Consider the following 106,866-nt stretch of genomic DNA (forward strand, 5'->3'; position numbering starts at 1 on the left):
TCTCTCTCTCAAATACAATCTTTAAAATAATAAATAAATGTAAATGGTCTAAAATTGAAACTCTAAAAACCTTTCAATTAAAAAAAAAAAACTTTCAATTAAAACACATTGTCAGCTTAGGCAAAAAGGAAGACCCAACTATAAGCTGTTTACATGGAAACTCTAAAATGTAGTTACGGTAAGGGGGACAGCCCGGAGACTCAGTGGCTTAGCACCTCCTTCCGCCCAGGGCTTAATCCTGGAGACCCGATCAGCCCCAGGGCGTGATCCTGGAGACCTGGGATGGAGTCCCACATCAGGCTCCCTTTCAAGATAGCCTGATGCAGGACTCGATCTCAGAACCCCAGGATCACACCCTTAGCCAGAGGCAGATGCTCAACCATTGAGCCACTGAGGCGTCCCGGAAATTAGGATTTCTTAACTGAATAAAATGAAAACACAAATCCCAAAATTTGTGGGATGCAACTAGTAAGATAGACCTCTAGCCAAACTGATAAAAGACACAAAGATAGTAATGAAAGCAGAGGTATCACTACAGATCCTAGAGACATTAAAACAACACATTTTGCAAACAACTTTATGACAATAAATTTTGGTGAAATTGACAAAGTCCTTAAAAAGACAAAACTACCAAAACTCATTCAAGAAGATAACCTGTGGTGCCTGGCTGGCTCAGTCAGAGAGTGTGTGACTTTTGATCTCAGGGTCATGAGTTTTAAACCCCACATTGGGTATAGAACTTAAAATTTTTTTTAAATGAACAAAAACAGTAGATAGCTGAATAGCTATAAGTAACTCATTTGCTAGGTTAGGTGCAGAAAAGATGGAAAATGTAGTGCTTGACACATTTATAGCAAAGAATAACAATTTTTCTCTCCTATTTTATAATTTTTCTTACAATTCTTTTTCTGGAAGCAAGGAGTAAAATTTTCCTTATATTTTGTTGATTTGAAAACTATTGCCTGAGGGATCCCTGGGTGGCGCAGCGGTTTGGCGCCTGCCTTTGGCTCAGGGCGCGATCCTGGAGACCCGGGATCGAATCCCACGTCGGGTTCCCAGTGCATGGAGCCTGCTTCTCCCTCTGCCTATGTCTCTGCCTCTCTCTCTCTCTCTCTCTCTCTCTCTCTCTGACTATCGTAAATAAATTTTAAAAAAATTAAAAAAAAAAAAAAAAGAAAACTATTGCCTGAATTCCTTGGGAGCTGCAGAGCATATAAACTGCTGTCATCTAGCTGTTGCCATTACTTGGACTAGAACCATATTAAATATAATATTAATTCTTAAAATGTACGACCAAAGTACAATTGCAAATAATGTTATGTGTTTGCTAGCCTCATAATTAACTGTAGATGATTATATGTAAAATTATTAGCTCCATTTTGCATGTAAGGCAATTCTGTGGTAAAGTGACCAAGCCTAAGATGGCACAGCTAGTAAGTTCCAGAGTTAGATTTTCAATTCAGATCTGACTCCGTAGTAACCACCATATTATATTACCTATCATGTTGCATGTGATAAGTACTATAAGATGCCATAAAATTAATCTTTTGGATCTTTATTCAGAACTATCTAATTATGCTTGAACTAAACGGTAGTGATTTTTAAAAATATAATTATGGCATGTAATATTTAATGCAAAACAGCAAATAATGAATACAATAATTTTACTGTATTCTTAAGCTTTGAAACTATTTTGGTACACCTTCTGAAAGAGATTAACACATTTTTTAAAAAGTTGCATAAGGAAAAAAAGGTAACAGGACTTCAAGGAGACAAGGTGGCATAGAAAATGTTGACAAAGACCAAAACATGGAAACAATAGGAATTTATACATGTGAATGGTCAATATGATAGAAGAAAATGAAAAAGAAAAAGAAGGGGTTGCAGGGTTGAGTCCTATTTTTCATTCTTCTCTTCCCTATTTATGATCATATTTACCATTTTTCTTTCTTTTAAAAATTTGGTTATCAGAGAATAGGCTCATTTTCTAACATTATGGTGTCCCAAATTGGGTACACACAATTCAGGGAAGGTGCAAGACCTTCTACTGGAGAAGTAAGAGAAAATGCTTAAACTTACATATATATTTTTTCATGTTTAATAAAAGTGAATTCAATTTTGCTAAAGTTTATTGTACAGATTGACAGTGGGATTTTCCCTCATTTGGCAGATTCCAAGTGGTCACATAGAATTTTTGTAAATAAGGTATCTTGAAAGGGAAGTGGGAGTTCTAACTTCCAAGGGGAGAATAAAGGAACTTTTCAGCAAATTGCTACAGACTATACTTTGTATGCACTTGGTTTGTGGAATTTATTATCTACTAGTTTAACCAAACTAATCTTCATGAAGTAGATAAGTGGCTTAGATTTTTACAAAGAAACTGCTGATTGGAGCTAATACTGATAATGCAAAAACAAGCAAAGAAAATAACAGAACTATGAACTCTGTTAGAAACATTACTAGGTAAATACAATGATCTAGTCATTGAAAAAGTTAACAACAACCACAAAAATCAAGCAGACCGAAATATTGGACTTGGACCTTCTATCAGTACAATAAACCTTGCCCTAGGAGTACATTGATCTGAAAGAAAAAAAAGGAGAGAGACAGAAGGAAGTAAACTGTAAAAGACTCTTAACTACAGAGAACAAAAAGTGGTGCTGGAGGGGAGTGGGCAGGGGGATGGGCTAAATGGGTGATGGGTATTGAGGACATTTGTCATGATGAGCACTAGGTGTTACATGTAAGTGATGAATCACTAAATTCTACTTCTGAAACGAATATTACACTATATGTTAACTAACTAGAATTTAAATAAAAACTTGAACAAGGGCACCTGGGTGGTCCGGTAAGTGTCTGCCTTCAGCTCAGATTATGATCTCCAGTTCCTGGGATGGAGCCCATCATCAGGCTTCCCGCTCACAAGGAGTTTACTTCTCTTTCTCTCTCCCTCTGCGCCTCCCCACTGCTCCTTCTCTCTCTCTCTCCCTCAAGTAAATAAATAAAATCTTTTAAAAAAAGATTTTTAAAAAGGGCAGCCCCGGTGGCTCAGCGGTTTAAGCGCCATCTTCAGTCCAGGGCGTGATCCTGCAGACTCGGGATCGAGTCCCACGTCGGGCTCCCTGCATGGAGCCTGCTTCTCCCTCTGCCTGTGTCTCTGCCTCTCTCTCTCTCTCTTTGTCTCTCATGAATAAATAAATGAAATCTTTAAAAAAAAAAAAAGATTTTTAAAAATTTGAAACATAAAAAAGAGTACACTGATCTATTAACTAATGATCATATGGTCATCATGATAAGCAAATATTTTTAAATGTTTAATCTTTGTCTTACCTTTAATTTCTGTGTATGTATAATTTTAATGTACATAGATGATAATATTTACATATTACATATAAAATGTTAAGGCAAAGATTGAGATTTAATATGATTTTTCCTCATAATATTCTGTTGTGATTAAAAAATAGCATTAAAAAAAACTCATCAAGGGATGCCTGGGTGACTCAGCGCTGAGTGGTTGAGCATCTGTCTTTGGCTCAGAGCGTGATTCCAGGCCTCCGGGATCGAGGCCCACACGGGCTCCCTGCGTGGGGCCTGCTTCTCCCTCTGCCTGTGTCTCTGCCTCTCTCTTTCTCTGTCTCTCATGAATAAATAAGTAAAATCTTAAAAAAAAAAAAAACTAGAACATCTAATGGAAATTGCATTTACTTGCCAATGATTCTATCAGAAAAAATCTACTGCAAAAAGAAGTTTTACCTTAATTTTATAAATTGTGTTATACATTGAAGTATATACTAATATTTTTATGTTGTATTACATTATATTATAAATATTATATATAAGAACTATTCAAAATGCTAACTCAGATGAAGATTTAATTATTAAGTGCCATCGCTTCTTAGCCTTTTGGCTAAGATCAAGTGAAATTATTAAATGTCATATATTGGGATCCCTGGGTGGCGCAGCGGTTTGGCGCCTGCCTTTGGCCCAGGGCGCGATCCTGGAGACCCGGGATCGAGTCCCACATTGGGCTCCCGGTGCATGGAGCCTGCTTCTCCCTCTGCCTGTGTCTCTGCCTCTCTCTCTCTCTCTTTGTGTGTGACTATCATAAATAAATAAAAATTTAAAAAAATATATTATAAATGTCATATATTGTCTTGGACTGATTTACCTTTGATATATACAATTTAAAACATAGCTTCAGGGGATCTCTGGGTGGCTCAGCGGTTTAGCACCTGTCTTCAGCCCCGGGGTGTGATCCTGGAGACCCGGAATCCAATCCCACATCAGGCTCCCTGCATGGAGCCTCCTTCTCCCTCTGCCTGTGTCTCTGCCTCTCTCTGTTTGTCTCTCTCTCTCTGTCTCTCTGTGTCTCTCATGAATAAATAAATAAAATCTTAAAAAAAAAAAACAAAGCTTCAGTCATTTAAAAATAAAGCAAAATCGAGGTGCGTAGGTGGCTCAGTCCATTAAGTGTCTAACTTTCAATTTTGGCTCTTGTCCTGATCTCAGGGTGGTGAAATTGACTGAGTCTGCTTGAGATTCTCTCTCCCTCTACCTCTGCCTCTCCCTCTGCTTGCACACACACACACACACACACACTCTAAAATAAATAAATGCATCTTAAAAAAAAAAAAAGACAAAGGTCTGTGTGTTTTTCTGTTTAATCTCACATGCAAAAATAAATAAGTAAAATGAAGTAACTCTTCTGAAATGTGGCCCCAAATTTAAAAACTAACTGAAAAGAATTTTGGTCGTTGCTAAAGACTTATGTTTCTGAGAATCCATTACAAAATAGGAAGACTATATACACTTAAAATGTAATGTAAATCAGATTCTGTGCCATTTGGAAAAGTCATACATTTTCATTCTGTGTTTTAAAGCTGAATATTTATTTGTTTGTTTGTTTGTTTGTTTATTTAATTTTTTAATTTATTTATTTATTTTTTTTTGTAAACTCTACCCCTAACATGGAGCTCTAACATCATGACTCCAAGATCAAGCTTTCAGGCTTAGGGATCCCTGGGTGGCTCAGCATTTTGGTGCCTGCCTTTGGCCCAGAGTGTGACTCTGGAGTCCCAGGATCGAGTCCCATGTTGGGTTCCTTGCATGGAGCCTGCTTCTCCCTCTGCCTGTGTCTCTGCCTCTCTCTCTCTGTGTGTCTCTCATGAATAAATAAATAAAATTAAAAAAAAAAAAAAAGGCACTCAGGCTCTACTGACTAAGCCGGCTGGGCACCAAAGAGTAATTTTTAATAATATTCCAAACAGTGCTCTTCAAAGCACATTATGGCTAGAAAGAAATATTTTGCTTTTAGATCTTTACCAATTATAATATTTGTAAATTAATTAAATCTTATTATAAATAAGCATATACCCCCTGCAAACATTCCACCTACTCTAATTTTAACTACTCAATTCTCAAACTGAATGTGTAAATAATAATGGCATTAAAACTACATTTTCCTACTGACTGGTAATTTTCCAAATATCTTTATAAATGTAGTTATTTAGATACATTAGTCAGACATTTTTACCTTATTGTAAAAGAACAAAGAGATTGGGGGAAAATGTTTGCATTTTGCATTTATTTTTTTAAGTTTTATTTAAGTAATTTCCATACCCAATGTGGGGCTAGAACTCATAATGCCAAGACCAAGTCATAGGCTCCTCCAACGGAGCCAGCCAGGTGCATAATTCATTTACAAATTATGCATTCTTTTTTTTTTTTTTTTAAGATTTTACTTATTTATTCATGAGAGACACTGAAAGAAAAGCAGAGACACAGGCAGAGGGAGAAGCAGGCTCCATGCAGGGAGCCTGATGTGGGACTTGATCCCAAGACCCCAGGACCACAACCTGAGCCAAAGGCAGACACTCAACTACTGAGCCACTCAGATGCCCCCAAATTACAAATTCATAATGAATTATGCAATTAAATGAATGTTGTGTGATTATAGCTCTTCTTGTGCTATATGTATATTTTATTTCATTTATTCTCTTGCTATAAAATTTTCATGGAAAATACTAACTGTTCAGGGACATAATACTGAAAGCCAATTTTGTGGTTCATAGTAACCATACTGTCCTAAAAATAAAGAATGTCTGTGGTAGCACAGATGAGCACAGATGGGATAATTTCACTGAGGAAGAACTGGGTTCACAGACAGTGGTAGCACCTGGGCCTGGGAATCCAATGTCATAGTAATGTAATAATAAAGCATGAGGGTTTAACACAAATATAAAGTCTTAAAATTAGATTTTATACAGAGACTGGACTTTCTAGTGAAACGAAATTAAAACTAAACCTGTATCTGTAGATACTGAATAAATTCTAACAAGGAAACATGTCACAATTCATATATTTAACAATACAGGAATTAAATTCAAGGTATTCCTTAATTCATGAACTGTAAGTGCTTCCTTATATTTGATCTGGGTTTATCAGCAAGTATAAGTCTAATCTATCAATTTCTATGTTTATAAGATAATGAAAGAAATCTTTTATAGCCTAAACCCTATATACACTTGAATTATAGCACTTATTCATTTACTTGCCTGACTCTTTCATTAAACCATGGCCTTCTTGAAGATGAGAACTATACCTGCGTGATAGGTGTTTAGGAAGTGTCTATTGAATGAATGAATTCGTTAGAGATATAAATATACAAGTGAGGTGATAGAGATGATTTGCTGCAGATCAACACCTCATTTATGAATCTATAAAGGTTTAGGGAATGAAAAATGGGGAGGTTCACATATTTTCCAATGTCTATGAGGCTTCCAGGATTCCAACTACCTATCAGAAAACTGACATTATTTACAAAAACCTGTGATTGGGGATCCCTGGGTGGCTCAGCAGTTTACAGCTGCCTTCTGCCCAGGACATGATCCTGGAGTCCCGGGATTGAGTCCTATATCATGCTCCCTGCATAGAGCTTGCTTCTCCCTCTGCCTGTGTCTCTGCCTCTCTCTGTGTGTCTCTAATGAATAAATTAATAAAATCTTAAAAAAAAAAAAAACCTGTGATGATGACCTGGGCATGTGTACTGGGATTGGAAGCCCCTTCCCCAAAGCAATGCAAGGACATTAGAACTGAGTTAGGGCTAAGCTTTTGACGTGTGCTATATAATCTTTTATTTGTTGAATTGCTGATACAAATACTAACCATCAGAAGTCAAGACCAATTTCCGCTGCATGGAACCAATCATTCTATGGCCATTGCATGCAATCAACATTTCTCCTTTAACACATTGGTTGTTTTTTTGTTTTGTCAAAATTACAGGGAACAGAAGTCCCAAGTGCAAACGATGGAGTTTACTTGTCCAACCTTCCTCCAAGTTCCAAGTCATAGAGATCCATGGAGTTGCAACAAGAAAAGAGGCAGACACCTCAGTTTGTTTTCTTTGAATTCTATTCATTTACTTAAATATTTAGTGAATTATTTAAATACACACACATGTGCATACATATATACCATATCTTTTTTATCCACTCATCTGCTGATGGACACTTAAGGTTGTTTCTACATCTTGGCTATTGTAAATAAGGCTACAACGAACATGGAGGGGTGCAGATATCTTTTCAAGTTGTGTTTCATTTTCTTTGGATAAATATCCAGAAGGGAAATTTCTAGATCATATGGTAGTTCTACCTGTAGCTTTTTGAGAAACCTCCATACTGTTTTTTCATAGTGGCTGCCCCAATTTACATTCCCACCAACAGTGAGCCCAATGTAGGGCTTGATCCAAGGACCCTGAGATCATGACCTGAGCTGAAGGCAGACACTTAACAGACTGAGCCACCCAGGCGCCTTTCATTTAAACTTCTTATACACAATTACATCCATTGACTAATCCACAACTCACATAGGTTTAGCTCTAGTGCCATAAGAATTCAGAAGTTTACTGTCTAGTAACTTGTTGAAGCCCCAGGCTTCTCTGATTTCCCACATCCCTTTTCACTCCTTGTCTTATTTACTGGAACTAAATGTCTACTGAAATAAAAATAAAGTTGTGTTCCAGAACTTTTTTTGTCTTAGCCTCCTTTGGGATTACAAAGCTGCACCATCCATTCTGGTTTATTTTAGGATTGTACACATAAGCCATATATGACTCTACGTAGATACTTGAACATTGTTTATTCAGCAGAATAGCGTCCAAGTGTTTTTAGCAAAGAGCAATATGATCAGATATCCATGTACATAGGTTAATTTTTTAATGATAGCTATAGAAGCAAATAATCTCCACAAAATTAATTTTTGCAGTAGTACAAAAGATGTCCAAAAATACTTTATTCAACTTTATTTATATAAAAGCATCATGTTACAGAGTTAGTATTTGTATCAATAATACTAGTAGTTATTGCTCAATTTTGATTGAGCCAGTAAGAATATAGCTACTTCTCTTAAAGCATAATTGATGTGAAGGCATATTTCAATTCAGGCTCCATATTTATGTAATAAATATGATTGAAATTCTCGGGAATCCCTGGGTGGCTCAGCAGTTTGGCTCCTGCCTTTAGCCTGGGACATGATCCTGGAGACCCGGGATCAGGTCCCATGTCGGGCTCCCTGCGTGGAACCTGCTTCTCCCTCTGCCTGTGTCTCTGCCTCTCTCTCTCTCTGTGTCTCTCATGAAAAAAAAAAAAATCTTTAAAAAAATAATATACTTGCCTACTAATTCTGTTATCTGTGACATTTCTGAATATGACTCTATTGATTGATTGCTATCCTCATTATAGGTTGTATTTTCCTGGTTCTTTACATTTTATAATTTTATTATTTATTTATTTTTTTAATTTTTATTCATTTATGATAGTCACAGAGAGAGAGAGAGAGAGAGAGAGAGAGACAGAGACACAGGCAGAGGGAGAAGCAGGCTCCATGCACCGGGAGCCCGACGTGGGATTCAATCCCGGGTCTCCAAGATCGCGCCCTGGGCCAAAGGCAGGCGCTAAACCGCTGCGCCACCCAGGGATCCCTACATTTTATAATTTTAAATTAAATGCCAGGCATTGTGAACTTTACCTGGTCAGGTGTTAGATGTTTTTGTATTCCTATGAATGTTTTTGAGCTTTGCCCTGAGATGCAGTTAAAATATTTACAAACAGTTCAATCTTTTTGAGGCTTGCTCTTAAGTTACATGAGTCTAGAGTAGCTTTGCGCGTAGAGCTAATTTTCCTCCACTACTCAGTGATCCATGAATTAAAAGATTTTCTGCTGTCTGGTGCAAACTTGATTCATTTTTGACTCTGGATGAGCTTTAAGAGTCTCTTCTTTCAGATAGTTCTTTCCCACACTTGGATGGTTTCTCCCCTCATATACTCTTAGTAGTTAGCTGAAAACTTTAGGGGAAAAAAAAAAAACTTCAGGGGAACTCTGAAGACTAGAGATGTCTCTCTGTACATTGTTCTCACCTCTGGTACTATACTCTGTAACCTCTAGCCACTTCAGCCTCCCAGGACTCTGTCTCCTCAACTTAAGGAGAAGACTAGGCTTTGCCTGAGTTCTTTCTCCCTGTGCCACAATTCAAAAACTCTTTCCAGACAGCAAGCGAGGATAATCACAGTGCTTACCTCTCCTACACTGTTTAAGGCCCAAGTCTGCACACTGTTGTTTCATACATTTGGTTGGTCTGGTTTTTAAGTTGTTTCAGGCAGGAGAAGTCCTCTAGGCCTTCTTACTGTATCTTGCCAAAGAAGAACTATAAAATCAACAAAACCACCAGGGGTTGCATGAACTGCATCTGAACTTCTCCACATTCTGAGATTTACATGGTATTGAATTTGCAAAGATTAAGGCAGTCTCAGAAGGATTATTTATTCTTTCAACAAACATCTAAACACTGCGGTAGAGATGGTTAGCTTTGTACTAAAATCCACTCCCTCCATATTATAAAATTGTCCTTGGGAAGTGGCTTCCAGCTCAGGCATTGTGGTTTTCCAGACAACCCCTACCCTCCATCCATATACACACACATCTTGCTTCTCAGTATGACCATATGTTTGGTATTTACCAATGGAATGTGAGTGAAAAATGAGATGTATGATTTCTATTTTGTATGACAAGGATTTTAAGGCGCAGGTATGCCTTCTCTTTCCTTTTTTTTTTTTTTTTTTTTTAAGATTTTATTTACTTATTCATGAGAGACACACAGAGAGGCAGAGACACAGGCAGAGGGAGAAGCAGGTTTCCCGCGGGGAGCCTGATGTGGAACTCCATCCCAGGACACCGGGGACCATGACCTGAGCTGAAGGCTGACACTCACCCACTGAGCCACCCCGGTGACCTGCAGGTATGCCTTCTTCGCACTCTTTCCCCTTCTGCTGACTGACTGTTGAGGATAACAAATACCTGGGGAATGATGAAGCCAAAATATGAAAGGAGTCTCAGTCTCTGAAATCACTGCATGGCAGGAAACTGCCTGCCAAAAATACTTGCATTGTTTAGAAAGGTGATGAAATAAATTTCCATTGTACTAAACCACTATTATTTGGAGGCTACGTTGTTAGAGCAGTGAGTGTTACCTAGCTTATATAGGGACTCACTGTATGCCAAGCATTGTGCTAAGTGCTGGATGTACAATGGGAAGCAAAGGAGCCATGGTCCCTGGTTCATGAATCTTAAAAGTTAGTCATGAAGGATAAAAATAAACAAGAAAAAAATCAAATATAAATAGTTACATCCTGCAAAGCACCTCCCTGATTCCTGTCTTCTCAGTGGAATATGTCTTGCTTTTTTTTTTTAATATCTTGCTTTTTAATAAACAAACTTCAGAGAACATATTTTCCTCTTGGTACACTGTTTTTTGACTAATATTTGTATAGGAAATATTTATATTTATATCCTTGCCCAAACTCAATACAACAATTTTAAAACAAAATGTGTATGAAATATCTTGCATTGCATTCCAAATACAATTGATAGAATATCAGAATCATATATAGATATTTTTTCACATTTTAATTTTCAAGCATTTCAAGTCTGAAAACCTGAAAAGTTTAAAGAATACACATAAACTTTTTTAAAAAAAGATTTTATTTATTTTTTTGACAGAGAGAAAGAGAGCAGCAGAGGGAGGAGAAGCAGGCTCCCGCTGAACAGCAAGCCCAACATGGGACTCAATCCCAGGATCCTGGGATCATGACCTGAGCCAAAGGCAGATACTTAACTGGTGGAGCCACTAGGTGCCCCATATATATTTTCTTCATCTAGAGTCACCAATTGGTAACAATAAGTCATATTTGTTATACTCTTTCTCTACAGGCAGACACACACACACACACACACACACACACACACTTTGCTGAACCACTTGAAAGTAACTTGCAGGTATGATGATACTTTATCCCTAAATTCTTTAGTATTTTTTTAAAAAGATTTCATGTATTTGTTTGAGAGAGAGAGAGAGAGAGTATAAACTGTGGGGGGGGGGGAGAAGCAGACTCTCAGCTGAAAAGGGAGCCCGATGTGGGGCTCGGTCCCAGGACCCTAGGATCACGATCTGAACCGAAGGCAGATGGCTAATGGACTGAGCCACCCAGGTGCCCCTAAATTCTGCAGTATTTATCTCCTGTGAACTAGAACAATTTTCTACATGATCATAATGCCACTATCACATCTAAGAAATTTGTGCTAAAATCCCTCCATTTGTCTATAGCTGATTTTTACTAACTTATTTATTATCACTTTATCTCCAAAATAATACTTCTCCTACCCCTCAGTAGTTATAAGTCTTCTCCAAAACTGAACCAATCCTAGCTTGATCAATAAAATTCTGTGCAATTTCAAACAAAATCCCAGCAAATTACTTTATGGATATTGACAGGCTGATTCTAAAATTCATCTGGGGAGACAGAAGACCCAGAATAGCCAACATAATACTGAAGAAGAACAAAGTTGGGGGACTGTTGTTATCTGACTTCAAGACTTACTGTAAAGCCACAGCAATCAATACAGTGTAGTATTGGCAATAGATAAGTGGAACAGAATAGAGAGCCCAGAAATAGACCTCCGTGAATATAGTTAACTGTTGACAAAGGAGCAAAGATAACGCAATAGAGCAAAGGTAGTCTTTTCAACAAATTATGTTGGGATAATTGGATCATGTACATGCAAAAAAATTGAATCTAGACCCAGGTCTTACACTCCTCACAAAAATTAACTCAAGATGGATCATAGACTTAAATGCAAAATCCAAATTATAAAAATCCTAGAAGATAACACTAGGGAAAACCTAAATGACCCTGGGTTTGGCAATCACTTTTTAAATACAAGACCAAAGGCACAATTTATGAAATAAATGATAAGATGAACTTCACTAAAATGAAAATTTTTTGCTCTGTGAAAGATAGTATCAAGAGAATGAAAAGAAAAGTCACAGACTGGGAGAAAATATTAGCAATAGATAGACACATTGGATAAGGGACTGTTATTCAAAATATAAAAGATAAATCTTAAAACTCAAAAAGAAAACAATCTCATTTAAAAATGGGCCAAAGACCTTCATGGACATCTTACCAAAGATGACATTCAGATGGCAGATAAGTATATGAAAAGATGCTCCACAGCATATGTCATCAGGGAAATAGAAATGAAAACAATAATGAAAAAAAAAAAAGAAAACAATAATGAGATACCACTACACTTCTATTAGAATGGCCCAAATCTGGAACATTTGACACCAAATGTTGGCAAGGATGTGGAGCAACAAACACTCACATACAATGCTGCTGGGAATGCAAGATACCAGCACGTTGAAAGACAGGTTAGTGCTTTCTTATAAAATTAAACATACTCTTGCCATACAATCCAGAAATCCTGCTTCTTGGTATTTACTCAAAGGAGTTGAAATTTGATATCCATACAAAACCTGCACATTGATGACTATAACAGCTTTATTCATAATTTCCAAAACTTGGAAGCAACAACATGTTCTTTAGTAGATGAATGGATAAATAAACTGTGGTACACCCAGGCAATGGGATATTATTCAGTGCTAAAAAGAAATGAGCTATCAAGTCATGAAAAGACATTCAGGGACCTTAAATGCATATTACTAAGTGAAGGTAGCCAATCTGAAAAGGCTACATATTCTGTGTCCCTACTATGTAACATTCTATAAAAGGCAAAACTATGGAGACAGTAGATCAGTGGTAGCACTATCTCCATAGGAAGTGGGAGGGGGGCCATTCTATTCTCAACATAGCTACCTCTAGTTACAACAGTCAACAAGCCTGATAGCCTGGGCTCTAGACTACTTTAGACTCCCTGCTTTTGAACTGAAGCTCTGCCAATTATTAAAATTCTGGTTACTTAATTATTACACCACTCTAAGCTTCAGTTTTTCGAATTAGTAAAACGAGGACAATGGCTCCTACAGAGAATTACATGAATTGATGGGTATATTAACATGCATATTAATGAGCATATTAATATACCCATGATAAAATCATAGCTATCATATGTCTATTCTCAAATGGTAGCTCCCCTTGTCAAAGTATCTTTGTAGGCCCCAGGGGGGATATGTGCATGATGGTCTCTCCACTGGAGTCTGCCCTGAGCCATGGGGGGTTAGCCCTATTTTTAACTTCAGTGTTAGGCACTGAAGCAGTGCATACTCTTCAATGTCTGACTTCTTGCACTTAGAATAATATTTTCTTTCCTAACATTTTATTATAAAATGCTCAGTCAAAAGAAAAGGAAAACCAGAGGGTTGAACATTTACTTTCTGTTAAGAAAGGGCTCCTCGCTGTGGGGCAACAGCATGGAAATAGGTCAACGCAAGTAAGGAACAGCCCCAGTATGACCCTGAAATGCCACATCTGTACCTTGGCTTGGCCTCCATCTGCGTCAGCATCTCCCCCCAGGCCTGGGACATCACTGAACCAGCTGGTGGCCTTGGGCTCTGATGATTTCTCTTTCCCTTGACCTTGATTATCTCTCTCCCTGTACTCAACATATCCCTCTAGTGCTTCATAATGCAGATAACAGATAGGACTCCAACAGACCTAGGAGAAATCAGATAGACATGGAAATGAGAGAAACACAGTAGAGGAATGTGTGATCACTGAGACAAAAGACAATTAAATCCTGGTTGACAAAAAGAAGAGGGTCAAGGACAGAGCCAATATTTAAGGAACAAACAAAGGAAAGGAAGTCTATCTATAGAGAGACTGACAAGGAATGACCAGAAAGGCGGGAGGTTTTCTGGAGACGGTGGGCTCCTTTTAGGAAGAAAGGGTTTCAGTAAGTGGGGAGGGGAGCAGATCAATGTGTGCAACCAAGATGAGGTATGCCTCTCAGATTAGGAAATCTCATTGGTCTTTTTCCATTCCACTTGGGGAGTTCTGGAAGCCAGGCCTTTCTTTCCTTTGTAGGTGGGAGATTAAAAGAGTCATCTCTGCTAAATCTGAACAATTTAAAGGAAAACTTTGAACGTACTGACAATGGAGGTTCCCCAAGGAAATAGCTCAACCAGATACTCCACTGAGATGTTCAAAGGAGATTAGACCCATTTGGAAGCTCAGAGCTTCCAAAGTGTAGTTTGCATAAATAAATGCACTCGTTTAAAGTGTATGGTTCAGTGATTTTTGACAAATATATACTCTCATGTAACTACTATCTAATCAGTGTGCAGAATATTTCCATCACCCCAAAATTTTTCTTATGCCCCTTTACAATCAACACTTTCCTCTTAGGCAAATACTGATTTCCTTTCTGTCATTATAGATTTATTTTGTCTTCTAGAATGTTGTATAAATAAACCACACAGTACTTTGTGTACAGTAAAATAAACTATATTTGTACTTTTTGTGTGTCGGATTCTTTCACTCAGCACAGTGTTTTCTTCCCAAACCTTTTGTTATAGAAATGTTCAATCATAGAGCAAAACTGAAAAAAATTTTACTGTAAACACCCATATATCTACCACAAGATTATACTACAGTTGACCCTTGAACAACATGGGGGTTAGGGGTGCCAATCACAGCCAAAAATCCACATACAAAACTTTTTTTTAAAAAAAGATTTCATTTTTAAAAGTAATCTCTACATCTGACCTGGGGCTCATACCCACAGCCCTGAGATCAAGAGTCACAGTTTCCCCCAGCTTAGCCAGCCAGGTGCCCCCATGTATAACTTTTGATATTGAAGTATTACTATTTTTTTCATTCAAAGTTTATTTGGTATTTTGCTGGTATGATACTTAGATAATTGGTTGCATTGACTTCTTACATTATATGGTGATGTGCACTATTTCTGACACGTATAGTACACAAAACAAGATCCTTTAGAACAGTTATGCACAATACATGCAATATTGAATTTATACATGGGATCCCAGGAGGTGACTGACTGGAGAAAAAAAAGATGGACTAGGCATGTTGAATGTTGGGTGAAAGAATCAGAAGTTATAGAACACCAGTAAATACACAACTTCATGTTCCCCAAGGACCCACCCAGGACAGCTTAATGGGTGAACTGCCAGCCTTTCCCCCGAGTACAAACCAGGCTGAATGCAGTTTGCAACCACTTCCAATAACACGGTTTTGGGGAAGCCACTTATTTTCCAACCTACATAGGTCAAGATATCCATTGGCTTGGAAACAAGCAACTTGCAGTTTGGGTTGTACTTTACAATATTAGGAATTATGATCTTAAAGATGTTCACGTGATACTGGACCAGATTAAGATGGCTTTCTCCCTCTTGCTGACATGCCCCAGCTGTGATAATAACCAGCTTGGTGTTTGCAGTCACATTATAGTCTTTGCCAGAGAAAATTTTTGGTGTTCTAAGGAAAAGCTGCCATGCTGGAGATCCATCATCTCTCCCTTTAATTTGTCTTCCATGACATTAACAAGAGCAAGTTCATCTGCCAAGTCCTTCATTAAGACACTGATGGCACAAGCCATGCCAACAGCACCAACCCCAACAACAATTTTATTCTGGGGGGTTGGGTCTTCCTTAAGAAGATTCTGAATCAGCTGATCATTGAGAGTTGTCATAGTGTACTCAGAACCAGAAGGAATCAGGAGGGCTCATTGGTTGGTGTTGGTGGTGTGCAGGGTTGAGTCTTGAGTCTGGACTTGGAGGCAGCAGCTCTCCCAAGGTATTCCTATGTTTAATTTTTGAGGAACCAGCATGCCTTAGGGTAGTGGTGGCTGCTGGTCCCCGAGGCTACAAAACATTAGCCTGGAGAAGCCCTCCACCTTGTCCCACCTCGAACAACTACCTGATAGGTAGATGAGCATGCAAACAAAAACCTGATTGGGTGACAGGCAAGGGTTAATCAAATTTAAACAATCCACACGAAAGACCCCATAAAAGCCCCCTAAATTTAAATGCCAAATTAGCAACCCTCTTGGGTTCCACCCTCTTCAGGAGCTTTGTACTCTCAACAAACTTTGCTTTACTATCACTCAATAAACTTTGCTTTGCTTCCCACTACTCTTTGTCTGGTTTACCTCATCATTCTTCAAAGCAGGCATGACCAAGATCTGCAGGCACTGAAGGAAAAGAAATCCTGCAACAGAACTACCACTTCCTAGGCTTGGGTGAGGATGATTAGAACTCTAGTATTCTCAGCACTCCAGCCCCAGTTAGATCCTCTGTTCCATGAGTGGGCTGGATGGAAAAAGGATCCTCCACTTCTCAACCACACTTATTCAGGACTTAGCCTTAGTATCAGGTAGTAGCTAGGGGTTTGGTGAGAATTGTTGACATCCTGCTCCTCCCACTGGGATTGTGGGGAGAAGAGGCCCTGTATTCTTGATTGCAGCAGATGGATCTCTGGTGAGTTAGGAGTTTGAAGTGGTCTTGATTGAAATACCACAGATTCTCACTCACATTTCTTATCAAATTTTCATAGATTTTCTTGAATATATGTTTTTTTTTCATTTGCTGTTTTCTCATAGGACTATTTCCAAGGCTTTCAATGATTGTTGTTGGCTTGTTTTAAAATGATTTTCATCAGAAGCACCTGGGTAATTCAGTTGGTTGAGGGTAGGACTCTTGATTTCAGTTCAGATCATGATCTCAGTCAGGGTTGTGAGACTGAGCCCCACATTGCGCTCCAGGCTGAGCATAGAACCTGCTTGGAACTCTCTTTCCCTCTCCCTCTGCCCCCCACCCCCACTCCATGCACGTGCAAGCTCTCTTTCTAAAAAATAAATAAATAATTTTCATCAGTTTCACTAGGGAGTGGGTCACCTGAGCTCCTCTAGTTGTCATGCCAGTAGTTAATCTCTTGGCATTATTCTTGTAACTTTCCTATAAGCTTAAATTGATTTCAAGAAAAGTTAAGAAATAAAAAAAAAATCACAAAGTGGTTATTAGGAATAAATAGATTAAAATATAAAGTGCTTTCACATTTGTTATTTAATATTATTCCCATGCATTGATCACAAACACTAGCAGCACTTGCTTGCTCCTATGACAACCAGAACTACTTTAAACAAACACCCTAGGTTCGTAGCAGATCCAGTTACTGAGGAAGAGGACGATTTTACTTTACTATTCAAGTTTCTTTTGTCTGGTCTAAGAATTAAATTGACATATGACAGGAGAACATAAAATTTAATTGCGTACCTGGCAGGCAATCAGGCGAGTGAGGCTTACATGCTATCCAGAGAGGAGAGGGGATCAGAGGTGTGGGACTTCAAAGGGAAGGAAGAGAGTTCAGAGGAACAAAAGAGTAAATGGTAAACAAATGTTTGCTGGGTGGCACAGAAACAATTGGACATAGAGAGGAATTTTAACAGACTTTGCTAAGTTCTTCCCGGTCTAAAACACCTAGTTCATATTATGCTGTAGTTAACTATGGTGATCTCTCCTTTCCCAGGGCAGGTCCTCCATCTATGTTCAAAGATTATATATATAATATATATCATATAATATGTAATCAGTTCTTGCAGCTGTGTCTTGGGAAGTGATTAAGCAATATTTTTCAAACCTGATGATTCTTGGGTATTTAGCTATTGTCCTCCAAAGAGTCATCATTTCATGTTTTCAAAGATGTACTTTGTGCTGAAGATTCATGTCAGTTATCCTGTGCTTCCAACTCTCACCAATGTTTTTTACCTGATTGATCCGCCAAGGATTGTAGTTTGCTTTAACTTCAGAGTATTTTTATCTTCAATTTTATTTAATTTTGTTTCATTTTGTTTTCATAAGACAGCGTTTCAGCTATGTAATTGGGGCAAACCACTATAGGTTTATGTTGGATAGAAAAGTGAAATGTTACTAATGAGTTGAAATAACCGACTTTTGGTTGCCTATCAGTACTGTTGATACATATATTAGAATGTATGTCTCAGAAGATGGTTTCTGTTTAAATTTATGGTCAAGTTACAACAACTGAATTCTAATATGGATTAAAAGCTCCACATTAAAAAAAATATATATCTTGTCCTATATATATGTATATGTCTTGTCCTTCTATATATATATATATCTTCTTGATATATATATATATCTTGTCTTTCTATATATATATGTCTTGTTCTTCTATATATCTATGTTCAGATATATATAGATAGATATATAGAAGGACAAGATATATATAAATCTTAACATATATAGAAGGACAAGTTCTTTATATATATGAAATATAATCAGTTATATAATATATATATTCAGATGTATATCAATATATAATCATATATATATTTATATATATAATCAGTTAAATATATACTATCTATACACAGTTATAGGGAGGGTCAAAGTTCCTTCCAGAGTCTTGTTTCTCAAAAATAATCCCCTAAAGTAATCCGCGTGCCACAGAGACCCATTTGCGGCCACAGTCTGCTCCCCTGCACAGTGGAGGGGATTAACAGCTGGTTGGCTGTGGCATAGGAGTGCTTTACTTCACAGGGACTCACTGGGGGCTGGTGAGTGGGGGGCTAAGGGGGGTGTCTGGGCCCGACCCCGGGAGCGTCGGTCACCAAACTTCCCCGGCAGGAACGCAGAGGGACGCCTCGAGGGAGAAAGGCCAATGGAGGCGGGCCAGCAGGGAGGCGACACGTCCGTTTGCAGGCTCAAGCTTTCGGTTTCCTTTTCTCCATCTTGCTGGGGATTTTGGGGCGTCATCGCCAGCGAAGTCGATAGGTCGCAGCTCGAGAAGAGTCCCGCGGTAAGCAGGCTGGTACGTGCCCAGGGCTTGCTCCCCTGGCTCGCGACTCCCCCCGGGCGCGGGCCCACCCAGCCGGCCGGGGGGGCCTCGGGGGCCGCCCCTCCCGCCCCTCCCGCCCCTCGCCGCCGCTGCTGCACTAGCTCCTTCCGGAGCTGACCTGGGGCGGGGGCCGCCAGGCCTCGGTTAGGGGAGCAGACGGCCTCCTGGCGGACGATCCCCGGGTTAGGGGCCTGCCGTTGGCTTCCTCCGCCGGGGCCCGCCCGACCTGCTCGGCCGCCGGGGGCACCCGCCAGGTCACGGTTAGGGGAGCAGACGGCCTCCTGGCGGACGATCCCTCGGTTAGGGTCCTCCTGCCGGCTCCCTCCCGCGGGCGCCCGCCCGACCTGCTCGGCCGCGGGGGCCCCCACCGGGGCTGCCGCTGCCCCCGCTGCCCCCGCTGCCCCCGCTGCTGCCGGGCGCGCCCGGGCCCGCGTAACCCCTGCCCAACATCGAAGCTCCAGAGGACGAGTAAACGTTGCTTAAAATCCTCTTTGGGCAGGTGGCTCAATTCCTGGGGTAAACTGTTCCAAAGATTTGGCAAGTAACTTTCGAAAAGCTGATGATGAGCCTTTTTCCCCCCTCCGTGATTACGTGTCTCTGCAGAAGCAGCCCGCCCGGCAGGAATTTTTACTTTATCGCAACAGTCTGGTGAAGTAGGTCAAGGGTTGCCTTTCACAACAGGGGACATACAGATCTTGAGAAATTGCAAGGAAACTTGTTTTGCTAAAGTTTGGAATGACTGGGCAAGGTTTTTGTAAAGCCGTCCCATGGACTTGCGCCCCGCGCCCCGCCCTGCCCTCCTTCAAGAGGATTGGGAAGGAGACACACACGTAGGCGGAGGGAGAAGCAGGCGCCTGGCAGGGAGCTGGGTGGGACTCTATCCCGGATTCTGGAATCATGCCCTGAGCCCAAGGTCTCAACCTGGTCTCCACCGCCCAGCACCCAGGCTCCCCAGAGCTGGGAAATGTTAAGTTGATTTCAAGATGTACCTGCTTGATAGTGTCCGGATTTGGGCAGAAGGACAAGTTCTTTTTAAACATTACAGGGGAAAAAAAAGAAAAACATTACAGGGGAAAGCAATAGAACAAAGGCCACGGAAGAGTGTTTTGGCCCTAGGGAACAGGAAATGAGCAGGGCGCGGGTTAGTAAAAGGCCCTAAAAACCCCGTATTATTTTCATTTGTTGTTGACATTTGAAATTTACTTACACCGTGAGACGGTAATGACAACAAAGAGATGGAATATGTCACCGACAAACCCGGATAATCTACAACTAAGACTGGGCTCTGGTGGGCTTGGCCTAGTTTAGGTAAGAGATTTCAGAGAAGTGGAACAGAATTTTTGGTATTTTTCCCTCCATGGTTCCCCGTAAGTAATCTTACAAAAAAAAAAAAAAAAAGTTTCATTGGGAGAAAATTTGGCTGAACTCCAAAACTACAAAGAAGGCAAAAGAAAAGACTCGGGTTTGGAAGGGGATCTTGAATGTCATACAGAAATTTTTACTTTTCATGTATTTTTTTTTAAAGGTTTTCTTTATTTATTCATTAGAATACACACACACACACACACACACACACACACACACACACACACACAGAGAGAGAGAGAGAGAGAGAGAGAGAGAGAGGCAGAGACACAGGCAGAGGGAGAAGCAGGCTCCATGCAGGGAGCCTGTGGTGGGACTTGATCCGGGTCTCCAGGATCAGGCCCTGGGCCGAAGGCGGCGCTAAACCCGGCTGCCCTCACTTTTCATGTTAACGTTTGTTTTGCTTACAGCTTTTGAGATGCGTATCCTGATTAAAATGGCTTTTTCTTACGACTTCACGTTTTCTATTTCTGTTTGTAACTGACATTTGCACTTCGCTTTAACACTATATTCCTTACTAGCTTGCACCCATTTTCGACGGTGAAGCCGCCTGCAGGTCTGCAGGAGTGGGGTGCACCTTGCACCACGCGATTGGGAGAGTGGGTGGGAGCATAGTCTCGGGCAGGTTTTTTTTTTTTTTTTTTTTCCGGGGGTAGCAGGGGCCTAGTGGAAGCTCGAAACGAAAATAGCTTTGGTCCTGGGGCACTTGAGTCATAGCCTCGCTCCCTGCCAGGACATGGGGGCACAGCCGCAGCACCCACTCATTCTCCGCCAACAGCATGTAATTTCCCCCGAGCTCCACGTGGCGCTTTGCTTAGACAAAGAAGAGTTTCGGGACTGCCCCACGTACGCTTGCGGAGTGTTTTTTAGGTGCGGGGGCGGAGAGTTCTCGAACCGTGTCTCCTGTGGGCTGCCTGGAAGAGGCGCGCAGAGACTTAGCTGGATGCGGCCGTCGGGAGCCCGCTGGAGGGTGCACCTGCCGAGCGGTGCGACGCGGACGTCCAGTCTCTGGAATACCCGCGAGGCTGCTTCCCGGAGCTGCGAGTCGGTCGGCGGCGGGTCTCACCCCCGAGGTCGGGCGGGAGCCGGGCTGCCCGGGCGTGAGTAGACTAAGAATCGCGTCCGCCCCTCCTCTCTCGACCTGCGCGTGGTGCTGGAGTCGCCTGGGCTCCGGGGGTGGAAGGACACTGTCCCCGACCCCCCCCACCCCCCACCCCCCGGAAAAGGATTGAACAGCTTTTTTAGCCCTCTGGCCTGTTCTGGAGCCTTCTGGGGACTCACCTGCGGCAGTCAGATCACCAGGCATGTCACTTTTTTAAAATCTCAGGAATGGATTCCGTTTGGTTCTTTCTTTCTTTTGGGCCCCAAAGGCTAATTAAACTCGTGTTTATGGACTGAACTGCCTCCTCTCCTTTGATTTGATGTAATCCTACCAACATTATTGAGCTCCTATGGGCCAGGCTGAGTTCTGGGCGCTGGGGACCTAGAGATGGATCTGAACTTGGTTCCTTACCCCCCAGGAGCTCACAGAGCGGTTAGGGGAGACCGAGCAAAGTTACCTACACAGGTAGGAAGCCTTTACAGGGGCGCTGACAGCCACGAATGGGGGGAAGGCTGTTGGGCCACTTTGGAGAAATAATGACAGATAACAGGGCAACGCCTACTTACACTCATTCTTGCTTTCTTTACTATATATCAGTGAGATAACAAACATTATCGTTCTTGCAATGCCCTATTTCTCCTTTATGTTCAGCTCCTGTCACCTCCTCTCAGAAGCTTTCATAACCCACCACCACGTGTCCCCTTTCTCTATACTTTCATACACACGGTGGCTGTCTTTACGCTTACCATATGATTGCACTTAACACTGTATTGTAAATACTTTTCTTCAAAAACTTTTCAGTGAAGTTGTATTGTGATTATCTGTGTTTAAGTACCTGCAAAGTGAATAGAGAAAGCCCTCAGGAGTCCATTCCCTAAGATAAGAGAAGGTTGCAGTGTTTAATGTCTTTTTCCGACATTTAATGCACTTACATACGGACTTCTAAGTGTTTTAAAATATTTTTTTTCTTATTTTGTATGATGCTGTGTCTTCAATTGCATATCAGAACTTTTTATCAGGTGTTTATTTTTTTCTATTTACATCTCTGCTTTTCTCAGATGGAATTTCATTCGCCTCTAGCATCAGTGTTTCTAATGAAAGATTTTTTTCCTAATGACCACTTTTCTTGTTTTTGAGAACATATGTATCCATAATTTCCATTTAATTCATCTGCTTGTTCATATGTCCCCAAAGTTTTTTCTCCCTCAATTCTGGGTTCAGAGAAGTAATTTCTTCTTTGACTCCAAGTACATACAAATGAATGAATATATATGTATATGTGTGTGTATGTATATATATGTGTGTATATATATATATATATATACACAATATGTATATATATTCTTTGCAGATGAAACTGCTTTTTTCTCTGATGATCTCTGCTTTTAGCCACTTTGTCTTTATTTAAATTTTTGTGCAAAACAGGCAAACAGCTTCTTTGTTGTTTTCCTTCTATTGGGGTTATAATCTTTGGTAATTTAGTACTTAGAAGAACTAACCTTCACCCATGTGATACCACATTCGTCTATATATTCAAGATGGTTTGTGTCTTCTGCAGTGAACTCTTCAATTGGAGAAATTAACCCACTTTATTTACATTAATATCTATATGCTGAAACTTTTCAGTGTAATTTTAAAAAATCCTCATAGCTACTTACTCCAAGGTTTAAAATGTTCTTCAGGCTAATGGCTTCCTTCTATTATTTGATTTTACAGGTGGGAACCCAAGCTTCCTTATATAGCTGTCAAATTCTTGAGCTTTTTCTTTTCTTTTCTTTTCTTTTTTTAAACTTCTTTTGGATCTTCCATTTAGCTTACTATATCTTTTTTGTTTGGTTTTGGTTTTGGATTTTACTTGAAGCTTCCAGAAAGTATAGTTTTAATAATCATTAATTTTGTTCTAAAGAGTAGGGACATGACAAATCTTGTTTGGATACTAACTGGTGAATAAACCAAATTCCTTGCAAGAATGACCAAAGCTTGATTCAATTTTTTAAGTGGGTTGTGAATTGGAATGTCAAGGAACCTAGTGGGAGCAGACAGGAGATCAGAAGCTGGGTACCATTAGATACCATAGATAGTGATGGGGCTGGAGCAAATGGGGAATTTTTATTTTCTTCTGTACTTTTCTCCATTTTCCAGGTTTTCTTGTAGCACACAAGTAGTACTTTTTATAATTAGAAAAAAGAATGCTGTGTAAAAAGAATTGCAAGATCTGTATATCTCTGGTATTATAGGTGACTTATGATTTTGAACAGGACTATCTCCTGATGGGCCAACCTTGGAGAATCCATTGTATAAACTGAGCAAATATACCTGCTTGGTTGAATTTTTAATTCAAGCTAGTCTTGTATAAATGGGCTTCAGGGCAGAGAAATGTCTGCTAAATATTTTATTTTAGTGGGGCATAATTGATACCTTGGACATAGAGGATTGTTTCTTTTTTTTAAGATTTTTATTTATTTATTCATGAGAGACACAGAGATTCAGGCAGAGAGAGAAGCAGGCTCCCCACTGAGCAGGGAACCTGATGCGGGACTCCATGCAAGACTCGATCCCAGGACCCTGAGATCAAGCCCCAAGCAAAAGGCAGATACTTAACCGCTGAGCCACCCAGGCACCCCACAGAGGGTTGTTTCTTGAGCCTCTTTAGATTCCTTTGATAAAAACCTAGAGAAGGATTGTATATTTTCCTGATTGTGATTGCTTGGTGATAAAGATGACCACCATGGTTCAGATACCTACATGGTAAATGGTTCAGATACCTACAAAGAGCTGAGGCTAGGTCATAGCCCTCCTTTGCAGTACTTGGGACTAAGATCTGATCTCTGAACTCAGGCTTTGATGAAGCATTGAAATTTGGAATCTTGCTCAAACTCAGCTTTGCCTGTTGCCTTTTGTTGTTGTTGAGGAAATTGAAGCCTCAGAGTAAATTGATGAATGTAGTAAATGCTTCACACTGTCCTATGGCTGTTTCTCAATAACATGAGTGAAAAAGTGATAGCTCATGGACAATTAGTTGTGTCTTATACCATCTCATACAAGGTATTAGTGATTTTGGTGATGTCCTATTGAGGAAAAAATTCTTTAAATTTAGGCACTTTTGAGGCCATCATAGGAGATTTATACCACACACAGAGGACTAGCCCAGAGGTTTGGCAAAAATGAAAATCCTGAACATAAATCTTGTAGTTTTAGTAATTGTGATAAGTGCAAAGGATAGAATTTTAACTAAAGGAACAGGAGATATACCTTTTGTTAAAAGACCAGGGGCTGTCCGGTGAGTCTGGCTAGAGACACTAGATTTGGCCTGTTCAAGATGAGGTCCTGCCAGCATCTAGGATGCCCTGCATGGCAGCTCACCAGGATCTTGCAGTCACACTGTAAGCCATTCTGAAACAATTGCATTGTTGTTCCTATATTTACAAAGCTTCCTTTCACAATCTGTTTCCTAGATCTAACAGCCAGGTTTCAAGCATGATATCTACAGCAACACCAGCTCTGTCTTGCTTCATTGTAGGTTACGAAAGGATGAGTAGGCATCACACATGTGTGGGCCTGCTGGAGCTGTGTAATCATGACCAGTCTGTTCTTGGGTGGGGGGGGGGCGGTGAGCTTGACAGGCCTGGCCAGATGCACCACAGCCTAATGAAGACGAAGGAGGACCTACCTATCCTCAAGGACTTTACCACATATGATAGATACCCAACTAGAATAAGGTAAATGTTGGAAGAGAGTAAAAACAGTGCTACAGAGCAGTGGGAAATGACCTGACTTAGGGATCAAGGTAAGCTTATGGAAGAGAAGCCTTGAAAGATGGGATAGAATTCCAATAGGTGGAGACTGGGAGGAGGAAAGGGGCTTTCCAAATGGAGGAAAATACTTAAACAAAAAGGTTGGGACAGAAAAGCTCTGTCCAGAGAACACTGAGATATTTATTTGTCATGAGTTAAATTACAAGTTGGGCAGAACTCTTAGGTATTCTTGGGGAGCTACTTTTAGGTACTTGGGCTATGTAGGAGAACTTTGCCCTCATGGAAGTTTAACTTTGGTTAAGATGGAATGGGCCATGGGGTACCTGGGTGCCTTAGTCCGTTAAGTGTCTGCCTTTGGCTCAGGTCATGATCCCGAGTCCTGGGATTGAGTCCCACGTTGGGTTCCCTGCTCAGCGGGGAGTCTACTTCTTCCTCTCTCACTACCTCTCCCCTAGTTTGTGCGTTCTCCTTCTCTCTCTCTCAAATAAAAAAAAGTCTTTAAAAAGAAAGATGGAGTGGACCATTGCATTAAATAGATGTACTTTTATTGTGCCTGGTGATTCTGGGTATGTTTTTGTTGCCAATTGGATGTTTCATACTCTCCATCTAGATCCTTTCTTTTTCTGTGGTTCTTTCATCCTCTCATTTTCTACAACTTCTATGCAACTGTTACAGACCAGGGAGGTGATTGGAGGTCATGTTATGTTGACATTTGTGGGAGCTTCCCTGAGAGTCATGAGACTGAGCCTCATCAAAGAACTTTATAAAAGTATCTTCTAATTTTATGTCATTTTATAGTTGAGATTATCTGTTGTTTGTGGGCAATTTGCTATAAGTGAAATGATGACTTGTGAAGCTAAATAATGTTTTAATGTATATTTTTAGCTACTGACGCATAATAATGGTCAGTAACATCTCAAATTGGAAAGTGTTCATGGCTTAGCCTTGAGCTCAGCCTACATGGTCATCTAGACTATGTTTGAGTATGTATCTGCAACATTTCAGAAATCAAGAACCACATGATGATCTATTATTTATAAACCTCATTTTAAATATCTCTCTGTGTGTGGGGGTGTTATGCAAAATGGCATTTCATGCACTATCTTAGGTTTAAAATGTCTCAAATGGAAGAAGAAAGATGGGTTCATTATATTAGCTGCTTGAATTGTTACACACTCAGCCCACTTCCACAGATTCTGTACACAGAGAAGGAAGGTGGGTTCTGGTTTGAAATGACATCACAGAACTACATGAGATAGCCACAATCTTTTTGCCCATGTAACCCCTTCTTGATCCTTTCAGAGTCTTTTGGGTGACTCTCTTAGGGACTTTATGTTCATGTTTCAGTGGGTATTTTCAGACACCTGACAGTTCCTTGTTTACATGCTAGTTTCTGCAGCTGGCAAGGCTGGCTATTCTCCATCACTACCCAGTTTTATGGTGTTGCTGGGAAATTACATTTACATTCATACTATGGCCATGCTTGTTTTCATTGCCATGCCATGACTTTGCTTCAGGTAGAGAAGCAGTACAAAGAATGGAATATTCAGTATGTCTTTGGATAAGTTAAGGTATGATGGGAACCAGTCATGCTGGTGGCCGTGTTACTGATTACAGAGAATGTCATGTACTTTGGATACCAGACACTTTGGAGGCAAAGTTGACATTCTGTGATAAAGATTGAGAAACCTGACTTAACCACATTTTACTGTCACCTCTTGGGGTCAATGCTGGGTACTAGGGAGGTATGTCCATAGCACTGTGATGATACAAAGAAGTTATTGGCCAAGTCCGTGTGGGTTCTTCCCAGGAAAGTTTTACACAGTATGAGACCTGAGAAGTGTTTTTGCTAGACAGGAAGTGGAAGAAGGTATTCCAAGCAAATGCATAAAGGCATGGGAAAGAGCTCTGTGTTGGGGTTAGGTGGAAACCAAATGTGCCAAGTGTGTATTAATGAGAGATGGGGCAGTTGCTGGACCACAAAGGGCCTTGAATGCAAAGAAAGTTGGAACCTACAATGGGAGATGAGGAATCACTGCAAGATTTAAATTAGGAAAATGACTTAGTTCAAGTGTGAACTTCAGAAAGTTCATTCTGATAGGAGATTGATTTGGAGGGGTTGAGACCATAGGCAAGGAAAACAGAAAGGCCAGGGAAAAATCTGGGTGAGAGATAGGTGTTCCTTAAATGAGGATGTTTATGTTTTAATGTTTTTTTTTTTTTAATTTTTTTTTAATTTTTTTATTTATGATAGTCACAGAGAGAGAGAGAGGCAGAGACACAGGCAGAGGGAGAAGCAGGCTCCATGCACCGGGAGCCTGATGTGGGATTCGATCCCGGGTCTCCAGGATCGCGCCCTGGGCCAAAGGCAGGCGCTAAACCGCTGCGCCACCCAGGGATCCCCAATGTTTTAATGTTTTAATGTATATTTTTTCCTTAAATGAGGATATTTATTCCTCATTTAAGTAACAGGTGCAGAAGGAGGGTGCTGAGGACTCAGAGAAGGTTAGGGAGGGACTGTGTAGAATATAGTGGTGTGAGGTAAGCCAAAGGAGAAGAGTTTCCAGTAGGGATTAATCAGCAGCATCAGATGGGATAGAATACCCAGGTAAAAGAGAACTGTCAGGTGACCCTGGAATGTGGCCACTAGGAGGTCACCAAGTCCCCTACAAGAGCCACTGTCAGGACTGGGACACTAGGGTAAGCAGAGTGAGGCACTCGCCTCAGGCACAACCTTTAAGAGGGTGCTCAAAAACTTAATAATCAAGATAAAGTTTAGTGCAATGTTTTGAAAGAAATTGACACTCGTGCAAAAAATTCACAATGAACAAAATATCAGAATTTAAAATAGACACAATGTTAGTTTACTGATTTTTCTTGTCTTGTTTTAGTATGGCTTGTTACTGAGTGTCCTTATGTAAAAGGTACAGCAAGAGGGAGGATGCAGGTGGGGGCATATTGAGGAGTGATTTGAAGTTGTAGGAATTGAAGCCTCTGAGTGCAGACTCTTTCTTCATGAGGTTCCAGCTTTACATGAAGGGAAATAAAGTGAAAGGGTGGTTGGCCTCAGGATCCCAGGTGTAAGGTTTTTTTTTTTTTTTTTTTTTTTTCAGTTGACTTCTTTTTTTTTTAAGATGAGAAAGACTTGAACATGTTACAAGCTGGAGGCAGACAGAGGTTGATGAAAGAGTGGTTGTAGGGGCTCATGGAGACAGGAGGGCACACAGGGAGTGGATGGCCCTGGCAAGGTGAGGGACAGAAGGTGCTGGCCCCATAGTGGGAAAGTGGAAGATTGTGGGAACTTGGTCCTGATAAGTGGCAAGGTCAACTGATAAGAAATGGCACCAGTGGGTGGTGTTTAGGTACAAGAAAGCTGAGAAGGTTGGAGCTGTCAGGCAGAGGTGGGAAAGGAGCTGACCAAGGTCCTGTAAAAGCAATTGCTGAGCAGCAATAAGGGGCCAGCTCTGGCTGTAAGCCACCAGGGTTTGGTGTGATCTTTCCCCCTTTCTTCAGCATGACTTGCTACTTAAAATGTATGAGTAGAGGAGGCTCACCGACAGAAGATGGGATGCTGGGTGGCCAACCATCCTGAGACTCCTGGGAGTGCGGAGTGTCCTGAGGACACAGGACTTTAAGTGCTATAACTGGAAAGTCCTGGCAAGCCAGGACCAGTCATATATCGAAGGTGTTGCAGAGCTGGTGGTCAGGAGGCAAAAGGCAAGATAATTGAAGGTGCTGCTCAGAGAGAGAGTTCACATGTGCTCTACGTCTAGTCTGAGGAGAAAAGGAGTGAATGAGGTCTTTACCTGGAAGGAATTTGTGAAACTCCGTTTATTCATTGATTCATTCAACAAATATTGAATGCCTACTATGACTCAGACACTGGGGTTCTTGCACAGGCTTTAACCACAAAGAAGATATAAATGTCCTCATAGATTTTCCTTCTGTGGTGGCTAAGGTCAGCTGGTGCTCATTCTCATCTCTATCTAGAGGATGGCAAATTACAAACTGCATTTCCTAGACTCTTCTACAACTAGGATGTGAACTAGCCAACTAGGCACATTCAGGTAAGATGTGTAAACAGAAGTGAGGTAGAAGCCAATAGCTGGCTGCTTTTCTTAGTTTCTCTGTTGGCAAGCATGATGGTGGTGAGATAGGGATTTGGGCAGCAGCTTTGGAAGTGTTGGAAGCAGATGGGATGGTTGGCTGCTTTCTGAACTCTGGGTCACTTCCATACAGGTGAGTCCAGCACTCCCAGTGAAAGCCTCCTGATTCCCCACTGCCCTGGCTGAGACAAGATCTTTCAGGGTGCTATAGGTACAAGTAGAGTTGGCTTATAAATGATGTAAGAAAAGGATCCCAATTCCCCCCACCCCATATGCATCAGATAACCAGTTGTCCCAGCCCATTTTTGGACATTAATTTCCTTTCTCTGTTGATTGGTAGGACCACTTTAGTCATCTGTGTGTGGGTTGATTTCTGGGTTCTCACTTCTGTATTGGTTGCTTTATTTTATATCCCCGTGCCATATTACATTTGTATAAAACCTTGGTACCTGGTAAGGCAACTTCTTCTAACTGGTTGTTCTTAAAACTTGTATTGGTTATTCTTGGACCTTCTCCTTCACATAGATTTAAAATCAGCTTGCCACAGTCTGCGGCAATTTTAAAAAAATTTTTTGATTGTACTTATATTAAATTTATAAATTCATTTGATTGTTTATGTTAGCCAGTTTTTTCATATTATCTAGTGCAGGGTTTCTCAATCTTGGCACTATTGGTGTTTGCAATTGGATAATTCTTTATTGTGGGGAATGTACATCAAGGGATGTTTAGCAGCATCCCTGGCCTGAGGACCAAAAATGTCTCAAGACGTTTTCAAATGTCCCCTGAGGGGCAAAACTGCCACTGACTGAGAACTATTGATTAAGCCTCTTGTATTGAAAATTTTCCTTATTTTTCTTGAAAGTTTTCATATTTATTTAAATTCTTTCAGATTTAGATTCCTCAGATGTGAATTTTATTTGTGTTGTCTACCACCATGGTGATTTTTATTTTGTGCATGACAGTTTTTAAGCATCAACTTGCCTCCAGCAGAATGGATGTCTTATATGTCTTGGGTTGTGCCTTGTAGGGTGGTTTTTTTTTTTTTAATTTTTATTTATTTATGATAGTCACACAGAGAGAGAGAGAGAGAGGCAGAGACACAGGCAGAGGGAGAAGCAGGCTCCATGCACCGGGAGCCCGACGTGGGATTCGATCCCGGTCTCCAGGATCGCGCCCTGGGCCAAAGGCAGGCGCCAAACCGCTGCGCCACCCAGGAATCCCTTGTAGGGTGGTTTTGAGCTTGCTTCTGAGGATCTTAGAGGCTTTCCTAGTTTGAGAGTGATTTTTATTTCTTGGTTTGGGATGAAAAGAAACCCCAACAAAGTAGTGATTACTTGGACCCTAACTCTACTTCTCCATTTCATGTTCTTCTTTCTCAAGTGCCTGTCATCTTTAGCTACAATTAACTGTCTCAACACCACCCTAACATATAGACACTGGAATTTTGCTGCAGGTTGGTCTGACTCAGTACAGGATCTGTAGTTTTCCTTTTGATATTTTTTCTGAATATGCCAGATGCTACCACTGAGTAATTTGGATTTTGCTGCCAAACTATACCTCCATTAGTACAGAGGAAAGACAGCATGCCAGTTCTCTTGCTGGGTGTGCGTGACTGGCAGAAAGCAGTCCTAGCATAATGGTTGGAGGGAATGAACTGAACAGATTTTTTTTTTTTTTTGAGCAGATAACATTTTAAAAAATGATTATCTAATTCTGGTTAACTCTTGACGGCATTGTTATATCATTGATGACTGTGAATTACAAAAGTTGGCTACTGTTTTTAAAAATAGGGAACATTTAAGTCATGTGAATTTGGATAGCATCTCATTTATTCCTCTTGTGTTTAATGACCTCTGACTTATTTTATACCTTCTGGTGTGTATGAATATTTTATAGGTTGATTTATAACAACTACTAGAAAAATTGTGATTTTTAGTCAATAGAAAAAAATACTCACCTTCCTTCCACAGAAACTAGTGGTTAGGCTAAAGGATTATTAGCCTGGGAATAAAGAAAGTATAAATGTAGGATCTCTGGGATGCATAAAATTGTTATTAAGCTTTCAGATTAAAAAAATAAAATAGTCTGAGTGCCAGTTTTTCTACTTTCATTGAGCAGTCATTTAGTAAATTCCATTTCTCCAGTTATTCATAATGGCTGAAGTTTGGATGAATGGGCAGGGGATTGGCATAGACACACTAATACTTATTAACAACTATCCATTAGGTAAAATGTCTATTTTTATTAAGAACTCGGGCAGCTCACGTGGCTCAGCGGTTTAGCACCGCTTTCAGCCCAGGGCATGATCCTGGAGTCACAGGATCGAGTCCCATGTCGGGCTCCCTGCATGGAGCCTGCGTCTCCTTCTGCCTGTGTCTCTGCCTCTCTCTCTCTCTCTGTTTCTCATAACTAAATAAATAAAATCTTTTAAGAAAAAAGAAAAAAAAAAAAGAACTCACCCACTTAGGAGCACCTGGGTGGCTCAGTAGTTGAACATCTGCCTTGGGCTCAGCTCATGATCCTGGGGTCATGAGATCGAGTCCCTTATCAGGCTCCCCGCAGGGAAACTGCTTCTCTCTCTACCTGTGTCTCTGCCTCTCTCTGTGTGTCTCTCATGAATATAAATAAATAAAATCTTTTAAAAAAATCTTAAAAAAAAAAAAAGACCTGTATTTGTTCAGATGTACCTTATTGGTATCACCGAAAGTGGTATTTAACTCTGTGATACCAGTTTTTCTAGTCCAGTTAGCAGCTTAGTCATTGGGCTTTTTCTTCTTCCTTCCACCAAAGTTATTAGTACGTCATTTAGTTATTAACTCTGTCATTGTAACTTTCCTCTTACCGTCTTTGACATTCTCATAAATTCTGATAAAGCCTGTGGGATTTTTGGGAGATAATTTGTTTCTGGTTTCATTTCCTTTAAAATGTAGTTTATCTTCTTTGCCTGCCTTGGTTTTTTGATCAGTTGCTTTGCCTACTCTCTAAAGACGTAACAATATAAATTTATTCTGCTAGGTTAGAGAGACCAGCAAGAAAGGAAGAGCCTATACCTTGACTTTTAGCAATTGGTTACTTTGATAAGAGGATTAAAAAAATTCCCTTTTAACCATAGAACTCCTTTGGAAAGGACTTTGAAAGAAATGAAGAAAACCATCAGAAATGAAGACAGCAGCTTCATGGCCTTTTATTGACTGGAGTGGAGTTTTATTACTGCAGTTTTTTGGAATGACACTGTACAGAATGTCTGCTGAGGTCATCCATCAGGTCGAAGAGGCACTTGATGAAGACGAGAAGGAAATGCTTCTTTTTTTGTGCCGGGACGTTGCTGCAGATGTTGCTCCACTTACTGTCAGGGACCTTCTGGATATTTTAAGTGAGAGAGGAAAGCTGTCTGCCATGGGCTTGGCTGAGCTGCTCTACAGAGTGAGGCGGTTTGACTTGCTCAAGCGGATTTTCAAGATGGACAGAAAGGCAGTAGAGGCCCACCTGCTCAGGCACCCTCGCCTCGTTTCAGACTATAGGTAATTAATTCATCAGCTCTTCTCAAGGCTGGACCTGGTGGGAGGGAGTGAGGTGATGTAGGCTTATGAACAATAGAAATGAAGGAAAGAAAAGCAGCCATGTTACTTTCTTTACCCACAGATTCAACTGCCTTATGCTGTTACTTCAGTCCTTTGAAGTCTTTGAATTCTTAGAACCTGTTTGCTTAAAGTAATTGGGTAGAAGACCATAAAGAAAGTGGAAGGTCTGGGTATTATGTATTTGCCTGATGAACAGAATGAGAGAGATGACTAAGAGCTCGTAATTCTTGCCATCCTCTGGCCATGAGATCTGCAGTGGTCTTTCCTAGCTTATTTTCTATGATGTCAGACTGGCAAATTCTGAGACTGAGAAAGGAAATAACAAGTCTGACAATGATCTTCCTGACCTTTGCAAAGCTCTGTGATCCCTCCCAAGTCCCCTTTGGCCTTTCCCCTCCTGAGGAGGTTAGTGAGGTGAACTCCCTTTCTTTGAATTTCTCTAACGTCCTTGTCCCCGGAGGCTCAGTGGGGCAGGGTTGCAGAATGAACATCCCATCCATTAACCAGCTGTAGGGCCCCTTCAGTTCAGAGAGGAATGGTCACTGGAGTCCCCTTTAGTTCAGACCATTTTTGAGTTTTTCCTTCCTCATGTTCAGAGACTACTCTCTTGGAGGTTCAGAGGAGCACAGAAGCAACAAGAAAGGCTGCATTCCTGGAGATAGGAAGATACTTTGTAACCTTAAATTAATGGTTCCTTTTTCCCCAGACCACTAGCCTTTAATTATATCAATAATGCACTTTTGGAGAAGATGTGTATTATCAAAAACTATATTAAAGAGAGTTGAAAGTAGCATAGACATTGGAGAGGGTCTGAGATTTGAGGTCTAGAGGCCTATTTCAAGTCCTAGAACTACTAGCTACAGGCCACACAGGCTGAGCCAACCACTAACATTGGTTGGGCCTTCATTTTCTTACTTGTAAAGCTAAAAACAATGAAACCTGATTTTACAAGCATGTTGGTGAAGATCAATTATGATAATTTAGTAGGTGAAGTACTTTTATTTTTATTTTTATTTATTTTTATTTTTTTTATTTATTTTATTTATTTATTTTTATTTATTTATTTATTTTTTTGGTGAAGTACTTTTAAAACTGTGAAGCCCTCTATAAGTGCAAGAGTTCATTATTATTGTTGTTATTCTTGATCATCTTTCACCTCTTCAACTACCATATAATGTCTGTCACGTTCTTAAAACTTTTTCAGAGGCACTGGGTTTCAGTGAATAAGTTAGGGCACTCTCCATTTCCTGTCTCCTTGCTATGGTGACAAGTTCCTCAGAGCCTCTGGGCAGAGAGTCTGGGTAGTGGGAGGGGATGCTAGATTCATTGACTCATTTCTTCAGTGGCCTTTCTTTTGGATCAACATATGCCAGGTGTTTGGTCAGCGGTAGAGCAAAATGAAGGGAGCTGTCCTCAAGAATTTGAGAGCCTAATTGGGAAAACAGCTTTCTAAGCAGTGATTACAATGTCAAGGCAATAAAGCCAACCACAGCATGTCCTGGGAGCCCAGATAAAGTGTGAGGGTGGCTCCCCCTGGAGTAGAGGTGACTGAATCAGGAAGGACTTTCTAGACAAAGACATTGATGGTCACAATCTCCAGGCTCTCCATGCTTTTTACGCTTTGAGTTGGATACCCCAGGTATAACTTTGCTGTAAAAGCTTGTGACTCAAAGTATGATGCCTGGGTCTATATAGCATCAGCATCACCTGGGAACTTGTCAAACAGAGAAGACAAGATCACTTCGAATTCTATTTATGTCTTCCATCTTAGTCATATATGTTTTTTACTTATTTCATTGTAACATCTGGGGGAGCTAGGGGATTCCTTAGGGAAGTTTTTATTCTCTGGGTTGTTTTTAGAGCAGTTAGTTGGAAAGAGAGGTACTATTTCCTATTGAAAGTAGGGGAAAGGATGAACTTCCTTTTTGAATAGCCTAGTCTTTCTGTTTGATGGGGGTATGTATCAAATGGGGGCCTGAATAGTCTTTTAACTAATTATTGGCATAGCAGAGGCATAGGCTCTTGGTGTTTTTACTAGGAATGGTATCTGAATTTACTTTAAAAACTTGTCTGGTTTCCAGGGTGCTGATGACAGAGATTGGTGATGATTTAGACAAATCTGATGTGTCCTCATTAATATTCCTCATGAGGGATCATATGGGTCGAAACAAAGTAGCCAAGGATAAGGTGAGTTTTCTTTTTCTTGGTTGATGTTCCCAAGAGCCTATCAGAAGGCCGGCTGCGGTCTCTAAGGTGTGAAGAGTGGGGAGAGGCCCAAGCTGGGGGTAAAAGTAAGAAGTGAGAAGAGTAACGTTTTTTCTTAATAACATTGATGGGAAGAGCATTGGTTTCTCAGTTGAGAGGAAGTAGAGTGGCCCTGGGTGTTTTCTTCATCCTTGTATTTATCTTATTTCTATAAAAGCCAGAAGGGGTTTCTGCATTAGTTTCTCTCTCTCATTTGATAGACCATCTGGGAAGGTTAGGAAGTCCCATCTGCTCATGCCGAGTGCAGACACGTGGGAAGTGCGAGTCCACTCCTGTCTTGCCCTCCCACAGCCATCTATTTCCCCCCTCAGCTAGCTGAGGTCAGTGTGAAGTCAGTAGGCTCCATGTGGAGATGGGGTGGGGGAAGGTACTTGTGACTCATGTATCCACGGAATGGCAAAAGTAGAGATGGGGGATTAGAAACTAGATAGGAATCAAGATCTGAGGGATGTTGTAATTACTGGAAGAGTACTTAAATTCTGTCTGGCCCTATGTGGTACTGCTGGCCTAAGGACAGGCCTGGAAAACCTCAGATCTCTAGAATATGACAATATATTTTTTAAGGATCTGCCTCTGAGGATGGTCCTTTGGTAAGTTGTTACCTGAGAATTTCCTTATGTTCCTTAATAATTGTAGGTTTGTTTCTGAAATCTAGGCATATAGGACGACTGGATGCCCCCACCATCAAATGCATCTAATGGGAAGGAAAATGAAAAAATAGGACTTCTTTTTGGTGTCCCTAAATCACTTTATCTGCCAATCACTTATATCACTTTCATGTTGATGATTATTTTAAAAAGTAAATATAGAGCCTCAGTAATCAAATGTTAAACAGAAGGGAAATAAAAGGCCAACGCAATGAGTATTTCTGAAATATAGTTCTTTAATAATCTCTTTGGTCCAGGGCAAGTGAGTAGTAATATCACTTTTTAATTTTGCTTCCTCGTAACTCTTGAGTCAGAATGAGTTGGAATGTCCAGAATTGATTAAAATATTTTAGGAACTTCAAAATCACATTACTGGAATTTTTTAAAAAAGATTTTAATTTATTTATTCATGAGAGACAGAGAGAGAGAGGCAGAGACACAGGCAGAGGGAGAAGCAGGCTCCATGCAGGGAGCCCCATGTGGGACTCGATTCTGGGACTCGATCCTGGGCCTCCAGGATCACACCCTGGGCCTCCAGGATCACGCCCTGGGCCGAAGGCAGGCGTATAAACTGATGAGCCACCCAGGGATCCCCACTGGAATTTTTCTAATAGGAACTTTCCCCCAGCTATCTTCTCTCTTCCCCTTTTAGGAAAGCCTGGCCTTTTGGAGGAGAATGACCTCAGGAGGATTTTATTTTTAGGCCTGCTCTCTCTTGGTACTTCTTGATAACATAAAATGGCCCTTGTGTCTATCCCCAACCTAAGTACAGTTGTCCACCAAAAGACTTACCACCTCTTTCTCAGTAAAATCCAGGAGTGTAATTTGCCCCTGGCCTTGGAGGGACTATAAAGCAGAGAGGTCTGGTGTAGGATCACTGAAGATCATGGAAGGGGCTCTTCTTACTACATTTTCTTGCTGTCACAAATCATACAGCCTGAGGTTTGCATTTGGGGCTTAATAGTCAACCTTACTGACATTTGTGTCTTGTTGGTGGCTCTTTCAGAGTTTCTTAGATCTTGTGATCGAATTAGAAAAACTAAATCTGATTGCTCCAGATCAATTGGATTTACTAGAAAAATGCCTGAAGAACATCCACAGAATAGACTTGAAGACAAAAATCCAGAAATACAAGCAGTCTGGTAAGTAGAATTTTGGCCTCTCTGTGGCTTAAGGAAAGTACCCTGTGCATACTGGGTTTGGTTGGTAAAAATTTGTTGGATAAGCGGAGGGAACAGAACCCGAGTGTCATCAGTCCCCACTAGCCTATGGCTAGAGATCATATCCCTTTCTATCTTTCACATCCCAGATCTACTGACTTCATTACCCACACCCATGATCACTGAGTCTAAGCCCTCTGCAAAGCCCTGCCAAGAACTTCTTAACATTTGGACCTTCAAGAAATAGTCTATACCTCCATTTTCTGCACAGGCTGGCAGCATTGTGGACACTCAGGGCTTTGGGGTATATGCCAAGCCCTTCTGTCTTGCTCCAGTGTTGAGCCTGACAACTATCCAATTCTGAATGACATCCTGTCGTAACTGCCCTGCATGTGTCCTGAGTTTCATAAAACCTCCTCATGGAAAAGGGTACTTGGCTCCCTTCATAAAGAGGACTATAGACAGACTCACATTGGCCTTCTTTCTGATGCCACCCCTCCTCCATTGTCTTTTAGACTCAGTCTCAGCATGGGCTTTGTTAGCAATCCATTGCCACCAAAGAGTCACAGCCTAAAGGGCATAGCTGAGACCCAGTGACCTACAGATAACCTCCCACGCCCCCATGACTAATAAAAGACCAAGGGTCCATGTAGCATTTTTAGTCCTTTCTTAATGACAGTGGGAAAGTCATCCAATCTGATATTTTTGTTTTGTTTTAAAGATTTTATTTGGGAGAGAGAGAGACAGAGAAAGAACATGCATGGGCACATGGGGGAAGAGCATGAACAGGGGGAGAGGGAAGGGGAGAAGAGGTGGGGGGGGAGAGGAAGAGGGGGAGGGACAGGAAGAAGCAGGCTCCATGCTGAGCAGGAGCCTGAAGTAGGGCTCCATCCCAGAATGATTGACTCTGAACTGAGCCACTGTTGAATATTCACTTGACAAAAGCTTGTAAATCGTGTCAATACCTCTCTTCTGTTTACAGCTCAAGGAGCTGGAACAAATTATACAAATGCACTCCAGGCATCATTCCCAAATTTGAGTCTTAAGGATCCTTCATGTAACTTAAGGGTGAGTCTGGAGCAAATGTTTGGAATTCCAGCGTGAAACAGTTTCAGAACTTTGATAAGAGTATACATATTCTTACAGCATGTACTTCATTTAATGTCTGAAAAAAATGATAGAACTGTGCATTTAAAAAAATATGTATGCCTTATACTTACAGAGCTAACCTGTGTTCATTGAAAGAATTTGGAAAGTACAGAGAAATATAAAAGAAGGAAAATAAATCACTTCTATCCCATCTAAAAATAACAAGTGTTAGTATCTTGACAAATTTCCTTCTAGTCTTTTTTCTATGCATGTTTGTGTATCTATACATACAACTAAATGTTTTGTTTACTGTTCATTTGTTCTTCAGAAAATTTAGCTTTTTAAATATAAGTAAGTAGGACATACTCGTCAACAAAAATTTCAAGGTGTGCTAAAAGAATTTTTAAAGTATGTTTTCTCTGACCCCAGTTCCCTTCCCCAAATGGTTGTTAACCATTTCCTTCTGTAAAATCCAGATGTAATCTATGCACATATCATATTTCACTTTTTTTTTTTTTTGCAAATGGTAGAACACTGTACCCATTGTCCTGAGCTGAGAATTCTTAGAAATTGTTCTGTATGAGTCATATGGGACCACCTCTATTTAGTCATTGTTTGTAATGGTTTTACTTTCTGGATGTATCACAATGTGTATGACCCTTTTTTGTGTGTATATATTTAGATGCTTCCCAGTCTTTTGTTACTACAATGATTCAAAATAAATATCAATATTTTCAGCAGAAGTGTTTGTGTTATTGAGTTATATTACTGAGTGAATGATTTGTGACCATACAACATAGTCACTTCTGTTTGTTATATTAGTAAATAGTGCAAGGTATTATCATAATTGTTCTTGGTTAGTTTTTTATTTTGAGAAGTTAATCCTACTATAATATCCTCATCCCCATATACAGATATGTGGAATTTGTAGTCAGGCCTTAGGTCATAGTACAGTTTTGTGGTTAAATTGTAAACGCTTTCATAAAAGTGTGTGAGGAAAACATTAACTACTCCTGGAATAGAAATAGTTTTGTTGGAGAATGTGAGCTATGAGAGGTAAACCTTAGCAATAGAATTTCAAAGCTGAAGTGGGTATGAAAGATTATACTGTCCAACCCCCCTCATTGAACAAATAAAGAATTTAGGCCTGAAGTGCACTAGTGATTGCCCACTTCAAGGGACCACCAGAACTGGTCCTAGTCCATGCTCCTTCTATACCATGGTATATTTAATAAACTACATACCAATCATACCATAGCTTAAGCGTATCTGTCATTTTTTCAAGAATCAAATATACTTCCTCTTGTCCTTCTGAATCTCTGTGATACCAAGAGAATAATTTCATGGTGTGATACCATGAAACAAAATTGATTTAGGTTTCAGATCCAGATTTCCTGAGCTTTTTCTACTGTTGTATATCTAATATAAATTGTACTGTCACTCTTAGTTAAGAGCTTGCCATATTTTTACTATCGCCTTTCTATTTTGTTGACGAAAGTCAATGTATTCACTGTCTATGTGGCCTACTAGGAACTCACATACTCTCTATATAAAACTCTCTTTAATTTGCTGTATTGATCTATGACCCTGATCATTAATTCATTTAGTAAGCAGAGCTGTGGCATACAGATTCAGTGAATTTCTCATAAAATTAGAAAGTGAATGCCTGGATGTTAACTCATGTAAGAGTGCAAAGTGCTTTAAAGATTATAGTGACATTAAATGACACATGACACAACATATTATGGAATAAAAAAGTTGTGTCATTCTGCAATATAATGCTTTTTTAAATCTAGCTTTGATTTGATGTTATATTTCTCTAATGGCTATGTAAATGTGAATGCACATCCATGTGGGGTTCCAAATTCTATGTAGTATTAAGCCTCTGGCTAAGTCACTTATTATTCGTGATAATAGCAACTTACATGTTTTTTTTTTAATTCAGACACAAAGATTTAATGAATAGTATACTTCTCTCTTTTGGCTAGGATAGCTTCAGAGGAGAACTGTCATTTGAAAGCTGAACCTATCAGATGGTTGGCAGTATGTGGTTTATGTACCTTACAAAGGACTTGTCATCCAAGAAGAGAAAGGGTCGGTTCAATCTTTCATTCTCTAATTTTATTCTAGCCCTCAGAATTGGTAGCTGATTTTTTTTTTTTTTTGGTAGCTTATTTTTAAGAACCAAGCCCACATGTGGTTTAAGTGCAGCTAGGCATTATAGGAAAACAATAACTAGACATTATAGAAACAAATTAATATGCTAGCACTTTGCTACATGTTTTGTGTAACATTTAAACTTCACAAAATATTTATAAGATGGCTACTATTATTATTCTCATTTTGAAGATAAAGAAACAGATGTAGAGGTTAAATAACTTGCTAAAACTTTCATGGTTAGTAAGTGGCAGGATCAGGATTCATAGCCAGGTTTTTCTGGGCTAGAACTCCTCATGGTCTTTTATTTTATTTTATTTTATTTTATTTTATTTTATTTTATTTTATTTTATTATATTATTATTATTATTTTTTGAGTATAGTTGCCACAAAAATGTTACCTTAGTCTCAGGTGTACAGCATAGTGATTCCACAGGTTTATACATTATGTTACACTTACCAGGAGCACAGCTCCCATCTGTCACCATACAAGCTAATATCATTGACTATATTCCCTATGCTGTGCCTTTTATTTCTGTGACATATTCATTCCATAACTGGAAGCCTTCAACCATTTTGCCCATATTTCCACCCCCCTTCCCCTCTGATAACCAACAGTTTGTTCTCTGTATTTATAAGTCTGATTCTGCTTTTTTTTCGTTTATTTATTTTTAAGATCCACATATGAGTGGTATATGTCTTTCTCGGTCTGACTTATTTCACTTAGCATAGTATTTTCTAGGTCCATCCATGTTGTCACAAATGGCACAATCTCACCCTTTATGTGGCTGCATAATATTCTATTATATATATAACATTATATATATATATATATATAATATTTTCTTTATCTGTGTCTGTTCTTTATTGACAGATCCTTAGTCTGCTCCCATATCTTGGCTTTTGTAAATAATGCTACAATAAACATGGGGTACATATATATTTTTGAATTAGTGTTTTGTATTTTTTGGATAAAAATACCCAGCAGTGGAATTACTAGATTAAATAATATTTCTATTTTTAACTTTTTGAGGAAATTCTTCTGTACTGTTTTCCACAGTGGCTGAACAAATTTACATTCCCACCAACAGTGCATGAGGGTTCCTTTTTTCCCACATCCCTGCCAACACTTTAGAATTCTCATTCTTAATCATACCATACATTGCCTCTGTGTTAAAGGATCAGGAGTAAAATGTCAATCTGATATTCTAACAGCTTGTTCTAACTTGGAATCATTATAGCAACTCTACAATACTATAACATCTGACTTTATTGCGCTGTTTTAAAACATTTTAATAAGCTAACTTAGGATATTGCATGTTCATTGTACTTTCACTTTTTAAAAAGAAGAATTGCCTTGTTTTTGGTTTAGAGATTATGGGATTTATGGAGTTAACCACTCTTGCTATTCTTCTTTAGATAATTTAACTGTGAATGTGATACTTTTATTTTTTTCCTGTGCAAGAATTCTATTGAGATATTTAAAGAGGTGTGATATAACATGTCTCTGAAAAAACTAACAGGGGATGTGACCTTATTCTTTATATTTGAAGCTCCAGAATGGAAGAAGTAAAGAACAAAGACTCAATGTGGGACAACTTGACCTTCAACGTAAGCCCAATTTTTCTTTTTATTCATTTTTTATAAATACTTAATAATTCAAGTACCAATTGTTGCATTTTGGGAGTTTGCCATTTCCTTTATCTACATATTCTGATGAAGCTCTCAATATAAATAGCAGTTAAATTCTTAAAATGTAGTCAATGGCATTTCTAATTATTTAATGAATTAGCTTTTTTGAACGCAAATACCTCTTACTCTATCAGCTTCATCATCTTGATTGTATTTTTAAGAGGTGTGCTATTTATTCCTGAGATAGAACCATAACCAGGCTACATTAAACATTAATCTAGCCATGATAATGAACCATGTTAAACCAAATAACTGGCAGTAGGAAGAAAGAAAGTTACTAGGATCTTGTCTTATAGCACATTTAATAAATTTAGATATTGTACAGATGACATCCCCCTACTCCTAAAAAGAAAGAAAAATACAATAAAAAAACTAATCATTTCAACCCATATGATCTCTCTCTTCTCTCTTAAAACATCAGCACTTGATCCCATCACATCATTTTTTAAAAGTGTATTTCTTTTGCTAATCTTGAGTCCTCCTTGAAGTGAAGAATGAGACTGGGTCTTGCACTGCAGTGTAGCTGATTGAGCCTCAGAACTTCAGGAGGCAGTGACTGATAGGCAGGTAAGGAGGGCTTAGTCCTCCCTGAGGAGCTTAGAATTTGTCCTGCGTGCAGAGGCAATTGTGGAGCAGTGGCCCGATGGAAGCCTTCTTTGTGTGGCAGGCCTCTTGCCAAAATCTTATGAGTCAACCTACATGCTGTCTGCCTAAACCTAGAAACTGAGAAGCATTTCCCCCAGATTAGCCAGATGGTACTGCTCTTGACTGTCATTCCCTACCTAGTATTCCGCTCTCCAGCAAAAGCTACTGAGAAGTGAATTTATTCCTGAAGTGACAGCGTGTTTCTCAAAACACTGATGAGGTGGTGAGAATTAGCCTTCCAAAAGCTGTTTAAAAGGAAAATAAAGGACCTGGTAGATTTGGGTAGGAATGAAGAACAATTGTTGTTCTTTCCATAGTGTACCCTTATGGCAGGTTTCTCCTTAATTTTAATGATGGGTGAGGTGGGTGAGGCTCTCAACACCCATTGTGATCCTTTGGAGACCTAGGGACCTGCTTTTGCCTGGACCTGGTTTATTTGCGAATAAAGAAAAAAGCATTCATATTTGGACTTCCAAATAGATTTCAATTGGATGATGATGATGATCACTACAATTTATTAAGCTCTTACTAAGTGCCTTAAACCCACATAGGCATATTACATAGATTGTTTTGTGGTTTTTAAAATTCTGTTAATCCATGATTGCTTAAATACAAAATGAAAAAGAAAAATTTCCTTTTAATCCCAGGTATGAGATAACCACTAACAACATTTGATTTGTATACCTCTAGACTCTTATAAGTGTGTATATGTATGTGTAAGCATATACACACAAATACATATTTTTAAGTATATGCGATTAATATTATTCATGTTATTTCATAATCCATTGTCACTTAATATATCCTGAATATCTTTTCATGTCAAATACATAAAGATCTTTCCTATCTTTTTTTAACATGTATAGTACCCATTATGTGTACCATGATTTGTTTAGCCAGTTTCATGTTGGAGAATTTTTAAGTATTTTTCTGGGTTGAGGCCATTATAAACAATTATTCAGTAGGTATTTTTGCATACTTGCTCCATTATTTCCTTAGGATAAATTTCTAGAAGCAGAATGTTAAGTGTATTGCCAGTTGTCCTTTAAAAATACTGTTTCTTTTTTTTTTTTTTAAGATTTTATTTTTTTGAGGTAATCTCTACACCCAACATGGGGCTTGAATTTACAACCCCAGGATAAAGGATCACATGCTCTACTGACTGAGCCAGCCAGATGCCCCTAAAAAGACTGTTTCAACTTACAACTTGAAAGTACTCATTTCCCCCAAACATTATAAATACTGCCATTTTCTTTGCTTGTCTTTAGATATTCTCATTTTTGTAAGAATCTTATAAAGGAGATGCCGGTATGTTCATCTTAGGGATTTAAAAGCAAAACAAAAGAAACACTCTGAGACTTTAGGAGGAACCTTGCCTAAGATCACAGAGCTCCTTAGTGAAGGTGCTAGGGTTTGAGTCAGCCATTTATGACTTCAAAACTGGTGGTTTCTCTACCTCTCTGAGCTAATAAAGTCATTTTTACCTAATATTATTGGCTTTAGGCTCATCTACATTTGTTATACTCATGGCTCTCTATCTTTGCCGTTGTCATTTTATTTTATGATCTCTCAATATCACTGGACTAAGAAAACATGGCCATCTGTTGCACAAGTGACAAGTAAATTTTCCCTGCTCTCCAGTCTCTAAGGCTGCCCCCCTACGCATTGCCCATGGTTTCACACATGGAAGAAAGCTACCGATGTTGTTGGGTGACAAGATTATTGGATTCTCCTTATCAGTTTAAAAATTCATAAGTCACCTGGTGCTTGCCTGGAAAAGGGCAAAGGAGAGCCTTTTTTCTCTTGTTATTTAAGCAGTTTTTCTATACCCCCTGCATAGCATGGGAACTTGTGTTTTCTTAACAGTTAGGTTCTTCAGGGTGAGGTTGGCACCTTGGGGCTGACTAGAGCTGGGGAAGAGAACCACTGAGATATAAAGAAACCCAGTCAGCATGGGAATGGGCTCAATTCTCCTTCAGCTTTGTAACTGATTTCTCTCTCATCCCCCAGGAGAATCAGTGAAGGCATCCGTCCAGGAATCAGGACCATTTCTACCGAGGGTACAGAATAAATGATCTGATTTGGTATTGTGCTGTATGCGCGGGTATCTGTAGAGAACGCTGGCTTCTCTTTAAAATAGCTGTCCATTAATAATTCTCTGTGACAAGAATAGGACGTTGAGAGTTCCATTCTCCCGAGAGAGCTCTCCTAAGGGGGATAGAGCAAAGAGAAAAATGTTGAAGTGGATTGCATTTGTGAACTTTGGAATGCAGGAAATTCCAGAGTGGCACTTCTCTCCTCAGCTGAGTGATTGCTGAATATATAAGTAAGCAGTGACGCTGAACCTTGACTTGCTCTGGCCTTTTAAAAAGGCTGAAACCCATTCTCCATAAGGAGGCAATAGAAGGCCTTCTTTGGTGCTGGTTTGGAAAAATATACTTTTAGAAACTCAGGTTACTGTGGAAACATGTGACCCATCCTTTCTCTCAGCTTTAAATTGTCTTTATCCTGCAGAGCTAAGTCATGTGTAAAGAGACTGTGATTTTCATGAAAATTAAATAAAAACTGAAACAGCTTGTCTTAAGCACATTACCTAAATAGAGAAAAAAAATTGAAATTAATGGGAAATGTCAGCTGTGGTGACTTCAGGCTGTGTCTATTGAATGATTCACCTGGCAATGGGAAGCTTGAGGAAATCCAAAAGAAAAGATAGTGTGTGTGTGGGACCTTATATAAACAGAGCAGTGGCGAGAGTTTTTAACAATCCCTGCTTTCCTTTCCAGCACATACCAGAGGAGAGATACAGAATGCAGAGCAAGCCCCTAGGAATCTGTCTGATAATTGATTGCATTGGCAATGACACAGGTGGGTATGGATGCTGCAATTTAACTGGTGCCCCACGGTGAGGTCACAGCCCAGATAAGCTGTGCTCATCAGTGATCAACACTAGCTGTTAGAACAGACCACTGAGGAAGTTGGTAGCTTCACATAGCAAGGGGTACTTCCTCACTGGTGTCACAGCTTAGTGTGGATTGGGCTAGAGTGATCATTCAATGACTCCACCATCTGAAGCCTTGGGGTTTTCCACAGGATCCTCTGCATCTGGCTGATGGATGAAGGAAGTACGTGGAGGATCTCTCAAGAGGTTTTAGGGACTAGTCCTGAAAGTGAGATGAATCATTTCCATCCACATTCCATTGGTCAAACTCACTTGTGTGACCCTACCTAACTGCAGTGGATAAGAAACTCAGACTGGCTTTGTGCCAGGAAAAAAAAAATGGAAGGGGATTTGAGGAGCACATAGCATTGTCTCTGGTACAAAGGTGTAATTGGCAAAAGTTGGGGAGTTTCGATTTTGCTTTCTCGTGCTAGATACTGTGGCAGGGAGGAGTCATCTGGGATCCAGAGTGGGATCTAAATGGAAGGCTCCCTGGCTTCAGTGTTATCAGATGTCCCATCATTTCATATAGATAGACTGTGGAAGCTTTTCTGGGGAAAAATTAAAAATACTATAATTGTGTGTTCACTTAGAGGCAGTGTGTCACTTAGTTCTGCCACGTTGTACTTGAGTTGTTGGCCTGAGTCAGTACTACTTGTGTGTTACTGTTGTTTGGATCTGAACTGATTCTCTTGCTCAATTGTTGTTGGATGTCCTGTTCAGACTGAATCAATCACTGGTGATGCGTCAGAGAGAATAAGAATCTCATTGTGAAAGAACATGTTTAATTATTTATCCCTTCCCCAGAAGGGCTGATAATCACATTCCCACAGTTATCTTGCTTTTTGGAATTCTTGGGATGAGTCAGATCTGTCTTTCAGGCTCACCTAAAATGTTACCATGGTGAGTTTTATGGGAAGAGAGTCTAAGAGAAGGTCAAATCAGCAAATATTAGGTTGAATTTCCCAGGATTTCAAATATGATCTCATTTTTCTCATGTCCTATTTTTGGTTAGATGTGAGACATGCTGCCTCTTCAGCTGTAGAAAAGTGTCCGTTCTTTCTTAGCCACTAGTACCCATATAAGAATGAAAAAATATTTCCTCAGTGAGTAATTTCCTCCCTTAAAAAAGACTGAGTAATTGTCTTCTACTTTCTATTATAATCAGTTTTGTTTCATTTATTGGTAGAAAGTTTCCAACTGTAGGATATATATCTATTGTATGAAGAGAATCATAAAGCCATGATCTGCTGTGAATTTGGGACTAAAACCCAGTGTCTGTGTTCGTTTCTCTTGCTGAGTTGTGGGCCTCTTGTGTGCAGGGATTGAAAATGTATTTGTGTTTTCCTGTATTATAGGAGCATGGTCAGAGTTGGGCCCTTGGAATGACTGTGTGGGTTTGAATCATGGCTCTGCCATATCATAGCTTGTGACCCTGGTTATTTTTCCTAGCCTCTGTAAGCCTCAATTTCTCTCTTCTCTCTTTATTTATTTTTTTTTTAAAGATTTGAGTGAGAGAGAGAGTGCGTGAGAGCGCGAGAGCATATGCACTTAAGTGAGTGAGTGCACGAGTGGGGGAAGGGGCAAAGGGAGTGAATCTTCAAGTAGACTCCCTGCTGAGCATGGAGCCTGATCTGTGGGCTCCATCCCGTGAGATCATGACCCATGAAATCATGACCTGTGAGAGCGTGACCCATGAGGTCATGACTTGAGCCAAAACCAAGAGTTGAACATGTAACCAACTGTGCCACCCAGGAGCCCCTCAGTGTCAATTCTATAAAATGGTTAGATTACGGGACCTACCTCTTCGTGAGGTTGGGAGAAGGGGTGAGTTCATACTTATAAAGGTCCTTAGTACAAGTATACTTAGAGCCCATACATTACTATTTCTACAGCAAAATGAATGGAAGTTCACATTAAGTGGAATAAAGACTATCAATAGGTTCTCATTGGTTCAGGAAAGATTTGCCACAAAATGAATCAGGGAAAAGGCCTTAAGGTTTTCAGAGCCTTGGGGGTTTTTGAATTGTGGATAAGGAGTTATGGATATGTGGAAGAGTACTTTGTGGCTGCCTGAGGTACCCTAGAAGCCTCTTTGACATGCAGTAGACAGGCTTATTATTGATATTGTTTTCTCCTAAGAAAAGCTAGTACAGAAGGAATTACTAGTAAACATTTGTACTTTAAAAAGAAGACATTTAATAAGTAGTTTATGATGTTGAATGAATGTAGATTGTCCATTAAAACCCCTTGACTTAAAACAAACAAACAAACAAACAAACAAACAAAAAACAAAAACCCTTGACTGGTCTATGGAAACAGATGACAAGTCAGACTCATACAAGACTGTCTCTACTACTGATTTCCTCACTCACTCATTCTTCTGTCCTTGTTTGTCATCTTCTCCCTATCTTCCCCCCCCCCTTCTATTTTGTCAGGCCCAGTTTAAATTGGGCCTTTACCACAAAGTCATCACAGGTTTCTCAGACTGCACTGATGGCTCCTCCTCTCCGCTTACTTTACCTAAAATCCCACTGTACCATGTGACATGTCAGTCATTCTTTGGTGCATATTTAGAGGTTTCTCCTACTAGATTATAGGCTTTTTGAAGGGCAGGTACTTCATCTGTGTTTCCCAACTTGCAATACAGGGTTTCTGCAACGTAGGAAGAGGAACTGCTTAAGACATTAATTTTGGGGTCAGTTGGATTTGAAAAATGATGAATCATTTGTTCCTCCATTGGAGGTTTGCATATTGGCCTTAACAACTAAGCAGTCCTCCTGTAAAGAAACTTAGTTAAGTCTTAATCAACTTTGCATTTCACATTTATGTTTGACCTCAGAACTCCCCTTCTCACTAAGAATATCCTGCCCAATGTGGGTTCCATTTGTGTGCTTCATTATAATTAGAATGGGGCTCATTCAAGGTACTAATGGTGGTAAATAGACTGATGAAACACTTCTTCTGTCTTAGTTATTCTATACATTAATTTAATGGACTTCATTTTGTAGATTGTGGTGAAATTAATGCAAACTCATTTTGTTTTGTTTTAAGATTTCATTTTTAAGGAATCTCTATACCCCAGGTGGGCCTTGAACTCACAATCCAGAGATTAAGAGTCACATCCTCTACTGACTGAGCCAGCCAGACACCTGCAATGTGAACTCACTGTAGATGAAAACAAATTCTAAATGAATGGGGGGCATAATTTTTTACTATATTTAGTTTTTTTTTGGATTTCATCCTAATAGCCCCCAAACCTGTGGGTGGTGCTGACCCTAGCCCTTGTACTAACTGTAAGGCCGCAAGAAAGCTCATTGTTTTGGGAAGTTGAGGTTTCCAGAGGCAGGGCTGGGTCAAGAGTGGGGTTTCCAGGGTGCAGGGAAGGAGAAGTGTGACTTCTGCAGTTGTTGAAGTTTTATTTTCCAAACTCAGCATCCCAGTTATTCTTCCCCTATTTGAGGGAAATGACAGGGCAGTTATTGTGATAAATCAGACCTAGAATCTGATGGCTCTCAGACCGTATTAATGTAGGCTGAGAGACTTTCCTCTGGACATCCCTTCTAAGGAGAAGCTTCCATGAGAGAGATGCTCTGCAAGCTTCATCATGTGGTGAAATGGCTGCCTTTATTTTCTTTATTTTTTATTTTCTTTTTATTTTATTTTTTCCTTTTTTCCCCTTTATTTTCTTTAAAATTAATATCTTACATTTGAGTAGGCACTCATAGTTTGCAAAGTGTCTTTACAGAAATCTCACTGGATCCTCACAGCCACCTTTTGAAGAACATGGTATAGGCATTAGTATTAATCACATTAACTACAGGTGAATAAACTAAGATGGTTAATTTGTTCAAACTCATACCGTCATTACTCCCTCGAGCCTGTAAATCATACTGGGCTATGTATGCATGTTCTTGATGGCCCAAGAAAGAAAGTAGCAAATGCTAGCTAGCATCAGCCCTCCCCATCTGATAGAGGAAAGATGTGACGTGATGGGAAATATCAAGTATGATGATTTCAGGCTGTGTCTACTGAGGTAACTGTGTTGCCAGAGGGATATTTAACAGGTGCTCCATCTTGGTCTGAGGGCCATCCAGATTTGCTGTTCTTAATGGCTTTTGGGGACCTCCCCTTTATCCTTCTTTCTCTTGTTCTTTAGGGAAGCATTTCCTGCCCTGGACGTGAGATTCCCATCCTCTTCCTAGCCTCTCTGTTGGCGTAAATTAGCTTTTCTAGGACCAGGCAAGGTTCAGACCCAGCAAATAGGTAGAGGAGCCAGGACTTAAGACTCAGGTCTTGTGATTCCAAGACTGGTTCCTCTTTGCTGGTCCCATGCAAGCTGCCTTCTTGCTGCTGTGTGACTGCCACACTCTAGCCAGAACCCGCAGGAATCCAGAAGAAGGCAAGAGATGGAAGGCACAGGACAGCCCTTGCGGTCCCTGACCTCTGCACATCAGCGTGGACAGACTGTGGCTTTATTTCAAGGACTTTGATAAGGCAGGAAATCTATCGGTGAAGAGAGGATTTTGAAGTGAGTCAAAGTAAACAAGCTTTGAGTCTTGTGTTTTCCTGTTTGCTTCTGCCCCCTGGAGGAAAGAATGCCCCATGACATGGGAGTCCCCGAAGACTGAGGAATAAAACAGTAGTGATGGTACTGGGGTCCTTGCCTACACCTGCTGAGGTGAAGGCCAGGGGGCAGTGTCCATGGGCTTTTTCTACTGCACTGAGATCCTGTGGGGACAAGCAAGCTATTAATAGGTTATCCAGCAACCTGTGTATCATGTCCTTCATTTCCCTCATGATATGATATTTATTTATCATAGAGTTTTAAGGAGATTGACACCTTCTTTATATCTCTCCATTATTATGTGATATATAATTATTTTTCCCCCTTACCTGTGGGCCAGATGAAAAGTATGTAGCCTAACTACATCCTTAAGTAATAATTATTATCATTCCCTTTTCCTGATTTACCTGGTAAATTATTCATCTAATAATGTGTGCAAATTAATATTTATTTATTTATATATCTCACAGTTTCTGTGGAGCAGGAATTTAGGAGTAGCTTAGCTGGGCTGTTCTGGCCCAGAGTCTCTTGGCAGATTGTGGTCAGATTTCAGCAGAGGTCATCCAAAGGCTTGGTTGAGATTGAAGGATCCTCTCAGGTGGCTCACTCATGTGGCTGTGGAGCTGGTGCAAGGCCGGCCTTAGTTCTTCCTGTGGGCTTCTCCATAGGACTGCTTGAGTGTTCTCATGACACGGTAGCTGGCTTCCCCCAGAATGAGCTGTTCAAAAGAGAGAAAGAACCAGATCCTTTTTATGATCTAGCTTTGGAAGTCACATAGTATCCCTTTTGCCATATTCATTAGAAATGAGTTACCAAGCATGATCTGCATTCAAGGGTAGGGGAACTACACTCTTTTTAAGGAAGGGGTGTCAAAAACTTCATGGACGTATTTAAAACTGCTATATCTGGTAGATGTGGGGCCATAATTAATCACAGCTCTCCTGAGTGGGAAGTTCTACTAGACTCGATGTGGACATATCCAGGTACTGCCCGTAGGCTGGGCAAATTAAACTCAGAGTGCTCAAGGGAGCTCTTATTTGTCCAGTAGCTGTTTATTCCAGCTTTTGTTTACCCAAGGCTGGGTTTCTTTTTCTCTTTTTTCCTCTTCTTATTTCCTGCTGAGAAGCCAAAAGAGAAATTGCGATAGCTAACTTTCACTTTTATAGTTTATTAGTGGTCAGTGAAGTTTGCAGGGCAAGAAGGTCGAAACTCTTGGTTGATGCTAGGAGTCTTTTAATTATTTGTGACTATTCAGACTTCAGACCCGTTTAATGTAGAGAGTTGACAATTTGTGGCAAACAAATTGTAGTAATTTCAAGGAAGTTATTTACCTCTCCTTTCTGTGACGCCTACACTGGTATGAGACAGGGCCCTTTTTTGTTCCTTGGTAGAAGTTATATCTGTTCTTTTTTTTTTTTAAGTTATATCTGTTCTAATTACTGTTGTGTTGTTTGGTTTGGGGTGAACGCAGTGGTAAACTTCTGGAAGACCACACCCCTGGGGGACAAAGAGAGGTGGGTATATAGTCATGAGACAAGAAGAGAAATCCAGAAAAGTTGGCTGGCTGAGAGTTCGAGTAATAATCTGAATTCGGAGATGCCTGTCTAGCTTAGGGCAGAACAGTTTTTTGTTTTGTTTTGTTTTTTGTTCCACAAATGAATTAAGAAGTGGAGGCATCCTTCAGACAAGGAACAGAAACTTAAAGGGTGGCTCAAAGGGATGTGGAATTTTTAAGGAGGAAGAGAAAGATGTCTGCCTTTGCTATTAGAAAGATGTGACAAAGCAGGAAACTATTTCTCTGATGAAGGCAAACTGAGCAAATGGGCAAGAAATGGACTGGGTAGGATTTCTATGGTTCCAAGGCTTAAAAACCTCTAAGAGATGGATACAAGATTTTCTTTAAAAAAGGAATGGAGTCCCAGGAGCTTTATGTGTATTATCTCACTTAATCCTCACAGCATGCTCATAGGCTGAGTATCATCACTTACATCACTTCCACCATCACGCCTGGGTGGCTCAGCGGTTGAGCATTTACCTTTGGCTCAGAGTGTGATCTTGGTACAGGGATCGAGTCCTGCATCAGGCTCCCTGCAAGGAGCCTACTTTTCCCTCTGTCTATCTCTCTGCTTCTCTCTCTCTGTGTCTCTTATGAATGAATGAATGAATGAATGAATGAATAAATAAATAAATAAATAAATTCTTAAAAAAAAAAAAAAAGCTAGGGAGCCCTACTTCTTTGAGGTCATGCAGCCACAGGTATGGGTAAGGTCAGTGTTAGAAGGCAGGCTTGTGCGCCCTAAAGTCTGCCTTTTCCACTCCCTAACACTGCTTCTCCAGGCAATCCAGAATTTCTGGAAACTAAGAGAAGAATTCTTGGGGGCATTACAGGGAATCTTGGTCAGAGGTTACACTGGGAAGTGGGTCATGAGAGGAACTGGGGAGTCTGGAAATAGTCACGCCTTGGATGGAGGTGCCCGCAGCTGTAGCAGCCCACAGCTGTGGGGATGAGGGGACTCGTGACCCGGGCCACCCTTCCTGCAGCCATTTGGATCTAGGTGCGGGTCTGCACTTTGCAAATGCATCCATTCCTTCTTACTTGTGTGTGAGTTTAAGAAAGAGCCTTTTTGGAAAGTCCCCAGCTTTGTTTTGGTTGAAGAGAAAAAGTTTTGTTCCCCCGTTGGTTGCACTGGCCTAGAAGTAGGCTCCATCCATGCCTGTGGCCACGTGTGCTGGTGGCCTTGGGCAGGGAAGGTGGTATAACGGGGCGGATGGTAACTGAGATCCGGGGATGTGAATGTGTTTCAGGTTGATTCCTTCCTGCCCCCTGCTCCGGTTCTTCGAAACCTCAAAATATGGCACAAAAGCAGAAATGGATAAGGAGCAGAGATCAGCCCGTGCTTAGGATTGCTATCCACTGCCTCTTAAGTGTTTCTCACCCTAGTGTTGTTTTCCATGTGTGTTTGTTTATTTTATCCAGAGTTTCTTCGGGACACCTTCACCTCCCTGGGCTACGAAGTCCAGTATTTCTTATATCTGAACGTGGACAGTATAATCCAGATTCTTCGCCAAGTTGCCCGCATGCCCCAACACCAAGACTACGACAGCTTTGTGTGTGTCCTGGTGAGCCGCGGTGGCTCCCAGAGTGTGTTTGGTGTGGATCATACAAACTCAGGGTTCCCTTTGGATCAGGTCAGGAGGATGTTCATGGGAGACGCATGCCCTTTTCTCTTAGGGAAGCCAAAGCTCTTCTTTATTCAGAACTATGTGGTGTCAGAGGGCCAGATGGACAGCAGCAGCTTCCTGGAGGTGGATGGACCAGCAGTAAACAATGTGGAATCCAAAGCCAAGCAGCCTGGGCCCTGCACCATTCACCGGGAAGCTGACTTCCTCTGGAGCCTGTGCAAGGCAGACGTGTCCCTTCTGGAACAGTCCTCTGGTTCTCCATCATTGTACCTGAAATGCCTTTCCCAGAAACTGGGGCAAGACAGGTGAGCCGCCTTGGCGGTGGCCCATCCCTGGACCACTCATCTCTTCTCTTGCTACCGAGATGGAGTTTACCACTGTGATTACCACGTGGGGCGCTCTTCTCTTCAGGGAGAAAAGGATTTTTCATTCCCTGGTGGGATTGCCATAGGAGATACATGTTTTAGGAATGCTTTGTGCTTCGGGAGGTCACTTGCTAGTCAGCTTGTAGTTTGGATATTGGTCTTCAAAATAAAGAAATTTTTAATTGTCTTTTTTTTTTTAAATGACAAAAGCAGTACATATGCCTTATTGAAAAAACCCTATGAAATATACGTGCTGAACCCAGAACATAACAAACAGTTATAATCCTAGTTATTAGAACCAATCTCAGCCTTCCAGATCTTTTTTGGTGTTTTGCCTTCCAGATCTTTTTTGGATACCTGCACAATCATATCTAAATGTTTTTTTTTTTTTTTTTTTTAAGATTTATTTGTTTGTTCATGAGAGACACACACACACATAGGCATAGACACAGGCAGAGGGAGAAGCAGGATCCTCGCAGGGAGCCCGATGCAGGACTTGATCCTGGATCCCGGGATCACGCCCTCAGCCGAAGGCAGACGCTCAACCACTGAGCCACCCAGGCGTCTCATATCTAAATGTTTTTCAAACCAAAATGGAATCATCATCCACTATTACTTTATAACCTGCTTTTAGTTGGTGTAACAGTATATCCCATATATTTTACATGTCAGTAGTCACATTTCTATAGCATCATCTTAATGTCTGTGGAGCAGTCCAGAATATGGCTATGGCATAATTTACTCGACCAATTTTCAGTCTTTGGAAGGCATTTTGCTTTCATACAAGGAAAGCATTCAATATCTTTGTAGCTCAGTATTTGTGCTCATCCGTACAGTTTTCTTGAGCAAAATTCCCAGAAGAAGTGCTGTGTCAAACAGCATACATTTGGAAAGGCTTGGATGTGTCTTATCAGATTGCCCTCTAGGACAGTTACACCCACTTTGCACGAGAGTGCCCATGTCCCCAAATTCTGCTCGACACTGCACGCTCTTTTATTGCCCTGTTTTGACAGTTTGATAGGTGGAAAATGGTACCTGACTCCCCACATCTGCAAGTCTGTGTTATACAGACATTTTTCGTGTTTATGGGCAAGAATACTTTTCTAAGGGAAAGCTTGGTTATCTGGTTTTTATTTAAGATTATTTCCACGTAAGATTAGCAGTCCTTTTTTCACTTGTTCACTCATTACAGTTTAGAATGATGTTTCTGAGCCATGTGTGAAATGCATTCTGTTGTAGTTCTGGGGACCCCAGATATATGTCTCATGACCTATGACCACCCAACCCCTTCAGTAGTGGTTCAGCAGCAAGGAATGGGCTATAGTAGAAATGACTCAGCCTTCCATGGGCCACCAGTGATTTGGCATCCATCCTACATTTGCATTATGATCCAGGTAAGTTATCATCTGGCTGGAGTGTCCCCAGGATAAGATGCTGTTGCCCCTTGGGTGAAGGGACTGTGGTCATTGGGCAAGCTGGTTTGGATCACTCACTCAGTAGCTTGTAGAGAGCATTTAAAAAGAAACAATTGTAAAGCACTTTCACATCTGTTGGCTCATTTCACCCTAATGACAATCTGTCTCCTCTTTGATATCTGCATGGCATTAATTTTTGCTTTTCTCATTCCCTCCAGAAGACGCCCACTCTTGGAACTCCACACTGAACTCAACAGCAGCGTGTATGATTGGAATAGCAGAGTGTCTGCTAAGGAGAGGTACTACGTCTGGCTGCAGCATACTCTGAGAAAGAAACTTATCCTCTCCTGTAAATGAATGGCCAAAAGCCTCTCTTAGCTTAGCTCTGTAGTCTTCATTACTAAACTTTCCTAACCAAACTACCAGAAGTAATTTTCAAGATATGTGGGTAAGATGGGTCCTGTTATGTATTGAAAAGACCCTCTGTTAGGAATGTTGTCAGGAAAGTTTGTTTTTTAAGTTTTTTTTTTTAAAATTTTTATTTATTTATGATAGTCACACACACAGAGAGAGAGAGAGAGAGAGAGAGAGAGAGAGGCAGAGACATAGGCAGAGGGAGAAACAGGCTCCATGCACCGGGAGCCCAACATGGGATTCGATCCCGGGTCTCCAGGATCACGCCCTGGGCCAAAGGCAGGCGCTAAACCGCTGCGCCACCCAGGGATTCCAGGAGAGTTTGTTTTTTAAAATAGATTTTATTTATTCATGAGAGACAGAGAGAGAGAGAGAGAGAGAGGCAGAGACACAGGCAGAGGGAGAAGCAGGCTACCCATGGGCAGCCCGATGTGGGACTCGGTTCTGGGACCCTGGGATCATGCCCTGTGCCAAAGGCAGATGCTCAATCACTGAGCCACCCAGGTGTCCCAAGAAGGTATGACTCCTTGTCAAGTCCAAGATTAAGGCGCTAGCAGATCTGGTGTCTGATGAGGACCAGGTTCTGGGTCTACTGATGGCCATCTTCTCATTGTGCCCTCACATAGCAAAGAGCAGAGGGGGGAAGCAAGCTGTCTTGTAATAGCTCCACCTTCATGAGCTAATTACTCCCAAATGCTCTGTCTCCTAATATCATCACATTGAGGATTAGGGTGTCAAGCTATGAATTTGCCCAGGGTCACAAACATTGAGTCTGTAACTGGCCTTGTAATTTGAAATATCTAGGACTCAAGTGATATTTTATAGCAATCACATGTACTTTTCTTTCTTGGATATGAAGACCTAAAACCAGATCATTATTTAAAATAGCATTTAAAGTTTTTAAAAATTTATTTATTTTTATATTTTTTGACTTAAAAAAAGATGTTATTTATTTATTCATGAGAGACACATAGAGAGAGGCAGAGATGTAGGCAGAGGGAGAAGGAGGCTCCCCATGGGGACCGCGATGCAGGACTTGATCCTAGGAACTCTGGGATCATGACCTGAGCCAAAGGTGGATGCTCAACCACAGAGCCACCCAGGTGCCTCTTGACTTGGTTTTAAATGATGTGTATCTCTATGCATAAATCCAATAAAATATTAAAAATGTTAACAGTCGTCCCAGACTGATACTTAGTCAAGTGTTCAGTAATAAATGTATGGTTGTGACGATATCACTGGCTGGCATTTTATGTAACCATTAAAATTATGTTTATAAATAATAAGAGCTTACATTGGGTTGTTAGCTCATTACATAAATTACATGAAGGATTCCATTCAATCCCCCCTCAGAACAGCTCTATGAGGTAGGTATTATTGTTCTCACTATTTTTCTTCCATTTTATAGATAGAGGAAAATGGGCCAAGTAATGTTAAGTAGCTTCCCTATCATCACCCCATACTAGGATATAAACTCAGGCCATAAAGAGAGACACTTTGGGGCCCAAGTGCTTAACCAATTCACAATATGGCCTTAACAGAACATCGTAGTGAGGAAAAATGCTCATATATTCATGTTACCTGAAAAAGAGTACAAAATAGTATGTTTATTACAATTATGCTTAAAATAAAACAAAAAATACCTCTCAGGAAAACAAAAGGTCATTTTCCAAAGTGGCATATAGATGGCAGGACTATGACTGATATTTTCTCTTTCTGTTCTCCAAATTCTCACCTATATCTGTCTATATATTTTAGAATATTGGCTCCTGCTCTAAAGCTCTGGTAACTCCTTTCAACTTTTAAGTAGTTGGTTCTTCATCACTAACAAAACTACCCTCCTCTTCTTACTTTTGTCCTCACTCCTCTGTCCCATATTTAGCCCCTTTTCAGACACAGGACCCCCGGACTCACTGCTGCTTTTCTGAGCCACTGGTCCAGATGACTGACTAGTCAACTCCCAGTTGACCCTCACTTCTTCCCCTGTTCTATCCCATTCCCTGTTCTATCCCATTCCCCAATTCTTTCAATCCTCTTCCATGAACAGGTCATAGTAGGGGTCACCAGACACCTTCTTCTATCTGCAGGGTTTGATATGAGAATCTCTTCTTGCTCTCTGAGATTTTAGGAGCAAGTTTTCAGGATTAAGGATGTTGTTTATGCTACCAAGACTAACTAAAATAATGCTGTATGTTAACTATATTGGAATAAAAATGTTAAAAAGGGAGTTGTTAAAAAAAAAAAGGCAGTTGTTTTTGCCCTTCACCTTTTCATCCCTTCCTCTATCTTGCTGACTAGAACACGAATGTGATGGCTGGAGCCTTAAATTCCATCTTGAACTGTGGGATAATGGCCACACTGTAGGGCCAGCTAAGTGGTGAGCAGGAAGTAGCCTTCTTGGATGAAGGCAGAGTCTAAGGCTGGTACAGCCTTAGACTACCTACCTCCAGATTTTTATGTGAGAGAAAAAAGATTTATACTTCTTTCAACCTACACAGTCCAACTGATGCATTATTATTTGATTAAAATGTTTAGAATGTTTATGCATGTTATAAGTTTAAAAATTTATCTAGATGATTTTAATTTTCTATTATTGTTTAAAAATATGTATGCACTTAAAATCTGAGCTACCTACATGTTTGTTTTTTTTTTAACCTACATGTTTAACATGCATCTTGGTTACTTCCGAGTTTTGACATTGTGAATAAGGGTGCGATAAACATTTGTATGCTGATTTCTTTGTGGATATAAGTTCAGCTCACTAGGCAAATACCTAGGAGAATAATTGTTGAATTGATGGAAAGCTTATGTTTAACTCTGGAAGAAACAGAGACTGTATTCCCAAGAGGCTATACTATTTTTCAGAGTTCCTGTTGCTTCACATCCTTGCCAGTATTTGGTGGTTAATGTTTTGGATTTTAGCCATTTTAATAGATGCGTAGTGGTAACACATTTGAATTTGCAGTTCAAATGCCATTTGAATGGCATCATGGTGAGCATTTGCTTAAATCTGTGTATCTTCTTTGTTGACACCCATTTTTAAAGTAACTTATTTCTTACTGGTGAAGGTTTTTATTTTTATTATTATTATTATTTTTTTAAAGATTTATTTGAGAGAGAGAGAAAGAGAGTGAGCAGGGGGCGGGGAATAGGGAAATGGAGAAGATCTTTAAGTAGACTCCCTACTGAGGGAGGAGAGTCTTGTTTGATCTCATGACCCTGAAATCATGACCTGAACCAAAACCAAGAGTCAGACACTTAACCAACTGAGCTACTCAGACATCCCTCTTACTGGTGAGTTTTAAAGAGTTATTTGTATATTACAGATGTAAGTCTTTTATCAGATATATTTTACAAATATTTTCTTCCAAATGTGGTAGAAGTTTGTAATTTTAATGAAATTCAACTTATAGACTTTTTTCCTCCCCCTGGATTGTGCTTTTAGTGTGTATCTAAGAAATCATCAGCAAACTGAGGATCACCTACACTTTCTCCTATGTTATTTTCCTTAAATATTTTATTTATTTATTTGTGAGAGAGAGAGAGCCCATCAGGGGCAGAGGCAGAGGGGCAAGCAGACTCCCTACTGAGCATGGAGCCCAACATGGGGCCAGATCCCAGGACCCTGAGATTATGACCTGAGCCAAAGGCAGATACCTAACCAACTGAACCACCCAGGCGCCCCTCTTGCATGTTATTATACAGAAGTTGTAGAGTTTTGCATTTAAGTCTGTCATCATTTTGAGTTACTTTTTCTGAAAGATGTAAGGTCTATGTATTAGTATACACTCAATATTAGTACCATATTGGGAGTTTTAAATAAATGTAATTGTATTATTTGTTTCCTTGTATACAAAGCACATATTGTAACTTAAAAATAAAATAAAAATTACATATTATAAAAAGGTCCAGTTTGTTTAATATATAAACACACTTAATGTATTTGTTTTAAACATAAATGGCATAATATTTAACATTGTTCTATCTTTTCCTTCAAGTAGTCATGTCTATATCTATGTTTTGCGTTATATTTAAGTCATTCACAATTTTTCACTGCTTAAATGATGATAAAGAAACATCTTTTCTTCCTTATTTGGTAAGGACTTCCTGCATCAAACCTAGGATTCCCATCCTCTTCTTACTGCCTTTTCTGGCATAGGTCAGTCTTCTGTCAGGACTAAGCATTATTTCAACTGTCTTGCATCTTTAAACTCTCCCTCTGTCTTTGATCCTTCAGTCTAAAACCAAGCTCTGACTCCCCCATCAAATTAAGTCCCTCTCTTTCAAGTCTTTTTTTTTTTTTTTTTAAGATTTTATTTATTTATTCTTAGAGAGACAGAGACAGAGATACAGGCAGAGGGAGAAGCAGGCTTCATGCAGGGAGCCCGACACAGAACTTGATCCCAGGTCTCCAGGATCCCACCCTGGGCTGAAGGCGGCGCTAAACCACTGAGCCACCAGGGCTGCCCTCTTTCAAGTCTTATGATGGTTTAGACTACTCTGTACTCTCTCTTATTCCACCCACTTGCTCCATACTTCCTTCCTATCTGGATTCTACCTTAATCATTCAGCCAAATCTGTAAAATCGAAGGGTGACGAAACTAGTAGTCTTTAGGTTCTTTGGGGGTCACTGTCTCCTCCCTACTTCTCCCTCCCTACTGTATTCCCCCCTAGAAGTTCTGTCAAGGACTTCTTTGACCAAGTCTTCTTAGAATCTTTCGCCTCCATATCTGTGACTGTGTATATTCACAAGGACCACTCCTTTGTTTTCTCTCTTTATATGTTCTTGTTCAACAATCTTGTAGCTTCAATTACTACTCCTATGCTGCTAACAAGTTGGATATTTCTAGTCCAGACCCTTTAAGTTCAAAGCTCACCCTGCAACCTCCTGGAAATGCTTCCACTTCATTTCCTTTTGGCATCTCCAACTCAATATAATAATATAATATAATATAATATAATATAATATAATATAATATTTAATATAATATAACATAATATAATATATATAATATAAAAACCTCCATTACAAATCTGCTTTTCTGCCTGTGTCTCCCAATTTCAGTTAACGGCACCTCATTTTCACTGTGATCTACTCTTTCCTCTATTTCTTTATTCAGCCAGTTTCCAAATTGGTTGGTCCTGTATCTATAATGTCTTCTCCATCTATCTCTATTATTACAATTTCCCTTGCTTTCATTATCTCTCCATTGAACTATGATAACGGCTTTCTCTCTGATCTTGCCACTAGCCTCTTAATTCTTTTTTAAAAATTTATTTATTCATTTATGAGAGACACACAGAGAGAGAGGCAGAGACACAGGCAGAGGGAGAAACAGGCTCCATGCAGGGAGCCCGACATGGGACTCGATCCCAGGTCTCCAGGATCATGCCCTAGGCGGAAGGCGGCACCAAACTGCTGAGCCACCGGGGCTGCCCTAGCCTCTTAATTCTATGATTACTTCATCCGTGGCAAATTGAAGACTCTCCCTAGCTACAACTTTGTCATCTCCCTCCTTTGAAACTTTCAAGATTCTCCAGTGCATACACAATAAGAGTGTGGCTGGGGAGTGGGGTGAGAGATGGAGTGGGGAGTAGGGGCTGCTGGTGTAAGTTCTGGAGTCCAAAGGCCCAGGGAACCAGGAGCTTTAATGTCCAAAGGTAGAAGAAGATGACCAACCAGTTCAAAAAGAGAGAATTTGCCCTTCCTCCTTTCTATTGGACTGTTAATGGATTAGATGTTGCCCACCCACATTGGTTCTGGCAAGGTCTGGAATGTGTGAATAGGTGTGGAGTGAGGGAGGGAGGAGGACCTGGAAGTTGAGGATGGGATGGCTCCTCAAAAGAACCTACCATCTCAGGATCAGGGTTTGGGGCAAAAGTTTCAAGGAATGGAGCTCTTCAGCAGGTGGCACACTCATCTTCCCATCTTCCCCATCACTTGTGTCCATTTTTTAGTTTATAAGTCTTTACACTTACGAAGTCTCCCTTTATAAACTTTGAGGGTGGAAAACTTGGACCAAAGCCTGGACATAAAGGAAAGCCTACTACTGCCACCACTAGCCACTCTGAAGGTGGAACTAAAGAGAAACAAGCCGGTATTTCCCCTTTGTCCCCAGGGCAGTAGCAGACTCCCAACACTTTATAAAAGGCTAAATAGGTTTTGACTGGCTTTTCATGTAGACCCACTTGCCTGCAACCAATCAGGAAAGATGCCGTAAGAAATGTTTATTCTTTCCACTGCTATCAACTTGCCATCAACATGTCCTCAGTTGCTGTACCCGAAATTGGAAGAAGTGTGAAATACTGAATATAAATAAAATGGCACACAATCTCACTGTAACTTGGTTCAAGTGTTTCCACTAAGTACTAAGACAAAAGTTTAAGTTTTACTTCACGTGTCTCTATTCTACTTCTGCTTTCCAAGCTTAGCTCAAATACTTCCTCCTCCAAGTCATCTTCATTAGGACTCATCCGTTGTTCCTGGAGCTCTTATAGTATTTAGGTGAAGCCCCATCACAGCATCAGCACACCCTGCCCAAAGGTTACATATAGCATGTCATATGGAGACACAGGCTGCTGTAGCCTTGTGGTCAGGAGCATGGGATTTGGAATCTGAGAGACCTAGAATTCCCATCTCTTCCTGCCTTTGGGATAATGGCAAGATACTTTGCAACCATGAGCTTCAATTTCCTCATCTCCTGAATGTAGCTAATAACATTGACTTTAGACAGTTCATCAGAAAAGAAGGGGCCAAGAAATGGTAGTAGTCATAATTATTTAAAGGTAAACGTGTTTTATTCACCTTTCCTTTCTAATTGTGCCCAGGTCAGTGCTTTACACATGGGGAGAGCTTGCTAAATATTTAATATTGTTGAATAAAAGTTGAAAAAGCTAGTGTACTTTATAAACAGGGTAAGAAGTGATAGTTTTACTAAACTACTTTCTGAAATGCTGCAAGGAATGAAATAGAAGACTAAGACTTAGGGCTTGTGTATCCTTATCTTTCAAAAAAATTGTGGTAAAATGTACATAACATAAAATTTACGATTTTTAAGTTATGATTCAGTGTCATTAAGTACATTTACACTGTTGTGCAACCATCACCACTAGGACTTATTTTGTTTTTTCTTTTTTTCTCTGAACCATTTATTTATAATTAGTAATAGTAAAGAACATTTCCAAATGGCATACATTCCAATAATAAATGGAACTCCCTATACCAGTGCTCATGCCTGTCTGGCTATGTTTAGGGGTTTTGTAGAAGTCATACACACACTATCATTTCCTCATCACTCAAAGCCACATTCAGGTTTTTCACACTTGTTTCCAGGACTAATGGGGTGTATCTTTTGACTGGTTTACTAAACATATTAAATTGCTCTGCCCATTGCACACTTTAAGTTGTAAGTTTTTGAAAACTGAAGTACAATCGACATACAATATCCTATTAGTTTCAAGTGTACATAATACTGATTTGTTATTTTTGTACATTATGAAATGATCCTCATGTTAAGTCTAGTTACCATCTGTCACCATACAGTTATTACGAAATTATTGACTCTATTTGCTATGTTATATGTCACATTCCCCTCATTTATTTTATAATTGGAAGTTTGTACCTCTTTTTTTTTTAAGTTTTTACCTCTTAATCATCTTCACCTTTTTTTACCTGTGCTCCAAACCCCATCTAGTAACCAACAGTTTCCAATATCCATGAGTCTGTTACCGTTTTGTTTGTTCATTTGTTTTGTTTTTTTTATATTCCACATATAAGTAAAATCACATGGTATTTGCCTTTCTCTGTCTGACTTATTTCACTTAGCATACTACCCTCTAGGTTCATCCATGGTTTTGTAAATGGTGAGATTTCATTCATTTTTATGGCTGAGTAATTGGGCTTGTCTTTCTTAAACATAGAAGTTCTCTGGATGATGCCAAGGATATGAAAATAGCACTTTAATATATTTGCTAGTGAAGCATCATTAATCTTACTTTTTTTTCAGAAATAAAATATCTTTTCTAAGAATCTGTACTTCTTCCCAGAGCTCTGCACACCTGAATGTGCTGAATTATAGTGCAGTGACTAAGAGTCAGATTTGCTAATTTAAATTTTGGCTTTCCCACTAGCTTACCATGTGACCTTGGACAAATTACTTAACCTTTCTGTGTTCTAGTTTTCACATCTAAAGGAGGAGTCATGCTAATAGTACTTATCTTAGAGATTTGGGATGGTTCAATGAAAAAATAGTGCCTCATACATGACAATTGCCATGTAAGTGTTAGGTATTGTTTTTATCCTTATAAATAATGTCTTCAAAGTCTCTTTCTTGGTGCACTGAATGTGCTGTGAGACCAAAGACTGCATCAGTTTTGTCTGCTATTGAATTTCCTGCAAATACCTCCAAATGGGCTTATAGTCCAGCTCTCCCTCCCTTTTTTTCTACCTTAAACTTTTAAAAAATTTGCACATGCAACTTTTTGAGAAAGAGTTAAGATGGCTGATCTCTATTTCTTGAACTTCTTGGGTTTTATTTTAAAGGTTAAGTGAGTTTGGGGAAGGAGATGGTTAGGAAAAGTCTCCTTTCTTTGTTCTTCCTTGCTTCCTTCTCTCCTCTCTCTCCCTCTCTCTCTCTCCTTCCTTCTCTGATTCATCAACCTTCGGACCCAAAGGAAAAGTTCATTTGTAAAGAGTCCTTGGTTTAACCAGAGAAAATCCCGGGCGTTCAGTGGAAAAACTGTGACTCTTGCCTTTAGGAGGCGCTGTTTGTTAGCGTTTTCCAAAACCTGGAAAGGGGAGGGGAGAAGGCAGCCAAGGCAGCTATGACGTGGGCAGGAAATTAATTATCAAGTTACCCAAACCAGAAGGTCCAGTTTTTGCTTGCTGAAGCAGAAAAGTCTTGAGTTCTCTTCCCGCGTAAATGGGAGCTTCCCTGGAACTTGGATTACGCAGAGGATTCTAATTTCTTCAAAACTTTGTTTTCAGGTAGTTTCCCCCAGGAACAATTTGCCTCCAGAGGATCAACGCAATTTGATCTGAAGGTACGTGGTTAGCACCTTTCCTCTGCTGAGCTCTTCCACAATAGGCTTCAGTCACAGAGACTTGCAAAAGCCCTTGTTGGCCATGGCATGTTTCTGCCTGGATTGATTAGCTGTGCCAGGGAAAATGAAGGCCTCAAAAGCCCCAGGAAAGCTCCAACACAGACTTTTAGAGGCGGAAATAAATGCTAGTCCACAAATGGAGACAGTCTGGCACAGTCAGCAAAGCTACAGATTGGAATCTTCGGGAAACTGCAAGGCAAATTTAAGATATCTTAGAATTGCAAACTCTCTCCAAGAAGCCATTCATTTGGTTTCTAGTATCACAGGCTACTACTAGAAGGGAAGACCCCATGGATAAGCACAAAAAAAATACCCTTTTCTGTTCTCTTTCTCTCTCTCTCTCTCTCTCCCTCTCTCTCTAAGTAAGCTGTACACCCAGTGTGGGGCTTGAGTTCAGAACCCTGAGATCAAGAGTTATATGCTCTACCTACCGAGTCAGTCAGACACCCCTCAGTTTTCTTTATCTAACAGTAAAAGTAATGTGTGTTCGTTGTATAAAATCTGAGAAACTCAGACAGTGGCCCAGAAAAGAATTTATAGTATTTGTAATTATACCAATTAGATACAACCACTCTTTGTTACTGATGTTGTTTTTTGTTATGTTCTCCTTCCTTTAGAAAGTGGTTTCTTGTTTCTATTTTTTTTTTATTTAGATTTTTATTTATTTATTTATTTATGATAGTCACAGAGAGAGAGAGAGAGAGGCAGAGACATAGGCAGAGGGAGAAGCAGGCTCCATGCACTGGGAGCCCGACGTGGGATTCGATCCCGGGTCTCCAGGATCGCGCCCTGGGTCAAAGGCAGGCGCTAAACCGCTGCGCCACCCAGGGATCCCCGTTTCTTGTTTCTAAATAGCCAAATCTTACAAAGAGAATCTATACCTTGAGGCCTTATAGAATGAATAATATCACACTGAAAATTTTTTATCAGTTCGTTGTTCCTCTAATTAGAATGAAATTTAGTGTAGAAAATACCGTATTAAAAAAAGAAGAAGAAAATACCGTATGAACTTTATGAACAGATCAGGTGGAAATATAATTTAGGTAATTTGTGACTTCCTTCAGTGATCTAGCAACTCTTGTCCAAAACCTCCCTTTCATTTGAGGTCTAGGATTATGGCTTCTCTTTTTTGTGAGATATAGACCTGTCCTGTTATGGTTGTTCTTGGATTAGTGGACACTTCTGAAGTATAAACTCCCAGACTGCTGTATTTCCAAAATGAAAGGCATAAATCTAAACTCGATTTCTGCTATTTGATTGGAATGAATTAAGAGCTCTAACATGGAGAGATTGTGCTTTGTCAGCCTCCCTTTTGACGAGCTCTCCCCAGGGACACTTTGATTTGGGAGAAATGAAGGTAAATTGGATTCCAAAAAAAGCTCCCTCCAGACCTCCAAAACGGTTGCCATGCAAGTGTTGGGCTCATTTTTTGGGGCTACTGGTTTTTGAAGTAAGCTTACAGGAATTTTTATTTTTCAGCACTTTTGGGAAATTCTCATGCCTGAACGGAGGAGGCCTGGGAAGTTGGGGTTCTCTGTATCCTTGCTTTCTCATGTGCTGTCCCACCTCTTCTCTCTTTCAGGCAGGCCATGACATCTCAAGCTCAAAGTTTGACTTTCCGTTCTGATGATAATTGTCAGTCGAGCTTCCGTGGGAAGCTTCTGACTATTGATTCAAAACTGGAGATCCAAGATGTGGAGGGCTTGAAGTTTCTCTGCCGAGACTTCGTCTCCCACAAGAAGCTGGAGAAGTCCAACTCAGCCTCAGATATTTTTGATCATCTGTTGGCCGAGGAGCTGCTGAGTGAGGAGGACCCCTTCTTCCTAGCGGAACTCCTCTATATAATCAAGCAAAATTCGCTGCTGCGGTACCTCAATCAAAGCAAAGAGCAAGTGGAGAGTTTGCTGCCAACTCGAAGGAGGGTCTCTCTGTTCAGGTGGGGAGGAGTCTGTGATCAAGAGGTGGGGTTTCCATCTATTTGGTGTTCATTCAGGCCACTGGGCTCTGAAAGGAGGCGAGGATTAGGATTTTCTTCTTACCCACCTCCTTTGATGACATAGTGCTTCAAAACCAGGAGATCTCTTCCCTTCAGGTACTAATGAGATGAGAGATTGGGAGGTCAGCAAGGCTTCAGAGCCCAGCTCGGGGCCTGGCAGTGCCTTCTCTTGGTTTGCCTCTCCCTGCCAATGGAAGTTGGCTTCAGCATAGCGGGGCTTGCACTTTCCTTTTACCCTCTGCATTCCGAGATAGCCCTTCCTCCTGTGACTCACTGTGAGGATTTGAGAAGAGGGAATGCCCCCTTGGGGCCAAATCAGCAAATGAAAAAGGAGATGTATCTCTGGGGTAGAGAAAGACATCATTTGTGCCATGTCCAATTTTAAATTTTCACACATTTTTGGGTGAAACCCAGAGAGGTAAAATACAGATGTTTTACCCATGGGGTGAAATACAGCCATCAGGTTATCACAGGTCAGACCTTAGATAATGCTATTTTATTTATTTAAAATGTTTTATTTTTACTTGCGATACAGTTGACCCATAACATTGTACAGTTTTAGGTGTATACCATAGTGGTTTGATACATGAGTGTATTGTGAAATGATCGCCACAATACGTTTGACATCCCTCACTATGTATAGTTACCAATTTTTCTTTTCTTGTGATGAGAACTTTTAAAATCCACTCTTTGGCAGCTTTCAAATATATAACACAGTATAGTCGATCCTTGAACAATGTGGGGGTTAAAGTGCCAGTTCCCACACAGTCAAAAATCCATGCATAACCTTTGGCTCCCCCAGAACTTAACTACTAATAGCCTACTGTTGACCATAAAGTTGATTAATACATATTTTGCATGTTACATGCATGATATAGTGTATTCTTGGGATAGAGTAAGTCAGAGTAAAGGAAATGTTAATAAGAAAGTCATAAGGAAGAGAAAATACATTCACTATCCTGTACTCTGTTTATTGAAAAAAATCAGAACTCAGGAAGACCTTCACAGTTCAAACCCATGTTGTTCAAGGGTCAACGGTATTGCTAACTACAGTCACCAAGTTGTACAGCACATCACCAGGACTTAACTTGATCAACACAGTTTTAAATTGTCCACTGACATAGCTTCATCAGAGAATCGCATGAGAAAGAACCTTTTATGGCCTGGGTGACTAGAATCCTTCAGGTCTTAGTGCTTGAAGTGGCTGAGAATCTGAGCTGCACTTGAGTCAGTGGGGGAATTCTGCAAGTCATTGTTTCCACAACGCTGGTTCAATGACCCAGGGGGGATCTCTGGCATACAGAGGTGTTAGTATGTGAATGAAATGTTCAGCTTTTCTGGTTGTCAATTACATGATTCTCCAGAAGCTGGGATATTTCCTTCTTTGTTCAACAGTTGACCTCATACAGACTGGCATCAAGTCCTCTTTGATGAGGGCCTGTAAAGTAAGTCTGAATTCCTGGAATGGAGTCAGGAGGTGGGAGGGTATGCCAACATGGAGTTTTACATCTTCCTAGTGGGATGGAAAATGGTATTGGACTTGGAATCAGAAGGCCTGCCTCACCTGCTTATTGTGTTATCTTTTAAAATTTTATTTTATTTTTAATCTTATTTTGTTTTTTTTTTCAGAGAGAGAGAGAGAGAGTGAGAGAGAGCGTGGGCATGAGGGGGGGAGGGAGAGGAACAGAGGGAGAAGGAGACAGAATTTCAAGCAGACTCCCCAACCAGTGCAGAGCCCGACACAGGGCTTGATCTCACAGCCCTGAGGTCATGACCTGAGCTGAAATCAAGAGTCGGGCACTCAACTTAGCCACTAAGGTGCACCCCCTTATTGTATTATTTTAATATAATAGGCCTCTTAAAGCTCAGAGTTTTAGTTTTGAATCTGTACAGTGCGATTCAGAATTCAGTAGAGATTTATCTACTCACAGGGTTGGGATCATCCACATGAGAATATTTGTAAAAAGTGCACTTGATTTATTGTGCTGTCCTCCACACATGTGAGGTTTTGTCTCTCTGATATATGTCTTAGAAACCTGCTCTACGAACTGTCAGAAAGCATTGGCTCAGAGAACTTAAAGGACATGATCTTCCTTCAGAGGGATTCGATGCCCAAAACCCAACTGGTAAGTGGGTCCTACACAGTGGGGTATTTGTGAGCACTGACTTCACCAGTGTTGGGAATATGCTGGACAGGGTTTTCAGGAAGGGTTTGTATTTGTAGGAATTGATGCCCATACAGTGCTTAAGAGTCTGGTGTTGGATGAGCCTGGAGCCTAGTCCTGGTTCTGTGACTAACCCCGGGATGTGGGGCGAGTGATTGAAGCTTTGTGATTGAAGCTTTCTGAGTCTTCATTTTCTCATGTGTCATATTGTGGACAATCACACTACTTGTTTCCCAGACTGTTGGGAGAATTAGACAACATGACGTGGGTAAATGTTAGGGGCCTATATTTGGCATCTAGTAATCAGGTTACTAGTAAGTGGTTAACTGCTATTGGCACCCAGTGTGTTTTACCAGAGAGAAATGTGTGGAAATGAGGAGGTGGGAAATAGTGGCAGAGTGGGAATGAGTCGTTCATCATCTACATTAGATGTGCTTTCTGAAGGATGCTGCGTGCCCTTTTGAGGAACTTTGCATTATCTCTTAGGTAGGGTTTTCGTGAAAATCAAATAAGACATACGTTTGAGGATGTGCTTTGTAGAGGGCTGTACAGGTGTTTCGAACTAATGGTAGTATTTTAAATAATAACATAATTGCTTTATATTAATATTATTGCCATATGGGTCACATTTAAGAGTAGGAAAGAAAGTGGCAGCAGGTCTCTCTTCCAGGCCTCAAAACTTTTTATGTTTTCCTTTGATTCTAATGTCAACTTATAACAAGCAAGTTAGTTAATTTTAGAAGGGGCCACTTTCATATTTTACCCTATAACATTACTTTATAATTATGGTAGTCAATTGCTGTTTTTATTAGATTTTAACTTAATGGAGCATCTGATAACAAAAAAAATACATGTAACATGTATGGAAGTTATGAAATTTAGTACTAAATGAACAGCTGTGGACCACCCCCTCCCATTGCAACTTAGAAATGTGAATATCCCCCATGCTCTCGAGCCTTCATTCCATATGTAGCCCTCCCATATCACATTCTCCTGAGATCAGCTGATATTATTGACAAATAACTTTTGTTTTTAGAAAAATCATTGAGGAGTGGGAGGCTGTTTTACATGGGATAGATCAAACGAGGACTCTGACTCTGACTCTGTAAGTCATTCATTAAATGTTTCCTGGTGTCAGACCTAAAACCTGAGTAGGTTCATTTTGTTTGCATTGCTGACAATCTTTGAGATCTTTTTTCCTGTTTTAGAGCCCTCAGGGATTTTAGACTGTGTCTTTTGATTAGTCGACTCCTTTCTTCCAAAGGTTTGTTGTGGGTTCCTTGGGGTTGAGGACTGAGTGTTAGTCATCATTATAGCTCCAGAACCTTGGAGAATCTGTTACAAAGTGATGCTCTGAATGAAAGCAGGAATGAATGGGATGATACAGTCTTACCCTTTTCATTCTGAGAAAAGGGCCTGAACCCTTTCTGTTTCTGTGCTTTTACGACAAATAACTGGAGAGATTAGCAGGATGAACTAAGCCACCTTGATAGGATGCGCAGAAATATACTGATAACTTTCTTATACTTATTGCCTCTTGTTGGAATCTACTAATTTTCTTCCTTAGATAGCCCCTGGAAGTTCTGATGTCTTTCTGCCTTTCTTACTTTTTTCCTCTTCTTTTTCTCTTTTTATTCTTACGGAAAAAAAAATACCCAACAAAACATAATTGTAGAAAAAAGACATAAAACAAACATATAGTTTAATGAATGATTATAAGGCTAATCCTCTTGAAACCATCACCTAGGTCAAGAATTTGAATTTTGCCAGCCACTCTAGAAACCGCTCCACTTACCCCCATTCCAATCACAGCCCCTTCCTACCCCCTAGAAGTAACCACTGTCCTGGCTTTTATGGTAACAACATTTTGATGTTTCTTTATGGTTTTATCATTTACCTGTGCATCTCTGGGTGTCAAAGTTAGTCTTGGCCAGTTTTTTTTCTCTTGAGTGTTTTTAAACCTACAGGTTAAACTCCTCTCTCTTTAATCCCTCCCTTTCTTTTTCTTAAAATTTATCTGTTGAAAAAAAATTTATCTGTTGAAGAACCCTGGGATGATTGGCAGATAGAATTTTCCCCAGTTTGACTTTTGCTGATTATGTGTGCTCGGTACATTTCAACACACTCCTCAGGCTCCCAAATTTCCTGCAAACTGGCAGCTCGATTCAGATGCCAAATGACTCAACCTTAGAAGAGATTTCCTGTCATTTGAAAAGCTCTCCAGGTTATTCTAATAATATTCTCTCCCAGCATGAAGCATCCTCTCACAATTTCTCTGGTCTCTGGGTTTATAAATAAAATTAAACTACTCTCTGTGGTTATACCTTTATGCCCCTCCCTATGTCATGAGCAGAAGTTCTCACTCCCCACCATAGGGTGGAGGATGAGGAGACGGCCAGGGGTCCCTGATATGCTCCACACCACGTCACGATTTTCTACTAGGAAAAACTGGGAAATGTGTTTCTTCCTATACTTTTCCTCCATGGGTCTTAGACCTTAACCTGCAGGCATCCACGGTTTGTGGCCAGAAGCATTCCAAACATTTTGCCCCCTGCTAAATTAGCTTTTAGGTCAGTCATCGAAGGCCCATGCTCAGGTAGCCAAACGATTGTATGCTTTTTCTCATTCAGTACAATAGTAAAGGGAGCTATCGCTGTATTTCACTGTGGCATAAAAACTGTGGGATTCAGAAAAAGCAAACGGGTCCCGCCCCCGCAATTTTTTTTTTTTTTTATTTTTTATGTGGGTCTTGAGGGTTTGCTTCTGGACGAAGGTCTTGAAGCAGATGTGGCACTGGTAGGGCCGGACGCTGGTATGGATCAGCATGTGCCGCTTCATGTTTGCCTGCAGGGTGAACTCCCGACCGCACACCTCACACTTGAACTCCTTCACGCCCTGGCAGGGGGTGGTGGTGGGGAGAAGGTGTGATAGTGAGGCTACGGGACGGGCACAACCTCTGGAAGTGTGAGTGAGTGTGTGTGTGTGTGTGTGTGTGTGTGTGTATAGGGCACGGTGTCTGGGTATATGCAGCTTCTGGGAAGCGACTTCTTGGGGGTGTTCTGAATGGGAACAACTTGTTGAAAGCCACCGGGAGAATGTCAGGCCAGGGCCACTTACTCCAGGAAGCCTTCCAGGGAGGCTGGGAGGGCACAGGAAGGGGGGGGGGCGCACGGGGTAGGACCGGAGGCCAGGAGGACGGGAGCTGTGGTCCTGGAGGAATAAGGCAGGGCACGGGGGAGTGTGGACAACAGAATTCAAAATAGTTTGGCCATAAAATATAAACACACTTCTTGGGTTCCAAATGATCTCAGCTTCTGATTCTGAAGGAGATCTATTTCTTCGTGTGAGAATTGTGGCTGAGTTTATATACTTTAGATAATCCAGATAATCTCTACTGGATCTTGTGATCAGGCTAGCCTTCTTGAAATGTGTAAAGGACCATCTCTAAGCAACGCAGATGAGTTTCCACGCCAGGGCTTAATAAGGCTGCATTATCTGCTATGTAATTGCAAAAGATTATGTCGCAGAAATAAATTATATAGCAGCCAGGTGGGGAGGGCCTGAACTTCCCTCAGTCAAAAACAAAAGGTTCTAAATTCACATGGTCTCTCTTGAGTTAAAAAAAAAATGAACTTGGGGGATTCTTCGATGGCTCAGAAGTTTAGCGCCTGCCTTCGGCCCAGGCGTGGTCCTGGAGTCTCTGGATCCAGTCCCACATCGGGCTCCCTGCATGGAGCCTGCCTCTTTCTCTCTGCCTGTGTCTCTGCCTCTCTGTCTCTGTGTCTCTCATGAATAAATAAAATCTTTTAAAAAATAAAGATCTTAAAAAAAAAAAGATCTTTGTAGGGTGTTCTAAGCTTCCTTTTTGATAACTTTCATACAAGTTCATAGCAATATAGCTGCCTTCACACATCCTGAGAGACCCAACAATAGTCCGGAAATCTGTTCTCAGGGTAGCAAATGAACGTTGAATGTAAAGGAAACCACACCCAGATCTATTAGCTTAGCATAGAAGCAGAACAAGCACTTTCATACACTTCCTGCTAGTATTGACTGAGTGGCGTTCTTAAAGTACAGACTTCATTTCGTGTGTGTGTGTGTGTGTGTGTGTAGAAGGTGTTATTTACCAAACATCTCATAAACTTTCTTCAAAGTATGAAGAATTTGCACCATTGCTTCTAGAATTTTCTTCCTCCTGGTAGGATGCTGTCAAAAATAGTTTTTCTGTTTTAAGGTTCAGAGATAGCTCATTTGCTTGTGACCTACAGCAGAACATTGTGTGGTGGACCCCTTTGCCCAGCTGATCAGCTCTGGATGAATCTTTCTGCACCCCCTCTTCTCTCCTGCCTTTATTCCCTGGCCAAGCTATTGGTGTGCTAGGGCTGCACTTGGAGACACACAGTTTTCTTTGCCTTTTTGGTTCTCCTCCCTGTCTCTGGAATTTCTTAAAAAATTATAATATCTTTTTTTTTTTTAATTATAATATCTTAAGAGTGCCTGGCTGGCTTAGTTGGTGGAACATGTGACTCTTGATCTTCAGGTTTTGAGTTCAAGCCCCATGTTGGGTGTAGAGGTTACTTAAAAATAAAAATCTTTAAAAAAATTATAATTTCTCTTTGACCAGATGAGAACAGAAATCAGGTAAGATTTTGTAACTCTGGCCTTTCCCTTGGTTGCTGCCATCTTGAGAGAGAGATAATGAGAGAGCGCACAAACAGGGGAGAAGGAGAAGCAGGTTCTCCACTGAGCAGAGAGCCGGACACGGGGCTCCATCCCACGACCCCAGGATCATGATCTGAGCTGAAGGCATACACTTAACCGGCTGATCAACCAAGGCACGCCAGTTGTTGCCATCTTTAGTACCTTGCTTGAAAATACACACATGCACATACACTAACCCTTCCTCATCCTGTTATTGCTGTCTCCCTCCTTCCCTCTACTGCCAAGCTTCTTGAAAGAATAGTTTGTGTACACTCTTTCTCCACGAACTCAAATCTGGGTCACATTTCAATGCATTTCGACATGACTTCAACTTCCATTATTTCAATGAAACTGTTTTTTTTTTATATATTTTATTTGTTTATTTGAGAGAAAGAGTGAGCAAGAGAGCACAAGCAGGGGGAGCAGCAGAGGAAGAGGGAGAAGCAGACACCCCACTGAGCAGGGAGCCCAATGCCAGGGCTCAATCCCAGGACCCTGGGATCATGACCTGAGCCGAAGGCAGACACTTAACTGGCTGAGCCATCTAGGCGTCCCCAGTGAAACTGTTCTTACTGAAGCCAGCATGAACATCCTCCTAACCAGATTTTTAGTTTCACATCATTTCTCCATGTGGCTTGTCCTTTTCCATGTTGGCAATGAGACCTAGTCATCCTTCAAGAATCCCCTCCCATGTGCAGCTTGTGTGAAGCCGGCTATGTGCCATAGATGAATGATGAATAATTGAGTGGTATCACCATTGAAAGTCATTTTTGATTCTTCCTTCATTTTTTCACTTCCAGTTGATCTCTACAAGTCACCAAATTCTATTTCAAAAATGTTTCTCAAATCCAGTGCCACCTCTGTGTTTCCACCACTGGCTTTAGACCAGGTCTTAATCATCTCTTTGCCAGAGTATTTAATCTTACTGCCAATATTTTCTCTCTAATCTGCTTCCTCCCCCATTTTGAAGACTTCTACTCAAAATCGCACGTGTTTATGTTACTGTTCTCCTTAAAAACTTCTGCGGACACTCCTTATGCATGGGAGACATGCTCAAACTCCTCACATACCGTGCGTTCCTGCACATCTGATACCAGCCCACCGTTCTAGTCATGACCTGGCTCTTATTCATGATTTGTACTCAAGCCTCTTTCTCAGTGTTTCTGAACACACTTTCACTTTTTATCTATCTGTTCAGCCTTTCAATATGTCTGGAGAACTTGCCCCAGGTCCCACCTAGCTGATGCTTATGTGTGCAATGAGATAGTAGTGTTCAGAAGTTCACTATTGATGAGTTACTCTTTTCTGTGGGCTCTGATGTAAGTTTGTTCATATATATTTTCTCATAACTAGCTTAATACACTGAGAAGTGCTATTCACTGAAAAGATTATGGTGCCTTCCACCCTGCATGTAATTCAGTATTAAAATAATACTAGCCAATTTGCTATTTTTCCCAGCAGCATTTAAGAATTTTTTTTCTTTTAAAATACTAAATATTTACCCTTTGTATCTTTGGTGTCTCTGTTTTGCTGCTGCCCTAATCTAATTATGTCATTTACAGATGTGAGTGAGAGGGCGTATAGCTCAATAATTAATAAGAGGGCCTTTGACATCAGACTGCCAGGGTTCAAATACCAGCTCTGCCACTTATTGGCTCTGTGAGTTTGGACAAGTTGTTGAACTCCAGTAATTTCATCTTTAAAATGGGGGTTATAATAGTATCTAGCTTTATTGGCTTGTTTTTGAGGTAATATATAGCAAGTGATGCCTGGTATATAGTGAGTTATGTATATTTGGTATTTGTTATTAATATAGATAATTTACTTGGCAATGCCTCTTCCCCCATATATTGAACTTCTCAGGGACAAACACTGTACCTTTTTCGTCATTGTGAGACTTGGTGACTAGAGACCATGCAGGTAATGTTTAAAGAATGAATGGATCATCAGAAGGCAAGTAAATGTGACTCCATTGATTCTCTTGCAGACCCCTCTAAGTTTCCTGGCATATTTGGAGAAACAAGCTCTAATAGATGAGGATAATCTGGGGTTACTGGAGGATCTCTTTAGAAAAGTTGTACCTAACCTTATAAGAAAGATTGAAAGATACAAAAGAAAGAAAGGTAAGTAGCTTACACTTATTTGCTTGCACGAGACCATGAAATTCTTGAACTAATTGGTGGTATATGATGTTTACTCATCACTCTGATAATATTCCCTTGGGAAAGCCAGAACTCTCTCCCTATCTATTCATTCAAGACCTATTTATGAATGCATACTTGGAACTAGGCACGGTTTTAGAAGGTGCCTAGAAGATGTATAGAGCAAAGCTCCTGCTATCTTGGAGCTTATATTCTAGTGAAGAAAAGTAGTTTTAGATAAATGTCTTAAAAAAAATAAATGTCTTTTTCTCATTTTTATAGGAGGGGAGAGATAGAAAATTGTTTTGAGTGAAGTAATGAAGGAGGTGGGGTAGCATGGGGATTAAGAATGAGGTCTAGCGAGTCAGATTACCAGGACTCCACTTATTAATGGGGCAGTGGTTCTTTTCTTAGCCTTTCTGTTTCACTTTCCTCACCCATAAAATGGAGATAATAATAGTACATACCTCGTGGGTGTTTTGAGGGTCAAATGAAGTAATTCCTAAAAAAATACATGTCTAGCATAGAATAAAACATGTTGCTATAAATATGTTTGTCAGAAAGTCATGAAAACTTTCATATTCTTAGAATTAGTACGAGGAAGAAGAATTTTATTTTCTTGTTTGTTTTTTTAATTGTGTCTTGTAAATATAGTAATGCTAGAGGTATAGCAGAGGATGGAAATAACACCTGGATGATTTGCTTACTGTTTATCAATAGACTAAGTTTGTGTTTTTCCAGGTTATTTTTCTCCACCTTTCTTTTTCTCCAGAAATAGAAATGAATGAGTATATTCATGAAACTTTATGCCACACCCATATTTTAATTCAGGGAGTCAATCTGGTGTGCAAATGTCTTTGGTTAAAAACGAAACTATCTAAAAGGAAACTTCTCTCTAAGAATTCTATAAATACAAAATGTGTTGAGGAACAAAATACACTGTTGTTAAATTGCTAAAATCCCCCAAAATAACTAAAGTAATGAATAAATGCATAATTTAAGTATAAGTTATGAAGAATAAAATGTTTCTTCTAACCTAAGTTATCAAATGAGAAATTTTATTTCTCAGCTTTTTAGCTGGGAGTTGATATCAAAAGTACTTTTGGAATCCTCACTGAGCTCTGAATGCTAAGATTGTTTTTTCCGATTACATTCCCATTTTCCTGTAGTTAGTACCCCACACAAAATAAACAGGCAGGTGGTCAGATTGTTCTGGGTAGTTGAACTCTGGAGAAGGTACTCTAATGTTTATGTAGTAAATGGCTCAGTGAGTCTTAAGACGTGAGCTTTATATCAGAAGAATTCTAATTTTGATTTTTCTTTTTTACAACCTACCTGCTGGTTGATCTCTTTTGGATGTCAAAAGAAAACAAACAAACAAACTTGTCCTCTGCTCCTATCACACCAACACTTCTGGAACATTTCTGACATAGATGGGTAGGATTTTTCCATACCAAGTAATTCTCTAATTCTCTACAGATACCATCAGGGTGTCTAATGATTTATTTCAATTCTGACACTAACCAGAGTTAGCACAGACCTTAACTCAATTAGGTTAAGGGCTCAGTGCCCTAAGACTGCCCCCTACTTCAGACACCAGTCGCAAATTAATGGGTCCCCAGAATACCCATGGCTTCTGTCCCATTTGGCTATAAACTGAGGGTTCCCATGACCCTGTCCTCAGTTCAGTAATTTGCTAGAACAACTCATAGAACTCAGGAAAACAGTTTACTTACTAGATTACTTGTTTATTATAAAAAGATTTGACTCAGCAACAGCCAAATATAAGAAATGCATAGGGCAAGGTATGAGAGAAGGGGCATAAGGCTTCCAGGCCCTCTCCAGGCAGCTCACCTCCCCAGCACCTTCACATATTTACCAACCAAGAAGCTCTCCAAGCCCCTTCAGTTAGAGTTCTATATGGAAGCTTCATATGTAGGCACGATTAATTTAAATCATTGGCCATCACGATTAATTCAAGCTCTGGCTCTTCTCCCCTTCCCAGAGGTCTGAGTATGGGGTTGAAAGTTCCAACTCTCTGACCACAGATTTATTCCTCTGGCACACTGCTTCCCTCCAGAGGCTACCCAGAAGCCCCAATTACCAGTCATCTCATTAACATCTTATTAGCAAGAGACACTCTAACAGTTCAGAGATTCCAAGAGTTTTAGGAGCTCTGTGCCAGGAAAAAGAGGGCAAGACCAAATATATATATGCATATATATATTTATCAGATATCAATATTTCAGTATTAACTTTAGTATAGGTTTAAGAGCTTGTGTTTATTTCTGCCATTTAGGATGAAGGATTAAAAGACTGAAAAGATAGTAGGTAGGCAGATTTTGGACTTTTCTGCAAGTGAATGTGATGTAAAGTCAAAGTCCATTGTATCTGATTAGGACACAAGCTGTATTTGGGGACCACTAGGATAGCTTTCTGAATTTTCTTGAGCCTTGATGTCTGCTTTACTATTTTAAATTTCTTATTAAAGATAACGTATCTTAATTAAAAATAAATTTTTAAAAATATTTTATTTATTTATTTATGAGAGACACAGAGAAAGATGCAGAGACATAGGCAGAGGGAGAAGCAGGCTCCATGCAGGAGCCCGATGCGGGACTTGATTCTAGGACCCTGGGATCACACTCTGAGCCAAAGGCAGACGCTCAACCACTGAGCCACCCAGGTGCCCCAAAAATAAAAATTCAAAGAAGGTTTATTTACTGCCAGCCCATTCCCTAGAGATAATCACTGTTTGCACTGTTTGGAGAATATATAAAGAGACAATTTGTATGTATATGTGTGTAGATAGCTAGATAAATATATATTTAACTAAAATCATGCTAATCATATCCTATAACTTGCTTTAGTCCCACTTAATGCATCTCACATTTCTCCATGTATATAATACAGACATAGCTCTTTTTATTAATGGTTCTATAGAAATGTGTCTTATGTACATAAAATATCTATTTAATCACCACTTTTGAATGTTTTTTTCTTGAATGGTTTTTTCTTTTCTTTCTTCTTTATCTTTTTTGCTATAGTCTGAGTTCTGATTTGTTTTTGGAGGTAATGCTTTTGTAATTTCTACTTGGCCATTATGTGACACGTTTAAATGCCATAAATTCTGAAATAGTATTTAGGAAAGTATATAGTAATCTTAAGGAACTAACAAAATGACAAAAATAATAAAAACATAAGCAATCAGAAATAAAATATAATAATAAAAGGAATGAGAATAGAATGATAAAGAAAAACAATTTATAAGTTCACATTTTTTTTCTTTAAGCAAATGGCACTATAAATCTACAGGTCCTTGTAAAATAATTTCTTTTGGTGATTGGTTATCTTGGATTGCTACTAGTTAGAAGATGATTTTTGTTTTACTATCCTCGGTTCTATTTGCAGCCTCCGAGGTAGCGACACCTCCTGTAGACATGGAAACGGAGTCATTGCATCAAAAAGAGGAAGAACTATTTTCCCGTTCAGACATTAATCAGTTCCATGGAGCCTTATCGGTAGGTTCATTGATGGGTTGGTAAATGTTTCACCACCAGCTCTTCTCTCCACCCTCAACACCATCCCAAAGAAAAAGAGAGAGAGACCCTGATGTGTAGTGTTTGGTATAAATGTTCCCACCATAGCTGATTTCATGTACCAACATGACATCAATTTAATTATAGAATTTCTGGAAATCTGACAAATGGCTCTCACTAGCTGGTTCGAGTTGACTCCAGTACACCACTGGGTTGCTTTGAAGTGGTTCTGTTCTTATGCAATCTGATCAAGGCCAATTTCCTAAGCATAATAGCCTGTGTAGTCCTACCTGACCCATGTTTTTAATGCTTAGCTGTCACTTTTTAAAAATTCTTAATAATGTTTGAAAAGGGGGCCTCAAATCTTGTATGGAGTGCCACAAATTATGTAGCCTGTCCTTTCCAGAGGACAAGATTTGGTTCCTGTAGTGCCCAGCAGTAGAAGGGTGAGTACAGGGGAAACACTGGGAGATTTGCAGTCTGTTTCTTATAACATGATCAGGATCTTTGAGAGATACATCTGACATTCTTCTCTGGGATTTATGTTTCTTCCCAGCAAATTTGGGCAGTTTTATCCTGCTAACAGCTATCAGTATCAATGAAGTTATCTTGGCCTTGGAATTTTTTGGTTTTTGTTTTTAATTGTGGTAAAAGCCAACATAAAATTTATCATCTTAATTATTTTTAAATGTACATTGTTGTGTAACCAATGTCCAGAACTCTTTTTATCTTGCAAAACTGAAATGTTATATCTATTAAACAGTAACTACCTATTCCCCCCTCCCACCAGCCCCTGGTGAACACCATTCTACTTTATATCTCTATAAATTTGACTACTCTAGTTACCCCGTATTAGTGGATTCATAGAGTATTTGTATTTTTGTGACTGGCTTATTGTACTTAATATAATGTCCTCAAGGTTTATCTGTGTCAGAATTTTCTATCTTTTTAAGGCTGAATAGTATTTCATTGTGTGTATATACCATATTTTGTTTATACATTTGTTCTTCAGTGGGCACGTGAGTTGCTTCCATCTTTGGCTATTGTGAATAATACTGCTATGAACATGGGCATACAAATATCTCTTTGAGGTAGTGCTTTCAATTCTTGTGGGTATATGTACCCAGAAGTGGAATTGCTGGATCATATGGTAATTCTGTATTTCATTTTTTGAGGAACCTCCATACTGGTTTTCATAGCAGCTGCATCTTTGCATTTCTGCCAGTAATGCATGAGAATTCCAGTTTCTCCACATCTTTGTCAACACTTGCTATTTTCTTGTTTTTTGATAGTAGCCATCCTAATTGGTGTGAGATGGTATTTCATGGTAGTTTTGATATGCCTTTCCTTTTTTTTTTTTTAAAGAATTGTAATTTCTTTTTCTTTCTTTCTTTTTTTTTTTTTAATGATTTTCTTTATTTATTCATGAGAGAGACACAGAGAGAGAGAGAGAGAGAGGCACAGACACAGGCAGAGGGAGAAGCAGGCTCCACGCAGAGAGCCTGATGTGGGACTCGATCCTGGGTTTCCAGGATCACACCCTGGGCGGAAGGTAGGCGCCAAACCGCTGAGCCACCCGGGCTGCCCTGATATGCCTTTCCTTAATGATTAGTGATATTGAGCATCTTTACATGTGTTTGTTGGCCTTTGTATTATCTTTCTTGGAGAATTGTCTATTCAAGTCCTTTGCCAATTTTTTAATTGGGTTGTTGTGGAAGTTTTATTTTTTATTCTTAAAAAATTCTTTGATAGCTTCTTTACTACTTTCATGATTTCATATTTTTTACATTTACCATTTTTTAATCTTTACATTGGAAATAATTTCAATCTATAGAAAAGTTGAAAGAATGTGAATAATACTAAGAACACTGTATACTATTTTATTAGATTCACCTACCTGTTGTTTACTTTTACCCCATTTGTGTTAACCTTTGTGTGCTTTCTCTATCTTTCTCTATCATCTATTTATGTAAACACAATTTTTTTTCTGAACTTTTTGAGAGTAGCTTGCACACATCATGGCTCTTTACTGCTGAATACTTTATTGTGTATTTCCTAAGGATTAAGATATTGTTTTACACAACTATATATAGTACAGTTATTGATGCTAGTCAAGTTTACTTAATACAATACTTTCACCAAGTTGAAGTTCTAACATTTCAATTTTGTCTGTTGATCTAGTAATATTCTGTATAGCTTTTTTTCCCCTCCAATACATAATTCATCTGGGATCATTATTGTATTATCATGTCTCTTTAGTTTCCCCTAATTTTAAACATTTCTATAACTTTTTTTTTATAACTTTTCTTTTTGACATTGACATTTTTGAAGAATACAATCACCCTCACTACCATCTTTTATTTTGAAAAACAGAATTTTCCTCATTTTTGGTATCTGGTGTTGCTTATGATTTATTTCAAGCAACGTGTTCTCACTAGAATATTACCTAAATTATGTACCCTTCTCAGGGCATCACATCTAGAGGCAGTGGTGTCCATCTGTCCCCCATTTGTGATGCTGATTTTGATTATTTGATGAAGATGTCTCATTTCTTCACTATACAGTTAGTTTTGTATAGTTACTATTTTTCCCTTGCAACTAATAAGCAAGAGGTGGGGAGATATTTTAAGACCATACAAATATCCTACTCTGTATCAAGAATTTCCCCTAGATCGATGGGTATGCACTGATGATTCTAATATGATTCAATATTTACTATGTTCATTGAAAAGCAATGATTTTCAAACTCCAGGATTTTCTCCACATTTGTAAGTCAGCACTCAGCATTCCGCTCTATACAAGAGCCCTCCTTCCTCCCCCCAGAGTTTTTTTTTTTTGTCCACTATTCCTAATTCTTCTCCCCACTCACTTTTTAAACTAGTTTTTTATATGCTCAGATACTTATGTGCATGTAGAAAATGCACACACACACACAGACACACAGAGGACTTTACTCTTTGCCGTAGAAATTCAATAGTTTGTAAGGGGTGTGGCTCAACCTTGGAATCTGAAATGCAGTTGTTTTGCTGACTTTGGACTCTGGCCATGGCCTGATGAAGATGGGGGTAGCTGAGTGTAGGAGGCTCTGGGAGGCAGCACCTCAGATTATATACCTTCTCCTAGACTCTCAGGGTTGAAAGGTGTCTTTCTTAATAGTAATCTAAGCAATCCTGTCGCTGAATAAAATGAAACTTGGTAAATCATACCATCTTTCATTTGCACCTGACAAGTTTTCTTATGTAAAAGAGCACTGCCAACCATTGCATTTATGAGAAGAAACTGTTTTTCAGGTAATATCCCCTAATTATTTAATTTAACATTAAAAACCAAATCAATGTTTCTGAGTGTGGCATAGGATTTTCTTAAGGAGAGTCACGTCTATTGAGGAGATGTAACAACAGCTTCCTTTTAAAGCTTTCTTGGACACTTGACCTGGGGCAGAGCCTGCATCTGTGTTACCTTTAATACCCTTTAAATTTTGACTACTTTCAGAACTAACTGGACAAACCCAGAAAACAGCTTGCCTGGCCCTTGGATGTTGCCAAAAGAAACTAGCATTTTCCAGGAAGGAAAAGGTAGCTTGGGGAAAGAATAGCCGGAAGTGTTCTGAAGAGTGAAACTGAAATTCTTTTGCATTTGTTTCTTCAAAGTTGGGGAATTCATATATTGTGCAGCCTAGGAGTGAGGCACTGCAGCTTTGGTCTGGCTTGAAGATAGTTTTTTATATGCTCAGATACTTATGTGCATGTAGAAAATGCACACACACACACAGACACACAGAGGACTTTACTCTTTGCCGTAGAAATTCTTTTGCCACCTCATGCCACCGGAAGCCTGGAGTGCTCTAGCAGGGAGGCATCCCTAGAGACTTGGGAACTTACCAGTCACCTCAAACAGGTCTCCTGGTGCTGTCCACCACGTAGACAGTGGCAGGGTTAGCCCCTGACCAGAACACCTTTGGGGCTTTCTGTTGCAGGCTGAGGGCAAGGGGTGTGGGGGTGGAGTGAATGAGGTGGGGGAATCATGCACAAAAGATGAGGCCCTAGGCTAGGTTTTAATTTTGTATTTAATGGTATAGAATGTTCATGTAGGACTGAAGTAAAAACTATCAAGAGAGTATACTCAGAGGGGACTACTTTACATTCCTGCCTCTCTTTCTCTCCCCCACCATAGACTGCAGTTTTTATGAGTTTATTTTTTATTTATCCTATTGTTACTTTTGAAAAAAACCCCAACCATGTCCCCCCTTTATTATCAAAAAGGCAGCCCATTAAAATACTATTCTTCACTTTACTTCCTTCATGTAACAGTATAATGCAGAGAAGTGTACAGAAATTGTCCTCTGCATCCTGTGGCCCTGCATGGGTGTACCACAGCTCTTTCATGCACTTCCTATCGGTGGACATCAGGATGATTTCTAGTCTTTAGTTATTCCAAATAATGCAATGAATGGATATCCTTGTGCATGTGTCATATTATATTTTTGTCACTGTGTCTTTGTGAACTTACTCCTTTGAAAGGAGAGAGTTGATTCTCTTTTAGTCACCCACTGCTGGCCTTTTGTATGGCTGGGGATAAAGTGTCACTCCTTCTCTGCATCAAGTCCACCTTTTTGGGCCTCATCCTAACTCTGTGAATTCCTTGCATTTCATTCATTTCCTGTTTCCTCAACAGAAGGGTGCCTGGCAAGATCAGCCCGTAGGGGGTAGTGGTAGATGCTTCTAATACATACACTTAATTACCTAACTTGGATCAGTATGGCAGGAATAGAAACATCTGATATATACTAAGCAATTTGAGGTGACTTGGGAGAAGGTTAACAAATTAGTGGAGAATTCATCTCTTTTCTCAATTCAGGCTTGGATTATACCAGGCTTTTCTCTGGGAGGATATAGAGGGCTGAGTGGTTTCTACTTAGACGCTGTGCACAACAGCGTCTGGGGAATGCAGGCAACTTCTCTCCCTCTACTCTTCAGACTTAGATCCTGCTCTGTAAGGAGTGATGGGAACACTTGGTAGGGCCAAAATCCATAAGCCAGCATGACAGAGCCGAATGCTGACTCTGTGGGAACATCTGGTGTGGTGTGGCTCCAGATGGTGCTTGTATTTTTCAGAGTGGGGTAGGCCAGAGGGAGGGACTTGGCATTGGTATGTTTAGCGCCCAGAATCCTTGCCCCAAAACCATGACTTGAGGAAAATATTCCAGAGTCTGTTACAGGGCTGAGTGGCTTATGGACAGGTTTTTGGTATAGTCTCTCTGTGAAACATAGTTTAGCAGAGGCCAGCTTACTGGTTTTTTTTTTCCCCTGGAAATTTATACTTCGGAGTCCAAACACTTTGCTTTCCGGAATCTCTGCTTTCTGCCTAAGTAGGGGATAGCACGATACAACGTTGATGAGTTACCGTTACTGAGCAGTTGTGTGCCAGGCACTGTTCTATGAGCTTTCTAGGGCTTATCTCATTGAACCCTTCGGTCACCTGGAGATAGGTGATTAGCCTCACTTAATGATGAGGAAGTGGAGACTCAAGAGGCCAAGTACTTTCCTGAAGGGTCATGTGACTAGAAAGGAGTGAAGCTGTGATCTGAACCCAGCAGTCTGACTCCAAGCTCCCCCCTCCAAAGACCCTTGCTCTACCACTGTATAGCTCCAGGAGCTCAGGCAATGGTTTCACTTCTCTGAACAGTAAGTTTCTTTTAGTTTTGCAATTCTGTGGTTTGGAAGTTTGGAGATTACTTCCCTGGAACATTATCGTCTCCTAAAGAGAGGAGGAATTTACAGGGGCTCTGTAGAACTGTGGTTTGGCTCCTTTTTGGTGTTTTCTATGGTCTGGGGATACTGGATTCACTCAGCCTGAGCTATGCACCCAGGGCTCACCCTTAACTGTAGTTAATAATTGACTCTGGCCTCAGAGACAAGGGCAGAGCTTGTTGGATTCTACTGAAAACTTGCTGGGTGTGGGAGAAGAAAAGCTTCAAGTTTCATTTTCCTGTACTGTCATGTGACAATGCATCAGTGGCTTCATCTCTGTGGTGGATTCTTATTTAGAGGAACCAAGGAGTTCATAAACCGAACATGTCAGAGCAGTGCAACCCTTAGCCAGGGCCAGAGATGTGACTGGGGCTGGGGACTGATTTTTACCCTGCTCAGATTGGGTCTCTGGGCTTCCCTTTTTTCCCCTCTTTCTGTTTCTTGGTATTCACCCGGCCACTCTATATGCAGTAACAGATAAATGCTGCCAAAGCCCACCCAAGCTCTCTGCCAGAAACACTTGAGCGGTCTCATGGGATCTTGACTTGCAAACCATCCTCTGTAAGGAAATAAGAATTTGGGGGACAGATATTGGAAGAGTCTGAGAACTTCTCTTTCTAGGCGATGGAGCAACCCTGGTCTCTGTGGAGATGCTGGAAGCATCCACTGGCCCTCTAACTTCTGAAACCAGCACAAAAGTTTAGACAGTTTCTTCAGATCTTCTCCAGCTAAGGTCCATCCCTGAATGACTTTGAGGGTTCAGAGCAATTTGTTTCTGTGATTCTTCTTCCTCTCTCTGGGATTATCTCAGTCCTTCCCACCTTTTTCTGAAACAATCAGAAGTGTGTTGACCTTTGGCTGTGGAGGCAGTGCTGGCATCATTATAGCCACACAGAGCCTTTAAATTATTTCTGGGTACAGTTTTCTTTTCTATTGACTGAAGCCACTTCTTTTCTACTTGAATCAAAGATATACCGTGTTTTTAAGAGATCATGTAGCCACACAGAGGCCCCACTGAAGCCAACTCAGCTTATTTGTAATCACATGCTGTTTACAGTAGCCTTCAAAAATAATTGCATGTATTTTAAAATTCTCACTGTGATTTCTACAAAAGAGATTTCTATTTTCAGGGGAGTCAGATCACTCCAGGACCTTACCATCTGAAAAGTGATAAGCATTCGATATATTTGTCTCATTAGATCCTTACTTAATGCTTTCTTCACCTTGCTAATCCAAAAAAGAAGATACTTTTGCATAAGCTCTTGATTTGCCAAAGTTAAAATACGTATTTTGTTACTTGGCACTGCTAATTGACAGTCTGCAGTCAAACCAAATGAAGTCTGATATTTAATCAGTACCTGGCATTCCACATTAGACTTAATTGATTAATTCCAGGCCAGTACCTGAATCTTAAGAAGTTTCAGCCATTGGTACTGATAAATGGAGTGGTTGGTTACTAACATTAAACCCTTAAAATGAGGATTCCCTAATAAGTGGTTCTATCTTTTCTTCTTTCAAGGAGACAAATGTGTACAGGATGGATCGGAAACACAGAGGCCATTGTGTTATTGTCAATAACCATACATTTGCCAAAATGCCAGATAGACCGGGGACTGATAAAGATGCTGGTAAGAAAATCTGGAATAGTATATCAAATGCAAGTTGGAGATCTTAAAATCACTTTTTTATTTTTACATTTTCTTTCTATAATTTTAATCTTCCATTTAAATGTAAGAATGCTGTCATAAATGCTTCTGGCCTCTTGGGAGTCCCTGGTGTCTTAGTCCACCCGGGCTGCTATAATGAAATACCATAAATTAGATGGCTTATAAATGACAAACACTTATTTCTGATGGTTCTGGAGGCTGGGAAGTCCAAGATCTAGGCTCTGACATTCTGATGCCTGGTGAGAACCTACTTCCTAGATGTTCCTTTGTGCTGCAACCTCACTTGGCAGAGGGCGTGAGGGAGGTTTCTGGGGTCTCCCTATAGGCTCTGCCTCAACTTAATCACCCCACAAAGGTCCCACTTCCTCATCCTCTAACTTTGGGTGTTAGGATTTCAACATATGAATTTTGAGGGGACACAGCTTTTTTTTTTAATTTAAATTTTAGGTGGTTAACATACAGTGCAATATTGGTTTCTGGAGTAGGATTTAGTGGTTCACCACTTGCATACAACAGCCAGTGCTCATCACAAGTGCCCTCTTTAATATGCATCACTCATCTGGCCCATCCCCCACCCATTTTCCTCCATCAACTCTTAGTTTGCTCTCTAGCATTTTTTGTTTTCTGGTTTTTTTTTTTTTTTTTTTTTTGCTCTCTAGCATTAAAAGTGTCTTATGACTTGTTTCCCTCTCCCCTTTTTTTCTTTCTCCCCTTCCCATATGTTCATCTGTTTTCTTAAATTCCACATATGAAAAAAATTCCACATATGAGTAAGATCTTATGGTATTTGTCTTTCTCTGACTTATTTCACTTAGCATAATACACTCCAACTCCATCCATGTTGTTGCAAATGGTAATAGTTCATTGTTTTTGTTGGATAAGTAATATTCCATGGTGTGTGTGTGTGTGTACACACCCCACTCCATCTTCTTTATCTGTTCATTAGTCAGCAGACATTTGGGTCCTCTCCATAGTTGGCTAATATTGATAATGCTGCTATAAACATTGGGTACATGTATCCCTTCGGATCTGTATTTTTGTATCCGTTGGGTAAATACCTGGTAGTGCAATTCTTGGACCATTAGGTAGCTCTATTTTTAACATTTTGAGGAACCTCCATACTCTCTCTGGAGAGAGTGGCTGCACTGATTTGCATTCCCACCAACAGTGTAAGAGGGCTCCCCATTTTCCCCATCCCTCTTGTTTTTGTGTTGTTAATTTTAGCCATTCTGACAGGTATGAGGTGGTATCTCATTGTGGTTTTGATTTGTATTTCCCTGATGACGAATGATGTTGAACATCTTTTCATGGGACACAAACATTTAGACCATAGAAGAGGTGTCACCAACCTGTTGAGTGACAAGAGTCCCTGACCATTTACAACTCCATGGTTTTGGGGGAAAGCATAGCACATCAGCTAGAGAAAAACTACATTTGAGCTCTGGTTCCACCGCTGACTAATTTGTGACTGTGGGAGAGTTCTGGGGCCTTGGCTTCCTTATCTGTGAAATAGGATGAAACTCAGGCTTCTGCGGACTCTCAGGACCATTGTGATAGCACTATAGGTAACTATAAGAAGGCAGGTAAATTGTAAAATTTTGTGGTTTTGAAAGTAAAAAATCAGCTTCAGGCTCTTTGCTGTGCAAATAGCATTACATGTTGTTTCATCCCTTCATTTTATTTCATTCCACTCAATTTCATTTCATTTTATTGTTTCCCCTTTCTTTCCTTTTTTTTACAGAGTGCTTGAGCCTTGTGTTTCAGTGGCTTGGGTTCAGTGTACATATATATAAAAATGTGACAAAAGGACATCTGGACGAGGTTCTGCAGGAATTTAAGTGTCATCCAGACCATGTTGATGGAGATTGCTTTGTGTTTTGTGTTTTGACCCATGGGAAATTTGGAGCTGTCTACTCTTCAGATGGGACCCTTGTTCCCATTCGGGAGATCATGTCTCATTTCACAGCTCAGAAATGCCCTGGTCTGGCTCATAAACCCAAACTCTTTTTTATCCAGGCCTGTCAAGGTAAAGAGATACAAACTCCTGTATCCATTGAAGCAGATGCTGTAAATCCTGAGCATGTATCCTCTTCCCTTAAGGATAGTATTCCCGATGATGCAGATTTCCTTCTTGGCCTGGCCACTGTCCCTGGCTATGTATCCTTTCGGCATGTGGAGAAAGGCAGCTGGTATATTCAGTCTCTGTGTAATCGTCTGAAGAGCTTGGTCCCAAGGTGAGAGTTTTGAGTTGTCCCATCCACCTACCTGTTTATCTGTCCATATGTCTATCTGTTTGTTTAGTTATTCATGCAACCACCCATGCATTCATCTGTCTATCCATCGATCCATTCATCCATCATCCATTCATCCATCTATCTACCCATCCATCCATTCATCCATCATCCATCCAAACATCTATCCATCCAACAAACCTGTATTGAACACCAGCATATAACTGGAAAGAAAGATACAGAATTTAAAGAAAAACACAGTCCCTGACCTCAAATTGCTCACAGTCTAGAGGGATAGAGAAACTAGATGGGGGAAGAACATCCCTTGCGGCAAACACACATGCCAAAGCATAGGTGTATGGGAGCACATAGAACTAGTACCTTCCCCAGATTTGAAGGATCAGGGGAAGCTTCTAGAGATGACAGATAGATGTTGGGTAAATAATTGGGGTGAAAGACATGCTGGACAGAGGGAACAGTATGAATAAAGGTAGGAGGGCCTTTTATTTGTGGCTTTCTCAGTGACTCATATTTACTGATTACTTGTGTCGTCTTTGGCATTATAATGTCTTTGATCTGCCATTGCTCTGACAACTTTTCCTTCTGTGTCTGCCACATGCTCCTTACCTGGTACTCTGGAAATGGGCCTTCACCATGGTTTAGCCCTGGACCCTATTTTCTGTCCTCTATAGCTCTTGGCAACGGTAGCTATCCCTGGAAGCCACTGGACCTCTGTGAAAATGTCTCCCAAATTGCCATCTCTGGTCCATTAATCTCTGAGTTTTTGGAGAGCAGAGTTGTTTCATTCAGCTTTATATACTCACACCTGACATGGATCTTATCTCTTGTTAGCTTGATAAATATTTGTTAGGCCAGTGACTGACTGGGTATATCTCATTCTTTGGGTCAGTCTTATATGTTTCTTGCAGCTTGTTGGAATCCCACCTTTGTGTTGCCCTTGGAGCCTGGTCCTGAATTCATCTACTTAGTTCTCTCCAGCAGCCTCCTACTCCTGAATCTCCATCTCTAGGAATGGTCCCAGTGGTCTTCTGGGATTTCAGAATTGGAAACTCAGGATTGGAATCTTGAATCAACTTTAGCTTTTCCCTCTTCTTCACTAATCCCTCCATCTCCCCGCCCTCCCCGCCTTCCCCATAGCCATTAAAGACCAATGTCCTGTGACTTCAGGGACAAGGCAGTATTTATCAAGGACTTATTACTATGTGCCTACTCTACTGGGTACTGAGCTAGGGATTCAGGGTACAGTTGTGAATGAGAGAGAATCTTTTCTCCATAGAGCTTATCATCCAGTGAGAGGAAGAGAGGTAATGAAAATGTAAGTGAGGGGCCCTTGGGTGGCACATTCGGTTAAGTGTTTGACCCTTGGTTTCAGCTCAGGTCATGCATAATCTTAGGGTCATGGGATTGAGCCCCGAGTCGGGCTCTGTACTCAGTGTGGAGTGTACTTAAGACTCCCTCTCCTTTTTCCCCTCACCCCCTTCAAATAAATAAATCTTTAAAAGACATGTGAGTGAATATTTAAATCAATAAGATACTTTCAGGAAGTGATACCTGCTATGAAGAAAGCAAAGAAGATAATACAGAGAATGGGGCAGGGAGCTACTTGAGAAGACTTCTTAGTAGAGGTGATATTTCAAGTGAGACTGAGGGATAGGAAGGAGTCAGTGTTGGGAAGAGCCAGTGGCAGAGGGAACAGCTGGTATGAGACAGGGTGCAAGGACAAAGAAACAGACAGGGCCTGCATTCCCACCTGAAAATAGCAATCATGATGAGGATAAGTAGTAGTAATACTAATGAGATTAAAAATGATGGTCAGGGGAATATGATAACCAGTGTTATGTGTTTTCCATAAAGCATCTCATTTACTTCTCATGCAGTCCCTAAAATGGGTACTCTTAGAGTCCTTATTTTAGGGCTTAGAAAATTGAGGCACAGTGAATTGTGCCTGTGGCGCACAATCAGCAAGGGATGGAGCCAGGCATGATTCACAATTGAGTTCCATCTCCAGAGAGCCTGTGCTTTGCTCTCGAGTATATGAATGGCCTACTCCTGGAACATTTTGGTAAATGCTAAATATCACTCAAGCCCAGACTTCTCATAGAGAAGACTCCTCTATGGAATCATCTCCCAGCAGGAAGTGCTCTTTTTCCACTGAACTTACAATGGAACTTTGTCCACTTTTTTTTTTTTAAAAGATTTTATTTATTTATTAGAGAGAGTGATGAGAGAGAGGGGGAGAGAGGAACCTAAGTAGACTCCTCACCAGTCAGGGAGCTTCATGTGGGACTCCATCCCAGGACCCTGGGATCATGACCTGAGCCAATGGCAGATGCTTAACTGACTGAGCCTTCTGGGGGCCACAAAAGAAGGGGATTTGTCCACTTTTTATATGGTGTTGACCTTCTGCCTTGTATTAGTGAATTTTGTGTATATGCCATACTTGGTACATGCTTCATGTCTGCATTTGAAGTGTTTAAGCTCAGGAACTGTGCCATGTGTATCTTTGTATCCCTCCTCAAACCAAGAATGGAGAGGGAATTATTAATAGTAGTGTCCCTCTCCATCTTCATCACCTACTTATCTATCTTTTTTTTTTTTTTTTTTCCTACTTATCTATCTATCTATCATCTATCATCTATCCACCAGTTTGGACGAGAAACTTGAAAAAATAATTAAATGCAAACATCCTTTGTGGATCAAGTGCCTTAGAATACAATATGTGAGGTCAGAAGAGCATGAGACTCTTTTAATTTACTTATTTTTTAGATTATTTATTTATTCATGAGAGACACAGGGAGAAAGGCAGAGACATAGGCAGAGGGAGAAGCAGGCTCCTTGCAGGAAACCTGATGTGGGACTCGATCCCAGGACCCCAGGATCATGACCTGAGCCAAAGGCAGATGCTCAACCATTAAGCCACTCAGGCACCCCAAGTGTGAAGCTCTTGATCTCAGGATCATGAGTTCAAGCCCCACATTCAGTGTAGATTGCTTAACAAAAAGAAAAAAAAGAATTAAAATGCAAGATGTGGCTGGGATAGTGTTCTTAAATGCTAAATATAGAACTGAACAGCTTCATTTGATTTTGCATCTCTTGTTTTAATTTTGACATAAGCATTTCTTTATATTTGGCAGAATTCCAGGGGGAATCTTGGCCTGTTAAACTGGGAAGAAGCCACATGGTTTAGGGTTCCTTGCTATGATGTGCTTTCTGTCTCCTGATTGAACATGTTTTTTTCTTATCTGCCTGCAGACATGAAGATATCTTATCCATCCTCACTGCCGTCAACAATGATGTGAGTCAACAAGCAGACAAACAAGGAACTATGAAACAAATGCCCCAACCTGCGTACACACTACGGAAGAAACTAGTATTCCCTGTGCCACAGAAAGAACTTTTATTGTAGTAGACAGTTTGACTCTTTGACTTGAAAGGAAGCTTGGTTCATCATTCCATTCTCCCGCCCGTCATAGGAATCAGAGATAGATGGGGAGCTGGCCTCTGTCTGTCCTCCTAACAATAGGAAATTCCCTATTTACTGACACAGGAAATTCTTTTTCTTTCTTCTTTTTGACAAGTCTGAATGTTAGAACACTTTCTTTATTGAAGCCTTGGACTATCGTCTTAGCTGGAGTTGTGTACCCTGAGAAATGCAACTGGTCTTGGTTTGTGCATCCCTGAAGTAAAGGGTGGAAGCAGGTACATTTTAAGATTAATTTGAGCTCTAAGAACCACTGTTTTTAGCTTCAACTGGGCTTCAGTTTCTTTTCTACATGAACACCCCTTGTTGTCATTCTGTGTCTCCTCTGCACGACTTTGCTTTGGACATTGGATGATGATAGAGATCATGCATGGTTCATTGACTTCTGCTCTCCCCTTCCTAAGGCTTTTCTTCTGCACATCTTCTTAGGTGAGAATTTGCTCTATACGACACGCACTTACCACTTGAGTGTAAGGAAGATATTCCTGCAGGAACTGTTTCTCTTGGGCCGAGAACATCCTTGCTCTAGGATGACTGTATGAAAAGAGACGCACTGAGCCACTATGGGAGCAGAGACTTTACCACCTGAGGTTAAATCCTGTGTCGGTCAGAACCTTTCAGATGCCGATGACGGAACACCCATGTCAAACCAACTAAAGCAGAGGAGGAAATATCTTGTTTCCTTCATCTGAAAAGGAAACACAGATGGGTAGTGCTGGCTGCACATGAGGCTCGAATCAGGATTCAATCTGCACCGTATAGCATGTCTCTCTTGGCCAAGGGTTCTCTTGGTGGTTGCACTGTGCTGACAGTGGTCAACAGCCCCTGCCTTGTTGCCCCAACACACTTGCTCCTCTGGCCCAAAGGATTGAGGAGAGAGGCAGCCAGAGTCTGAAGCTGTTCACAGGGAATGTTATTCAGTCCTTAATCAGATGGTTATTGGGCTGTGCCTTAGAGGGTGTGGTTCGATATGGAAGCCTTGATACTTTTTACATTAAGGTTTTGAATATCTTTATTTATGTGAACTTACTATTTTTTTCAATTTCAAGAGGAATTTTTTTCAGTTCCTGAAAGAGGGATGTTGAAAGTCCTGAACTTAAAGCCTTAATTTATAGATGCAGAATTTTTTTTTTTTTGAAAACAGGGAACTTTAGTATAAATAAGAGGTCCTGGGGGACAAGGAGGGTCCTGAGGGGCTTCCATAATTTAACACTCTTCAAAGGCACAAACAACAGCAGGGGTAGGGTGGGGGCCAGGGCGGGGATGGACCACCCCCACCCTGCCCACAGGATGAGGGGCACATTGCAGAGCTTGTGGGTGGGGGGCTTTTCCCCCAGGAGTGACCAGTCACATGCTGGGGACAGAGAAGAGGTGAACACTGATGTTTCAGAGGAAGGGGTCATTGTATTTGGCAGTGGGTGGGGACAAGGCTGAGGCCACATGGGCCACTACATTCTCCCAAGAGTCTGGGCCAGTCTGGAGGCAAACTGATTTGCTGCAGTCCTCCAGACAGTTATTGTTTACAGGATTTTATTTCCCACTTGAGTAAACCGGAATGTCAGAGGACATAACAGGGGTTTAGGAACATTTCCTTGTATATGCTGATGCTCGTGAAAGATCTAGGGAATGAAGAAAAATAACTCTCAGTGATGCCTGATTTTGTAATTATTAATGTGAAAGTTAAATTAATTTGTGGTATATTTGCTATGAGAAATATTCAGAAGTTTTTTTTTTTTTTTTTTAAATATAGTAGTTACATGGAATTGAATGTCAGGGTGATCTTCCAAAACCATTGTTTATACAAATCAAAGCTAACAGCTCGTGATTACAGTCTTTGTCCAATTAAATATCACAGATCACCTTTGGCCATTTCATAGTGCTTCTCTGCAAGTGAAGGATGACGTAGTATAAAGCAAAGAGCAAATAATCTGGAGGTAGAGGCCTAGGGTTTCCTTTTTGCCTGTGACTCCCTTACTCTGAGACATTAAATCAAGAAGGTTGTTTCTTGAGCCTATCTATAAAGTAGGAAAATATTACCTATTTAAGGTAAGGATTTAAGGGAATGTAAGATATATATCATACTGTAATACACTTTTAAGTAGCAGATGCCTAAAAGTGGCACTAACCAAAATGGAAATTGTTAGATTTAGTGGCAGATGCCTCTGGCACTAACCAAAATGGAAATTGTAGAGTTTGAGTTCCTTTGCATCTAATTCCAGCTGAATTTTGGCCACAAATCAATCCTAGAAATTCCCACTGATGTCCTGTGAGTGAAAGGCTGCTGCTTCCCTGACTGATCCACAGTGTTCCCAGCAGCAGCAGGCTGGCTCTTGGCTCTAAATCCTGCTGGACAAAACATTGCTAAGGAACCCTCCTTCATCAGCAGCATTTGGGGTTTGATGTTTAAGTCCTGGTCCTGTGGTCTGTTTCACACTTCTGTTGTACGGGAATTTGGTGCTTGTGCAAGGGTAAATTCTAGAATCAGGGAACTTGCCACGAGCTTTCTTTTCAGGGTTCTCCGGCAAGCACTTTAAGAGTCACTGGACATTGATGACTATAAGTCATGGGCCTGTGTGGACACCAGGAGTACACCCAGCATTCAGTCATTTCTCTTAAATGAAGTGTGTAAATGTGTGTCCCTTGTCTCTCTCTCTCTCTGTGTGTGTGTGTGTGTGTGTGTGTGTGTGTGTATGAAAATTTTGAGTGAAACACAGGAGGTGGTTTGATCACAGCTATTTGGCGGGTGGCTACAGCCATTGTCTGTCCAGACATTTATGAAAGAAATGTGTGGACTGAGTGAGGTTTCTATATATTTTGCCTAGTTTTGCTCAACCTACAAGAGCTGTAGTTAATTGTTTCTTTTCTGTTTTTTTTTTTTTCCCCTCAAAAGTTTGGTTTCTGCCAAACAAAATGAGGGCATGGAAATTTTTTAAAGTATACTGTGCAAATGTTAGCAGTTATGATGATATTACTGGTGGCGATTATTATTAGACATAATAGTCACCACAGATCCTATTGGCCTCTGCCGCAAGGCCTTACCACGCTAGTGGGCAGTTTTGATATTACCAGGGTTCCTCTTAGAGCCAGTGCTCAGGTAATGCAAACATACAAGCAGCTGGCACAATGTGGTTGCTGATCAATCAGAATGGAGTGCTACTGAACTGCAGCCCTTTATCAATGATCACAGGTCTCCACAGAGGTAGACCAAAAGAGAAGTTTACCTCATTTTGTAGATGACTTTTGAGCCAGAACTGTGTCATCACATCTTCCAGGTCAGATACTCTGAGTGATTTAGTCAAGTCAACTCAAATTGATTTAGTCAACTCTTAACCTAGAGTTGTTGGGTCCTTGGATACTTATGGATTTATTCTCAGGGTCTGTGAGTCCTCCACCTTTAGTCTGAAATGCTTTAATTCTTTTTTAGTGATAATCTTAAACATTAATGGAGGTGGGTCCTCGCTCGTTTGCATGATCATTTCATATTTGAGTACTGCCAAACAACTTTTATGCTCCTATCCTGGTGCCCACAAGAAGGAATGAACTTTTTTTTTTTTTTTTAAAGATTTTATTTATTTATTCATGAGAGACACACAGAGACATAGGCAGAGGGAGAATGAGGCTCCCTGCGGGGAGCCCAATGTGGGACTCCATCCCAGGATCCTGGGATCACCATCTGAGCTGAAGGCAGACGGTCAACTACTGAGCCACCCAAGTGCTCCAAGAAGTGATGACCTTTATATTGAACTTTTTAATGTAGCATGGATTAGGGTTCATGGCCTGAGGTCCTCAGATCTGTTGTCAGGTACCAGTGGTTAATCTATTTGAAACTTGTTTCAGTCCATCCTCTTAAGCCATGACAGACTTCTAGTCCACCATCACTCAACCCTTGCTTAACTCTCCATTGAGGGAACTCACACTCGCCAAAGGTCATGGATTTGGAGCTTGGAAGGACCCTAGAGAACCCATGATCCAGCCTTCAGAATGTCAGCTGACTCACTAAAGTTCAGTAGCTGTTAGTGGAGGATTTGCAATCCTGTATATCTCCTGCTTTGCAGTCTTGGCCACCTGATTTCACTGTGAGACAGCTTTAATTGTCCCTTTCCCTGTTGTGATTTGAACCTGCTTAGCTCTTACTGAAACCCATGGCCCCTCATTCTAAACTCTGGAGCCATACGAAACAATTGTAGCTGTCGTCCAGGGAAGCACCTGTTGCCTATGACAAGTTATTTAACTTTCTTTCTGGTAGGGTCTGGCTTTCCTCAGAAGCCTGCAGTTTGCTTTTAACTATGTGTTAAGAATCTCACATTTGTGGTAGCACTAATTTGTATCTTTAAACAGCAGCTACATTTCTGAAAATGGATCCCTTTTTAAAAAGTACTAGGGGAGGGCAGCCCAGGTGGCTCATCAGTTTAGCACTGCCTTCAGCCCAGGGTGTGATCCTGGAGACCCAGGATCGAGTCCCATGTCAGGCTCCCTGCATGGAGCGTGCTTGTGTCTCTGCCTCTCTCTCTCTCTCTCTCTCTCTCTCTGTGTCTCTCATGAATAAATAAATAAAATCTTTAAAAAAAGTACCAGGGAAATTCCTTGTTTAAAGACTGATTTGCCTATGTAAACAACCATTTTTTAAAAAAATATTTTATTTATTTATTCATGAGAGAGAGAGGCAAAGAAACAGGCAGAGGGAGAAGCAGACTCCCTGTGGGGAACCCGATGTGGGACTCGATCCCAGGACCCAGCATCATGACCTGAGTCAAAGGCAGATGCTCAACTGCTGAGCCACCCAGGCGTCCGTAAACAAGTATTTTGTGATGTAAGTTTTGCATATATGAAGTTTTAAAAGAGGATTTTTCTATTACAAATTTTAAATTGTATGAATTTTTACTTTTTTAACACTATTTTTGTACAGGTAATCTCTTTACATTGCTCAAAGAGAAGAAAATACAAAAAGGTATTCAGATCTTGCCTGCATTTCTGTCCATCAAATGCTCGATCGTCCCACCTCTGCACCCCAGAGATAATTTCAGAATTTCTTTTAAAAGATTTTATTTATTTTTTCATGAGAGACAGAGAGAGAGGCAGAGTCAGAGGTAGAGGGAGGAGGCTCCTTGCAGGGAGCCTGATGTGGGACTCGATCCCAGGACCTGGGATCATGACCTGAGCCAAAGGCAAACCGCTCAACCACTGATGCCTTGGGGCCATCCCAGGTGCCCCAAGGATTTCTTAATACAAATGCAAATACAGCAAATACAAATATATATGTGTTTTAAAGTAAGTGTTTCTTGAAACAAGTGTGTACATGTGAAACTTGCGTGTCTCATTTGGTCTCATTTTAAATGATTCTGGAAGATGCCTGAAAATTCCTGAGAATAACTTTATGAGAATAAAGTTTGTTTATTAAACAAACTCCTCCATTAAACAATAACTTTATGAGAATAACTTTATGAGCTTTGTGGACTGGGTAGTTGTAAATAATAGTAATTGACCAATAAATAAAAGGATTTTTTTTTTCCTTTTAACCTTTGTGCAAGATCTTGGATCTCTGGTTACATAGTAATATATGCACATTGTGGAATATTTAGGAAACAGAAGAACAAAGAAGAAAGTGAATTAATTTATGATTCCATTTTGGCATACACTTTCCCATTTTTTCACTCTACATTTGTCCCTGAGCTTTTCCCACCACCTTTACATCAGCCTAACCACCACGTCCTCCACGTGTTGCATCCAGTGACCTCTGTCATTACCAACGTCTGTACCTCCACCCACATCTCAGTTTCAGACGTGCCTCTCTCTGACAGCTGCCTCCTGCCATTCCATCTCACTTTCTCTAGGACTCTGCCCCCTACAGCCTTCAGTGCCACTGAAGTGTCAATCGTCCATTGACCCAGTCAGCCATCTTTGCAATGTCAACACCACCTCTCACTTCTTCCCTCCCTCTTTATCCAGCTGGAGTCCACCTATCATTAAACTCAACTCACTCTCTGCACCTAACCCTTGACACCCTTGCCTTTCCCCTCAGTCCTCCTCTTGGGGCAGAGTCCAAGCTCTGGTTGGACACCCATATGCCTACTTACCCCCACGTTTGTCCTAGAATTCCTGGTGGAGGCTGGTGTACAAATACACAGTGTTGCAGACCGGTCTCATTTAAAACCAATAACCATAAACTTCAAATAGGCTTTCATGGTTCTCAGAATCCTGTAACATTTCCCGGTTATGTCACCTTCTGCTTTCTCAGTCTATTTTACACTTTTTTTTTTTAACTCTGCAGACCTCTATTATCATCCTCCACTCTCCTCACTTTAAGTTGATGGTCTCACTGGCTTCACTAAGGGAAGAAATCAGGAAAGATTTCCACCTTCCACCACTGAGTCTCCTGAGCCACCTGCACCCTAACCCTATTTACTGCTTTCTGTCCTGTCAACAGTGGGCGCACCATCCGGTCTGTGCTTATCCCAAGAGCCGCCTTTCCTCTTGTGCAGGCTGGTCCCATCCTGCCCTCCTATGAGGACACCACTCTCAGCACACAAAACATGCTGCAATTTCTCCTCCTTCAAAACAAACACTAAAACCGACCTGAAAGCCCTGAATGCAGATCTCCTGTCACCCGTTCCCGAGTCAGACCCAGAGAGGACTCACGTGCAGGTGATCTGTTGGGGAGCTGCTCTCTGGAGGAGCCTGTAGGTGCTGGGAAGCGGCTGGGGAAGGGGGCCTGGTCTGGAGGGTGGGCGCGTTAGAGCGGAGTTGACCTCTTGAGTTCTCCACTCGACAGGGAATAAGAAAGCTGAGCTTCCATCCTCCCTCACCCCTCCCCTCAGCTAAGAGTGGCCACAGGTGGGAGAACTTAAACTTCCCGGTGCTTCCCCTCACACACAAGTGTGAATCTTTACAAGCAAAACCCCCTACAATCTGGCAAGCTAGCCAAAGTGGCTGGAGGATGGGGATGGAGTCTGGGTGGGCAGAGGGGGATTCAGATGGATCAGAAGAGATCTGCCTGGATGCTGACAACAACCCTCCACCCCTCTTAACCCCATATCCTATCTCATCCTCCCATGCTTAGCCTTATCCAACATTTGCAGGGCCTGGGCCACAGTGAAATCTGAGGCCCATAACTTATATGTAGAACTAAAAATCCCAACAAACTCATCTCCTCTCCTACTGTTGCTTTGGAATGACTTGAAAGATAAATGGTTTGGGATTTATCATTTTTATGGTGTGTAGAGTATCTGCCTCTGGGCCACAGCCTGTGACTTTCTCTTCCCGCCCCTCACTCTTTCTAGATTACCCAAAGCCCTAACATATGCAAAAGAACATGAAAAATGTCACACAGAGTTGGATCAGTGTACCTTAAGCCCAGAATTTTGTGAAAGAATTTTCTATGATCTCAAACTAAGAGGTTAGAGCTATTTCTTGGATAGACTCTCCTTTTTCTTTACTAATCCCCTACAGATGTGTCACTTGTGAATTTAAGTAGAAACACCCCTCCTCCATTAAACAATTTAAAAACATCAAAAACAACATTGAAAAACTAAAGAGCAAGCTACAAACTGGGGAATGGTATGTGCCCACATACCATATAACTGACAAGGGCTATATAAATTTATATAAATGTACATAAATATATATACCCTACAATTTATGAAATCATCAAACAGTCCAGTTGGATGGGCAAAAAAAAAAAAAATACGAACCACTGGTAAAAAGAAAGGGAATACAAATGAGCAGTAAACAAATGGGAACATTATCTGCTGAAGAATCAGAGAATTGCAAAACTAAAGCCACTATGAGTTACCATTTCACACTCATCACACCGACATTTAAAAACCTATCAGTAGCAAGTATGGGTGAGGACATGGAGCAATGGGACGTCTCTTACGCTGCTCAGAGAAGTGTAAATCAATACAATCATCTTAGAGGGCAACTTGGCGATATCTATAAACATTGAATATGTCCACACAGTATGAACTAGCAATTCCGTTTCTGGGTCTCTGCCCCAAAAGAAACTCTTGTACATGCATCGGGAGATGAGGAGGAGCATTTTCAGAGCAGCAGTGTGTGTGTGTGTGTGTGTGTGTGTGTGTGTGTGAAACAATTAAAGCAATCTAAATATCCATCGATAGGAGGTTAGATGAATTGGGATATAGTCACATAAAGGAATACTACCAAACAGTGAAAGGAAGTGAACTGGGATTGTTAGGTTGAGCCATAGGAAAATGCCATTTTCTAGGTCAGAAACAGATATCAGCAATTTTGTATGGGTCGGTCGTCCACATGCACTGCAAGAGGATGCTTACTAAAACTGGGTAGTGGTGAATGGGAACATTGTTACATTGAATGTACTAAATGCTACTGAACTATTCACTTTAAACTATTACAAGGATAAATGAAAAGTCTTAAAAAAAAGGAAAAATTCTGAACAAATAAAAAGAGCAAGTGCAATATAATTTACACAATGTTAAAAACCAACATAAAAGTCCTGTAGGTTGCTTGTGCGTTCATATCCATGTTGCACAAATACAACAAAATGCACTGGGGGATAGATTTTGGGTGTTACCTGAGATGGAGCTGGGATTTGGGGAAAGAGGGGGAATGATGTAGGAGCTTCAGCTGCACTGGTCATGTTTATTTCTTCAGCAGGGTGCGGGATCTGTGGGTCTTCTTTCTTCTAAAATCTTTTTGCGTGGTCAGTGCTGATTAATGTAATTTGGCCACCAGACAGGCTGCTCTCTCAGCTTGTCGCACTGTGAATATTTGGCCAGGTACACAGGGTGGCTTTGCCCTCTTGGTTGGGAGAAGTTTTTTCCACCCTGTACCTGTTTGTATTTTTGGTGGTAGTTATTTCTGTGGCGGTGATATAACCTTGTTACCAAGACAGGGATAAGGGGCGTTGGGCTCACTTTGTAGAGTTGTTTCTAGTCTGGATCAGGAAGCAAGCCTGCAGATGGGAAACCCATTTGTGATGCCTCTGAGTATCCCCAAACCTGTTCTCATGAATCAGGTTGAAACACAGACCCAACTTCTTCATCTGTGACCCCATTCCTATCCCAATTGCTGCTGACATTTTTCCATTCCCAGAATGCACAATCAGAAGCTCAGTACTACATCTGATTATCCTACATTTCTGCTTATTTTACCACTTGAAGGCATCCTTGTCCCTCTACTCTGTGAGAATGACAGAGAGGTGTAGTTGTGCCCATTTTATGGATCAGAAAGTCAAGGCTCAGAGAAGCTGAATAATAAACAAGATCACACTACTAGAAAATGGGAAGAACCAAACTTGAATTCTATTTGCCTGACCGCCACATCCAGGGGCCTGTCCTTCCTGTCTGTACCGCATTGCTCTTGTGAAAACATTTCCTGAGACACAGAAGGCAAGCCTATTTTTTTTAAAAAAGATTTTATTTATTTATTCATGAGAGACACAGAGAGAGAGAGAGAGAGAGAGAGAGGCAGAGACACAGGCAGAGGGAGAAGCAGGCTCCATGCAGGGAGCCTGATGTGGGACTTGATCCTGGGTCTCCAGGATCACACCTTGGGCTGAAGGCAGGCGCTAAACCACTGAGCCACCTGGGCAGGCAGGCCTATTTCAGTAGTTTGCACCCCATTTTGGGTCTTGGAAATGGGAGCCTGCCCACTCTGCTTGAGTTATCACCCTGAAATGTCAAGGGGAAGCCAATTTTATCAATAGGTTTTTTAATTTAAAGGAATTTTTTTTCTAAAGATTTTATTTATTTATTTGAGAGTGAAAGAGTGAGCAAGAGAGCACGCACATGAGCAGGGGGGAGGGGCAGAGGGAGAAGCAGACACCCTGCTGAGCAGGGAGCCCAGTGTGAGGTTCCATCCCAGGACCCGGGATCAGGATCTGAGCCGAAGGCAGACGCTTAACTGACTGAGTCACCCAAGTGCCCCTTTATCAATAGTTTCAGGCCTGTAAAAACTGGGCTTGGCCTAAGTTAAATATCCTGATAAAATATTAAAATAGTTCTATGACTTACAAGAAAGATGATTCATTCTGCCAGTAACTGAAAGCAGGTCCAACCTCCTCAGGCTCCTGGCTCTGCATCCATAGGTCTGGGATGTGACAAGTCCATCTAGCCAGGTGCTCCTGTTTTTGCTCTGTGTTCAGTCGGAGGCTATGATTTCTGGGAAGGACAAGGAAGTGAATTCAGTGGCAGTCAGAGAACACATGCGGGGACCTGAGCAGACAGGTCTCAACAACTTCCTCTCCTAGGCCTGCCTTCGCCCAGGTGCCCCGACCCTGCACAGGCAGGGCAGCTTGCTCCTCGGTCTACCTACCAGCCATGACCCCTGGGAGCAGACGCCCCCCCCAGCATCATCTTTCCATTCTGGAACCATGGAGTTTAGAATTCTGAATTTGTCACCCTTCTTCCCTCTTATTGCTCATGCTTTCATTTCGTGTATATATGTGTCTATCTCATTTCATTTTTTTAAGAATCCCTATTTTCTTTATTTGGGAATATAATCCAAGCATCTGGGAAATCATTTAAGTGGTATAAAAAGGTACACAGGGAAAAGTAAATTTCACCCTGATCCCTACCCCCCAACCCCCCCATTCTTTCCACAGAGGTAATTATTGTTTTTGTTATTAAATTTTATTTATTTAAGTAATCTTATACCTAATGTGGGGCTCCATCTCACAGTGCCAAGATCAGAGTCGCATGCTCTTCCAACTGAGCCAGACGGGTGCTCCCAGAGGTAATTATTGTTTCTAGTATTTTGAGTATCCCCCTTTTTTTAAAAAAAGATTTTATTTATTTATTCATGAGAGACACAGAGAGAGAGATGCATAGACACAGGCAGAGGGAGAAGCAGCCTCCACGCAGGGCGGCCAACATGGGACTCCATCCCGGGTCTCCAGGATCACACTCGGGGCCGCAGGTGACGCTGCACCACCAGGGCTGCCCTATTTTGAGTATCCTTCAGAGTTATTTTATTCTTATATAAACACATTGGTGTCTGTGTCTTTTTCTCATTTCCTCCTTCCCGAATGCTAGCACACTGTTCCGCATTTGGTTTTTTTTTTAAATTTAATATATCTCAGAGTCTATTCTGTATCCAAACACATAGGTCTCCTTGAGACTTTTCATGGCTGCAGGGCTCCAGTGGAGGGATGTATCAGCAGTGATCTAACTAACCCCCTTGTGACAGGCATTTAGGGATTGCAGACTTCATGAGGGTAGGAACCAGATCTTACCCATCCTTTGCTTCCTACACCCCAAAACAGTGCTCTTCCAGAATTGCTTAGTAAGCAAAACACAAACACATTCATCCATGAAAATTGGGGCAACATCCCTTCTTTATTCTTAGCCCCAAGTTTTACATCTGTTGCTTTGTTGCACTAGAAATGTGCTAGCTCTCATTCAGCTTTCTCATCAGCGACATCATCAACCGACAGGTACTCGTTCTGCTGGGTATCAGGTGGCTAGAAAACTTCTGGATGCAAAAAAAATGTCCTTGCCCTCCAGGGAATTATAATCTGGTTGGGGAGAGAAGAAAGGTACTTTTTGGCAACACATAGAAGATAGAAGTCACAAAGGAAAAGATGGACCACTGTCTTGACTACATAAAAATGTAGATCTTGGGACACCTGGGTGGCTCAGCGGTTGAGTGTCTACCTTCGGCTCAGGTTATAATCCTGGAGTCCCAGGATCGAGTCCTGCTTCCGGCTCCCTGCGAGGAGCCTGTCTCTCCCTCTGCCTGTGTCTCTGCCTCTCCCTCTCTGTCTCCCATGAATAAATAAATAAGATCTTTTAAAAAAATGTAAATCTGTGTAATCAAAGACACAAAAACCACATTAAAAGATAAACAAATTATGTTTGGGAAGACGAAAAAGATGCCCAGTGTATCTTGATAACGAAAGGGAAAGCGGACTGTAGGCCATATATATATATGTTGATATAGATATTCAGTTAGGATCCAGTCAGAGACGGAAACCACACCTGCAATCTGAAATGGAAAGTTTAATAGGAAGAATTATTAACTAGTCAAAGAAAGTTACTTACTAGAAGTAAAATACCTTTAGGGCCGAGGGAGAGTATCTGTGGAAGACATTTGGAAGGCTCCTCCCCATCCCTCCAAGGTTGGGAGTCAGAACTGGTTGAAGATGCGGCTGTACCCACTGATGGTGGAGAAGTTCACTGCAGTGTCACGGGTCAGGGCCCATCAGCAGTCTGCCAACGGCTGGGGGGCAGGAGGCTTCCTGCCGGCACACTGACAAAGCCCTCTGGGGTGTGAGCACCACTAGGTCTTCTGCAAGCTGCTGGCAGCTGTGCCTTAGAAGCAGGATTAATAGAGCCCTGAACTTGGAAGAGAAGCCCTTCCTCTTCTCTGCCTTGTGCTGTCTCTCCAGTGTCCTCTAGGAACAAAACGCGAAACTGTACCAGCTGGTGAAGGAGCCATTTCCATAGGGTGTAGCTACAGTGTCATCCAGCAGGTGGTAGGAGTGGATTTGGAGCTGAGAGCCAGTGCGCAGATCCATCCTGGCATCGTATCCTGACCCTGCTTTTGCAAACAAACTAGCATAGGTGGTGTATGTGCATACTCCTGCTCCTTAGGCATTTACCCTGTACACCAGGAGCTGTTCTAAGTCTTTGCATGTATTAACTCATTTGACTGTCACAAAAACCCTCAAATTCCTCAAAGGAATTATTAATACCTGCACTCAGTGAATAAGGATGCTGAAGCGCCAAGCTGGGAAGTGACTTGCCCAAGGTCACGCAACCAGTAACCGTCGGAGCAAGAGTCATGATGGCTTTGTAGGCTTTATAAGCAAAAAAGTAGATTGAAAGAATTAAGGTAATAGTCTGATCTCTCTCAAGTCAGTATTGGGAGAGGTCATGGAAGAGGCTTTTATTTATTGATTTCATCAGCGCTTTAATGCATAAACACAAAGATAATCTCTTGCTTCTTATTTTGTTTCTGTAAGTATGGCTGAGCTTTTCCAGGGAGGGGGCTATTTTCCAAAGAAACAAAAATAATTGATAAATGGCAATTGTCTGTGCCGGTGGTAAGAACCAGGTGTCCTGTAAGCAGATGTGAAACCCTGGTGGGAGATTCCTGGAGGGAGGGGCAGGGCCTGGGCACAGGTTTGGAAGAGGGTGAGTCGCACAGTCCCAGGCACATGGTGTCAGGTCTGATCCGTGGCTGGTTATCCGCCCTGTGCTGCCTGCCCTCCTCGGCTGGACAGTTTCGGGGGAAAGCGGCTCTGGCCTGAGGGGTGCCAGAGGCCGGAGGGATCAGCGCACCTGGAGCACCTGCTATCTGCGCTGCAATACATGCAAACACCACGCACACCACTCTGCACACCGCCCCCCACTGCCCTCCACCTCATCCAGCAGTCCTAATATTCCAGTCCTAATATTCCTATTGCCCCATGCAAAGATTGAGGCTGAGCGAAGTAAAGGGAGGTATGCGGATCCTCAGCAAGAGGCAGAGTCAGGTTCTGAATCCCGATTTTACTAGCTTGTTAATTACCTATTCCTTTGGTTTTCTTTTAGTGATGCTTTCTATCTGCACTGGCTAATATTGTAGCCACTATCCACATGTTTGGCTTTTTTTTTTTTTTTTAAGATTTTATTTATTTGAGAGAGAGAGAGAGAGCATGAGCAAGGGAAAGGGGTAGAGCGAGAACAGACTCCCCACTGAGCAGGGAGCCCAACTTGGGGCTTGATCCTGGGATCATGACCTGAACCAAAACCTAAACTGAGCTACCCAGACACCTCAATTTTTTAAAAAGATTTTATTTATTTGAGAGAGAGAGAGAGAGGGACAGAGAGAGAGGGAGGGGGGAGAGAGAGCAGGGGGAGGGGCAAAGGGAAAAGGAGAGAGAATCTCAAACAGACTCTGCACCAAGGGCTCCATCCATTGACCCTGAGATCATGACCTGAACTGAAATCAAGACTCAGGTGCTCAAGCAACTGAGCCATCCAGGTGCCCTCCCTGCCACATGTCTATTTAAAATGGTTTTACTTGGGGATCCCTGGGTGGCTCAGCGGGTTAGCACCTGACTTCAGCCCAGGGCGTGATCCTGGAGTCCCGGGATCGAGTCCCGCGTTGGGCTCCCTGCATGGGGCCTGCTTCTTCCTCTGCCTGTGTCTCTACTTCTCTCTCTCTGTGTGTCTCTCATGAATAAATAAATAAAATCTTAAAAAAAAATAAAACAGTTTTACTAAGATGTATTGATAACAAATAGCACATACTTGAAGTGTATTATTTGATAAATTTTAACGTATATATCTATGTTTGTGAGATTACCTCAGCCAAGATAGTGAACAAATCACCTCCAAGATACTCCATCTGCCCCTTTTCATCCTGCCCTGCTATTTTTCCCCACCCATGCTTTTTATATACATTTGGTGCTATAAATTTCTCCCTCAGTACTGCTTTAGGGGATCCCACAAATTTTGATACATTTTGTTTTCATTTTAATTCAATTTAGAA

At 40.7% G+C, this 106,866-nt stretch overlaps 2 protein-coding genes across 11 annotated transcripts; both read left to right on the forward strand.

Moving 5' to 3' along the window:
* Positions 1-18,995: 18,995 nt before the first annotated feature.
* Positions 18,996-55,824, forward strand: CFLAR (CASP8 and FADD like apoptosis regulator). 10 transcript variants are annotated; one of them, XM_041737641.1, is made up of 11 exons: positions 18,996-19,130; positions 21,405-21,836; positions 32,610-33,018; positions 35,160-35,265; positions 36,997-37,132; positions 38,133-38,218; positions 41,950-42,007; positions 44,744-44,793; positions 45,517-45,598; positions 53,216-53,726; positions 55,420-55,824. In XM_041737641.1, exons 3-11 carry the CDS (start codon positions 32,657-32,659, stop codon positions 55,556-55,558), a joined length of 1,530 nt encoding a protein of 509 aa, XP_041593575.1. In that variant the 5' UTR covers positions 18,996-19,130; positions 21,405-21,836; positions 32,610-32,656; the 3' UTR covers positions 55,559-55,824. The 10 variants fall into 10 exon arrangements, with proteins under 10 accessions (XP_041593575.1, XP_041593574.1, XP_041593579.1 ...); XM_041737639.1 differs by having other exon boundaries at positions 19,022-19,142; XM_041737640.1 differs by lacking the exon at positions 21,405-21,836 and having other exon boundaries at positions 18,999-19,130.
* Positions 55,825-64,490: 8,666 nt separating this feature from the next.
* On the forward strand, positions 64,491-97,925 carry CASP10 (caspase 10). Its single transcript, XM_041737649.1, has 8 exons — positions 64,491-64,657; positions 66,300-66,653; positions 68,746-68,839; positions 75,567-75,702; positions 79,132-79,241; positions 86,529-86,637; positions 88,418-88,910; positions 92,181-97,925. Exons 2-8 carry the CDS (start codon positions 66,307-66,309, stop codon positions 92,332-92,334), a joined length of 1,443 nt encoding a protein of 480 aa, XP_041593583.1. The 5' UTR covers positions 64,491-64,657; positions 66,300-66,306; the 3' UTR covers positions 92,335-97,925.
* The last annotated feature ends 8,941 nt before the right edge of the window (positions 97,926-106,866 follow it).

The sequence above is a fragment of the Vulpes lagopus genome, chromosome 22, assembly GCF_018345385.1.
Source record: "Vulpes lagopus strain Blue_001 chromosome 22, ASM1834538v1, whole genome shotgun sequence".
NCBI classification, from domain to species: domain Eukaryota; kingdom Metazoa; phylum Chordata; class Mammalia; order Carnivora; family Canidae; genus Vulpes; species Vulpes lagopus.

Coding starts and splice junctions, on each gene's coding strand:
- CFLAR (XM_041737641.1), top strand. CDS start 32,657: ATGAAGACAGCAGCTTCATGGCCTTTTATTGACTGGAGTGGAGTTTTA. Junction 38,219..41,949: donor ATCCTTCATGTAACTTAAGG/GTGAGTCTGGAG, acceptor TTATATTTGAAG/CTCCAGAATGGAAGAAGTAA. Junction 44,794..45,516: donor CAGGACCATTTCTACCGAGG/GTACAGAATAAA, acceptor TTTCCTTTCCAG/CACATACCAGAGGAGAGATA.
- CASP10 (XM_041737649.1), top strand. CDS start 66,307: ATGACATCTCAAGCTCAAAGTTTGACTTTCCGTTCTGATGATAATTGT. Junction 79,242..86,528: donor AGTTCCATGGAGCCTTATCG/GTAGGTTCATTG, acceptor TCTTCTTTCAAG/GAGACAAATGTGTACAGGAT. Junction 86,638..88,417: donor GGGGACTGATAAAGATGCTG/GTAAGAAAATCT, acceptor TTTTTTTTACAG/AGTGCTTGAGCCTTGTGTTT.